The 138,597-nt window shown below is 52.3% G+C and overlaps 5 protein-coding genes and 1 non-coding gene across 22 annotated transcripts; 2 read left to right on the forward strand and 4 right to left on the reverse strand.

The window, feature by feature from the left end:
- Positions 1 to 3,009: 3,009 nt before the first annotated feature.
- DRAXIN (dorsal inhibitory axon guidance protein) lies at positions 3,010 to 27,829 on the reverse strand. Of its 2 annotated transcripts, none has more exons than XM_029228876.1 (7): positions 27,760 to 27,829; positions 14,265 to 14,725; positions 11,680 to 11,870; positions 10,242 to 10,353; positions 9,731 to 9,820; positions 7,887 to 7,976; positions 3,010 to 4,033 (listed from the first exon to the last, which is right to left on the reverse strand). In XM_029228876.1, the coding sequence occupies exons 2-7, from the start codon at positions 14,719 to 14,721 to the stop codon at positions 3,921 to 3,923; spliced, it is 1,053 nt and encodes a 350-aa protein (XP_029084709.1). In that variant the 5' UTR covers positions 14,722 to 14,725; positions 27,760 to 27,829; the 3' UTR covers positions 3,010 to 3,920. The 2 variants fall into 2 exon arrangements, with proteins under 2 accessions (XP_029084709.1, XP_029084710.1); XM_029228877.1 differs by lacking the exon at positions 27,760 to 27,829 and adding an exon at positions 11,425 to 11,427 and having other exon boundaries at positions 3,921 to 4,033; positions 14,265 to 14,715.
- Positions 27,800 to 40,163, forward strand: MAD2L2 (mitotic arrest deficient 2 like 2). 7 transcript variants are annotated; one of them, XM_029228891.1, is made up of 9 exons: positions 34,649 to 34,842; positions 35,206 to 35,257; positions 35,352 to 35,470; positions 36,924 to 36,995; positions 37,588 to 37,688; positions 38,497 to 38,591; positions 38,915 to 38,988; positions 39,489 to 39,581; positions 39,822 to 40,163. In XM_029228891.1, the coding sequence occupies exons 2-9, from the start codon at positions 35,218 to 35,220 to the stop codon at positions 39,861 to 39,863; spliced, it is 636 nt and encodes a 211-aa protein (XP_029084724.1). In that variant the 5' UTR covers positions 34,649 to 34,842; positions 35,206 to 35,217; the 3' UTR covers positions 39,864 to 40,163. The 7 variants fall into 7 exon arrangements, with proteins under 7 accessions (XP_029084723.1, XP_029084722.1, XP_029084724.1 ...); XM_029228892.1 differs by having other exon boundaries at positions 34,680 to 34,782; XM_029228890.1 differs by lacking the exons at positions 34,649 to 34,842; positions 39,822 to 40,163 and adding an exon at positions 27,800 to 27,862 and having other exon boundaries at positions 39,489 to 39,691.
- Positions 30,886 to 30,987, reverse strand: LOC114900090. Its single transcript, XR_003794715.1, has one exon. It is a non-coding gene; the product is annotated as a U6 spliceosomal RNA (small nuclear RNA).
- A 92-nt stretch (positions 40,164 to 40,255) lies between the features above and the next one.
- On the reverse strand, positions 40,256 to 55,596 carry FBXO6 (F-box protein 6). Of its 7 annotated transcripts, XM_029228881.1 has the most exons (9): positions 55,211 to 55,318; positions 54,562 to 54,648; positions 53,669 to 53,802; positions 47,830 to 48,077; positions 44,754 to 45,049; positions 42,501 to 42,627; positions 41,934 to 42,029; positions 40,913 to 41,048; positions 40,432 to 40,672 (listed from the first exon to the last, which is right to left on the reverse strand). In XM_029228881.1, exons 5-9 carry the CDS (start codon positions 45,016 to 45,018, stop codon positions 40,499 to 40,501), a joined length of 798 nt encoding a protein of 265 aa, XP_029084714.1. In that variant the 5' UTR covers positions 45,019 to 45,049; positions 47,830 to 48,077; positions 53,669 to 53,802; positions 54,562 to 54,648; positions 55,211 to 55,318; the 3' UTR covers positions 40,432 to 40,498. The 7 variants fall into 7 exon arrangements, with proteins under 7 accessions (XP_029084718.1, XP_029084714.1, XP_029084716.1 ...); XM_029228883.1 differs by lacking the exons at positions 54,562 to 54,648; positions 55,211 to 55,318 and adding an exon at positions 55,485 to 55,502; XM_029228879.1 differs by lacking the exon at positions 54,562 to 54,648 and having other exon boundaries at positions 55,211 to 55,337.
- A 1,281-nt stretch (positions 55,597 to 56,877) lies between these two features.
- On the reverse strand, positions 56,878 to 62,784 carry FBXO44 (F-box protein 44). 4 transcript variants are annotated; one of them, XM_029231156.1, is made up of 6 exons: positions 62,551 to 62,571; positions 61,128 to 61,399; positions 59,577 to 59,703; positions 59,331 to 59,426; positions 59,087 to 59,222; positions 56,878 to 58,014 (listed from the first exon to the last, which is right to left on the reverse strand). In XM_029231156.1, exons 2-6 carry the CDS (start codon positions 61,390 to 61,392, stop codon positions 57,871 to 57,873), a joined length of 768 nt encoding a protein of 255 aa, XP_029086989.1. In that variant the 5' UTR covers positions 61,393 to 61,399; positions 62,551 to 62,571; the 3' UTR covers positions 56,878 to 57,870. The 4 variants fall into 4 exon arrangements, with proteins under 4 accessions (XP_029086989.1, XP_029086991.1, XP_029086990.1 ...); XM_029231158.1 differs by lacking the exon at positions 62,551 to 62,571 and adding an exon at positions 62,737 to 62,784 and having other exon boundaries at positions 56,881 to 58,014; positions 59,087 to 59,242; XM_029231157.1 differs by lacking the exon at positions 62,551 to 62,571 and adding an exon at positions 62,354 to 62,419 and having other exon boundaries at positions 56,881 to 58,014; positions 59,087 to 59,242.
- FBXO2 (F-box protein 2) lies at positions 62,588 to 68,438 on the forward strand. Its single transcript, XM_029231155.1, has 6 exons — positions 62,588 to 63,033; positions 66,038 to 66,412; positions 66,872 to 67,001; positions 67,073 to 67,168; positions 67,618 to 67,756; positions 67,987 to 68,438. Exons 1-6 carry the CDS (start codon positions 63,012 to 63,014, stop codon positions 68,119 to 68,121), a joined length of 897 nt encoding a protein of 298 aa, XP_029086988.1. The 5' UTR covers positions 62,588 to 63,011; the 3' UTR covers positions 68,122 to 68,438.
- Positions 68,439 to 138,597: the final 70,159 nt, after the last annotated feature.

A 138,597-nucleotide genomic window follows, 5' to 3' on the forward strand; every position in this document is an offset into this window, starting at 1 on the left:
CCCAGTTAAAGTCATTAGTCCTTGCCCCAGCAACAGCAATAACAACAAAAAAGGATGGAGGGACCAGAAAGTCTCTTGCTTCCAGAAGAGGCTGCTTATCCTCCATCAGACCACCCGTCCTGACGTAGGATTCAGAAAATACGCTCCCTGCAATGGAAGCCCCTGGCTCTTCAGACTGGCAAATCCTGTCACCCCTCCACAGCACACACCCTGTTGTCTCCCGTAGGAGTGAAGGTCATCTTGAAGGTCATGGTGCACCTTTCAAGCCCATGAAACCCCCCAATGAGTAGCCTAAATGGTTTGATCTTCCGGCCCCTTCCCGCTGTCTCTTCCAGCATGTATTTTTTCCCTGCTCTTCTGCTGTTTTATAAACATGTTCCTTGCAGGTTGCATACATGTTTGCTGTCTATCCAGCTGCAAAGCGGATCCCCTTCCAGGGAGCTGATGCCCACCATCTTGACATCAGATTTTATTGGATGTGTTGAATATGGCTTGAAGTAAGCATCCACTTGCAGCTTCTCAGTGGTGGAAGGGATCGTGGCTTTGGGAGGTGACTCGTGGCCCCGTGACTCCACAAGGGGCAGGTAAAGCTGTCACGTTCCCACGTGGCGTGGCTTTCATGTCCTCTGACCCTTCACTCATTCCCAGCAGGCTCAGGAGCCCCTCTTGGCATCGCCAGACAAATCCCAGAAAGGCAGCCTCATGGGAACGGTGGGTATCTCTGGGGAGTGGCTGGAAGACTCCCACAGGAGGAATGCAGGGGTCACAGGTGCAGCTATTGGTTTTCACTTGGCCTCCTGCTCGGCTCTTCCCGGCCCCGGGGGGTGGGGGGTGGGGTGGGTATTTTTAGAAAGTCCCCATCTTGTTGTTATTGCAAAGCCACTGACACCTGCAGCTCTGCCTCAGTGGCCAGAATCTGTACATGCTGCCTCGGGCTGAGTCCAGAGCAGTTTTCCAAACCTCTTTGACCCAGAACCCCATCTCCTCTCTCCTAATGGAGCATCTCACGGCCCCCCTGTTCCAGGGGACACGCCTTGGGAAAGGAGCCTGAATGGCGATCTCTGAGTATGTGACGGATTGTTATCTCAAAAAACAGAACACCTACTAAAATCATCCTAAAAATAAATTAGCTAACACTGAGGGCTTCTTACGTGCCGGGCACTGCTCTAAGCATGTTACCAGGATTTTGTGTTTGCATCTCACAGCACCCCTATGAAGGAAGATTCATTATCCCTATTTTACGGATAAAGAAATCAAGGCACAGAGATCTTAACTAAGTTTCCTAAGGTCACCGAGGTGGTGAGCGGTGTGGTAGGCCGTTTGTCGGCAGCTGTACCTGCGCAGTCAGCAGGGCGAGGGAAGGGTCTCGGGCCCAGTTGTACCTCAGAGTCACCTGGACGCTTTGCAAGCGCACGAAGCCCAGAGACAGCCCAGACCAATTAAACCAGCATCTTCGCAGGTGGGCTCGGGCATCGGTACCTTTGCGAGCTGCCCAGACTGTCCCAACGGGCAGCCAAGGGTGAGGCCGGCAGATTGGAGCAGCGACCTGCAAACTGTGGCCCGGGGCCGCATCCAACCCACGGCCTGTTTTCGTGTGGTCTGCAAGTTAAGAGAGGTTTTTACATTTTAAAATGCATTTTAGAAAATCAAAAGAAGAATAATGGGTCTGTGACAAGTAACAATTACATGAAATTCTGTGTCCATAAACCATTTCACTGGAACACAGCCTAAAATATATATCTGGCCCTTTACAGTAACAGTTTGTTGAACCCTGGATTAGAGGAAATTGGCTTATGTCCGTCCCAGCAAAAGAAATTTAAGATAGACCAAGGAAGAACTTCCTGGTAGAGAGGTTTGTTAAACACACAGGGGGCTCTGGGATCCCTGACTCTGGAGTTATGAGGATTCCACCCACCCTGCCTTTGCAAATGCAAAATGCAAGTAGCTAGGGCAAAGAGATAGGCCTTGACTTTCTAGCTATGGAGCTCCCTTGGTAGTTCTGTGGGGCCTTTCAGCTTTGTCCTGATCGGTGTTTTCCATCGTTGATGGCCCAGGGCTAGCCTAACCGCTGCCCTCCAGACAAAAGCAATTCTGGGTTCCCCGCCTGCAGCCACCCCTGCTAGGGTTCTATCACTATCTCGAATCTGCCACTCCATGTGAGGCCCACAGTGTGGGCCTTGTCTGGTCTCGAACAGACAAAACTGCCAGTGGATTCAGTTTACAAACAGCCGGCTTTGATCTCTTGCAGTCCCCCTTCTCCCCAAGATTCCCATGCCCGTCGAACTTGAATAGGGCAAAAAGAGCCAGTGTATTTGGTTTCTCCTAGATCTGTCTGCTTTCCTTGGTGCCGGACCCTTGACCCCCGACTGATTTTCCCAGTGGAGTAAACAGCCCTGGCATCTCGTGGGCGTGGTCCCCCGGCTGGGGTCCAGGCCAGCAAGGACTCTGGATGGAGAAGGCTTGCAACCTTCTTTGCCCTGGACCTGAGGGTTGGCCAGGAGTGAGATGCCAGGTGGGGGGGATTTAAGTGGCTCTCCTGAGGTGGCCGCTAGAGTCACATCTGCTCAGAGAGGTGTTTGGGGTAGGCATCGTGAGTCTGGCCTGTGGGGAGCTGTTAGGAGAGGTGCCCCAACTCCTCAGTAGGCTCTGCTGCCGAAGTGTAGGCTGGGGGTCCTGGGATGGTCTCTGGGGGGCCTGGGAACCACTAAGACGTATGCAAAGTGGGTGCACACGGGCAACGTGCGTACTTTTTGAGTCCATGCTTGCATTAGATTCTCAAAGGACATGAACTACCAAAGCCAAAGAACCCCCCTGGGGTGGCAGCTTTCAGGCAACTCCAAAGTGCATGTCCCAGGACGGGGTGAGCGGGGCCATAGAAATAAGAAACAGCTTTACTGTGTACCCCAAACACTTCATGTCTCAGAATACCAGCTCCCAGAGGGCAGGGGTCAATCTGCCCAAATCATGCCTTCTAGGCAAGCAGGTGCTTAACGCACATTTTCTCTTGTTTTTTAAATTATATACCTTTGTCCAGGGAAAGAAGAGTCGGTTATTCCAGCCTTCACCACAGTGAAAGGAACTACTAGAGAACACGTCTCTCTCACCGAAAGCCGTGGAGAACCTGAAATGCGTCCTTAGTTGTGGAGGAGCAAAGACGTGGGCCTTGGAGCTGGTCGGACCCAGGTTCAGATGCCAGCTTCACCCTGAGTCTCCAGGACCTGGTGCTTTCAGTGGGGTCTTGGGTCCAGCAGCATTGGCATGCCCTAAAGCTTGTTAGAAATGCAGAATCGACTGAATTGGAATCTGCATTTTAAGCAGATCCCTGGGGATTCTTACACAGGTGAAGGTTTGAGGAGAATTGATGTGGGACCCTGGACAAGTCATAAAACCTTGCCTCAGTTTCCTCCCCTGTAAAATGGTGATTATGCCTACTTTAAAGGGCCATGTGACAAATGAGATAATGTATGCCCTTCATTTAGCACAGTGCCTGGTACATAGGAGGTGCTTCGTACTCGTCTCCCGCCCTTGGGTTCCCCTATCTCTCAGGGAGTTTCCATTCTTTTCCAGCTCGAAAACCTCTTCCTTTTTAAACTTGAAACAATTGCAGTGCTGCGGTCGGACGCTAGAGGGTGCTCTCGACATTGCCATCGCGGAGAACGCGGACACCGGGATGCGCTGGCGGTGTGGGTCTCCCGTTGGCCAGGTGGTGGCTGCAGGTGTGCTGCTGCTCGGCTCCTGGGCGGGGGCAGTTTGCCCAGGGCTCCCCTCCTGGGGCTGAGTGTCCTGGGTCTGAGCCTGCAGCCTCAGTCATCTGCCTCCCCATTTGATCTGCCACCGCGAGTTATAAACAAACTGCCCGGCTTCTCCAAACCTCCCGCGCTCAGTCCCCTGGCCGGTAGGGAGGCGCCTCACGCGGCCCGCTAGACGTTGATGAAAGATCCCTGGTCGCCGTTGGCCGTTTCGGGCTCCACGCAGCGCCCCTTTCTCCGGGTGACCCTGCGGTTCCGGTGGAATTTGACGTAGCAGCGCAGCCCTGGGTGAAGAGAGGCAAGGGGGTCAGGGATGTGACCAGCCAGACCCCTCCGCGCCCTCTGGAACCCCCTGCATCCTCTCACCACCACCCCCTTCTTCTTTCCGTCCTACAACCAACCCATCCCCCGCAGAGCAGCCTGAATGGGCTTAAAAAAGCGAATCACAGATGGAGAAGGCAAGAGTGAACAGATGGAGCACAGGGGATATTTAGGGCCACGAAACTGTTCTGTGTGATACTATAATGGTGGGTACATGTCTGTACATTTGTCAAAACCCAGAGAATGTGCAACACAAAGAGTGAACCCCTAATGTAAATTATGGACTTTAGTGAATAATGTATCACTATTGGTTCATCAGTTGTAAAAAGTGCACCACACTAAAGTAGGATAATAGGGGAAACTGTGTGTTTGGGGGGGCATATGAGAACTCTGCATTTTTTGCACAGTCCTTCTGTAAACCTAAAACTGCTCTTAAAAAATAGTCCATTAAAAACCTTTTGTTAAAGGGATGCAGATTCTGCCCTCCCCTATAAAACCTCCCATGACTCCCCATTGTACTCAAAAGGAGATCCAAACTTCCTACCCTGGCTTATAAGACCCTCTGGGACCTGGACCTGCCTCCTGTCTGCTCTCTTCACCTCCCACTCCCCTCCTCACTCTCTAACTCCAGCCACACCCAGTTTTCTTGCTTTTCCTCGTACACCCATTCATTTTTGGCTCCAGGGCCTTTGCACTTGCTGTTCTCACAGCCAGAAATGCCTTCCTGAAGTTGGCATAGCTGGCTCCTTCACAGCCTTCAGGTCTCAAAGGGACCCTCCCTGACCACCCCAATTAAAGTAGTCGTGGCCCTCCTGGCCCACCAGTGGCAGGGGTTCCTGGCTGTGGCTCTATCATAACCATATGTCAGGCATCCCCTGACATACATGGGTAGACATGTTTTTCATTTAAGGCCACAGAAGGCCACATCCTCCTGATTGGGGGTGGGAGGGTTAGGGGAAGAGATTGCTCAGTGTGGCCTGAGCAATCCCTACATTTCAGGTTAGGAGTGACCACAGGGAGAGAGGAGGCCATCACCTGCTTAAGATCTGCTTACATCACTGTCAAGAGAATAAAGGAATTGCTGTGAAGTTTGTGCTTTGGGGTCTAGAATTGACACCTGGATCGCAGCTTTCAGACCTGTGGCCACACAAAATACACTTAGGAGGGGGGCAGGGGATTATAAGCAGGAGTGGTTGGTAGCCACAGAAGCCCTTCTGGAACCCTCCAGAATCCAGGCTGGCCTAGACTGCTGGACTTCAGCCCTGGAACCTGAATTCAACATTTTGGGATTTCTCAGAAGTCGTCAGGACTCTTGGTCCTCAGAGGGTTCCTGACAACCTCTTCCTGGACCATCTTTAATGAGCTGTCATTTCTACTCAATTTTTTTTTTTTCTGGAGCCTGAGTCTCCACGGAGGAAGCAAGAATTTTGGTGGGACTGACCAGGGTGGGAGAGACCACGGGAAACGAGCAGATGGGCTTTTGGCTGCACACATATCTTTTGGATGCCTGAAAAGCTACCCCTCCTACCTGAGGCCCTGGGGAGGAAGGAAGGACGCCTTCCTGGGCAGAGGGGCTGGGCACCAGCTGGGTGTGTGAACTCAGTCGGGCTACATCCCCCTCACGTGGCCAGGATGGATCTGGAGGGCCTGGCGCTATTCCGGGCTTCCTGGACCTCCGGGCCATTCTGCACCTCAGTCTCCTCCTCTGCGAAATGGGCCGCCAGCCCTGCACACGGGTAACAGAAGGCAGCTCCCCGGCATCTCCACCCCTGCCTGCCTCCATCCCCTCACCTCCCAGCTGGTCCTCTGTGTCTCCACTCCCGCCCCCAACAGTACTGCGGCCAGAGCGAGCTGTTACAACTCGTAAGTCAGACCAGGTCACTCCCCTGCTTAAAACCTGCCGACACCTTCCCATTATAACTCAAAGTCCTGCATGATCCTCCCCGCCAGCTTCTCCTACTTCCCCTTCTGCCACCTTCCCCGTTGGCTACTGTGTGCCAGGCGCCCTCAAACATGCCAGCCTCATTCCTGCCCGAGGCCCTCGGCTTTGCTCTGCCGCTTGCCTGGGACTCTCTCTCCCTCCCCCCACCCCCTCATCTTCAGGCGGCTGGTTCTGCAGTCCGCTCCTGCCCACCCTTTCTAAAACACCTCCCAGCCTGCTCATCAGGCCAGTCTGGATTCTTTTCTTTTTTTTTTTTTTTTTTTTTTGCGGTACGCGGGCCTCTCACTGCTGTGGCCTCTCCCGTTGCGGAGCACAGGCTCCGGACGCGCAGGCTCAGTGGCCATGGCTCACGGGCCCAGCCGCTCCGCGGCATGTGGGACCTTCCCAGACCGGGGCACGAACCCGCGTCCCCTGCATCGGCAGGCGGACTCTCAACCACTGCGCCACCAGGGAAGCCCCTGGATTATTTTCTTGACAGCCCCTCTTCCTTCCTAAAGACATCTTGTCTGCTTATTTTCTTACTGTTCATCTCACTAGAATGCAATCCATGGGCGCAGAGCTTGCTGGTTCTCTTTGCCGCTGAATCCCCAATGTCCTTATCAGAACCCAACACATAGTAGGCACTCAATAAATATCTCTTGACAGACTGGATGAATGAATAATTGGACCTAAGCAGCTTTATTGCTCTCACAGCAGATAATTTTTGAGGCTAATGTGAGAAAAAATTGGGCATGTATCTCAGAATGGTCAACAGAGGGACTGAGACCAAATCCCTTCACTCAGGAAATGTGAGCCCTGGATGTGGGATGACACTCAGTAATTATTGTGCATTTTTGGTATTTTGTTTTTAAAAGAGTACTTATCTCTTAGATGTGTATACTGAAATATTCACAGATGCAATAGCTACACTTCCAGGAGTGGCTTCAAAATCCTATTGCAGGGACTTCCCTGGCGGTCCAGTGGTTAAGACTCTGCGCTCCCACTGCAGGGGGCGCAGGTTTGATCCCTGGTCGGGGTAAGATCCCACATGCTGCGCGGCGTGGCCAAAAAAAAAAAGATTAAAAAAATCCTATTGCAACGGGGGAAGCAGATGGGAGGGGAGACAGCACAGATTGGCCATGTGTGAGCATTACTGAAGCTGGGTGACGGGAAATGGGGGTTCATTATACTATCCTGACGACTTTAATATGTGTTTGAAATTTTTCAGAATACAAAATTTAAAATGTTCTCCCACTTTTCTAGCTATGTAGGTTTGGGCAAGTGGCTTAACCTTTCTGTGCCTCAGTTTGCTCTTGGGTAAAATGGGGAGAACAATAGCTCCCTTCCTGGGATCGTTGGGAGGATTAAGGAGATAATGGGTAAAGGGCTTAGCACAGAGCCAGGTACACCTGGGCCCACCTGGGCAGGAGGGCACATACCGCTCCACGTGGGAGCTCCGAGGAGTTAAAGAGGGAGCCAGCCGGGCAAGTGCATCCTTCCCTGGGACAGTGCTGGGAAATCCACCCCCCACCCCTTGTTATCACACTTGGAATGTCTCCCCTGGGATAGAATTCTGGTATGAAAGCACCAGGCTTCTCAGGTTTGATATTATTTTAAAAGATACGCTCCTCTCTCCTCCCCTCTCCCGCCTCCAGATCATGGGAGATCATGCCAGCTTGTATTTCAAGAGGTGAGAAAAGCAAATTTGACCAACGATGCCAGGAATCGAGACTAAATGAGTTCACAGATTGTGAAGGCACCGAGCAAAGCTGTTCCTGCTCGTGTCTTCAGCTCCCCAGGGATTCTCCCACCCCCTTCTCTGCCCACCCCAGCTTGGAGGAGAAAGGGAGGTTGCAAGGTCTCGGCACCGAGGGAGCCCCCGATGTCGGGCTCACCTTCCACACACATGCAGTCGTCAAAGCATTTGTTGTTCAGGCCTCGGTTGTGGGGCGTGCAGAGGTGCTCCCGGAGGTCGCAGCAGGTCCCTGCCCACAAAGCAAAAGCACACTCGGTCAGCCACGCCGAGCAGACCCTCCCTGTGCCCTGCACACGCTCCCACTGGACAGGAGATACATCATCTCCATGGTGGGGCCATCCCGGGCAGGATGGACCATCTGGTGCGCAAGGCTCCCAGCTGGAACCACTGACGAATGTCACAGCCGAGGCCCCTGGGGGCGGGCGGCAGAGACCCCAGACGCCCCAGATGGGCAATTGATTGATCATGGGAGGAGCGAGGGCGCTGTGGGATTCCCCCCCGGGGTGGAACGGCTGGGGGCTGTCAGGTGTGAAGTTAGCATGGAGCTGGGAGGGGCCTCAGTGATCATGGAGCCAACGTCCTCTTTGGACAGATGGGGAAACAGAAGCCCCCGAGAGGCAGGCCCTAGGCACGGCCTCGCCCACCATGGAGCCAACTCTCAGAGCCACTGTTCAGTTGGCCCAAACTTGAGCCTTTTCTTTCTGCTCAGGGTGAAAACAATGGTTTGGAAAGAAAACAGCCTTTCAGGGAGCTGGCGGTCTGGCTTATCCGATGCCAAATGGCTTGTTGGGTTGCTGTTTTGTAGAATATTCTGGTCACTGAATTAACGAGCATCGTGGAGGTGTGCAACTCAGATGTCCCTCCGGAAGGCACTTGCCATCCATCGGCCAGGAGAGCAGTTAGCTGCCAGCCTCCAGCTGTTAACACCTGCAGGAGCCTCCTGAGCCAATGTCACACTGTTCTGGAGCAGAACAGCCCAGGCAGTCACTGGCTCAGCGGGGGTGCCGGGGCCCGGCTACCTGCCCAGCAGGGGCCTCTTCTAACAGGGAATCTTTGCTCTGGAGCTCCCCGCTGGGCTGGCGGGCGACTGCATCACAGTCTCCTGTCCATTCCTCCTTCGTTCCACTTTTATCGTTCACAGGCCTTACCCTACCCCCCACCCCCAGAAACCTCCTGCCCTTCTAACTCCCCCTCCCTGTCGTCTTCTCAGAAGTTCCGACTGACCCAATCAAGGGCCAGCAGTTTAGACCATCAATCAAAACCCCAGGCCTTAGGGCTTCCCTGGTAGCGCAGTGGTTGAGAGTCCGCCTGCCGATGCAGGGGACACGGGTTCGTGCCCCGGTCTGGGAGGATCCCACATGCCGCGGAACGGCTGGGCCCGTGAGCCATGGCCGCTGGGCCTGTGAGTCCGGAGCCTGTGCTCCACAACGGGAGAGGCCACAACAGTGAGAGGCCCGCGTACCACAAAACAAACAAACAAACAAAACCCCAGGCCTCTGTTTTCAGACTGTCTTAATGGGCTCAGCTGCTGGACAGGTCAGGATGTCATCAAAGTATCCCAAGAAGCCCAGCAGTGTCATGATGGGACAAGGACAGAATTAAGCCCAAAAAGACGTTAGGAGAGAGAAGTCGAGAGAAGGGTCATCATGGTTTAAGGCAGCGTGGGGCAGCGGTTCAGAACCAGGCAGACTCAGGTTTGAGCCACTTCCTAGCTGTGTGACCTCGGCTGAAACACTTAGCCTCTCTGAGCCTCAATTTCCTTGCCTGAAAATGGGGAATGACAGGGTCCCCTTCTCTGGGTTGCTGTGAGGATTAAATAGAACAAAGTATGACAGCAACTCTCAGTAAAGTGGTAGCTGTGGTTGTTATTATTTACCATCCCTAAAGGGTCCTGCTCATGTGTCTGGGAACACCCGCCCCCATCCCCATGCAGGTTTCCCCAGCGCCCGGCCTAGTGCCTTGAACACGATGCTGGTTCGGTACCTGGCAGGCAGTCCTGGTGATGGTCGCAGGGCTCCCCTTCAGCCGGTGATGTTTCGTTCCCATCACTGGAGAGTTTGCCCCGGCGTTTCTCTGGGGAAACAGGATCTGTGGTCAGAGGCTGAGGCTCAGCAGGGCAGAGAGATTAAGCACAGAATACCAGGGTGAGAGCGCTCACGCCGCCACTCCCACAGTGTGGCTGGGATAAGACACAATACCTCTCTCTGCCTCAGTTTTCTCTTCTCTAAAGTGGGATCAACAGCAGAACAGACCTAACTTTTCTTTTTTTTCTTTTAAGGTTAAGTGAGTAGCTACGTGGAAGGCGTTTGCCGTGCGATGAGCACTTGAGAGCAGCAAGTCCATTTCAGTTGTCCGTTCCATTATAGACTCCAGGCCCCCTATCCCACCTTGGACATATGTAGGTCAGGCTGGGGTCACTGAGGCTCCCTACCCCAATGGATGGTGGGAGAGGGGAGGGAGCCCAGCAAGGGGGTGGCGGGGTGGGTAGACATACCTTTCTTCTTCGTAGACGGCCAGACCTCAGGCTTTAAGTCTTCATAATCGGTCCAGTCAAACAAGGCCATGTCCAGTGTGGGCATCACCTCCCCGTCGGGCCTGGGATAAGCCTGCAGAAGGGGGTGGAGCGGAGGGAGCTTGAAGATCCCAACAGGTGAAAGAAGAAACGTGGGGCCCCAGGACCAGAGAGCAAAGGAGGGGCTCCTCAGAGGCCAGCTCATCCTGTGCTGGACAGCCTGCAATCCCAGCCCGGGGACATCGAGGGGCCGCCCGGAGCAGCCACCCCCAGTGTGGGACGGCGCCTACAGGCAGCTGACGTAGTCGGGCAAGGGATCCACCAGGCCCTCTGGGGGAGGCGCGGGGAGGCAGCAGTGTCCGCTCAGGAGGAAGCCCAGCTGCTTGTTCCCCTGCCCCTTCTCTCCCCTGCAGACGTCATCAGCTCTCTGTGGCACTGTTGAGGCCACGGCCATGGCTCAGTTCCACTCACAGCCCTGGCCACAGTAGGATGTGAACCCACCTTCAAGGGCTGGGTTCTCAACACATGGGCTTCAGGGGCCCTGAGACAGCATGGGTAACCATGGATTCGTCGGAAATGGCCCATAGTCTTATCAGAATCTCAGGGGGGGTGTAAGACCCAAAAAGAGAATAAGAAAGATCTACTGCTAAAAAAAGTTTTATTTCTGCTACACATATATTTATTTTTGATCATTTTTAATGATTTTATTTTGAAACAAATTTCAAAGCCCCAGAAGAGGTGCAATGATGCACCTCACGTTAATTGCAACAATAAGTACCCTCCATCTAGACTCACCAATGGTTGGTGTATTTGCCACGTTTGCTGGCCTGCTCCCTCTCTGTATATCTTTTTGTTTCTGTTCTTGTTTTTTTAGTCTGTGCCACGCGGCATGTGGGATCTTAGTTCCCCGACCAGGGATCGAACCCACGCCCCCTGCAGTGGAAGCGTGGAGTCTCAACCACTGGACCTCCAGGGAAGTCCCTTCCATATATCCTTTTTAAAGGTCTGAAGCAGATGGGTCAAAGTGTTAACTAAAGCTTGCTAATTCTGGATCATGGGGACATGGTTTTAAAGATTATTATTCTCCGTGCTTTTCGGCATGTATAAAATCTTCCCCAAAGGCCCTGCTCTTCTAGATGCAGAAACCAGTGTGCTGAGCCAGCACTTGCTTCCTTGGCATTCCCTAGAGTGAGCCCCCAGGACCACTGCCTGGACAGCGGCAGCCCTCCCTGGCCAGTGGGCCCACTGGCCTGAGCTGGGCTGGATGGGCATCAGGAGACCTGGCTTCCATCCAGCCCCGCCGGCCTGGACCAGCTCCTTCCTGCCACTGTGCCTCAGTATCCCTAAATGTACTAAGAGGGGTTTGCATGACATCATCTCAAGGACCCTTCCATCTCCGAGGCCGCCCCGGGCCCCTTACCTGGGGCCACAGGGATGTGACGGGCAGGATCAGGGACTCTTCTGTCGCAGGTGCTGCCTTAAAGGTGGTGAGGTAGAGTATGGTGGGGGCCAGGCTGGTGGAGGATTCCTCCATCGCGGCATCTGGGGCCTGGTCTTCTGACAGCTCCACCTTCTTCATCAGGGAGCTGGGACCTCTGACCAAGGCTCGGCCTGAGACAAGGAGCAGGAAGCACAGCAACTGTATCTGCTTGCCACCCACCACCCCGTATCGGCCCACAGCTGGACCCACATTTCCTGCTGCGAACAGGGGGGCAGCAGGAACCATATGACAAGCTATTGGCTCAGCCGACATCGCTGCTGCCCACCCTCCTGCGGGGGTGGAAGCAGGAGTCTGGGGGCAGGACGAGGGGGAAAGTCTTGGATGAATTTGCAGTGTTGCTGGGGAGATGGCCCAGGATTCTTGCTCTAAAGCAATAGTCCAGCAAGTTCAAGTCTGGGTTGGTTGGGTGCAGCCAGCAGTGTAAGTGCAATGAATGGAACATAGTAGGATTAACCATGGAAGGCTTCCTGGAGGAGAGTGAGTTTGAGTAGGGGAGCAACGTGATGAGGCTGAGAGGCATTGCAGGGAGGCAGAGGCCTTTGAGAAGGCTGGGAGGTGAGAGCTCCCTACGTGGTGATAATGACCCTGTTCATTGAGTACATGCTGTGTGCTGGGACCATGTTGTACGCTGGGTCCTGCTTTACAAGCACTATTTCACCTAACCTTTGCAGGAGCTCTGGCAGGGAGGTACTCTTTCAGCCTCATCTACAGGGAAGGAAACTGAAGCACAGAGAAGTTAGGCAACTTGCCTGAGAGCACACAGCTAGTGAGTATCAAAGTCTGAATTCGAACCCAGGTCCATCTGTTGCAAAACCAATACTTTTAACCACTGATGCTGCCTTCCAAGATATGTGGGCAGGATGGGGTAGGATGACTGTGAGGGGGGAGAGTGTGCAGGGTTGGGGGTGGTCGGGAACCAGGGGGCTTCGAGAAAAGCTAGAGGCCCCAGGCTCATCCTTGCCTCTTTTTCTCAGGCAAGATCTGACTTTAAGGTTGGTTGGGTCAGTTGGGGCCTCCCCACCATCCAGAGATGAACCCCAGAGAGTAGGAAGGGGACTCGGGGACCACTGAATCTGCTCTATTCATTTTACAGAAGGAAACTGAGGCCCCATCAGGCTGAGACCTTACAGCTGGTCAGCAGGCCTGGGCCTGGACTCCAGACCTCCACTCACCCACTCTCGTGGGAGCGCCCTGCTGGTCCACAGGAGCTGGGGCTGGAGCTGGGCTGGGCTGAGTCCACGCCCCGTATATGCCTGCTTGCTTGCTGTCAAGGCTGCCACTGCCCCCACCCCACCTGACACGTGATCCCCAGGGGCGGGAGGCTGAGAGTCTAAGCTGGGCCCACTCCCCTGTGTTCTGTCCACCTGGGGGGTCTCAGCGGGCCTGGAAGGGAAGCAAGCCCCAGCTGTTTGCAGGAGAAGGTGGGGCTGAGGCTCCATCACCCACCTCCTGCAGATCCCCCGCCCCCATCCATGCCTGTGGCACTCGGTCTGCCCCTAGAGGCAGTCATGTCACATGTAGAGACTTGGAAGCCGAGGTTGCCTGCCTGCGCTCTGGCCATGGGAGGCTGGGGAGGAGCCTGCTGGGTGGGGCCGCTGGGACACGTTTGTTCTGGGGAGGCTGGGACCAGTGGGTGGTTCGGCTCACAGGGCATTTGGGAACGTGGAGGGAACTAAAGGAAGGTCAGAAAGACGAGGAAGAAACCCCATCAAACAAACAGAGCAGAGGCAGGAGAAATAAGGACGTGACCGCTCTCCTTGGTCAGCCGTGTCCAGGTCGGAGGACACTTGACTCAACACTGAGAGAAAACTGAGAATTAACTAGTAACAACCACTGCCCATTGCCCCTGCCACGTGCCAGGCACCATTCTGGGTGCTTCAGATAGCAAGCCGGCTCTGAATCTACCCTGAGGGCAGAAGGGGCCATGACACTCACTTTGCAGAAACTGAGGCACAGAAAGATGACTTGCCAGTAAGTAGTGGAGCCAGAATCAGACCTGGGGAAGATGTGGCTTCAGAGTCTAAGCTCTCGGCCTCTGCTCTGTGCCTCGGACTTGATTAAGTGATGTGCTTGGAGGGTACCAAACTGTCCCATCTCTATTCAGGACTTACAGTAGGATGGATTTAGGTCAGATACGAGGTAGAACTTCCTGATTTAGGAGGACGATCTACTGATAGGACTGAGCTCCTATGGCCACATGTCCTTCTCTTCCTCCCATGCTCCATGCCCAGGCCTTTCCCAGCGTCCGCTTCTTACCAGGTCCCTCTGACTTCAGTGAGACCCCTCCCTTCCTCTGGGGGTCCACTACCTGCCCCCTTTGGGGCCTCTGGATGTCCTCCCAGGGACCTCACACCATTGACACCGCCGGCCCCCACTTTCCCCCCCTCCCCCGCCTCCCTGTCCTGTCCCTGAAATCCCCTTGGCCATTTAGATCTGATCCCTCTCCCCCACTCTCCCTCCCCCTTTCGTTGCAGGGCCCCACCCCCTCGAAGACCTCCAGCTACCTCTGTGCAGTTTCAACCTCTCCTTACGTCTCTTGTGCTCCCTGCCTCGTTTCTTCACCCTCTCTGACCCTGGAGACCGGCTCTGCTTCTCGGGGTAGGGCAGTGTCAGCCCCAGGAGCAGATCCTTGTCCTGCAGCAGGCCTGCAGGACTCTGCCCAGGCAGCAGCCCCCCTGCCCCTGGCAGCCTGGAGGCCTGCCTGGTGGTGGCAACCACAGCCCCATCCTGGGCCTGGCCAGGTGTGCCTGGGTCACGCTCCTTCTTGCCCAGGCCCTGCCGGCGGTGGTGGCTGGTCTGGGGCGTCCACAGTTCTGGGCCCAGGAGGTCGATGTGATTCTCCGGGAGGTTCCGAGCAGAGCTTCCGGGTCCCAGGGAGACTGCCAGGCTCAGCTCCAGTAGCAGGAGGAGGGCGAGGAACAGCATGGGGGCAACGTGGGTGGCGGGCCCAGCCATGGGCATTTCCCTGCAAGAAAAGCAGGACTCTAAGGGGGCAGCCCTCCTCCTCCTGCACGGCCCGGCTCCCCAGTCCCCTCACCCCCACTATTATAGCCTAGTGTTCCTCAACAGGGATGGAGGGGGACTTGGCCCCCTCACCCCTCCAGGTGACATTTGGCAACATCTGGAGACATTTTTGGTGGTCAAAGCTAGGCAGCACCACTGACTTTACTTGGTGGAGGCCAGGGATGCTGCTAAACACCCTACAATGCTCAGGACTCCCCCATGACAGGGAATCACTGGCCCAGAAAGACCCCAGTGCTGAAGCTGAGAATCCCTGGTTTCAATAGTTTAAGAAGCGCCCAGGTTCCAGATTAGATTCCTCTTTCTGTACAAACCTCTACCTTTGGCTAAGTTCCCCGGAACGAGCTGAGTCCCTCCAAGCTCAGAAACAGGCCGACAGTCCCAGAGCCTTGCCTCAAAGCCTAAATTCAAACAGCTGGAATAATAGCATGTGAGCACGTGCTGTAAGTAAGAATCGTGTTCAGCGCTTGGTGTGAATTTCTATCACTTGGTCCTTTCACCGAGTCTCTGAAGTAATGCCTATTATTTTCTGAAGTGGAAATAAAGGCTCAGAGAGGCTGTCACACGGAGTATGTGGCATTTATGCAACTGCTATGCCTGTGCTCTGAGCTCCCACGTGCTGTCCCAGGACAGCCCAGGCCTTGCCTTTTCTTTTCCTCCAAGTTCCAGGCAGGTTCTGACGTGGCAGGCACTGTCCCTGCTGGGGCTGGGGAGCTTTGGAGGCTGGACTCTGACCCTGCAGGGTGGGGTGAGCTGCCTCTGACCTACGCTGGGGACAGCCCATCTTTCTGCACCAGAAGTGGTGTCTCCTCAGGGGACCTCACTGCTTCCCCCTCTGCGCCAGAGGAAGAGTCGGAACCCCCGGATGCTCCAGAAGCACTTGGAGCTAAGGCTCAGGAGACTCGTGGCTGGGGGACAATGGGAGTGTCCCACCCCCCTGGGGCTCCTCCCCCATAGCCCTCCCCCCTACACCAACCTCACTGCATCCGGCTGAGCCGGGCACCAGGTTAGCCAGGCTGATGGAATTTTCATGGCCTCCCTGGGCCCCCTGCATATTCCATTAGGTTCACAAAGGTGCTTACACAACCGTTTCCTTGTGATTTGTGGCCTTGTAATTGCCCAGGGCTGAGGAAAGGCTGGTGGCCTGGGGATGACTGCTGGCTCTCTCCCTCCAGCCCCCTCAGTTCCTGCAGCCCCTGCACTGGCCATCCCACCCCAGGTTCACCGTTAGCCAACGCTGAGTGAGGGGCCCTTGAAGTGGCTGGGGAGGACAGGCTGACCCACCCTGGGAAGAGTGAGGGGTCTGGGGGAGGGAAGCGGTTCCTCCCCAGCTCGCCTGGTCACCAGCCTCCTGTTATCCTGCTGCTCCTTCATCCCCCAACTGGCGTGTAGTGGTCCCCTGGGAGGTGCGGGCCTCTACTGCCCTGGGCTCTGCCCCACCAGCCTCAGCCCCAGCCTTTCCATAATGAGGGCCCGGGAGGCCGGTGCTCAGGCAAGGCCTGCACTCCTGAGGCAGCCAGGTGGGAGAAGGAGGGGCCCTTTGAGAGGCCTGTCAGTCAAGCATTGTTCTGCCCCCGGGGACCCCTCAAACCCTATTTCCAGGCCTCAGGCAGATGCCAGGCTGCATTTACCAGACTCCACCCTCCTCTCCCTGTGGCTGAAAAAGGCTGAGTCTGTGTTGGATGCTGCCCTGACCCAGCCCCGCCCTTCTGTCCTGTGGGGACATCACATCGATAACCTGGGAGAAACCCACAGAACACCATCAACAGGGGACCTTTGGGACACTGGCCCGGTGAACAGAATCCCTCCACCTTGAGAGTAGAGAGGAGCAAGGTGGGACACCCAGAAACTGCAGGCAGGGGCTTCCCTGGTGGCGCAGTGGTTGAGAGTCGGCCTGCCGGTGCAGGGGACACGGGTTCGTGCCCCGGTCTGGGAGGATCCCACATGCCGCAGAGCGGCTGGGCCCATGAGCCATGGCCGCTGAGCCTGCGTGTCCGGAGCCTGTGCTCTGCAACGGGAGAGGCCACAACAGCGAGAGGCCCGCTTACCGCCAAAAAAAAAAAAAAAAAAAGTGCAGGCAAGGGACCAGATGAGGCTTGGCAGAGGGGTGAGGGGTGGGCAGCCCCACGGCGTGTATGGGCAGCGTGCTGTCCCTGTGGACACACATGAGGCCGATCAGTGACCCCGAGCCAGCCTCTGAGCTCGGTGACCAGCCTCGGCACTAGTCCCAGAGGACAGCTCCTCCCCTGCAGAGCCAGGAGCTGAAGTCCAGCCCCATCCCAACCCTACACCCCCATGCATCACGACCCCACCCATACTTGCCATCTCTCCCAATGAAGTCCTCTTACCAAGCCCTTGCCAGTGGCCATGGGTCTGTTCATCATACCCAGGAACCCCAACTTCAGTGCCATCTTTGTTCCCTCCCACCCTTTGCACCCCACAAATCATGTACGCAGCCAGCCTGGGGCAGGGAGCGGGGATTTTAGCGTGCAGGCTGAAGCACCTGAGAGGCCATCCCTCTCCTGGATGGATATCAGCCCCGTCCAGCCCCTGGACCCAGCCCACACTGCTGCCAAAGTACTCTGATCCTGACCCTCTCCTGCCCAGAACTGTCCATGGCTCCCTATCCATTTCCCATTTAACCACAGACTCCTCACTGTGGCACTCAAGATCTTGTATAATGTGGCCCCCACCTAACTTTGCAGCCCTGACTTCTATTTCCTCCCCGTCACAGCCAATAGAGACGATGCCCTGGGCCTCGAGCACCTCCCATCTTTCCTGTCTCTCTCTTCTCGCTGAGGCTGTTCCCTCTGCCCGGAACAGCCTCTCCTCTTCACCCTCATCTCTGTCTCTGTGGAACTCCTGCCCATCTTCTGGGACTCGTCCCAAATGTCCCTTCTGGCAGCAAACTCCCCCCTCGGGGCTCCCACACAGCTCTGCCTGGCTCATTTCCTGCTGGGGCAATCAGCCTTTTTTAAAGTCCCCGACTAGGAACCTCCCTGGTGGTCCAGAGGTTAAGGCTCCACGCTCCCAATGCAGCGGGCTCGGGTTCGATCCCTGGTCGGGGAACTAGATCTCACGTGCCACAGATAAAAGATCCCGCACGCCGCAACTAAAGATCCCGCACACCACAACTAAAGATCCCGCACACCGCAACTAAGACCCGGCGCAGCCAGATAAGTAAATAAATATTAGAATAAATAAATAAAGTCCCTGAGAAGATTTGGGGAAGATCCCTTTCCCCTCTGTCCCTGTCAGATTTACAAGACCCTGCAAATAACAGGCACTGACAACTACGGATCGGGATGGAATCAAACTGACACCTGAGCAGAAGATCATAAAGAATTCCCAGGGAGGGTGTGCGTGTGCATGTTTGTGTGTGCGGCAGAGAGAGAGAGAAGGAGACAGCTAAGTGAGGGTTGGGAATGCTGACACCTCTTTGCCCTGAAGACCGCATGGAACCCTGTCCCCAAGCCCACAGCATTTGTACTTGAATCTTGGCACATTCCAGCAGCCAAGATGCCAGCCTGGCAAAGAGCCACTTGGGGAACACGGGCTGCTAGAGAAGCCGCACCAAGGATCCACAGCGATGCGGGCTCCAATCCACTCTGCCGGTCTGGAAGCCAGCTGGAGGCTGCCTCCCAGAGCACCAAGCAGCCGGGAGAAAAGGGGCAGCAGGTGCCCCACCCCCATCAGCCTGGGATGGTTCTGCCCGAGGTTTGCGCATAAAGCCTGCTCTTTGGGGCCTGGGTCGCTTTCCCTCAGGATTGGGGACGCTCAACAGCTTTCAGTCGCCCGGGACAAGAGAACCACCCAGAACCCCGAGACAGCCGTCTCACAACAGAGATCTACTAGTGACTCCTTAAAAACTAAACTGAACAAGAGCAATCATCATCATAGGAGCTGCCACTCCCTGAGCAGTTGGAAAGCCCAGGCTCTTACAAGCTTACTTCATCCGTTTCTTATTGAATCCTCTCAATTGCCCTGCACAGGGCAGGTTGTTCTCCATTATTTTTAAAATGAGGAAACCCAGGCTCTGGGAGGGTAACCCACAAACACAAGGTGACAGCACTGGTGAGTGACAAAGCCCCACCTCAAGGCCTGGGCTCTCTCTGCACCCCATCGCCCGTCCACTGAGCTTCACCGGGGGTCGCCTACCTCCCCCACGTAACCCCCTGCCATTGCCGTGAGTGCAGTCAGGGCCCCGGAGCGGGGACCAGGCAGCTGGGAAGATGAAACTGACAAAGGAGGGGAAAGGGGCTTGTCTCGCGCCCCTATCCTGTCCCCATACTGTGCAGAGTTGAACTGCCAGCATGGTCTCCATCCAGAAGCCTGCAGGGAGGCAGTGTTAATGCAAATGAGGGCAGCTGATGGAGCCCGGAGCTCGCTTTGATTCCTGAGCCTCCTCCCCCGTCCCCACAACAGCCTCGCACTTGGGGGCCGGGCGACTAGGGGAGCTCCTGCCCACCTGCCTGGCAGACAACAGTGAGGCCTGAATTCCTCCTTTACTGATCAGCTCACCCGATGCCTGATGGGTTGGACGGGAGAAGGGGGCGGGTAGGGGGGTGGGAGGTGGGAGCAGTGCTGGCTGAAGGGGGTCCGATGGGAATCCTGGGCCAGGAATATCAGTGATGCTCTGATGGAGCCTAGGGATTATGACGCTCAGTCCAGGCTGTGAGCCAGACAACCACCCCCCAGGAGAACTTGGCCGTCAACCCCCCTCCCTGACCCTGCGTCTCCTTCTCGCGTGTGAAAGTGACGCATTTGAGCCACCATATTTGGTAGAGATGTTTCAGGGGTTCTCTAAGCCTTTGATTCTAACCTCACTTTTAAAAAATATTTGTTAAGCTATTTTGAAAACTGTAGGTAAAAACAACAGACACTCTCAAATGCGTCCTCTACACACTTTTAACTCGGGCACAACCCCACAATAACCTGGCCTTCTCCCGGGTCACTGCAGAGTGTTCCAGGGATGCGAGGTGAGCATCTCTGTTGCCATTTGCAGCTACTTATTGACATGTTCCAGGATTTTCTGGACACCAACCACCAAAGCCTGTTAGAGGCTCGGTCTCATATCGACAAATGCAACTGACATCCACAGCCTGCTTTTATACCATTGAAGACAGCTTCTTCTTTCTCTTTGACTTACTGTAAAATGGGCAATATTGTACACTGGGGGCATAACAGTGGTCACACAGCATCTCCATGGAGGAGAAGCTGAAGAGAGTCTGACGGCATGTAGGGCTTGAAACTGTATCTGCACGAAACGGAGAACGTTTTGGTTTGGGGAAGAGATTATTGGTGGTGTTGGTGAGGTGCTACACCGCTCGTAAAATGCTGCCTTTATTGATTTTATATGTTGGGATTGTGGATAAGATTTCATGGGAGATGATTCGTACTGCGCAAAAAATAATGGGGGGGCGCACTAGGGGAAGACCACTGGATCACTGGGTTAGATTAGATGGTCTCGAGGGCTTGGTCTGCCAAGGGAGCCTAGGAATTTATGATCAACAGTGACAAGACTCCTCCATCTGTCTGTCTATCCAACTGACAGCCCCCTGTGGGGAGGGATGACACATCATATCCTCCAGGTTCTGGAGTGATCCCCCAGGGACCAGGGACAGGTATTGTGAAGTAGCATGAATTCAGAGGACATATTTGTGAATGTTCAAAGACAAAACGTGGGAATTCCCTGGCGGTCCAGTGGTTAGGACTCTGCGCCTTCACTGCCGAGGGCACAGGTTCAATCCCTTGTCGGGGAACTAAGATCCCGCAAGCAGCTCGGCCAAAAAAAAAAAAAAGACAAAACACAGCCAGGCGTGATGATAACAAGCCCATTCCTGGGCCATCCCTCCCTCTCACTCGCTTTTGGAGGAGCTCTGCCTTGCTTTGGTCACCTCTCTAACCGTGACTGACCCCCAGCACCCAGATGAAACCCTAACCCACCGAGCCGCTGGGATGGGCATCCTGAGACCAGTACAGGGGTCTCTGGGATGACTGGGACACTTCTATCTTTCAAGGGCTCTTCAGAAAGGGGTGCACAGTGCTGGGGGTCAGGGATCTGAACAGGAAGGGGCCCTGATTCCTGCCACTCCCCTGGCCACAGCTCAGGTCTTGAAAGGACCCTCCACATGGAAACATCCTAACCCTCTTTAGCTCATAAGAAACTGGAAGGTAGCTGCCTTCTGCTAAACCTGGACCAGAAGTGACCTCTACCCCTGAGAGGCCAAGAAACATCTCCAAGGGGATCTTGCTCCCTTAAGAGAACCCAGCCTTCCTCTGGGGCAATCTGGAAGCCAGTATTCTTAGCCACAGGTGATGAGCTCTCCCGGCTCATGGGGGAAGTGGGTCTGGAGTTTTGTGGCCTGCTGGGCATCTCTGGGGACCCTGACACTAAGGGCTGAATTCTGTCCTTCACAGTAGCTGCCTCAGGCCAGACTGGACTCTGTGTAGGTGCCCCCTTATCACAGAACTCTTGCCACATTCCCTGCCATGTTTCCAGTAACACAAACATCCTTCGGTGCTGCTGTCTGCCCAGGCCCCAGCTTATCGCCCAAACATCCTCCACTTTGTGGTCAGAAGAACAAATCGGACACTAGCTTTCCTGCTTAAAACTCTTCAGTGGACATTTCTGCAACTCATACAGCAGACAAGAGATTAACTCCTTAATATATAAAGAACTCTCACTCCACTCTCATCCCTGGGAGCCCTGGGGGCAGTGTTTGTATGCCCAGAACCCCAGGTCAGTAGTGCTTAGGACAGATTTTGTGAGATGCAGGAATTCTCTCTGATTTTGTTTCCATACTGCCGTGAAGATTTTAGGAATGCTCTAACTTGGAATTATCTGCCTGACTCTTCCCTCTGGCACCTCCTCATGACTTGACTGGACACTTCCTGGAATGGCTGGAATCAGACAATGGAGGCGGCCATCCCCAGGTACCCTCTTCTGCTCTTAGAACAGTGGACAGTGGGGCCACCTGGTAGTCAGCTCCACAAACCTGGAACTCCAGTTGGGGTCTTAGAGCACCTAAGACAGCAGGTTCCCGTCTTCTTTAGGGGGAGTGGATTCCCCCAGGGCTGGAAAATGAGTAGTTGTAATTGTTCAATCAGAATAGTTATGTCCCATAATTCAAAAAGAGTCATGTACCCCAATGTTCATTGCAGCTCTATTTACAATAGCCAGGGCATGGAAGCAAGCTAAGTGTCCATCGACAGATGGATGGATAAAGAAGATGTGGCACATATATACAATGGAATATTACTCAGCCATAAAAAGAAACGAAATTGAGTTATTTGTAGTGAGGTGGATGGACCTAGAGACTGTCATACAGAATGAAGTAAGTCAGAAAGAGAAAAACAAATGCCGTATGCTAACGCATATATATGGAATCTAAAAAAAAAAAAAAGGTTCTGAAGAACCTAGGGGCAGGATAGGAATAAAGACACAGATGTAGAGAATGGACTTGAGGACATGGGGATGGGGAAGGGTAAGCTGGGACGAAGTGAGAGAGTGGCACGCACATATATACACTACCAAATGTAAAATAGATAGCTGGTGGGAAGCAGCCGCCTATCACAGGGAGATCAGCTCGGTGCTTTGTGACCACCTAGAGGGGTGGGATAGGGAGGGTGGGAGGGAGACGCAAGAGGGAGGAGATGTGGGGATGTATGTACATGTATAGCTGGTTCACTTTGTTATACAGCAGAAACTAACACACCATTGTAAAGCAATTATATTCCAATAAAGATGTTAAAAAAAACAAAAAACAAAAATAGTTATGTCCTCAATGACAGTGGGGGAGAGGAGGGGGATCCTAAATTCTTGGGCTGGGCTCTTCCCAAGTCAATTTGGGGCTAGATTCTGTCTCCCTAGCCCCTCCCACGATCCTCCCACCATCACACCTCACCGTGAGTCATAATTTCCCTGTCTGTGAAATGGGATTATTAGCCTGTCATGAGATTTCACTATTTAGGAAATGAGGACTTCTGTGTGATTGGGGAAGGGGAGGTTTCCAGGTATGGAAGGAATTCAGGCAGTGTAGATGGGATGGAAGGCAGCAAAGATGAGCTTCCTGGAAGGGGGGAGGGGAGATAAGAGTTGAAACATCTGCCCTGGGGGGTACTCATCGGTGGACTGGCCTTGACAGTCCTGAGCTAGTCCCTACCCATCTCCCCTGCCGCCCTGAGGCTCTGTGCCCCCAAAGTGCCACCTGTCCAATAGGAAGGGGCCTCTCAGCCCCCCCTAGGCCTCAGAACAGCCAGAGCCCCACCTACCCCTCCACGTGCCTTTGTGCCAACCTGGCCTCACACAGAGAACTCTGCCTCTTGACCCGTAGAGCCCCAGGGTGGAGACTGCCAGGGACAGTGAACCAGATAGTCACCACTTGCTGAGCTCCTCTGGGTGCAGGACCTGGATGCCATGCAAGGGAAACTGCTCTAGTCTGAAGACCTTGTCCCTGCTTCTGAAAATTGCCAGTCTGATTGGGGACAATAGCCCTGGCCCTGGGGAGCTCCCACTGTAACAGGGAAGATCTAGGTCTTGCCTTGGAGGACTCTTAGACTGATGAGACACGGCTCCTGTCCTCAGGGAGCTCTCAGTCTGAGCAAGAAAAGCAGCCCCTGCCCCAGGAAGCCTCCAGTGTAACAGGGGGATTTCCCAGTCTGATAGGGGAGACACAGCTCTGGCCTTGGGCGTTCCCAGAACATGGGGAAAACATACACTTCGCTGCAGGGAGCTTCTATTCTGTGGGCAAAGACACAGTCCTTGCCCTCCAGGTGTCCCCACTCTGACCTGGCAGGGAGGCCACAGACCTAATGAAAGATTGAGGCACAGATGTAATTATTATTGATTCAAACACAAAAATGTCAGCCCAAATCCATTACGCTGAGCCATGGGAGAGCCCCCCCTGACCAGAGCGGAAAGAGCTGTGTGACCTTGGGCAAGTCATTTGACCTCTCTGAGCCTCGGTCTCCTCTCCTGTAAAATGCTGGAGGTTGCGAGAATGAGGGGAGGCAAAGGTATACAGAGTGAGTGGTACCCAGTAAGGGTGCAATAAACAGTAGCTGTTGTTATTATGAGGAGGGGAAAGAGCGGGAGTGGGGCTTGGGGGTGGGTTCCTGGAAGTGTTTGTGCATCTGTGCCTGCGTGTGCATGGGGGCAGGCACAGGTGGCCACGTCCTCAGTCCTCGGTGGGGTGATGGATGGCTTCGGTGGGGCAGGTCAACACAGGCCCGGGCCAGCCTGGAGGGGACCATTGTCTTGGCAAATGAGGTTTGGCTTTCCGCAGGGGCAGCACCATCTGCTTTTATTATTTCCAACAGCAGCCTTGGGAACTCCCACCCCCCTGAGGCCTCACACCTCGGGAAAACTGATGTAGGCCTGTTGTTTTGGGGGGAGGGAGCGGAGTCCTGCCTCCTGCTACATTACAGGTACTCGCCACCCCTCCTCCTCTCCTAAGCCATCCTCCTGGCCCCCTATTCCCCAAATTTCATTATCTTGGCTCCCAGACAATTTGGTTGCACCCATCACTTAATCGAGTGACAAAATGCCCACTGTCAGTTCTGGCAGAGCTCAGTGTGGAGTAGAAAGACACCTGGAGTCAGACAAGCCTGGGTGTGAATCCTGGCTCCAGCATTTAATAGCTGTGTGACCCTGGGCAAGTCAATTAACCTCTCCGGGCTTCAATCCCACACCTGAAAAATGAATGTTTGTTTGGGTGTCATTTCTAGGGTATCAACTACTCTAGGCTTAGAGCTTTATATGTATTACCTAGTTTATAATTCAGCCCATTGAAGTGGACAATACTTTTCAGGTAATAACAATAGTAACAATGGTTCAACATTGGGACAAAGATTTGAAGGATTTGCTCAAGGTTACACAGTAGAGTGAGTGGTAGAGCTGGGATTTGAACCTGTGGCCACCTGACTCCAAAGGCAGACTCTTTGACCACGCCTCATGCTAACTTGGTAACTAATACTAGTGCTGACGCTGTGACTTTCAGGGATGACACGTGGTGGGGGCCTTAGCCCGGAGCCTGGCACAGAGGGGGCCCCTAAAAACTTGAGGTCTGCAATTACTTTATCCCAACTGCTCTGGATTCTAGCACCGGTACCCCTACACTCACTCAGGGATGTGTCCCAGATGGTCAATGCCAGGCCATGGTGTTGCGGTGTGTGAGGCTGCCAAAGCTGGGAACTGGTATGAGCGGGGCAGGGCCTCTAGTGGCAGGGTCCTTCCTGGGGAGGCCTGTGTTCCATTGGCTATGGTGGCCCACGTGAGAGGAAGGGCTGGGGTAGGACAATCAGAGGGCCTGGAACAGCAAGAGAGGTGGATGGCACCTGAATGGGCCAGTGGAGAGATGTTAGTATGACACCTCCCCATCCCGGGAACATGCCCAGCTCGTGCTCTTCCCAGGCTGTGGAGTCAGGGAGGCCAGGATGCAAACCCCAGCTCTGCCACGTTTCTGGCTGAGGCAAGTGAAGGTCCAGGTCACGTAGCTGCTAAGCTAGTCTGCTGAACTTGGGCAGTCAGTTCCCTGTCTAGCCGATTTCCTCTGCTCGCATCAGGCACAGAAATCATCCTCATCTTCTGGAGGCGTGCAGAGCCCCCAGTACCACAGCGACTTTCCAGGAGGCTTGCTCCCCGCTCCACAACCTCACCAGTCTGCCCTAGGGCCAACTCTGCCCCTGGCCTGGCCAGCAGGACCCAGTGGAACCCACGGATAACCTGTGGCTTGCAATTGTCAGTTCATTCCTATCTCCTTGGCCAAGGATTCCATATATTAGAACAAATATGGACAGAGCACGTGCTGTGTTGCTGTGTGCCTGCTGTGTCTCAGGCACTGGAAACCCAAGTGGAACAGGACCCAGCCCCGCCCAGGGAAGTGCAGACCACGGGAGAGACAGGGAGGCAAGGGGGGGCCATCTGACCTTGGCCTGCAAGGGGAGACATTTTAGTTAGAGGGGAGAGCCCTAGCAAAAGCTCGGAGGCAGTCAGGGCGTGGAGATGATCGGCCCTCCGTCATGGCTGAAACCCAAGATGCCGACAGGGGGTGTGATGGGAGGCAGGCAGCATAGTTAATTTAGTGGAAACAGGGAGCTATGGAGGGATTTAGGGATGCGAAGCAGGGTGAATTGAACGGTGGGAAGGGAGGCAGAGAAAGTGGCAGAAAGGATTGTGAGCAGGAGTCTGCATGGGGTGTGTGTGTGTGTCTGTGTGTGTGTGTGTGTGTGTGTGTCTGTGGGTGTTTCCAGTCCCATTCTTGCCTCTCTAAAGAGAAAGGCACTAGTTGCTAGCTCTGGCTGTGGCTGAAAAAAAAGCTCAGCTAGGGGAACCTGGAACTTTCCAGCCGGGAGAAGATGTCCCTCTTCCGAAGTTGCCCTCATTATGGCCCTAAGCCCACATCACTGCCCGACTCCTGGGGTGGTGTGTCACCTGTCGCGATGACATAGACGACGGTCAGAGGGTTTGGGTGATTACACAACAGGTGCAGGGTCCAAAAGACAATCCCCCCCCAGAGGAAAGGAAATGGCTCGTGAGCGAGAGCCATTAAAAAAGAAATGGGTGCAAGACAGAGATTCAGAATTGGGAATGAGTCACATGGATGCCTCATGATCAATGACCAGCTGTTGGCAACATCGACACAGCCACATTGATCTCATTTTGAAAGCAGACACTCTTTTCTTTCTGATTTTTAAGCTCCGATTTTAGGACAAGCAGAGAGGAGGAGGGAGAGAAAGAAAGAAGAGTGCCAGTAACAGTGTGTAGGGGGAGGTGACCATGATACGGGAGGGGCCACAGTCAGGTTTCTCTGCAGTGGCTCTAAGCCTGAATTTTTGATCCATTTCCCCCTTTCTGTGGACCCCCTATCCCCACCCCACCCAGGGACTGGGACTGTAGAATCCCCCGTGGCCACCGAGTGTGTGCCTCGCTGGCATCCGATATGTTTTTTTCACTGCTTTCACATATATCCCTGTAGGTAGGTGCTATTATCCCCGTTTTATGAAGGGGGCACTGAGGCTCAGAGAAGTGCATCCCTTTGTCCAAGGTCACTCCCTCAGCCTCTGTCTGCCTGACCCCAGAGGGGTGGTACTGAACCAGTACTGGGACACTTCTTGCATGCCACCAGGCTGGGAGGTGGGCAGCATGGAAGACGGCTCCATGCAAGAGAGACCAGACAGAGGCGAGGGCAGAGGGAGCACGCAGTGTAGTAAGGCAAGACTTGGCGGGAAACCCAAGAAGTCTCACCACTCAAACCTCGGCTCCCGGCTCCCGAAGGAGCCTGAGACCCCTGAGCGCGGTTGGAGAAAAGCCAGCAGTGGAGAGGGAGGGAGCCTGAGCCGGGGCCAGAAGAGCGAGGCCAGCGCTGTCGGGGTTGCTAGCGCGAGGAACTGGGCAGTGCTGGCGGGGGGGCGCAGCCGGAACCTCCCTCTACCTGCAACACACCCCAGCCCCGTAGGCAGCCTCGAAAGAAGCAGAGGGCACTCCTGCCAGCTCTGTCCGGAGCTTAGGGAATCTTCCAATCTTCTTCAAACGATGTCAGATTGGGGTCCCCAGCCTGAGAGACCACCGGGAGACTCAGAGACAGAGAGACAAAGAGAGACCGGGTCCCAGAGGGAGAAGGCTAGTGCCGAGGAGGAGAGTGGGCGAGAGCCGCGTCCGAAAGAGGGCGGCAAGGGCGCACGCTAGGCAGTGTCAGAACGTGGAAAAGTGAGTGTCCGGCGGAAGGCGGGCGGATGAGGGGCCCAGGAGCAGAGCCAGGAGCCGAGGGGAGACGCGGCGAGGAGCGGAGGCGGCGGACCCACTGACCGACGGGTCCGAGGGCCGGGAGGGCAGGGAGGAAAGCAGCATCCTCACCTCCAGCCTCAGTCCCCGGCGCGCCCCGCCCCTGAGCGCTCCAGGTAGCCCACCTTTGTCCCGGCGCGCAGCCAGGTGAGGCGGGAGGGCGGAGCCAGGGGCGGGCCAAGGCCAAGCCTTACCTGTCCAACCGGCGGGGCAGGGGCCGAGGGGCGCGGGGCCGAGCGCCTGCGGGAGCCGAGCGCAGCGGAAGGCCGAGCCGCGAAGCCGGGACCGCGCGGAGAGGTGCGCGGGCGGCAGGAGGATGTGCCGAGGCTGAGCTGGGCTGGAGGGAAGGGGGAGGGGCGGGCGTGAGGGAAGGGGGCGGGAGCACGCGGAGGGGACGGGGGAGGGGCGGCGGCGAGCGGGCTCCACTGCCCCCAGCCGAGGGGCAGCCCCGGGCCGGGCCGGGCCCCGCGCGCTCCCAGCCAGCGCGCCCTCGCCAGCTGCGCTCGGCGTTCCGGGACCCCTCCCCAGAGGCCTAGCCGCCGCCGCCGCGAAGGCGCGGGGCAGACAAAGAAGGTAGACAAAGGCGGGCGCAGCCGGGCGGCCGTGCAGGCACCGGGAGAGGCGGGCCCACTCCTCCCGGTGCGGAAGAGCCGCCTCGGCGCGGCCCGGGGCGCGTGGGACGGGCGGGGCGCGGGCAGCGGTGGCGCATCTGGAGCGGCCCAGCAGGGAGCGGGCGACAAAGGGCCGCGGCAGGGGGTCCCTGGCGGACCCCAACAATGGATCGGAGCTGAGCGCTCAGCTGCGGCAGCGTCTGTGCAGCGCAGAGGCCGGCGGTTCCCCAAAAGGATTATTCCGCCTAGGCTGTCAAATGGGACGGAAGAAATGCCCTGTGCGAGGGAGGAGGAACGGGGCACCGCGGGGCCTCAGTAGCCTCCGAAAGTGCGCAGAGTTGGGGGCGAGGTTCAGGGAGGGGTCGCTCTTCGACGTGGGGGTCCAGGGGGGTCTTCAAAGCGCTACCAGGTGAGACTGGGGAGCACTGACGGCTGCGCTAGTGTCCGCTCCCCACTCACACACCCTGGGAGGGAAGGGAAAAAGACAATACCCCTACCCAACACACACACACACACACACACACGCGCGCGCGCGCGCGGTCCGCCTCTCGCCACGCCCCGTCCAAAGTAGGTCCCCAACCCGGCCCAGGCAGGACAAAGCCAGCGCTAGGGGTGGCTCATCCATCACAGAGCAGGGTGCCGCGTCCTGCCGACCCTGGGAGTCCCGGAATGCTGTGTTATGGGTCCCGCGGCCCCCATAACTCACCGCGGGGTCAGGGGGGCCGCAGGCGCTGCAAAGATCAGAGAGCGGTGGGGCGGGCCCGCGTTCGCGGGAAGCAGCAGTCTTGCCTGGCGCCCAGAGCTGGCCCAGCGGCTTCCATTTCGACTGTTTTCTTCTTTCTCCAGCGTGGCAAATTATGGCTCAGAGTTTTAGGAGCTCCGCTCTGTAGTCGGGTTAGATGCCTGGGCCCTTCTTCTGCTGTCATTCATTCCCCGTAGGCTTGGGCAAGGGGCCTAACCTCTCTGAGCTCACCGTTATCCGTAACTCTCAGGGCTCAAGGATTAAGTGCAGTGGCCTGTGTAAGGAGATAATGTTCCTAAGGTCCTGACCCCACAGGATATGCTCTAGAATAGTTATCTGGTATTGTTATCGTGATATTATCAGCCTGATGGGCAGGCACGAGGATGGATTGGGTTGTGAGCAGAGCAGAGACATGATCTGACTTAGGTTTTAACAAATTCACTCTGATTCCCAAAGTTGAGAATAGACTGCATTTGGCAAGGACAAAAGCAGGGAGAACAGCTAGGAACAGTGGCAGAGAAGAGGTGATGGTGGCTTGGGCCTGGGAGGGGGACAGTGGGTATGATTCTCTCTGTCAAGGATGAAGCTGTGGCCCAGCATTTACTGAACCGGAAGCAAGTTATTGGATCCTCTGGTTCAAATGCTGTTGCAATGGCTATTTGCCAGTGGGGCGATCTTTTGCCATGCTTGGACTCTCTGTTCTCTGGGTCCTCCCAGAGCAATGCTGCAGGAAAAGGTGGATGTTAGGAGAGAGGTCTGGACTCCTATCCCATCTAGGTTATGGTGACTTCGGGTCTGTTTCCCCATGTTTGAATGGCCAAAGTGGAAACAACTCACATATCCATCACGTGAGGAGTGGATAAACAAAATGTGGTATATTCATACAGCAGAATATTATTTGGCCACAAAAAGAATGAAGTACCAGTACATGCCGCAATTTGGTGACCCTTGAAAACATGAATGCTACGTGAAACAAACCAGACATAAAAGGCCACATGATTTACATGAAATGTTCAGAATAAGCAAGTCCATAGAGGCAGAAAGTAGACTAGTGGTTGGTTGCCAGGGGCTGGCAGAAGGCGAGATTGGGGAAGTGGCTGCCAGTGTATGCGGGGGGTTTTCTTTCTGGGATGATGGTAATGTTCTGGAATTAGATAGTGGTGATTGACGCACAACTTTGCAACTATATTAAAAACCACTGAATTGCCTGCTTTAAAAGGATGAACTTTATGGTTTGTGAATTATATCTCAATAAAGCAGTTATTTTTAAAAAGTGGCAGTTGAGTTGGATCAAGTGTTCTTACCCTGTGGTTGAGGATGACTTCAGAGGTCCCGGCAACCCCTAAAATTGTGGAAAACATTTAGTGTCTCTGTGCATTTCTGTGGATAAAAGTTCAAAGTTTAAGAAAAGATGACCTGTCAGGTCCCCCTGACCAACAAGGTGTCAATGACACTGCGGAATCAGCAGAACTTCAGGGACGGAATGGCATGCGGGCTTTGCCCCGGTTGAACTATTGGAAGCCGCCCAGTGTTACTGGCCTAAGGTCAGGGCTCTGACCTGGGTCTGAGGTCAGCAGTGGACCCCAGGATCTGGGGCAGCTGGGCAGGTTGGGCCTCACACCAGAAGACTAGATGAGTGGGGAGAAGAGCTGTCTTCAGCCCCAGCCACTTGTCTTTAGGCATCTCGGGCCATGAGGATGCATGCCCACCTTAAGGGCATCTTGGGGGCTGCCTGCTGCCTTGGGAAATGGAACTGGCAAGAGGGGCACAGCTCCGGATGTTTTGGATGGGGATTTGAAAGGCATGATGGCTGGTTCAGAGTGTTTGCTCTAGGGGCTTAGATAGTGTGTGTCGATCTTTTTTTAGAATTTTTATTGGAGTATAGTTGATTTACAAGGTTGTGATTGTTTCAGGTGTACAGCAAGGTGAATCAGTTATACATACACATATATCCACTCTTTTTTTAGAAAAACGTGGAACGCTTCACAAATTTGCGTGTCGTCCTTGCACAGGGGCCACACTAACCTCTGTATCGTTCCAATTTTTGTATATGTGTTGCCGAAGCTAGCAAGGTGTGTGTCAATCTTAACATCATTGTCATAACAGCCAGTAATTAGGCATTTATGTGCCAGGCATTGTGCACTTTATAGTTTTACAAACATTATCTCACTTACTTCTTACTCAACTCTATGGAATTGGTGCTGCCATGATCCCATTCTACAGGTGAGGAAATTGAGACTCAGAGAGGGAAGGCCTCACAGCTGGTTAAGGGGCAGTGGTGGGGAGAGAAGCAGCAGCCCAGTGGGTGTGAGGGGCACCGTCGTGAGTAATCCGCAGCTCTTGCTTCATTTGTGAAAGCAGCTTTTCTCTGCACACCACCACCTAGAGCCCAAGCACTGAAATCAGAGGTCTTTGCCCCTCATCCAGACTAAATTAGGATTCATGTCAGGCAAGTGGCAGTGAGACACTGCCCACCATCATTTCATGCCTTCATTCTTTCATTTGCTCATTGGACACACATTCATTCAGAACCTGGATTTGGCCAGGCACTGGTGAGGTGCTGGACTAAGAGAATGAATGAGGCTGGGCCTCTGCTCAGGGGGCATCCCAGCTGGCTGGGTTCCTGAATATCGTGGTATCAGTGGGATTGTCACCGGGCTATACGTGCTGACTCTGTGGCTCCTCCCACCTCCCTGTGTTTGGTGTCCTGGGAACCTTAGGCAGGGATGGGATGGATAATATGTCCTGTGATCAGGATGGTGAGAATGGGAGGGACTCTGGAAGCATCTTAGGGGTCTGGACACTTCATTGCTTGTTATTATACCCCATTCACTCACTCTGTGCTGTTCAGTGAACCCCAGGAATCTTCCTTCACCCATGCAGTCTTTGCAAAACTTTCTTGCATCTCACCTTCTCTTAGTTTCAATTTAAATGTCTCTAGGGAGTGATTTGCTCTCTGTTCCCATTGCAGACCCTCAGGAACCTGCTTCAGTTGGCAAATAAGCTCTCTCCCCTCCTAAACATCCATCCTTCCCTCCCAGATGCCCTCCTACACATTGTTGTTATGGTGAAAGATATGCAAATACCTTTGAAAAACAGTCTCCCAGCAAGTGGGTATTCAAAAATGTAATAAATTAACCCCATGATGTAATCTGGGGTTGTAATCTGTAATCTGTAATCCGTGACCATCCGTCATTCTGATGCGATTAAGATATGAAAAACGAGATGCCGAATGGATGGAAGTAACAGATGACTTTTCACAGAGCTCCCCTATGGCCCCATGCTGATTCGGCCCCCTACCCCTGTCCCATGCCCAGCTTCTTGGCCCCCATGGAACCCGAGGCCATCAGAGGTTTAGGGAACATCTGTCCAGCCTGTTCATTTCACAAATGAGATGGAGGCCTTTTGGGGGCTGAGGTCGATCAGTTTGATCCCTCCTCATCTGTCTCCTAGCCCCCCTTCCTCTGTTTATGGCTGGCTCTGAATCCAAAGCCCCGAATGTAGGTGTTTTTATACAGGTTACAGTTGACAGGGTGGGTGCCCCAGTGTCAAACAAAGCTGTTGGGACCTCAGTGTCCTCACTGGAAAAATGAGAGTTTTGGGGTGTATGTCCACCAAGGTTTCTCTGAAGTTCTTTAGCTCTGTGTGGCAGGAGACCTATGGGTGACTTGCACTGTGTCGTCTCAGGGCGGGGTGGGGGGGTGGGGGGCTGGGGCTTAGGGCCCATGAAGGAATGCCTGGCATGAGTCCCCAGGTCGCTCACACTGTGCCTCGGAGGCCACAGGAGTAGCTGGGCTCTGAGTTTCTCCACCCTAGACCCCAATCCTAAGGGACCCTTTACAAAGAATTGCCCCCTTAAGACTGCCACTTTCTGTTACCAGTGAAAATGCTGCTTGAGCGGGCTCCAGGGACGGGCAAAGAGGGACCCTCAAATCTCTCCAGTTTCCAAAGCATCCTCAGTGATTAAATCTCAAGGAGCCAGGGGACACCTGTCTACAAGCAAGTGAGCTGCTCAGCTCTTTCCATATGGAAATGGTCCTCTTCTATATGACATGGGCAGGGTCCCCAGGTCTTGGAAAGGATTGCTGTGCCCCAAATGTGCTGCCAGGTGCATCCATTTCTGAAATAAATCATCCATTCCATTGGGTTAAGCATTGCAATTTTATGAAATGCAGACTTTCCCTGGAAAAGCCCAAACCACTGTGGTTGCAATTCCCACACTTTCTTGGGCATCAGGTCCCCTGGGAGCTTGTTAAAGGGCTAGTGCCCTGCTGTGCACCCCAACTGATCTGGTAGGTCCGGGAAGCCCAGGTTCCTGACGTTTAATGGGCTCCCTGGGGATCCTGATGCAGATTTCCTAGGACTGCTTTTGAGAAATGCTCTGCTGGCATTCTTGGCTTAATGGGCTAGGTTAGTTATTCTCTCCCCTGCCCCCACCCCATCAGAAGTGTGTAAATGCAGGTTTGAAAGCATCTGGGGTGAAGGAGGTACAGGTCTCCAATACTGAGCAGTAAACGGCAAACATTCCTATAACTATATCTGTGTACCAGCAGATGCGCATGACTCCTAACCAGCTTTTGTGTCCCTGGAGGTCAGAGACAAGATCCCCGGACTTCTGGCCCTGATTTGTTGCCATAACTCCTCAGCTACTTCTCTGACCTTAGTTTTTCCATCTGTAAAATAAAGGGGCTGAAAATAAGGTGAAGCCCTGGAGTTCGAGTAGAAGTCAGAACTGGGTTTGTATTCCAACTGTGTGATTTTGGCAAATTAGGGAACATCTCTGAGCCTGTTTTACCATCTATAAAGTGGGACTGTAAAATGAAGGCTTAGCTCCTAGGGTTAATGAGAGAATTAAAGAAATCAGTGCTTGAAACATATTAAGTGTTCAGTGCATGTTAGTAATTATTTTAATATTAATATTATTATTTCCCAGGGTCCTCTCAGCCCTTCCAGAGTCCATGCCTCTGGGGGACTTCCGAGCTGCAAAGTGTAGTGGCAGAAGACAACTATGCCCACCGCCTCCCCCAATAGCTGGGTAACTCGGGCAGGTTACTTCACCCCTCTGAACTTCACTTGGCTCATATGTAAAACGGGGACAATCATGGCAACTGTCGCGTGGAATTGTTTTGAGGATTTAGTGAGCTGATCCACGAACACACTTAGCCCAGTCCCTGGCACATGGCTGGACCTCTATAAATGTCAGCTATTGTTATGATGCACGGCCCGGGAAGTTTTTACCTTCTTGGGAGGTAAAGCCTGGCTGCATTTAGGCTCCGGGTGGGGGTGGGGACGGGGACGTCCCCGGTGCTCGCCGGCCCTCCCCTGTCCCCGCCCCGGAGCCGGCGGATTCGCTTTCGGTTGGGCAGCTGAGGTTCCGGGTATGGTGACTGCAGAGCTAGCGGTAGATGTCGCTGTCCATAGTGCCCAGCTGTGACCTCGAGCTGGCTCTCACCAGCAACACGTACGCTACCTCTTCCCGCGCCTCCTAAAGCGAGAGAAATGCCCTGGGGGGGGGGGGGAAATACGCTGCGATCCGACCTGGAGACCAAAGTTGTCTCTTTTCGCGCCCACCTAAAACTGAAAGGAAGAGGCGTGGTGCAGCATCGGCCCTGGGATCACACCGGCGCCCAGGCTGGGCCCCGCCCCGCCCAAGCCCCGCCCCCCTGGCCGTCTCTCCCTCCTGCACCCGTGGTTGGCTGCGCGGGGGGTGGGCGTGTCTGGAAGCCGGCGCTAGGACCCGCCGGAGCGCCGCGGACGTCATGGAGCGGCGCCTGGGCCTCTGGTTGAGCGCGAGGCGCGAGTGATCGGTCGGTGGATTCCCTCGCGGGGGCCTGGCCCCGAATCCGGAATCGAGGCCGGAGCCGGTACCGGGGAAGAGGAGAAGGGCGGGATTCCCTCAGGGGAAGAATCCAGCCTGGCAGGAGGTGAAGTCTTATTCCAGCCTAGTTTCGCTTTCCGCGTGTCCGGCTTCACGCTACTGGCCCTGCGCATCCAGCTGTTCCCTCTGCGGCGGTGCCCTTTATGCGGGCACAGCTCTGGCCTTATCTACTCCCAGGAGACGGCAGGGCGAGGCGGCCAGTGCGCAGAGGCTGATCGCGGCGCAGCTAATGCCTCCGAGCTCTGACGCCAGCGTGGGGGGTCCTTCCCAGCTGCTCCGGTTCTGTGTGAAGGGAGGGGCGGTCCTGCCCAGATTCCCCCCAGACGGAGGGGAGGGGCAGTGGAGGTGGGCGGGCCCTGCGGCTGTAGGGACCTTAGGAACTAGCTCCCGCTCCTGCCCCACCCCCTAGGTATCAGGAAGGATGACCACGCTCACGCGACAGGACCTCAACTTTGGTCAAGGTAGAGAGGCTGGACCTGCGCACCCTGGCGGGGGGCGAGGGAGGTCCTGGGCTGGCGGACTTCCCCGAGCGCACCGGGTTCTGCCCGCTCGCAGTGGTGGCCGACGTGCTCTGCGAGTTCCTGGAGGTGGCGGTGCACCTGATCCTCTACGTGCGTGAGGTTTACCCCGTGGGCATCTTCCAGAAGCGTAAGAAGTACAACGTGCCTGTCCAGGTGAGCCCCACATCCAGACTGGGTGCACTGGGTCACCCCCGTATCACAGAGTGGGTAGAGAGGACATTTTAAACTTTCTTCCTTCTTCAGGCTCAGCCCTCTCAGTCCCCAGCGGCCGGGCCTTGCCTTCTAGTTCCCGGCAGCTGCCGATAGCCCAACAACCTCCCACCCCTCACCGCAGTGGCGTTTGTTTCTGTCCCCTCTGAACTGGGAGTTCCCCTTGCTAGAAGTTAGGGACCGGGCCCTCCGATTAGAGCCCCCCGGCCCCCATCTTTGTATTTTAAAGGTCTCCTGAAGCTGGTGAATGGTTGGTTTGGGGAGGGGATTCCTATAAACCTCAGGCACCTTCCCTCTCCCCTCATTTACCCTAATTGTACGGGTTGCTTTAGGTTAAAGGCAGACAAAGCAGTAAATATATGCTACTCTATCCCCAGCCTCAAGAAGTGCCTGTCCCTTAGAAAGCACTCAGTAAATATTAGAATAAATGACCGAATACTGGAAGGTGGTGGAAGCTTAAAAAGATATATAGGGGGGAAAAAAAACCCAAAAAACAAACAAACAAAAAGATATACAAGGAAAAGGAAAAAAAGAATCAGCACTTACTGAGCACCCACCGTGTACTAGGTACTTATCTCACTTAATCCTCACTTTTTTAAATGAGATCTTCCACAGATGAAGTAACTAAAGCACAGAGAAGTTAAGCCTGAGGCCACACAACTCCTTAGTTCCAGATTCTTTTTTTTAATATATTTATTTATTTATTTATCTATTTATTTATTTATGGCTGCATTGGGTCTTCGCTGCTGCGCGCGGGCTTTCTCTAGTTGGTGGTGAGCGGGGGCTGCTCTTAGTTGCGGTGCGCGGGCTTCTCATTGCGGTGGCTTCCCTTGTTGCGGAGCACCGGCTCTGAAGGCACGCGGGCTTCAGTAGTTGTGGCTCGCGGGCCCTAGAGCGCAGGCTCAATAGTTGTGGCGCACGGGCTTAGTTGCTCCGCAGCATGTGGGATCTTCCCAGACCAGGGCTCTCCCCTGCATTGGCAGGCGGATTCTTAACCACTGCGCACCAAGGGAAGTCTGTTCCAGATTCTTAGTGTTCGAAAATGGATTAAATTTCTGGATCCCGTCTCTGGAAAAATGCCTGTATGCTCAAACACTCACGATTTAAAGACTTCTCAGACTCTGGAGGAGCTCAGTGACCCCGCGTTAGGAACTCCTAATGCTATATTAAATGCTAATGTTGAGACTGAATTCTTAGGATCTTCTAACTTCTCTCCCTCTGTGGATAATTCAGTTCTTAGCCTCGTGATGGGAAGTCTGTCTCTTGGGTGGGGAGCCCTAGGGAACTGCTGCGCCTCTCTCCGAAGGCAGACAGGCCCTTGGGCTGCTGGAGGGGGTCTCCAATGGCTCCCCCATCAGTGCTGCAGCCTCACCAGCCATCATGGGGTTGTGGGCAGATGTCCTGTCACCCGGAGCTGAACCAGTATATCCAGGACACGTTGCACTGCGTCAAGCCGCTGCTGGAGAAGGTGAGGGCACCAGGCCCCTAGCCCACCCCACCCCCAGTGCTCCTCCATGCTCCAGGATGGGGTGATGCTGGGACCATACCGGGTCCCCATAACTTAACACCCAGAAGCCTGTGCCCCGCACTCTGGAGACCACCCCTGCCCAGGGACAGGCCCCAGGGCATGTGGGCACGTTCAGGGCGTGCTGGGCCCGGGAGCCCTGGTTAGTGGAGTTGGCTGACTGGGGCCTGCCCAGAGGGTTTTGGGTCCTTCTCACCTGTTCTTTTCTCCCCCTCTGCCCCCAAGCTCTGTCTGAGCTTGGCCCCTCAGGGCTTCCTTATTCTACCTTATTCTGCTCCCTGGGACACGCTGGGACCCCTGCAGGGCCCAGGCATCCTCTCCTCTCCGCGGGTACCACTCATGTCTGGGGGCGCCTATTGCAACTTCTCAAACCTCTTTCTGGGCTCTCAGGGACTCTGGGCCTGGAAGCTGAGCAGGGCCTTGAGTGCACCTTTCCCATTCTTCCCTGGGCAGGGAGCAGGGGGCAGGGGCTGGGGGGTGGGGTAATGGGGAGGCGGGTGTCCAGTTCTGGAATCGGGGCTTCCTGTCCTTGCAGAACGATGTGGAGAAAGTGGTGGTAGTCATCTTGGACAAGGAGCACCGCCCAGTGGAGAAATTCGTCTTCGAAATCACGCAGCCTCCGCTGCTGTCCATCAGGTGCGCTGCCTCGTCCCCCATCCACGTGCTCACTGGTGTGAGGTCCCTAGTAACACGGCCACCCTCACCCCTTTAAGGCAGCCCCTGAATGCCTTGCTAAAGGCCTGAGAGGAGACATGGCAAGGTGTGCTGACCTAACGAGGCCTGTTAGTGTCTGAGTCACAGCCGGCCGCCCAGTGGTCTCTGTGGACATCACACAGGTTACACGGAGACCCTCCAGTATCACACCTGGAAAATCACAACGTTGGTGAATGGCTAGTCCCAACCTCATTTTATAGATGGAGAAACCAGGGTCCCGAGAGATGATCTTGACCTGGTCACCCAGAGCCAGGACACAGACCCAGTTTCCTGACTTCCCAGTCAAGCATCCATCCAGTCCCTAGTCAACTAGAAGTTGACCTTGGATGGGCGTGTTGGGCTGGTCAGCTGCCAGCTTCGTGTGGTGAGGTCAGGGCACTAGAATCTGTCCCCACGTGCTATGTGGCCTCGGGCAAACCCTGTCCCTTCCCGGCTTTGTGTCCGGTTCTCAGACTGGGCTGCATATTAGAACCACCTACTGGGGTTCCCTGTGCCCCTTCCCCCCCGCCGCATTCTGACTTAATTAGCCTGGGATGGGACTCGGCTTTGGTTTTAAACTCCCCAGATGATGTCAACTGTGTAGAGACAGGTAGCCAGGGCCTCAGAAGTCAATACACTCGGAAGCACTAGGGGGACTCTGCACCGCCAGGGCTGCTCCCAGAGTTGCTTGCCTGCTGGTGGGAGGGGGACACCCACGTGCTGGGAGACCCTCCTCTTCTCTGCTTCCCAGCTCAGACTCCCTGCTGTCTCACGTGGAGCAGCTGCTCCGAGCCTTCATCCTGAAGATCAGTGTATGTGATGCTGTCCTGGACCACAACCCCCCAGGTGGGCTCACTCCCACCCCCTCTTCCCTGGGCATTTCCATGGCTACCTGTGTTGGTCTGTGTCCTCAGGTCCCTACTTGGCTGCACCAAGCTCCCTCTCTTCCTTCCTGCCTTTTAGAACTCCTCTGAAAGCCCACCTCCTCCAGGAAGCTTCCCTGATGACTCCACCTGGGCTTTAGTCTCCCTGTTGACTGTGACTTGTCTGAACACTGGGTTTACACTCTGCTTTGCGGGGCTGCTGAGCCAGCTAGGGAGGTGGGAAGAGGCTGTGCCACGCGGCAGGCATGGGGTGGCCCGGGCTTGACCAAACTCTGGCCTCTTTAGGCTGTACCTTCACAGTATTAGTGCACACGAGAGAAGCTGCCACTCGCAACATGGAGAAGATCCAGGTCATCAAGGTGAGATGAGACTGGTGTGGGAGGGTGGGCAGGGAGACCGCTGGGAGGCTCTGAAAACCAGAGTTCCATGTGACAGCGAGGGCAGTGCCTATGGCAGGGCATTCATTACACTTCTTACGGCAGCGCCTGGCATCGGTAGGCTCTCACTGTGTGCTGGCTCTGTGGCCACCCGCTTGTCATCGCCCCACCTGGGCACTTGGCGCTGAGAGCAGGGAGAGCCACCAGCTCATTGGGGGTTCTCAAGGGAGGGGATCCTTGATCCAGTTTCAGAACTGGTGTTTGGGGCTTGTTAAATCACTGGGGCTCCCAGCCCAGCTCAGATCTACGGACTCAGCCTCTCTCCGGTGGGGGAACCTAGGAATCTGCACGGCCAGCGATTCCCTGGTGACTCTGATGCTCCCCGAAGTCTGAGGATGCCAGCTCCGGAAGGGGAGAGGGCAGCGAAGTGAGGGCGGGCCATGGACCAGCCCCCTGCCACCCTTCCCTTGTCCCCTCCCTAGGACTTCCCCTGGATCCTGGCAGATGAGCAGGACGTCCACATGCACGACCCCCGACTGATACCCCTGAAAACCATGACATCAGACATCTTAAAGGTAAGCTGCTTGGGCCCGAGTGTGCTTTATTTAGGGTGTGCTGAGGCCTCGTCAGGCAGCTTTTGGATCAAGGCTCGGGGGAGATGACCAGGGCATGCCTGGCTTTAGGCTCCCAACTCCCTCTTTCCCTTAAACCCTGGCTGGGGCCACATAGCCCACCCTTGTCGGAGACCCCGTGGGTTCTCCAGAGTAGCTGCCCTGGCTGTCCACCTGACCATGGTGTTCGTTCCTGTCCATCAGATGCAGCTCTACGTGGAAGAGCGAGCTCATAAAAGCAGCTGAGGGTGTGCCTGCCCACCGTGGATGCCACAGCTGTCGCACTTTGGGGGCCCAGCCTAGGGCAGTGCTGCAGGGTCACTCTGATTCCAAGTGCTCTTATTGCCTCTGTGTATGGACCACCCACCCTCCAGCCCGGGGCTGCTCAGGCTTGGTTGCCTTCATGGAGGAATCCTCCCCAGGAGGGCAGGGACAGGTGCTGGGACCTCAATTTCTCAGCCTCCTGGGATTCCGCTGGCCAGCGCTGCCTCAAATACTGTGCTGTGAGTTGTTTCAATAAAGAGCCCCCAGGGCTGAGCTGGGCTGTCACTCCCTGGAGGGGAGGGAGGCTGCTTCCTTACCAAAGTGCCGAGGACCTTGTACCCCGACCCCTAGACCTGACCCCAGGCTGGTCTTACTGAAAACATTTATTACAACAAAATGTCAGAGCTACGTGACAATTAAGTTCACAGACTGGTGGGTTTGCCCCAGGTGGGAACTGGGGCAGAGGGCCTCGCTGCCTTGCCTGGAGGGGACCTTTGGCAATCAGCTGGCCCAGACGGAGGACGGATGAATGGCTGTCAGAGGACAGGCTGTCAGGAGGGCCTGTGGCGGGGGAGGGGGGAGGGCAGGTGGGCCACCTCCTCTGGCCCCTGCATGGCCTAGCGCGGAGCCACGGAGGGGGCCGGGCTCCTGGTCACCCTGTGGCTGATGACGATGCTGCTGTTGGTGACGCGGGGACCGTACCAGCCTGCCCAGAACTGGGTGTCCTTGCCCCCGTGCTGGAAGAGGATGTGGCGGACACCTGGAGGGTAATCCGAGAAGGTGTGGGAGACCTGGGGGGAGGAGGGGAAAGGAAGTGACCACCAGGACTGAAGAGGGGATGAGACAGGATGACCACTGAGCTGGAGAGGGGACGGCTGGAGTCAGGTCCTGCAGGGGAGAGCCCCCCAGCCAGAAGGCAGGAGCTCCAGACAGAGGACTGGTGCATTCTGGGCCCTGGGGCTGCCCCAGATTTCCTGCCACCCTGGCCTTGGGAGAAGTGGATGGCGAGGGGCAAGCAGGTGAGGCCTCACCTCTGTCCACCCGGCGTCGTTCCACTGATGGACGGTCACGGGCGGGGGTTCGAAGGAGGCCAGGACGATGTAGTCGGCCGAGGCCAGCTGTACTCGGATGTGGTAGGTGCAGCCACAGTCCGCTCTGGCGGCGAACCTGGCGGAGGGCAGGGCTTGGGACTGCGCGCCCTAGTACGGAGGTGGCCCTGGAGGCCACCATCTCTGGAGGCGGGCAGGCAGCAGGCCCACAAATCGGAGCCCCGAGTCTCATTTCCCTGCTCTGCCCATGAGGCCCAGCCGGCTCCAGGGCTCCCTGTGCCCCACTGTGCCCCTGGGGTAAGCAGTCTGTCTGCGCTGGGCCTCAATAATCCCATCTGAGCAAAGAGGCAACCCTCCTGGGTGTTCCAGTGAAGATGTCACCGTAAAAAGCAAAAGGCTCTCTACGGAGATAAAGTCCTGGGCTGTAGGATCTGTGTCGCCGCCGGTACCTTACAATGGAGGTTCGGGAGGGGTGGCCTGTGTGATGGGGGCTGCACAGAGCTCCCCCTCTGGTCAGCCCTACTGCAGCCCTGCACACCTCTCAAGCCCCAACCCCCCACCCTCAGAGTAGTGGCCCTGGGGCCTGGCTGGCATTAGGGTCCTGCTTCTGCCCTGGGCCAGGCCAGACAAAGTTCTGGGCACAGAGTAGGAGCTTGGGATAGAGTCGTGGGATGAACAGTGAAAGGGGTAGGGGAGGCAGACAGGCATGTGAGTATCTGCGAGGTCCAGAGAGGCTGGGTCCTAGTGTCTCTTGCTGCAGGGCCTGTTAGTGACAACTCATCTGTAGGCCTCAGTCTCCCCATCTGTAAACTGGGGCTAACATCTGCTGATGCAGGGTTGGGGCGGGGGGCAATGCTGAATAAGTGCTGGGCCTGTCAGTAGGGAGGGGGGCAGCCCTCGCCCCAGGACTCCACCGGGCTCAGTGGGCACTCCCGAGAGGGGTTCTCAGGAAGAGCAGAGGGAGGGATGCAGAGTGTGGGACTCGGGCGCGGGCCCCACTCACCAGTCCTTGACCACGATGTCCGGCCGGAACTTGTCCAGTAGCTCCTCCCAGTAGCCCTCGGCTTTGAGGTCTATCAGCTGCGACTTGAGACACATCCTGCGGAGCAGAGGCGAGGCGTGCGTCCCCAGGCATGGCCCGGACCCAGGGAGCTGGTGCAGGGGCTGCAGGACAGGACTCTGGCTCCTGCCTCCGTGCAGGCCCGCGGGGAGCGTGCAGGGAGTTTGACCCACTGGTGCCTGGGTGGCGATCATCCCAGTCCTTAGGCCCAGTGTCCCGGGCACCCAAGGAGGGCGCTTCCGTGAACTCAGGCCCCTAGACTGGGGACAACCTGTACCATCCCTGACTTACCCCAATCACCTAACGGGCTCCCAGCCTCCTCAAACTGCTCGCCTCCCCACTTGCCTCAACCCAGTTGCCTCCTGCCCCAGGAAGAGGTAGATGCTGAGCTGGCTTTGGAACCCCTTTTCTGGAGCTTCACACACAGGCCCTCACTTAGGCCTGGGATTTGGCAAAAGGTTGTCCGGACCCTTTTCCCTCCACACAGCTTCTCAATTCAGTTCATCTTACTCATAGGACGTGGCAAAGTACTTCTTGACTTTGGGGTCAGGGAAGTCTGTGCCATGCGCCCCGGGGAGGCTCTCCACCTTCCACTGGTCCCCTCCGTTGGAGTCGATTTTCCAGGATCTCATATCCTCTAGGAAAAACAGAAGCTGCAGTAAGACCCTCTGGGTGAATGTTCAGCCTGGCCCTCTCCACCTGGTCCTGGGAGGGAGCAGGTAAGGCTCAGATCTCAAGGCATGCACCCCACGGCACCTTGGAGCCGCCCTACAAAGCCCCCCTCCCTGCGTTCCCGCCTGTGCCCACCACATCAATTCTGATCTGGGCCCTCTGCCTCCCACTTTGTCCCTGAGCAGGTCAACACTTAACGTGAAGCTGGAAAAAAAGAAAAGAGTATGACCAGAAATTCTAAATGAACCTTTCCTCACTTCCACGTTGCCCAGGGGCTCTGGAAATACCCAAGTTTCAGTTCTTGAACCATTAAACTATGAAGGGCCTATGTGGGGAATTCTTTTTTTTTTTTTTTTTTTTTTGGTGGTACGCGGGCCTCTCACTGTCGTGGCCTCTCCCGTTGCGGAGCACAGGCTCCGGACGCGTGGGCTCAGCGGCCATGGCTCACGGGCCCAGCTGCTCCGCGGCATATGGGATCTTCCCAGACCGGGGCATGAACCCGTGTCCCCTGCATCGGCAGGCGGACTCTCAACCACTGAGCCACCAGGGAAGCCCGGTAATTCTGTTCTTAATGGCTAATGTGAGTTTGTCCCAACTCAGACCACTTACTAGACGACTGGCATTCCCCTGACATCGACGTCCAGGAGGTTAACTACATACTGGGATCTGGGGGGCTTTGCTGGTAGGTCGTGGGAACCTGCTGTGCCCACTCGGACCCCCTCTGCCCAGGGCAGGAGGGAGGACTGGGGGGCTGGGCATCCTCTGGGTTGGTGGTGTGTAGTAACCCCGTATTGGTGGAAGGGTCCCCACCAGGTTGCCTTGGCAGGTCTGTAGGCGTAAGGCTGTCCCTCCCATCTCCCCCTTCAGACTGAGCTGAGAGGACCTCAGGAAACAGTGCTTCTCTACCCAGGCTTTCCAGAACAATCACCAGGAGAGCTTTTCCAAATTATTCCTTTGCTCCCTCTACTAGAAGCCCAAATCTATTCCCCAGGTGCCCCGGGAGCCCCCCAGCAGAGAACCAGAAGAGGAATTCAGAAATCCAGAGCGGGCCAGTGCCCAGGGCAGGCGCAGGGGGAGAGCTGCGCAAGGCTGGGTGGCCAGCTCTGCAGGGCTGTGTGAGCTGCGCTGGTGGCCCGGCCCGGCTGGGCAGCTTCTGAGCAGGATTTGGGGCAGGCCAGGAGACTGAGTGTCTGGGCTGTCTATGGGGCCTCGAAGAGGGGGCTAAGGGCCTTCAGCAGTCAGGACTGGACCCCAGAAGCTGGGCAGTTCTAGATCTTTGAGCAAGACACTCATCTGAGGGGCCTCACACTCCCCATCTATAAAATGGAGCCAAACCCTTCTTATCTGGCTAACTCTCGGGATCTTCATGAGGATAAAGAGAGGAAGGGATTCTAAGTGTACAAACTATGCCTCTTCATCAACTGCTGCGATACCTAAACAGGAAGCATGATGCCTGGTACTACAGGAAGATGCTAAATGAAGAAAAAAAAAAGCCTGGCAAATATATGAGAACATAAGCCAAACAGGAGCCTCAAACCATGTGATCGTAGTTGCCTCTGAAGTTCATTTCCTTCCTCGTATCATGGGCTGACGGGAGGATGATGACATTTCTAAGACCTCAGACTAGTGCCTGGCACACAGGAAGCCCTCCCTCAACATTAGACAGCACAGACTGAACTAAAGGGGAGGGGGTCTGCAGTGTGCTTATTCATTCAACAAACGTTTCCTGAGCACATGCTATGTGGACACAGGGTGCAGAGCGGCAAGATCTGTCAGGCCCCAGGAACTTGAAATTTGTGGCAGAGAAAAAAAGAAAAAAAGATTCCGTTATTATAGGTTATGACCAGTGCTATGAAGGAAGGAAATGGGACGATGTGACAGACGTGGGGAGCACTGTTTGCAGACGGGGGATCAGGGCACACCTCTGAACTGAGACCTGAAGAACGAGGAGAGGGACCAAGGGAGCATGACAGGTGTTGGGGGGAGTGGTGGTGATGAGAGAACATTCCAGGTAGTGTGGGAACAGCAAGTACAAAGGCCCTGAGGTTCAGGAAAGGGACCGAACCAGCCCAGCAGCAGGCCCCGGCCCACCTTCGGCACACGGGTTGCGCAGGAGGTTCCTGCGGAGGCTGCACAGAAAGTAGAAGACCTTCCAGTCAGCCACGGACTGGTCCCAGTCCTCAGTGACGTAGCCCTCATGCAGGCATTTGCGCTTCCAGAGGGTCACAAGGTCGATGAGGTCGCGCCAGAGGCTGCAGACAGGGCGGCAGTTCAGCAGCAGCTGGCGAGCGGGCAGGTGCATGAACACCTCCAGCAGGATGCTCTCGGGCAGCTGGTTGATGCTGACCAGGGCCATGGCCGTGGTGGGGTGAGAAGCATGCACAGGCCTGTGGGGAGCAACAGTGGTCATGAGCTCTGACCAAGGAGGTGGACCCCTTAGATCCCCAGGGACCTGGGCCAGGGAACACTGGAGCCCCTTTCCAGTACATGGTAGACCCTCAAAATAAAGAGTGGCCACGTGTTATGCACATTTGAAAGAGTGCAATAAAAATATTGATAAAGTCTTCAGGGACTCATTTTTTAAGAGACCCCACCCCCCATTAAAAAATTAATTGCTTAATTTCAGTTGGTGGGCCTGGAGAACTGTAAGATTTTGCCAAGGCCATGCTGTTGTCTGTAAGCTCTGCAAAGGTTTTCAGTGATGTTATTTTAATACTATGAATTCACCGTTAGAACATAAAATCTTGGGACTCCCCGGTGGCACAGTGGTTAAGAATCCGCCTGACAATGCAGGGGACATGGGTTTGATCCCTGGTCCTGGAAGATCCCACATGCCATGGGGCAACTAAGCCCGTGCGCCACAACTACTGAAGCCTGCACGCCTAGAGCCCAATCTCCACAACAAGAGGAGCCACTGCAATGAGAAGCCCACACACCACAAGGAAAAGTAGCCCCCGCTCGCTGCAACTAGAGAAAGTCCACACACAGCAACAAAGACCCAATGCAGCCAAAAATAAAAATATAGTAATTTTAAAAAGTGTGAGGGAAAGAATATACATATTAAAAAAAAAGAACGTAAAATCTTTATTACATCCACAGACTAGCTCACAATTTAAGTGATGGGCTGAGAAACAAACTTTCTCTCCCCAAATTGCCCACTTTAGCTGTGATAAAACATCCCAATGAGGAGGCTCCCCACACAGTTCTGCGTTGGGCATCAGGCCACTCTGAAATGCCCAGAAACGGAAAAGCACGTTGAAGGTGAAGAAGCAAGATTGCTTGGGTTTGAATCCTGGCCTGGAGTGACTCACTGGGAAGGTAGTTCCCCCCAAAAAAGGTGGTAACTGTCCCGACCTCAGAAGGGCTGGGAGGACTGAGTTAGTACAAGTAAAGCATTTAGCACAGGGCTGGTTGAGAAGTGCTCCACAGCATCATTAACCACACTCCTAGCCTCAGAGCAAAACAACTCTCCAGTAGTTGCAGAGGTACCCGCCCCCAAGAACACATTCCTCCCTCCTACATCTGAATTGCAGAGGGTTTTGGGAAAATTACAGTGCCACCACCTTGGCCTGAATCTTGCCTGGGGGGGATCCTGGTTATCCAGCTGTCTAAGGGGATTCCCTCAGGTGGGTGGGAGTGGGCCTGTAGCCACTGTCACTCAAGATGGCTGGAGCAGATAGGCCTTATCTGCTTATGGGTGGGGAAGGGAATATTCTCCTGGGACATGTAGGGACACTGGGGAGACTTCATTTTTCATTGCAACTTGGCCAAAGAAGCAGTTGTTAACTTAAAACAATAAAACAGCCAGATATTTTACCAGCAAAACAGATTTATTTGGGAGCAGCAAAGAATTGAAATTTGGGACGTGCAACTAGTGAACCACTTGTAAGTCCTGTTAAGCAAAGCAGAGGGAATTCTTTTATAGAAGAGATGGGGAAGTTGGGAGGGACTGTTATAAACAAAAAGTCTGCTGGAGGAAACTGGGAGTTCCAAATATAGTGACTTTTCAATGGCTGAGTTGTGACAGTCTACCATTAGCTAAGCTGTTGCCAGGAAAAGAGAAAATCTTTCTTCCTCCTGCTGGCACTAGTAGTGTTACTTCCTGCCAGAGATCTGTATTGATTCTTCCTGTATTGACTGTCAAGTACTCCCCGCTTCTGGCCTCCCGACTCCATTTTAGTGAGGTTTCGCTTCATTAATTTTCACATTTCCCCCTTTTGATCAAGATCTTTCTCCAAAAGCATCACTGATCAAGAGTCAGGGTTTTTTGTCTGTTTTTTAAATCAGCATTCAGTGGCCTTTTGTCCCGTGATGCCAGGAATGATCTTTTCTGGGTGTCCTGTCCCACGTCAGAGGGAAAGTGCACAGATTGGAAACCTATTGTGGTCACATTTGAGTAACAAGGAGGGGTAGGAGGGAGATCTCTCAGGAACTTCCCATCCAAAAGTCTGTATCTTAGAATAGTGAATACAGCAAGGGCACACTCAAAACTGAAGGAATTAAACAAGAATTTTGTAAAGAAGATGTGGTACATATATACAATGGAATATTACTCAGCTATAAAAAGGAACGAAACTGGGTCATTTGTAGAGATGTGGATGGACCTAGAGACTCATACACAGTGAAGTAAGTCAGAAAGAGACAAACAAATATCGTATATTAACACATATATGTGGAATCTAGAAAAACAGTACAGATGAACCAGCTTGCAAGGCAGAGATAGTGACACAGATGTAGAGAACAAACGTATGGACACCAAGGGGGGAAAGCAGGGGGTGGTGGTGGTGGTGGTGGGATGAATTGGGAGATTGGGATTGACATATATAAACTAATATGTATAAAATAGATAAGAACCTCCTGTATAAAAAAAAATTAAATTAAAAAAAAGAATTTTGGCATGACACAGTGTAGGAATAAACATGAAGTAATTAAACAGTATTGTTATCTCAAAGGAAACTGTTTGGAATCAGATGTTTTATCAATGATACAGACTGTAGGTTGAAAATTCAAGAAACTGAATTTGGATAAGAATCCAGAGTCAGTTTTATAGTCTAGATGAAAGAAAGACACTTCTGTGAATTCTAAACCTTCTAACAGGCCTTGTCTAGACATCTTGGGCAAGCTGTCTCATCAGATGTCATCTGCTTCAAATCCAGGAAATCTTTACCTTCAGGTCACCAGATGGTGTGCAGGTCCAGTTAGGGTCTGGTGCTTTCTTAGATGTGTCACATGAATCCAAGAGTCTGTTCTCTGAAGTTTGGAGGCACAAGGGTAGGTTAGCAGTACCTGATGGGGCCTTTCCAGTGAGGTTGAAGAGAGTCCTTCTCGAGGTGTCTTTTCCAGTACATGAAATCTCCAGGTTGAAAGGTGTGATGCTTAAGGTCTTCGTCTCCCAAGAGCACACTATGAAGAAGACTGCTCTACCAAGCATTGTTATTTTTAATAGAAGCAATCAGGCCTTTACAATATTGAAATATATCTCCTTTCATCAGCTGTGGGTCAAAAGTGGGTGGGGCAAGGAACATTGGGTGTCCTGTGACTACCTCAAAGGGTGAGAGTTTGAGTTCTGAAAGGGGTGGGTCTGAGATTTAGAAGGACCGATGGCAATGCTTTTTTGGGGGAGGGTCTCTATGAATTTTGCCCACTAGGTCTTAATATTGCCATTAGAACGTTCCACTAACTCTGAGGATTGAGGATAGAAAGCACAGTGAAAATGTTGTAAAACCAGTTAAAGAGCACAAACTTGTCAAAGCACCTGACCAGTAAAATGGGTTCCTTGATCACTGTGAAGTTCAAGAGGGGTTCCCCAGGTAGGGATAATCTTTTCTATCAAAATTGTAGCCACAGAAGAAGCAGTGGCCTGTCTGCAAGGGAGGGCTTCAATCCAATGAGAAAACATACAGACCATGTAATAAAATATATTTATATCCATGAGATGGGGACAGCTATGTGAAATCCATCTACCAAACTTTTATTTTAATTGGAATATAGTTGATTTACAATGTTGCATTAGTATCAGGTGTACAGCAAAGTGAATCAATTATACATACGTGTATATCCACTCTTTTTTAGATTCTTTCCCATATAGGTCATTATAGAGTATTGAGTGGAGTTCCCTGTGCTATACAATAGGTCCTTATTAGTTATCTATTTTATACAGAGTAGTATATATATGTCAATCCCAATCTACTGATTTATCCCTCCCCCGCTTTCCCCTCTACACCTACCAAACTTTGAATGGCCCATTACGCAATTCAAAGTGTCTGGGAACAGTGCAAACAGGTTTCCCTGGATTGTATTTTGGACAGGTGGGACAAGAAGGGAGGTACTTTTTGTGGCCTTATTAATATTTCCCCACCAACATTCATTCAGGAATGCTATCATTTTGTCACTGGACCAAGAGTTCAATGCATGTACAGTGCTGAGGTGTGGGAATCAGAATTTCTGGGAGGACCAGTTTGTTATTTGGCCCAAACCAGAGTTTTCTCTTTCTACTGAACCAGCAGTTCCTAGATCCCCAATACTGTTTTTCCTTTTCTGGGGCATTGGGCATTTCTAGATGGTTATCTTGGGGAGCATCCTTTTGGATCATACTGGAAGTTTGGTCATTGGTTCCTTCGAGAGCAGCATTTGGGGCAGAAATATCAGCAAGGTGGTTTCTTTCAGCCTATAGGGACTCAAGCTCGGAATGCCCAGGGATCTTAATAATAGTCAAGGCAGCTGTCAAGAGTATAGCGCCTAATTGATTTTGCATATAAGAGCCATTTTTAATCTTTTCCCCATTAGAGGTAGGGAAACCTTGTTTCCATGTTATTCCAAAGTCATGGGTTGCTCCAAAGGAATACTGACTATCAGTATAAATGTTTGCAGTTTTGCCCTTGGCTAAACTACAAACCTCACTGAGGGCATATAATTCAGCCTGTTGCATAATTAAGCCGTAGGTAAAGGCGCTGCTTCAACAATATCAAAAGGAGTTGCAATGGCATACCCAGCACAATCTTTACCACTTTCTCCCTTTAAATAAGAACCATCAGTAAACCATGAAAAATCTGCATTGGTTAGAGGAGTCTCCTCTAAATTATTACACGGAGTCAAAGGGTGACCAGTAAGGGTCAGGCAGTGGTGAGGGGTTTCGTCAGTGAAGGAGAGGAGAAGAGTAGCAGGGTTGAGGTTGGTGCAGTGTGAAAGAGCTATGTGAGGAGCAGTTAGCAAAAGGATTTCATAAGAGGTGAGGCAACTGAATGAAAAATGCTGAGTGGACGAGAATTTAGGAGGGCTTCCACTGCATGGAAGCATGCAGTACGAAGATGGGGTATGAAGATGGTTAAAGGGGATCCCATGATTGTCTCTTTGGTGGCCTTAACCAGAAGGACAGTAGAAGGAATGGCTTTGAAGCAAGGGGGATATACCTGTGCCACAGGGTCCAGCTGTTGGCTACAATACCCTACAGTACCCTACAATACCCTGTTGGCTACAATACCCTCAAAACATTTAGATAACTGGGATCCCATTTTTCCGGGGTTTTTCTCTAGAGCAAAAGAATCATTCTCAAACAGCCCACAGGCCAAATACCAAAACAGTTCCTACAAGCCCCCTGTTTTTGGGCTCCGAGGACATTCCCTGCCTTCTCACATACAAAGAGGGAAAAGGGAAGCTGGTAATTAGGATGCCCAAGGGCAGGTAGTCTCATTAAGCTTTTCCTTATGTCTTCAAAAGCTGTGTCATCTTGATCTCCCCAATTAATGGGGTCAGATTTGCTGGTTTTTAATAAAGCACGTAGGGGCTGAGCCAGAAGAGAGAAAATTGGGCTCCGATTTCAACAGTAGCCAGATAGCCCAAGAAAACCTTAGGAGCTTAGTTTTTGATTCTGGGCAGTTCAGGATGTCACGGAGTCTATCTAGATTCAGTAGTCCCTGTTCTGAGATCACGTGCTCTAAATACTGAACCTGAGTTTGAGCAAAGTGCCATTTTTCTTTGGAGACTTTATGTCCCTTTAAGGCCAGAAATTTTAGCTGGTGGATGCTGTCTTCCTGTGAGGAGGTTTGAGAAGGACAGCATAGGCGCAAATCGTCCATATAATGTAACAAAGTAGAACCTGCAGAAAACTTTACATCATCCAAATCAGCTTTCAAGATTTGTGAAGTAAGAAGGACTTTCTGTGAAACCCTGGGTCACTGCTATACGAGTATATTGTTGTCCGTTCCAGGTGAAGGCAAAAAGATATTGGCTAGCCTTATCAACTAGAATGAGCTGAAAAATACACTGCATGGATCAGTCACAGTGAAAAACTTGCTTCAAGTGGGAATGGATGTCAGTAGCATGCAGTGGTTAGGAACAACTGGGTGTTGAGAGATAACAATGTTTATTGCTCAGAGGTCCTGGATAAACCTCCATCCTCAGCCCTTGGGTTTTCTCACAGGTATAACAGGTGTATTACAGGGACTAGTGCAAGGGATAATGAGGCCCTGAGCCTTGAAATCTTCTATCACGGGTTTTCTATCTGAAGGGCTTCTTTACTTACAGGGTACTGATTAATTCTGAAGAGAGTTTAGAGGGATCTATTTGGATCTTAATGGGAGGTACACTGTGAATTTTGCCAATATCAGTTGGAGATTTTTGCCTATAAGGAGGGTGGTGGCTGATTCAATAGGGACAAATGATCAGTGTTTCAAGAATCGGCCCCAGCAGTGCCGGAAACAGAACAAATAAAAGATGTCGAAGGGTCTTTTAATCTACCAGGTTGGCTATTTAGATGGCTACTGTCAAATTCTAGAATTATTTCCCCCTTTTGGGAGAAAGAAATTCGGCATAATACTCTTCCAAGAAGTCTTGGCCTAATAAGTGAATGGAGGGAGACGAGCTAAGGCGAGAAAGTGTGTCTCTCTCAAAGGGCCTAAACAAAAGGGAAAAGGTTCAGAGACAGGAGCCTGTTGAGGATTATCAGAGATCGCCACTATGGGAACTGTATCAGGGCTCTGCAGTGGGGCTGGGCACCGAGAGTGTGGCTCCGCTGTCAGTAAGGACAGAGATTCCTTCCCAATCTGGAGAGTTGTTTCTTCGAGCTGATCAACAGGGAGGGTTGGGAAGAGCCCCTGTAGTTCCTCAGGGCCCCCTCATTGGGCATTAGGAGGACACTGGAAAGGCTGAGAGGGCTGAAAACTCCCAGAACGCTTAAATTTGTAACAGTCTTTTTTCCGATGCCCTGGCTTTTTGCAATAGCAGAAATTAGGTTTTTGGTTTTGTTTAGGGACCTTCATTTGCTGGAGTTGAAGATTAAGAATTTAGTGGTTTGGGCTTCCCTGGTGGCGCAGTGGTTGAGAGTCCGCCTGCCGATGCAGGGGACACGGGTTCGTGCCCCAGTCCGGGAAGATCCCACATGCCACGGAGCGGCTGGGCCCGTGAGCCATGGCCGCTGAGCCTGCGCGTCCGGAGCCTGTGCTCCGTAATGGGAGAGGCCACAGCAGTGAGAGGCCCTTGTACCGCAAAAAAACAAACAAACAAACAAAAAAAAGAATTTAGTGGTTTTTCTTTTTGGTGACTCATCTAGGGTGCAAGTGAGCTGATCTGCCAAATGAATCTAGAGTGGACACAGTTTCCCATTCCATCCTGGTTCTTTTAAATAAAAGAAAAAGATCCTGGTTCAGCCCATTAATAAACATGGAGGTGACAGTTACCCTAGTGGACGCAACATATGAAGGAAGACCAGAGTCTTCTTTAAAAATAACCTGAAGTCGATTAGAATAGCCATGAACAGGTTCATCAGATTTTTGTATGCAAGGCTGACCTTTGTTCTGAACAACAGGCTTAGGAGAGGCTACTATAATTGCTCAGTGGAGGTTTTCACTGAGTGTTCTAGCCTCTTGCCAAAAGTTAGGGGATTGCCCTTCTAAATCCCCTCCAGAATGTTCCCATGGGCTAGTTTCATCCAGTGTTTGCTTGACTCTCACCAACAAGCACGTGGACTAACTGATATAAATCTGAGAAACCAGACTGGTAGGTTTGAACAAGTATTAAAATCTTCAGCAAACCTAAGGGGGTCCTCAGTTACTTTAGGAAACTCTTGAACTATGGCTCACAATTTGGCTTAGTCCAGGGAACGTAAGTAATTTGGGGTTTATTTCAATCCTCAGAAGATTAACTTTAAGGAGGAGGTTCTGATAGGCTCAGAGGAGGGAGCAGGGAGAGTCAGCGGAGCTGTAGGGAAAAAGGGAAGTTCAGCGAGAGAACTAGACTGGGGAGGTGCAGAAGGAAAGGAAGATGGCGCCTGGGATGGGCTTGAGCACAAGACGACTGCCAGTATCCAGAGACAACGAAGACGGGGTAGGGGAAAAAGAGACCTCAGAAGCCATTTTGTCTTATTTTAATATTTTATTTGCCTCAGTTACTTTAAAAATTGTATATTGCAAAGAGGCAATTTTAGACTCCTGATACGTTTTGGAAGCCTTAAAACACCAATCAAAATTGGTGTCCAATTCAGTTTTGACAACTGCAGATCTGTGGCTGTCTAACACAATTTTAAGAAAGGAAGTTTGGGGAGTTCAGAAGTTCCCCATGCTGGTCACTGATGTTCTAAATTACGTCTGTTTCAATTGGTCCATTTAGTTAAAAATGTATATAAGGAGAGACAGCAGTTTTTAAACATAAAATTGCTCAGGGTCCCTGAAAAGGTGGGGGGGGGCACCCTCAAAACATTTAGATAACTGGGATCCCATTTTTCAGGGGTTTTTCTCTAGAGCAGAAGAATCATTCTTAAACAGCCCACAGGCCAAATACCAGCACAGTTTCAATAGGAACAGCCTGGTTCCAAAAGTAGTCGGACTGAAAGCTAGCACAGTTCCAGTTGGAACAGCGTGATTTCAAGAGTGAGGCTAAAGTGCCAACCAAGTACTCACAGACAAACAAGGCCTTAACAAAAAAGGACGAAGCCTTCAAACAGATCCCAAATAAAACCTGGAGAGCTTCAAAACGCAAAAAGAGCGGAGCTCAGATCCAGGAGAAAAACTTACCCTCAAACTGCAAAGTTGGTGAGAAAGCAGTGAGTTCTGTGGGATCTGTGGGTACCAGCACCTGTTTGCTCACCAGCCTCGGAGTTGTTGGGGGTCTTCTCTGGATCTCAGTGAAACCTCCGTGTAATGTTAACCTAAAACAATAAAATAGCCGCTTATTTTACTTGCAAAACAGGTTTATTTGGGAGCAGCAAATAACTGCAAGGCAGGATATGCAACTAAGGCGAACCACTTACAAGTCCCGTTAAGGAAAGGAGAAGAGACTCTTTTACAGAGGAGAAGGGAAAATTGGGTGGGGCCGTTATAAACAAAAAGCCCATTGGAAGACACGGGGAGTTGGAAGTATAGTGGCTTTTCATTGGTTGAGTTGTGACACTCTCTCATTGGCTGAGCTGTTGCCAGGCAAAGAGAAAATCATTTTTTCCTCCTGCTGGCAGTAGTAGTCTCACTTCCTGCCAGGTATGCTAAGTATGCCTCTTGATGTTGGGATTGTACTGACTGTCAAGTGTTCCTCTTCCTCACTTCCTGACTCCATTTTAGTGAGGTTTCCCTTTTTGAATTTTCACACAGCTCACAGTCTTCTCAAAGCTTTCATCCCATTAAAAAAATGAGGGTGGGCACACACTCTGGCACCTGCCCAGGGAGAAGTATTTTTCCATTACCGAGAAAAAAACCCCCAAAAAACAGATAAATAAGGTACTTGCAGCTTGTGCAAAATGCTATGATGGAAAAAAATATTCCACGCGGCCAGGTCTTCCCATTTTTCAGGAATTTTAAACATTTTTAAAATACATGAAATCTGTCAAATTTTAAATGTTGGCAACTTCTAAAAGAATTGTCTAGGCCAAATAAAAGTCCCTGGGCTCCAAGTTAGAGGCGTCTTAGGTACAAACACCTGCTCGACCTATCGTCCAAAGTCTGGTCTTTCGCTCTGGTCGCATGTCATCACTGGTCGCTCTGGTCGCATCCATCCCCAAAGCCTGAATGCAGAAGGGTGGAGGGGGTGAAGGTCATCCTGGGGCATTCTGGGGTGGAAACGTCCACATCAGCCCTAAGAAGCCACCTCGCATCGATTGGGCTTCCCACGTACTAGGCCCAGGGCCACACGCTGGCCTTTTCTCCATAGACCCTCCCTACAACCACTCGAGACACTGTTACTAAGCCCATTTCCGAAAACGGAAACTACGGCTTGGGGAAGTTAGGCCCCCGTCCCAGGTCCTGCGGGCGTGATGGTGCCGAGTTCCCAGACTGTCCCCTGGCCGGGGCGCTGCACGCGAGGTTAAGCCGGAGTGGCCGCGGACGCCGAGGATACTCCGGGACGGCCAAGCCGGGAAGCGAAGAGTTCCGCGCCGAGCTATCAGACCCTAGAGACTGGCCCCGCCCCGCGCCCCGCCCCGCCCGGAAGCGGCTCCCCCCAGCACCCTTCCCGCGGCTGCCGGCTTCCCGGCCGGCCGGAGACAGCGTCCTCGGGCTCGGTTAACGTCCCGACGACCCCCCAGCGCCGAACATCGAAGCCCTCTCCCGCATCTGTCGCCCCCCTACCCGTCCCCTGCCTGGGCCGAGATCTGGGCGCGGGTCGGAGCGCTCGGCGCGACTTGAGCTCGGGGTCTGCCTGGAGCCTACGGCCTCGGCGGCGCCGTCAGCTCCCGCCCCGCCCGGCGCCTGCGTCACGCGCCACGCTCAGGCCGCCTCCCTCGCGGCCCCAGCCTGCTGCTCCTGCGACTTCGCCCCGCCCCACGCCGGGACCACTTTCCCAGGCGCGAGCAAAGAAATCTGGTGTCCGCGGGGTCGGGGCGGCGTCAGGGGAGCTCCAGACCTCGTTTCCTGAAGCTCAGTCTTTCCTTCCAGGCGGTGGACGGCTCAGCAGTGGGGACCCAATTTCTCTCTGCTCCCACTTCCCTCCGGTAGGCCGGAGCCTCCTTCTGACCTAGCCCTTCCCCTCTGGGGGCCACTCCTTAGACCTCTATTCCGGTTCCCTGCAGGGAGGGAAGTGGGCCCCCGCCTGGAGGGTGACTGCTGAAACTCTGGCCTTGAGCCTGGTTCGTACCGTCCCTAGGACTTACTCAGAGGTAAAAACCGCTCTGCGTTTTTGCTGGGATTAAGTTCATTAATTCCTTTCTTCATTCCACAAATAATTATCAAGCACCTACTTCAGCCAACCACAAGGGATCATGCAGGGTGTGCACTGCCCAAGGGTGCCTGATCCAGGCCAGGCTGTTAACTCAGGGCTGCATATTCTCCGAGGAAGAGTGTTTTGCTAACTTGCCATACAGTTAGTGGGTGGTGGTCCTGAGACAGGCTGGGACCTGGGACCCTTTGCTGCAGTGCTCGCACCTGGACAATCTCCTTGAGCTGACAAGCTACAAAGAAACTATAAGGGACTAAAAATAACTGTGTGCATGTGCAGTTGGGGCAAATTATGGACAACAAGATAGAAAAAGACCAAAAACCCAACTGCCACTTCTGAAGAGCCCAAAAACAGAGCATTGGGAGCAAAAGCAGGGTACTGCACATGCCCGCTGCACACTCCATCACCAAAGGGGTGGGCAGACCACCTAAGCCACCCCTCCCCTCACCCTATACAAGGAACCAGCTCCCCCACTCCCCCAGAGTGAGCGAGGGATCCAGCAAGGGAAACTGTTGCTTGATTTCACTCCCTCTTGCTGCAGCGGGGGTCCCAGGAAAGCCTTATCTGAAACTCTTGTCTGGCCTCTTATCAATTTCTATTGATTAAGGAGGCCAAGAACCCTGGTCCGTAACAGTCCTTGCCCTGGTTGAGGCCCTAATCTAGCGCACTGTTGAGTCAGATAATGCAATTTAACAGTAGTTATTGAGCACCTACTGTGTGCCAGGCACCATTATAAATTCTTTGGCTTTGTCTATTATCAGTAAAGCTCTGGGCAGTGACAAAAACAACAGTAAGTAGTGCCTGGGATGGCAAGAGTTGCCCAAGATATCTGCACACTCCACCGCCAGCCTGCGGCCAGTCCTCCAGAGGAAGGTGGCAGTACTGGAGGGCTGCTGCGTGCGAGATGTCTGCAGCTTGTCCAGGGGTCTGTCCCAGGACCCTCATTCTTCGAAGTCTGGCTCCTGAAATGTCAACCCCTCTCTGTACCTTGGACAGAGCCATATAAGTTGCAGCTTCTACAGGCAAGGGGCAAGACCTCCCATGAAGTTTGCCTTTTCCCTCAGAAAGCACAGGGCACACGTTGGGCTGGGAACACCTTTTATTTGGCCACATGCATCAGGGGTAGGAGAACTGCTCTCTTTCCAGCAGGAAGGAGAGGCAGGAACGTGGTCCGACAGGGTGGGGAGGTCCTGGGAATGGCAGTTCCAAGGGTAGGGTGGGCGCTTGGAATGCTCTCCAAGCCACAGAGTGCCTGGCCTAGGCATGGAGGTGGACAGGTGGTCCTTAAACCCCCCCCCCCATCCCACTCATCCAGGCCTCACACATCCCAGCTCTCAGGGCCCGACCCTGCCCCCCACCTGCCCTGAGTTGCCGTGTGCAGGATTCCAGGGGGGTCTTTTGGAGAGCCCTGCCCTCACTTAATACACATGTGGCTTCTGGGGCTTCACTGACAGTGAAGAGAGTCCAGACTTGGCCAGGACCCCACCCCACCCTGGGCCTGCCTATCTCAGACCAGGCCTGAGCCTCTGGACCGAAGCCACCTCGCTAAGCAGGCGGACAGAGTGAGAAAGCCTGGGAGTGGCAGAGAATGGGCAGAGGATGGGCCAGCAGAGCCATCCTTCCACTCCCAGACCTGTCTGAGCTACATCATCGCTCAGCATCTGTATTATGCAGGGCAGCCACAGGCTTGCCAGATGTCCTGACTGTCCCAGGTCTGACGGCCCTCAAAGAAGACAGTGAGAAATGACCCAGCAAGGGAAGGTAGACACATAGATCTAGGTTACCAGCAGAGCTTGGAGACCCTCCCTCAGAGGCATCTGGGGGAACACCATGCACCTCCCCAACCTCAGGGGCCCCCTCATTCAGGGTGAGACCCCCGGGCAGAGAGCTAGCTACCCATAACATATGAAGGCTGTACAAACGAAGAGGCTCCATGAAGAGGCAACTGGGGGGGGGGGGCAAGGATGAACTAGGAAGTCTGGGAGAGCCTGGCCTCTACCTCCCCTTCCCAAGCCCAGCCCATCTCTGACAGCAGTTTATCAGTTGGGGTTAGGTGGCTGGGGGCTCGGGGGCGTCATGGCAGTGGGGGCCCGATGGTGATGCTGCTGTTGGTGACCCTCGGGCCGTACCAGCCGGCCCAGTAGTGAGTGTCCACGCCGCCGTGCTGAAACCAGATGTAGCGGACGCCGGGTGGATAGTTGGAGAACGTGTGGGAGACCTGGGGGGCGGGGGCAGGTGGAGGGAAGGAGAGAGGTCAGGGGAGTTGACCCTGAGCGGGGTACTGCCTGAGGGGGTGAGGGGACCAGGACGGGCTGAGGTCTCAGTGCTCAACCCAGAGTCAGCAGAATGGAATTCTAGTCCTCACTCTGATTTGGGGCAGACCACCTCCCCTGTCTGTGTCTCCTCAGTTTCCTCATCTGTAAAATGGAGCAAAATCCTGCTGGGTCCACTCCACGGGATTATCTAAGTGCAGATCAAATGAACTGAAGGAAATTTTGCAAGCTGCCAAACAATGTCCAATACACTCATCACTGAGCACATGTGGCTATTTAAGTTAAAATTAATTAAAGTTGGATAAAATTAAAAATTCAGTTCCTAGCCGTACTATGAACTGGCTCTTATTAAGTTTTCAATTGTCACATGTGGCTCTTGGCTACCAAACTGGACAGGGCAGACAGACCATTTCTTTCTTTCTCTCTTTTTTTTTTTTTTTTTTTTGGCTGTGCTACACCGCTTGCAGGATCTTAGTTCTCTGACCAGGGACTGAACCTGGGGCCATGGCAGTGAAAGCACCGAGTCCAGACCAGGGAAGTCCCAGACAGACCATTTCTATCACTGCAGAAAGGTCTACTGGAGAGCACTCGTCTGGATCAGGAGTTGGCAAACTATGGTCTAGGGACCCACTGCCAGTTTTTGTAAATAAAGTTTTATTGGAACACAGTCATGCCCATTTGCTAAAGCTGCTTTCACAACACAACGGCAGAGTTGATGAGCTGAGTAGTTTTGATACAGTAAAACCTGCAAAGCTTAAACTATTTGTATCTGGCCTTTTAAGAAAAAGTTCACTGAACCCTAACCTAGATAATAGTAATAACTGATATTAGTAATTAATAATAGTCAATCTTTTTGAACATGGCTTTACCAGCATCATCTCACTGATAATCTTTGAGAGCTCAGAGCAGCCAAAGCCCAGGTAAGAAGCAGCAGAACTGGGATCTCAACTTGGGCCTGTCTGACTGCAGTCTCAGCCTTGGACAATGTGCCCCCTGTCCCCTTCCCGGCTCACACACCTCCCTCCACTTGGCATCGCTCTTCTGCTGGATGGTTGCTGGGTCTGGCTGGAAGGTCCCCAGAGGCGCATGCGCTGACGACAGGAGCTGAACACACAGCTGGTACTTGGACCCGCAGTCTGGCCTGGCTGTGAACCTGCAGGCGGAGGAAGGGCCCTTCAGGGCCTTGGAGATGGGGGGGCAGGGTGCGGGTGGGGCACCTGAGTGGCAGGGCCCCCCCCAAACCCTCGCCCCAAGCACTCACCAGTCCTTCACCTCGATGTCTGGCCGTGTTGTGTCCATCAGCTCCTCCCAATACCCTTCAGCCTTGAGGTCCACCACCTGGGACTTGAGGCAGGTGCTGGGGGTGGGTGGAGGGGTGGGAGGGGCTGGGGCTCGCCACTAGGGCACTGGGGGGCTAGGACTGCCCCTCCCAGAGCAGGAGAGACCCCAAGGTGCAGTGACTTGGGCTTCCCCCCCACCCCCCGCCCCGAGACCCCTCGGATCTTACTAATAAGAAGTCACGAAGTATTTCTTGACCTGGTCATTGGGGAATTCCTGCCTCTGGTCTCCAGAGAGCTCCTCCACCTTCCACTCATCGCCTCCATTCACGTCCAGGCTCCAGAACTCAAACCCCTCTGGTGGGAAAGCAGAGTTCGTATCAAAGGGAAGCCCCTCAGTGGCCGCCTCCCAAGTGCCCCTCGCTCCTGGCACCTCTCCCTGGATTTCAGCAGCTGCCCTCAAGCCTCGTGCTGAGGAACCCTGCACATCAACAGTGCCTGCCTTGTACTAGGTGCTGCCTGTGTGCCAGGCACCATGGTAACTGATTTCTACTGGGAATCCTGATGATGGGAACAACCAGACTACTTCTGGGATGGAATGCTCTGGTGCCGGTCAGACAGATCTGGGTCTAGTCCCGGCTCTACCAACACTGGGCTCTGTGACCTTAGGCAAGCTGCTTTCTCTCTCTGAGCCTTGGTTTTGTCCTCTGTAAACCGGGGTCAAGAACAGGGGCTGGCAAACTTTTTCCATAAAGGGTCAGAATACTTTAGGTTTTGTGGGCTACATGTTGACTCTATCACATAGTGTCTTGTTTTGTTTGTTTGTTTAAGATTTTTTTTTTTTTTTTGCGGTACGCGGGCCTCTCACTGTTGTGGCCTCTCCCGTTGCGGAGCACAGGCTCCGGACACGCAGGCTCAGTGGCCATGGCTCACGGGCCCAGCTGCTCCGCAGCATGTGGGATCCTCCTGGACCGGGGCACGAACCCGTGTCCCCTGCATCGGCAGGCGGACTCTCAACCACTGCGCCACCAGGGAAGCCCTTTTTGTTTGTTTTTTAAATAACCCTTTAAAACCATAAAAACTATTCGTAGCTCCTAGGCCAGATTTGGCTTATGGACCATAGTTTGTCAACATGCTGGTGAAGAACATGGCCGTTGGGGAGTCAAGTGAGGCAGGCATCTGAAAGCTCTGGACAGCTTGGGGTTGTTTTACTATCATTTTGCTCCAGAATTTGGCCACATAATAGAGATTGAGGTTCTCATGCCATCAAAGTGTCTACTTAGTCATTTACAGCACAGCAAGGGAAAAGAGGGGGCTCTGGATGACCGCAGAAGTCTTGTTTTACCTTTTGTTGGAATGTGCTGGGAAGAAGACCGGATCTCTCATTCTCTCATAAGCAAAGCCCCCTTTGTCTTCTGGGCAGTCCTAGTAGGCCTAGTCCTGGAGTCTGGGAGCCAGGCCAAGAAAATATGGCTCTGACTTCCTGGTCTTGTGTCTTGGGCACAATTCATTCCAACTGGCCAACATTCCCTCTCCTAGGAAAGGTCACTGGGGAAATAACCTTCAGAGTGGAATAAGAGTGGAACAATGCCACTCTTGGCCTCAGTTTTCCCATCTGAAAAATGGGTGCCTAATAGTACCTACCTCTTAGGATTATTGTGAGAAAGGAATTAAACCCCCCAAAGTGCCTGGCTGGCTCATAGTAAGTGCCTAATGAATGTTAGCTGGTATCACGACAGTGTGTGTGTTTGGGGGCACATCATACTCAGTCTGCACCCCACCTTCGGCGCACGGGTTATGCAGGAGGTTCTTGTGGAGGCTGCGGAGGAAGTAGAAGACCTTCCAGTCGGCCACGGGCTGGTCCCAGTCTTTGGTAATGAAGCCCTCACGCAGGCATTTGCGCTTCCAGAGGGTCACGAGGTCGATGAGGTCTCGCCAGAGGCTGCAGACCAGGCGGCAACGCAGCAGCAGCTGGCGGGCGGGCACGTGCGTGAACAACTCCAACAGGATGTTCTCGGGCAGCTCGTTGATGTTCCCCACCGCCATGGCTCTCCTGTGGTTGTTGAAAGCTACACTACAGACCTGATCCTCTCCCCAGGACCCAATATTCGCAGCACACCGTGGTGGTGGAGGTTGCCTCCCAGCACTGCCATTGACTATCTCAGGAAAGTCACTGGGCCTCTCTGAGCCTCAGTTTCCTCCTCTGTAAAATGGGGCCAGGAACAATACTTACCTCCTAGAGGGGGTACAAGGAGCTTGGGACACAGCAGAAGCTCAGTAAAAGGTGAGCTCTGATTTTTTTTACTGGCACCTCACAATAGCCTCTAAGGGAGGCTAAGGAGGCAGAAGAGGTATCAGGATCTGCCCAAGGTCACACAGACAGGAGCAGAGGGGAAAGGAGCCTGAGCCTCCTCTGAATCTAGAGCCAGCTTTTTTCAATAGGTCGGACGGTCTTTAGCATGGAAATCACAATTCGCAGCCCCGCAGCCTGTCTGGTACCTTCCGCATTCTCTCTCCCATCCTCAAAACGGAGGAGCGGAGATATGGGGCGGGCGGGGGCAGGGATAATTATCATTGTCTCCGACCGAGGTCCAAAGGGCCCTAGCCACTTTTTCGAGACCACGGAGTAAATGCTCTGCCTGGCTGGGACTGGAGAAGGGGTGGGCGATGGGGAGCGGGCTTTCCTATACACCCACCCCCATCCCCGTGGCTGGGCTCCAGCCCCGGGTGTCCCCGCGCGCCTTCGACTTCCCATCCCTCCTCGTGGCTTTCAAATGTTTCCCAAAGTCTAGGCTTGGACCCCTGCGCATCGATGGCGACCCCAGCTCTGGTTCCTGCTCGCGCCGCCTCTCGAGGCCGCGCCGCGCAACCCCGCCGCCTGGGCCTTGTCCGCGCGGGCCTCCCTCGGCGCACTGCTGCTGGGCCCGGAACCGCCGAGCCCGCCCGCCCGGCCCCCGAACTCCGCGTCCCCGCCCCGGCGCTCCCCGCGCCCACTCCCGCGGGTCACCTGCCCTCTGCCACCGCTGTGCGACCCCGCTCCGTAGCAGGGGCTGAGCCAGCCTCCGCCTGCGGTCGCCGGTGGATGCAGCCCCGCCCCAGCCCGCCGAGCCCCGCCCCGGCCCCGCCTCCACGGCCCGCTCCGGTCCCCGGCCCGCGGGGAGCACCCGGCTTGGGGTGCGCCCCCCACGGATGTAGGAAAATTACCTGGGGCGGGGCGGTGTCGTGCCGGGAGGAGCCTCTGCCCACACCCTCCGCATGACCCAGACTCTCCCAGCCTCCTCGCCGCCTCCTCCCAGCAGCCACCCCAGGAGGGTGCTGGGAGACGCCCCGAATCGGACTCCCACCCGCCCCCATTAAAAAAAAAAAAAAAAAAAAGTAACGACTCCCGACCTTTCTTGGCCTCCTGGGTCCGCCAAGGAACCGGGAGCCTCAGGCCTCGGGCCGATCGCTCCGGACTGTGGGGCGTCCCGGCGCGGGGCCAAAGGCGGGGCGGGGGCGGAGGCGGGGGCCTTTAAGAGGCGCGTCCGGCCGGGACCCGACCCAGACGTGAGCAGCGCCTGGACTCGCCGCCGCCGCCGCCGCCGCCGCCGCCGCCGCCGCGGGACTCGGACAGCCCGCCCGCAGCGCTCCGGGTCCTCCTCCTCTCGCGACAGCGCTCTGCAGCGATGGACGGAGACGGTGACCCAGGTAGCCGCCGCCGCCGGATCCACTCGCTCAGCCCTGGAGGGGTGACCGGGGCAGGCGGGCGAGTGCTACGGAGAGGGGGCATCAGAGAGCGAGGGGGCCCCGATACACAGAGCGACACACTTTCACCCAAGCAAAGCCCTTGAGACAGTCTCAAAGGAGCACAGTCCTCTGTCTGGTGTCTTGATCTGCCGGAGGCCTTGAGAGATGACAGGAAGAGACGGAGGACTCCCGGGTCCCATTTACCCGGGAAATAGCGTATGAGTAATCCCACGTTCCCACCTCCTGAGGGTCTATTGGACCCGGGTCTGGGACCTATCTGGGATGGAAGAGGCCACAAGCCTTTTTATTCCATCAGCTTCTTCCATTCCAACTCTGGGCCGTGAAATGCCTGAATCCCCATGAATTTCTTGGGGTTACTGGCCTCTCCTCACCCCATCCCAGCCTTCCTCCTGGGATCCCTTGTCTGGAGGGGCTGTCCTTCATTTGGGTGGCTGGATGTCCAGTGGGAACCAGGCTGGTGGTGAGGGAGAGTTGGGACATCAGCTCTAGCCGATGCTCAGGGCCCTTTGAGACTGCCCAGTCATCTTGTCTGGCACCAAAGATCCCCCGCTCCCCATCTCTAGAACTCTCCGCTGGGCCTGTAGGGGTTGCCTGCTGAGTCGGGGTGGGAACAAGACCTGCCCCCACCCCTTCCTCACCAGGCCCATCTGAGAGTGGCCAGTTGCTTGGGGAGACAATGGGAAACAGACTGATGCTCACTCAGGCAGCTGAGCTCCCCACCCCGTCCCTCCAGCCCTGAAAATCCTACCTCCTTCCGCTCTTGCCCCCAATCCGTGGCCCCCTTGCCCCGCCCTTTATAGGGCCCCAGAATGGGTTCCTGCTTCTTCCCAGGGCCCAGCTATTCCCTAGACCCAGGGGCCCAATCCAGGTGAGTGAATAAGCCTCGGAGGCAGCTTCCAGGGGCCAGATAACTTTCCGAAGGCAACAATGTGGGGAGTTGTGTGTGCTCAAGAGGGGGTGGGGGGGCCTGTAATCAGATCTGGGGCCTTGAGTGCCAGGCCTGGGGCCAGGAGAGGGGACTGGGCGAGGTGCACCTTTCGGGGGAGCATCAGGTGTCCACCAGGGCCAGGGCAGGGCAGGGCAGGGGGAGGGGTGGAGAGGTGAGGGCACTGGGCCCAGCTCCCCAGAGAGCTGTGGGCAGCAAGATGGGCAGGTGACATGGCTTCAGGGCAGGCATTTTCCTCTCCGCCATCCCACAGTTCTGCGGTGTGACTTGGGAGAAGTCAGTAAGACTCTCTGGGCCTCAGTTTCCTCCTTGCCAAAAGGGCAGTGTGAAGCCCCGCATCATAAAGATGTGGCAAAAAAAACCCAAAAAACAAAAAACTAGCAATGAAGGGAACTGTGCTGAACAATAAGACTCACTAAATAAGATTTACTGAGGACTCACTGTGCGCTCTGGGCTCCAAAGACGTAAACCCTGATTGGGCTCCCGGGGGCCTGAGAGTGTGGGTGGTGGGGAAATGCTGCGTATGAGGAGGTGAAGGGCTGGCCGCCCAGGGTCTGGCAACACCCAGCCTTGGGTCTAGGCCCTGCTCATTCCGCCCCTGGTGCCTGGCCTGTTTCCACCACCACCTTGGCTTTCCAGGGCCCAGCACTTAGGACTCCCCCACCCCCACTGTCCTAGGTCTGAGAGCAGTGGCCTCCCCCATCACCCAGAGTGGCTCTGTCACCTCCACACTGTCTTTCCCTCCTCCACTCGGTATCCACTTATTCAAGGCTTCAGTGGCCCAGCTGAGGCCAGCCAGGATCCAGGAGACAGTCCAGCCCACAGCTCCTGATATCAGTCCCTCTTCTCATAATTTGGAATGCCCTTGCCCCCTCCTCAGAAGAGTTGAACATCAGATGACTGTCTGATTGGCCTGGGATTACCCCCATTTTACAGAGGAGGAAGCTGAGGGCCAGGAATAGGAAAAGGAGTGAAGAAACCTTCTTTCCCAAGCACTTACTACATCTCCCTATTTGATATACATGTTCTCTTTTAACGAGCTTCCCTCCCCCATCCCCAAGCCCCTGTTCTCCCTTCCCTTCAGGCCTCAGATCCCCGTATCCCCTGCCTGAATACCAGCAGTGTGACCTTTGGCAGGTCACTCCCCATCTTTGAACCTGAGCATTTTCATCTGTGAAATCAAAATCTTAACCCTCAACTCAACGAATCATTTTCTCAGGGCTGTGATGGTTAAAGGTGGCTCTGGAGCCAGACTGCCTGGGTTCAAATCCAGGCTCCGACCACTCATTTGCTGCGTGATCCTGGGTGGTTTTACCTCTCTGTCCCTGTTTCCTCATCAGGGAAATAGGGATGGTGATAGGGACAACCTAGAAGAGATGCTGTGAGGATTTAAAGAGTAAAAATTAAAACGCTCAGAATGGTGCCTAACACTTGCTAAGTGACAGGGAGCCAGGCAGGGCGCCAGATGCCAAGCATGGGGGATGAAGCAGTGAGTTTCCCAGACCCGGTTCCTGTCCTCATTCCCTCAGTCTAGTCCCCGGGAAAGGTGTTTATAAACCGTCAAACCCTTGGACAAAAGCTAGGAAGGACGGAACTCCCAGCGGTGAGGTGAGAGGATGCTGTAGTAGGGGAAGCTGGGGAGGGCTCCCCTGAGGAGGTGACCGGAGCAGGGATCTTAGAGGGCCGTTGAGAGGGCTAAGGGGCTTCATTGTGTCAGGAGTATCATCAGTTCCTGCTGTCGGCTCAGGTACGGGGTTTACTGGCACTGCAGGGGAAACTGAGGCCTCTGAGGCCACTCTTCAGACTTGGAGCTGATCTGTGGCCCCGGGCTCCTGGGCCTCCTCCACAGGGTCCCAGGCTCTGGTCACGGAAACTCCGGCGCCCGCTGAGGACTGTCCGAGCGCGGGTGGGGGCGGACGCCTTTCACATCGCGGCCGTGGCGCGCGGCGGGGGCAGTCTGGGGGGAGTCTCAGCCGCGCCCCGCCCGCCCGCCCGCAGAGAGCGTGGGCCAGCCGGAGGAGGCGAGCCCGGAGGAGCAGCAGCAGGAGGCCGGCGCGGAGGAGGCGAGCGGCGGGGAGGAGCGGCCCGAGGACGAGGGGGAGGAGGAGGAGGCCGCGTACCTGGACGAGCTGCCCGAGCCGCTGCTGCTTCGCGTGCTGGCCGAGCTGCCCGCCGCCGAGCTGGTGCAGGCCTGCCGCCTGGTGTGCCTGCGCTGGAAGGAGCTGGTCGACGGCTCTCCCCTGTGGCTGCTCAAGTGCCAGCAAGAGGGTCTGGTACCCGAGGGCGGCCCCGAGGAAGAGCGCGACCACTGGCAGCAGTTCTACTTCCTGAGCAAGAGGCGGCGCAACCTGCTGCGCAACCCGTGCGGGGAAGGTGAGGGGTCGCGGCCTGCCAGCCCGGCCTGGGGAGCTCAGCTTCCCCTTCTGTACCATGGGCAGTAACAAGGCCAGCCTGCTTTGAGGGGTGGATGAGATAAGGCGCTTGGCGCAGTGCCCAGCACAGAGTAGCCCCAGTACAGACTGTAGTATTATCCTCCTGTCCTGCTCCGGGGCGGGGGAAGTCGGGGAGGCGGGCGGGAGTTGTCTCTCTCCCAGATCCTTCCACCCCCCAGGGAGCTGGGGCAAGACAGGCCCCGCGGAGGACCCTCCTGGGAGGGAGAGAGAAGCTGGGGACAAACAGGAAGTGCTCACCATTCACGCCCACCATCGTCTGCCCACCGCGACACCATTCAAGGACCACGTTCATCCTCCCCCCCACGATAGGGGCAAGAGCCACCCTGCCACACCCTCGCAGGGGCTGGGTGACCAGCGTGGGGCTGTGGTGTTCCTACAGAGGACTTGGAGGGCTGGTGCGACGTGGAGCACGGTGGGGACGGCTGGAGGGTGGAGGAGCTGCCCGGAGACTGCGGGGTGGAATTCATCCACGACGAGAGTGTCAAGAAGTACTTCGCCTCCTCCTTCGAGTAAGGAGAAGGGGGATGGATGAGAAGGGGGGGAGGGGACCTCCACTCAGTCCTAACCCCCAGTCTCCCAGGTGGTGTCGCAAAGCGCAGGTCATTGACCTGCAGGCTGAGGGCTACTGGGAGGAGCTGCTGGACACCACTCAGCCAGCCATCGTGGTGAAGGACTGGTGAGCGGCCGTGGGGGAAGGGGAGCAGGGTTGAGGGGCGAACTGGAACCGGCTACTCTGCTTGAGAGACCGCTGCCTCCCTACTCTAGAGCTTGCAGTCACGTGACCATGGGTTTTCAGGAGAAGGTGAAAATCCATCTCCCCTCCTGAGTTTTAAATGTTGGCAATTTTTTTTGTTTTTGCTTTTTAATATCCACCTGCTGTCCCAACAAAAAGTGTCCCTGTGGTTTGGCTTTGGTCCCAACACTGGGTCTGGCCCATCTGGGGTTTAGTCCTTGGGTTTGGGCAAGTCACTTTCTCTCTCCGGCCTCGGTTTCCTTATCTGTAAAATGGGAACATTGGTATTACCGGTCAGCAGGGTTAACTCCTGTAGAGGGTTGGGCCCGAGTACCCGCTCAGCAGGGCTGAAGACTTCCCCGGGCGCTTCCTCCCTCCCTCCCTCGGGGCAGGTACTCGGGCCGCAGAGACGCCGGCTGCCTGTACGAGCTCACGGTGAAGCTGCTGTCAGAGCACGAGGACGTGCTGGCCGAGTTCAACAGCGGGCAGGTGGCAGTGCCACAAGACAGCGACGACGGTGGCTGGATTGAGGTGAGCTTGGAGGCCCGGGGGCGGTGGGGCCGGGCTCGTGAAAAGCCCGCCCACGGCCCGTGTGGGCGGGTCAGGGTTGGACTGGCCGAGAGGCTTGGAGGAGGGACGCTGCGCTGAGAAATCCAGGGGCCTAGACGAGGGTCAGAGTGCCGGGGTGGGGTGACTCGGGGAGGCCTCGGGACTCCGAGCCTGACCTTCCCTCCCCCTTCCCCCTGACTCCCCACCCACAGATCTCCCACACCTTCACCGACTATGGGCCGGGCGTCCGCTTCGTCCGCTTCGAGCACGGTGGACAGGACTGCGTCTACTGGAAGGGCTGGTTCGGGGCCCGGGTGACCAACAGCAGCGTGTGGGTGGAGCCCTGAGTGACCCCTCCTCCAGCCTCCCCCAGCTGCCTTGGAGGGCCAGAGGCGCGGGGGTAGATAGGGCTTAGTCGGTAGCATCCTGACCTTCCGCACCCGACGCACTCCTCTCCCGTCCCATGCTCGAAGACCAGCCCCCTCAGAGGGAAAGATGGGTTTTGTTGGTATATATTTGCATCTAGAAAATAAGATGGGTGAGGGCGTGGGCCTGCACTGGGCCCACCGCTGCTGAATCCCCTGCACCTAACACTGTGCCTGCCACGAAAATGGGCGCTCAATAAATATTATTTGTCGGAGGAAGGAATGAATGAACACAGGGATGAATGAACTCCCCTCCCTTTGTTCAGTCTCTGTCTCTTGAGGGCCCCTGGCCCAGCCTGGAAAAATACTTGGTGGGGTTCCAGCTGCTCTGGTTTCCAGGGGCCCTTGGGCGGGTGCAGAGCCAGCCGGACCTGGTCCCGCCAGACAAAGGCTGGGATTGTGAGGCCAGGGAGTGGGGAGCTGGGCCTGGCGCCCGACTGACACCCAAGCTGCCCAAAAGCCAGAACCGAGTGTGTGTGTGGGGCCCCCCTCCTGGCCTCTCTTGATCCCTCTCCCTGTTTTTTTTTGGTTTTTTTTTTCCTGAAGGCAGGATGGTGGGTGGTGGCAGCATCTCATCTAGGGTACCAATTCTCCTGGGCCCAGGGATGGATGCCAGTGGCTTGAGGTGGGGGATGGGGGGGGTGACAGGCTGGGGGGCACAGGAAGGATCAGTTTGGTGTCCCTCTTCAGTTCATGCCCACTTCACGCTGTCCTCCTTGGCTTGGTATTGGATCGGACAAGAGTCATTAGCATCTGGTCTCATTGGTCATTTTCCAAGCCCTGCCCAGAGGCTGGCCCCTGGTACTGGTTTGAGGGGAGGGGTGGAGGGAAGGGTGTGGTGCCAGGCTCTTTACCAGGAACTCCCTTTCTGGCCTCCCCAGCAGCTCTCAAACCCAGCCCCCTCCCCAGGACTCTCAGCTGCTGGTCTTGGGGGTGGGTGAGGGTCTGAAACACCTTCTCTCCTCTCCTAAAGGATGACCAATAAAATCTCCATGCCCCTCCAGCTTTCCTTTGATTCTGAGCCCTGATGCCACCTGCTGGTCAGGTGGGCTTGCAGAGTTTAAGCTGGAGCCTGCCTGCATTTGTTCATCGGTTCATTCATTCACTCATGATTCCTGATGCCCCAGCCAGGGGCCAGGCCCAGCACAGGGTCCTAAAGTTGCAGGGGTAAGTCAGACACTCCTTGTCCCAGGAAGAGTCACCAGCTTGGCCACATCGAGGATGGGGCATCTGGGGAAGGGATATATCCAGTGTCATTGGGGGCCTCCAGTCTAATGGTGGAGGCATAGTCCCTACTCTGGGAGCTTCCTCAGTCAGACAAGGAAAGACAAATCCCTGAGAACTCCCGGTCTGATGGTGGAGGCACAGCCCCTTGTTCCATGAGCACCATTGGTCCTTTCTAGGGGTTTTCACAGTCCAGTGGGAGAGGCATCCTCCACACCCACCTGAGTGGCCGATCAGACAGGAGAAGCGATGCTTTGCCCTGGGAGCCCAGTTTGATGAGGAGCCATGAAGGAAGTGGGTCACCCCCATGAGCTCCCAGGTTTATGTGCAGGAGTGACAGGCAAAGCAACGCTTTCGGGTGAGGAGGGCCTAGGATGAGCGTGTTGGGAAACAGGTGGGGATGAGTCAGGAGAGGACCAGAGCCCACGCCTGGGCTGAAGGAGGAGGCTGGATGGAGAGGTGCGGTGGATGTGAGAGGCCAGGAGCCTGGGTCCAGGTGTCCAGAGGACTGGATGTCAGGGCGGGAATATGGGGGGCATGAAAGGTGCTGTAGGTGGGGGGAGCTCTCCCCAGGAGGCATTCAGGAAAGAGGGCCATAAGGAATCTGCGGCTCTGGGCTGGAGATAGAGGAGTTGCAGTGTCTGTGGCCAGCAGTCAAAGCCAAGGGCACTGGTGAGAGCTGGGAACAAGTGTGGAGTGAGTCAGGAGAAGGCCCAGGGAAACCTCAGCTTCTGGGGCCACGATGGGGGAGACACAGCAGCCAGGGAGGTGGGGGGCAAGTGTGTAGGGGGATGCAAGCCCAGCAAGGCCGCCTCCAGCCAGCTGCCGGCTCTCAGAGGAAAGAGCCAGGAGGCCAGGGGCCAGACTCTCCCCCGAGGGCATGGGGCCCACAGAGGAGACCTGAGGGGCTTGGATAAGGGGGTGATGCCGACCGTCCCTGCGTGTCTGTCACTGGAGGGACCGCTGGATACACTGGTGGTGTTTAGCTTGGGAAGACGCGACAGCTTCTTGTGGGTCATCCGAGGGCTGACGCTGGGGCAAGGGGGGCCCACAAGGCTCACTGTGCATGGGGTACATCCTGTCACACCACCCCTGTAACCCAGTTGGATATGGGGAAGGGGTCAAGGGTATCGCTACCCCCTTCTACACATGAGGAGACTGAGGACGAGAGACTTTCCTGGCATGTGACACCCAGAGTAACTGGAGAAGCACAAGCTCTGATCCAGGTGCATCTGGCTCCAGAGAGCATGCTCCAAACCCTTCAGTTTTACTGTCCCCTACTCTAGAGGGCAGAGCCAGGCAGGCGTGGAAACTTGACAGTTACAGGAGGCAGCTATCACCTTCCCTCGAGGAAAAACCTACACGCTGTCCAGCAGGGGGCGCCTCAGGGGCCTGAGGAGTGTGGAAGCCAGAGATGGCAGAGAGGTCGGCCACACGGCTCAAAGGCACCAGAACGTGATTAAGGAGAGAGAGGCCTGCGTGGCCCCTAAGATCCTTTCTAATCAACCGATGTTTCTGAGCACCTATTCTCTGCCAGGCAGGGATAAAACAGACGAGGCCTCTGTCCTCCTGGAATATACAGTCTAGATGGAGAAACATAAACACATGCAGTTAAATAAATAGGATAATTACCAACATGATATAGCACTTAATAGACATGCCTGGCGCCACTCCAAGACCTTTGTATATATATTTATCCATCATGATAACCTTCTGAAGTGGGAACCATTATTATTTCCATTTTTACAGATGAGAGAACTGAAGCACAGAGAGATAAAGCAAGTTATCTGAGGCCACACAGCTAGGTAGTGGTGGAACTGGAATTCTACCCAGCCACTTAGGCACTTGACCTCTATAGTACAGTAAACAAAGTAGAGAGTGAGGGTGGGAGTGCTACTTTGGTCAAGGTGATCAGGGAGGATCTCTCTGAGGACGTGACATTTGAATGATGATGAGAAACCAGATATCTGGCGGAAGAACACTGAAGGAGCAGTAAGTGCAAAGGCCGTGAGGTGGGAATGAACTTACTTACGGATCAGAAAGGCAGCCAGCGTGGCTGGAGCTCAGTGAGCAAGTGGGGAAGTGGTTTGACATGAGGTTGGAGACGTAGGCAGGCAATCCTGAGAGTTTCCTGAGCACCAACTGTGTGCTCCGTCTTATAAGATATAAACACTACAAGAAGCAGATGCGATATCAGTGTCCTTTAAGGAAAAACCTTTATCTAGCAGGAGCTGGGTTGGGGAGTTAGATATCAGAAGCTTACGGTTTACTTGATGAAAACAAATTTCCCATGAGTGGCAGGATGAACAGGATGGTAATGATGATGGTAGTGAGGACGACAGGCATTTGCTGAGGCCTTACTGGTGCCGATCCTTGTGCTACGCACACAGGCTTATTTAATCTGCTCAACGGCCCTCTCTGGTAGATAGAGACATTCCCATCTTATAAATGAAAGAGCTCAGACTTGGATGTTGGGTAAGTTGCCCAGGGTCATAGGATGAGTAAGTAGTTGAGCTGTCCCTAGCCACTTCTCTGTGGTACAGGGTCAAAGATGGGCACGTGCCAGAGGACAGAGCTAGGGCAGGAGGAATGGAAAGAGTTGGAAATGACAAGGACTGTGGGGCTCCAGGGCTTCTCTGCATCTCATTGCCCCAGACAGAAGGAGGAGCTATTTTGGTTAAGGGATCAGGGAAGGTAAAATGATTTTTCTTTTATTGATTGATTGATTGCCGTGCGGCTTGCAGGTAGTTCCCCCACCAGGGATTGAACCTGAGCCACAGAAGTGAAAGGCCGGAATCCTAACCACTGGACCGCCAGGGAATTCCCGAATTTTCTTTTAGACTTCTTGGTGGAAATCTATTTAACCATTCTGAAATGGATAAAAGTCTCTCTTTCCCTTTCTGATCTGTTTACTTTGTAAATCCGGGTTTTTGTATACATGGTATAGCTTATCTGGGGACTTAGAAGGAGGAGGGAGGGAAGGACCAGTTCCTCTAAGCACCACTAGGTGTCAGCATTGTCAAGGGAGTCCCCTGGCGGGGCTGGTTAGGCCCAGTTCTCTGCAGAGGAAGGGGCCTCAGAAGTCAGGATTTGAATCCAAATCCTGATTGCTTTCCATTGACTGGGGCTAGGTCTGGGTCCACAGAAGCTGAGCCCCCTGCCCTGCTTTGGGGCTGCTCTTATGCCAGAGGCTCCTGAGAAACATTTAGGAGGCTAAGTCCTCCGAGGCCTGAGTCCTCTAAGACTGGAAAGGGCTGGTGGTCTCCAGGGATCCAGCCTCAAACGGGTCTGGGGGCCTCACCTCCCCCCCCCCGAGTCTGTCCCCACCTCAGCAGAACTCTGGGCCTTCCTCGTGGCCCCTTGCCTGCAGTGAACACAGAACACCCAGGCAGATCCAATCCTGATCTGGTAATGACTTTGCTATTTTTTTCCCCATAAATTAAACCTAATCTTGTGTTGACTCTGCTGAACAAGGAGAATAATGAAGATTAAGATGAGATGGGGGCTTCCCTGGTGGCGCAGTGGTTGAGAGTCCACCTGCTGATGCAGGGGATATGGGTTCGTGCCCCGGTCCGGGAAGATCCCACATGCCGCGGAGCGGCTGGGCCCGTGAGCCATGGCCGCTGAGCCTGCGCGTCCGGAGCCTGTGCTCCGCAACGGGAGAGGTCACAGCAGTGAGAGGCCCGCGTACCGCAAAAAAAAAAAAAAAAAAAAGATGAGATGGTATTCATTCTCCTCCAACAAAAGCCAATTAATTGTCAGCAGGATTACCGCCCTAAGCCAGGAGCCGCCACCAGCTCTGCAGATGGGGTGGGCAGTGCCGGGGGCATCTCCTAGTGCTTCAGCCAGGGGTCTGTTGGTGATGCAGCGGGAAAGATTTCTGTTAGATGTAAGGAAGAACTGCCTGGATTAGGGAGGGGGCTGGAGGCAAAGAAGTGGAGATGAAGAGCATGGACCCACCCACCCAGGTGATGTTTGTAAGACACAGAGGGAGGCTCCATGGGAATTCCTGACCCCCTACACACACCAGGCGTTTGCTCCCTGAGGTCCCAGTGCTCTCTCATCACTCCCCCATCTCCATCCCAGGCCGCCTGGCACCCTCCCCTACTTTTCCTCCCACAGGGGATCTCTCTGTGACCTGTCTCAGCCGTGTGGGCTCCATTCTGGGGTCGCCTTTGATAAATGAACCTGCATGCAGGGGTCTCCAGCCTCCTTCCCACCCCGCTTTCCTTCCTCCCTTCCTCTCCCAGGAATCAGGGAGGCTGCTTGTCCGCGGTTAAGAGCATGGATTTGGAGGCAGAAACGTTTGGATTTCACCTGACTTTGCCCCTGATCCTTATGTGCAAAGTGGGACTTGTAACCACACCTGTCAACCTGCTTTGCTGCTCCAAGGAGCTAGGTTCCAGGCCCAGCTCCCAGTGCTGCCGAGGTTCCCTGCACAGGGTGGGAGGCCGATGGGATGCGGCTGACTGCTGCGGCTGGGGCTGCTGCTATTGCAAAGCAGGAGGGAACAGCTCCCTCTCCATCTCCTACACTGGCTACGTTATTGGCTCCCCCAGCAAAGCTCCATTTTGTCATCCCAATTTATAGACGAGGAAGCCAAGGCTCTGAGAGGTGGATCTCATGGTCAAAGTCACAAAGCTGTAAGCTGCAGAGCTAGCTGAGATGAAGCCTGGGTCCAAGGGCCCCCAACGCTCAGGCCCCTCCCCCCACCATGAGCCTTCAATGCGTTTGAAAGGCGTTCGATACACACTTGCTGAATGACTGAAACACCCATCAAGTGCTGTTTCAGGTGCAGTGAGTCCCTGTTTCAGACTCTCCCACATCTCGGTAACTCCCAGAAGCAAATGGATTGCGTGTGCTTTGCAAAATTCTTCTCGGTAATTCTTGGCAACTCACCCATCTTACTACTACTATTAAGAAAAATCCACCCTTCCATCCAGATCTCAGAGCTTGCTTCATTTACTTGGATTGATAAGGATTTGTTATTTTTCTGAGTGTGGCAAAAGTATCCCCAAAGCCCTCATTTGATAGTCCATGATCTTTCACACCTACTGAGTGCTCACTATGTGTGTTCAAAGCGCCGTTGGTGCATGGCTTTATTTAATCCTCCTAGCATGCCTGTGTACTATTTTCATTCCTATTTTGAGAGACTGTGACAGAATTGAGGCTCAGAGCAACGCAGTCTCGCCCAAGGTCACACAGCTGGAATCCAGCTGACATCTGTCTCACTCCAGAGCTGGAATTCTCTCCACACCCAGGGGCTTTCCCACATGACTTTCACGGGGGATTTCAGTCCTGTAAGTGGTGGGATTGTTGGAGGGTTTGGGGCCTCTGGGTTTAGTGAACCAACAGGGTCCTTCCCTTGGGAGCTCACAGACTAAAGGAGGAGACACCTGGATTCCAAGTTCTGGCCATCCCTGCCTGTGTGACCTTGGCCAATCACATAACCAGTCAGTGCTTCAGTTTCTTCACATGTAAAATGGGGCCAGTCATAGGGTTTCTACCACAGGGTTGTTATGAGGATCAAATGAATTAATATTTGGAAAGCACTTGGATCAGGGCCTGCACATAGCAAGTGCTATGACAAGTTTGTTAAATAAATAAAAGGCACAAGTCTGTCGACTACCATCTAATAATAAAAGGGCTGTGAGGGGAAAGCCCACTGTATTTTGGGAACCCAGAGGAGGGGAGGCTAACTTGGACCTTAATCAGGGGAAGCTTCCTGGAAGAAGCAGTGAGTGGACTCTTGATCTGAGGAGTAGTAGGAAGGTAAATTACTTTCTTAGCCAGCGCTTAGCTTCCTGTCCCATCAGTTGGAGCTGTGGTACTAACTGGTCTTTTCCCCGGGCTTATTGTTGTAATTGATCAATGTGCTAAGCACCATAATGTCATCTAAATTCAAAGAGAAACCTCTGTCCTCAGGGACCCATGATTGAGGGGGAGTTGGGCAGAGAGGGAGAAGGGATCCTAGATGGGGTGGGCAGGTGCAGGGAAGTCTCTGGTCGTGTAGGGTGTGGCGAGGCTGAAAACCTGCACAAAGACAAAGATTTTGTTCCTGAAAAAAATAAAAAGGAAAAAAAGAAAGGAGGGGAGAAGCAGGCAGGGAAATGATTTTCTCTGCTGGCGTTTCTTGGAGAATTAAATCTTGTTTTTCGTCACCACAGAGTGGAATAATCCAATATATTAAAGCAGAAGCCCCCCTCCTATTTATTGCTGTGACTTTGACCTAACAGTCTCAGGGCTGCATTTGGAATCAGATAGTCCTGAAGAAGGAGAAAGGGAGGGAGGCATCAGCCCCATGGATCAATTACTCTCCTCTCCAACACCGGAAAAATGAATTATTCCCCGAAAAGCAGGCTTCTCATCCGGTGAATTCTGCACTGCAGAGCTGCTGGATACACGGAATTGAATTTGGTATTTGAGAGACATTTAAAACCAGGTGGAGTGTGTGTGGTGGGGAGTGTCCGACAGCTGTGGGAGGCCTCTGTTGCCTAGCTGGGGAAGCCCCCTGCTTACAGACCTCTGCGGGTTGGGGGCAAGAGGCAGCCATCCTGCCTGCCTGAGGGCCACCTGCAGTCTGCAGGGTTGAGAAATTTTGTTCCCAGTCTGAGGCTCAGAGAGGTGAGGTTGCTTGTCTGGGATCACACAGTGAGCTGGTAACCATGGCAACCTGTCCTGCTGAAAATGGCTTCAGAGACTCCCTCAGTCCCCTTCCTCCAGGAACCTCAGGGGGATCAAGTTCCAGTTGGGAGCTTTTCACTCTGGAGTACTGGTTTGGCCCATCCATAGCTGTGTGACCTGGGGCAAGTAGCTTAACCTCTCTGGGCCTAGTTTCCTGATCCAAAAAATGAGGCGTGCTAAAATCCTTGCGCTTGTTGCTACTCTCTCAGCTATAAATCACAGAAATGCAACTCAAAGTGGTTTAATTAAAAAGCAGACTTGGGGGCTCACCTAACAGAAAAGCCCAGGATAGGTTTCTTTCAGGTAAAGCTGGATCCAGAAGCTCCAACAGTATATTCAGAACTCGGCTTTTCTCTCTGTCTCTCAGCTCTATGTGGCTTCATCCCAGGCAGGCTCACCCCAAAAGGGGCTGGGCACCTGCCAGGCCTATGTATTTCCAGCATTAAGTCCAGTGGGTTCACATGTCCACCTCTGAGCTAGTTACCATGGCATCCTGATGGGAAAGGCCTGGAGTGGAGTCACCCATTGAGAACCACAGGGCTGAGAGGAGAGGGCAGACGCTGTGGGGCTCGAAGAAGGGGGCCTGGGTGCTGGGATGAAAGTCTAACTTGGAGTCCCACCCCGAACAGCCTCGGGCAGGGACAAGTGGGTGTCTGGCTCAGTGTCTGGTGCAGGGCAAGCTCTCAGCTGACCACGGCCCTGCTGACAGCAATAGCTTCCAATTTTCATTGAGGAGGACCCAGTGTCCTTTGGGGCAGGATAGGAGGGGCTCTGCAGGGACTCCCTCTGGCTTCCTCATGGTCTTCAGCTCTGTCTGCTCTTCCAGCCCACCCCCAGGCCAGATCCCAGCCTTTAGTCCTCAGCCTGGCCAGGGGTCCCCAGGGAGCAGTGGGGGGATCATTCCTTACCCCACACAGCTCGGGAGCCGCAGAGGCTGCACTTTCACTAATGATGTGGGGAAGGGAGGAAAAAACTAGCCTGAGATGGAGCTATTTTAGCTGAAAAACCCTCCCCCTGGATTTGAGCAGGTTTTTCAGGGCTAATGAGCTGGGGCCAGGGGAGCTGCCAGGATGAGGCCATGTCTGGTCCAGGCTGCGGTGCTGCAGGGGCTGGAGGCCTGACCAGGGAGAGGGAAGCGGGGCCCTGGGGAGGGGACCGATGGGGGCTCTCACCCCACAGTAGCTCTGCCCACTCCCCGGGTAACCCTACCCACCTCATGCCCCACCACAGTCTGATCCACCAACGGCCGAGACAATTTTGCCAAGCTTGGTTATCTCTAGCCTGTGTTGTAAGAACACTGGGTATCTGTTTTATTTCCCCCCCAGTGTAAAGTCATGTTATAATATGGCAGCTGCCTTTTTATATTACAACCCCACCCCCAAGCTCATCCAGAGAGATCTACTCTGTCAACCAAACATCTGCCCTGGGGATCAAGAAAGGAGGAGGTAGAGGATGGAGAGGAGGAGAGTCCTGTTTCACACCCACCTCAGTGTTGGCTCCTTCTGTCTTAGGGATTTGCACTCAGGTCACCCCCCCCACACACACACTTCACAATTTTCCAGTTACAGATGAGGAAACTGAGGCCATGTTGGGGGAGGGGACGGATGTGCTTCTCTTGAGGGTCAGCCTCTTGGGCCCTGCCACCTCGGTTCTGGGATCAGCTGTGTGCGCAGGTGTGGGGACGGACGTCAGCATCCCTGCCCTGTTGCCTTTGGGTGGAGAGGAAGGGCTGAGAGGAGAGGGCCTAGGCCGGGAAGGGAGTGTGGAAACAGTGGGAAGGCTCTGGAGCCAGGAAGTAAATGAGGTAGGAAGTGGGCACAGCTGACGGAGACCTGGGTTCTAGGGGTCCTCAAGTGCCTGATTGGACTGCCTGGCCCCTGTCCACCAGGGACATGGGATCTCAGGAGCCAGAAGGAGAGGTGATGATAAACACAGAGCAATGGACTTGGAGTTGGGTTCTGAGAGACAGCAGAGCACCAAGGTCTGCAGCTCAGGCCTGGGTACAGAGTGACCAGCTCCATCCCTTCTTGGTTGTATGATGCTGAGCGAGGCTCCAGACCTCACTGAACTTGTTGCCTCATCTGTCAAATAGGAAGAAACTTTGGGCCAGCTTGTTGGGCAGTCATGAGAATGAAATCGGATGCCATATGTAAAGCACTCAGTGCAACTCTGGGCAGTTAGTACTCAAAAGAAATATTAGATTTTATTAGTATTTTCCCCTAATACATAAAAGGTACTCCAGGCCTCTGGAAGAGGGGTCAGGGTGAGAGGCTCACAGGGGTTTGGGGAAGGGGCAGCAGGCATGTGGGAGTTGGGAGCACCTGCAGGGCTTATGGACCTAAGGAAGGGTGGGGTACCTGAGGCAGAGCAGAGGCTGGGTCCAGGGCAATTCAGAAGTGCTCTGCCTCCAGGGTACCTTTCCAGAACCCCTTCAGTCCTCTCTGGCCACCCCCATCTCACAGCTACCAGCCTGGAGCAGTGGGCATGGTTGGAAAAAGTACAGGCAGAACCTGAGTTTAAACCTGTTTCTACCACTGGCAAGCTGGGTGGCCTTGGGCAAGTTATTTACCTCTCTGAATCTTGATAAAAATTTTTTTCCTTAAATTGACATAATAATGCCCACTCCATAGAGTTAAGTTTATTCTGTGTCAGGCACTGGACACACCACAGGTACTCAGTACCCCACGCATTGATGTGGTTTTGAGGTGCACAGGGAAGGATTCAAATTCCCTACTGGATCCAGCATATAGTAGATAGGTGTCTCCCTGTATATGGGGCCTTGCTGGTCACAGCTGCCCCTGAAGGCTTGGAGGACAGAGGGCAGAGGCTTCGGTTAGAAATGGTAGAAAGGACAGCAAGAGGGTAAGAGTTGGTGCATTGCCTGGGAAGATGGTGCTGCAGCCTTACCTAAGGCCAGATATGCCCAGTCTTGAAAGCACCGACTGCGGGTGTGCAGGGCTTAGGGGTGTGTGCGTGTGGGTATACACACCCATCTCCCTTCTTTGAGTCTGGCCCTGAATCCCTATAGCTTCAGTCTCAGACCCCCACATTTTTGCACCGAGAGGGCATCTGGCCCCCCTGTCTTCTGCCAGCTCCCCTCCCCTTCTGAGTAAGGTGGCCTGGGGCGTGAGAACAAGGAGAATGGGGCTTCCCATATCCAGAGTTCAAGTTCACATGCTGCTGCTTTCTCCCAGGGTAGCCTTGGGCAAGTTACTTCACCTCTCTGAACCTCAGCTTCCTTCCCTGTGAAATGAGAGAATAGTCCTTGGCACATGGGCCTGCTGCCAGAGCTAAGGAGGTGAGTGGTTGAGAAAGTGCTTTGTGAACTTTAACTGTTCTGCAAACAAATTCCTGCCAGGGCCAAAAAGTTTTCTCTCTTATAAAACCTTCCCTTGGAGATCCAGCCACGCCCCAAACACATAGCCTTGGGGACACTGTTTGAAGCAGATTCTAGGCTGCGGCCTCATGATCCCCTCCTCCCCGCCCAATCTCTAATTCTTTGGGAGAACATTCACCTGCTCTGCTGGCCTGGTGTTGACTGGGGAATTAGATCTGACCTGACACACTGGGTAGGTTTCTCTGGGCCTGTGTTAGCTGGACTGTAAAGTAGGGGTGATAATCTCTGTTTTATCCTTCCCTCAGCCCTAATTCCACCTGATCAGAAGTTGTTCTAGGGCGAGGGAACAGGCAGTGCATGCAAATACACAGTAATCGGCCACTTGCAGCTTCTCCAAAGCCAGCTTCCCCCGATACTGGAACAGGCACACATTGTGGCCAGAGAAGGCAGCCTGTCTACACCCTGTCTGGAGCCCAAAAGGAGAGCAGGGGTCAACCTGGGACAACAAAAACCTCAGCTACAACGTGATGGAGCCCAGCAGCTGGACTTTTTCTTGGCTGAAGCTGAGGATTTGCTATGTCAATGGGGGCTGGAGTTCAGGGACCAGACATGTTGTTCCTTTGAGAGCCTCTGCTCCCCAGCCTGGATTTTAGCCACTTTGGGATATGGGGAGGTAGAACCTTAGGAGAAGATTTGGACCTTTGCCACTCAGGTCACTTGCGGTAGCGACCTTGGGTGGGGGGAGATTCTCAGAGCAAGCCGACCAGGCTGGAGGAAGGAGATAACTCACCTGGAACTGAAAGGAAGTGTTAGGTGTGGTTCAGCACCGTGGACAGCGCCTCACTACCATCTAGGCCTGGAGACCCAGGGAACTGACTTGGGAGAGCTCTAAGTTGACGGGTGACAGTCTAAGTAAGGGAAGGAGAGAGGGGAGGCACAAGGATTATTGGGCACTTATATCAGCCAGCACCAGTGCTGGACACTTTAATACCTAATTCCAGCTTGGTCTCATCTTTATTCTCATTTTACAGCTGAGAAAACTGAGACTCAGCAAAGTTAAGTAAGATGCTGCAGGTCACACAGTGAGTCAGTAGTAGAACACAGACCTCAATCCAAGTCTGTATGGTTCCAGAATCTCTTACTGTTTCTTTGATCAGATGGGAGAGGCCACAAGCTTCTGTACACTTGTGGCAATGATGACCCCAAAGCCACTGGATTTGTAGCTGGGAGTCTGGGTCTGTGTATGTATGTGTAGCTTTGTGAGTGCCTGTGGGAGTACATGAGGGTGAATTATTCAGTGGGGTGTGACTGTTTGCAGGAGGCTGCATGAGTCCCCATGGGAGCTAGAAGACGAGAGTTGTGTCATATTTCAGAGACACTCCCTCCTCCTGGGAAGGAGACCTAGAATTCACTGCTGGCTTTTTTTTTTTAAAGCACTTAAAGAACAGACCAGAACTGAGAGCTAAATTAAACCTGTTGAGAGTGCCTGTTTAATTGAAAGCGCCATCTGTAATTTAAATGTCAGAATCACGATGGTTGTTATGGCCGCCTTGAAGTCTGGGGCTCATTTCACAGTTTCAAAACAGACCAAGAAAAGCAGCAAATGGACCATGGCCTGTGGCATCTTGGAGCGATTAATAACTTCACTAGTCCCGCTGAGATCTGGCTCCCACAGGGGTCCCTACAGAGGGAAAACTGGCTGGGAGCTGGGGGCTGGGGGCTGGGAGCTGGGAGCTGGGGGCTGGGAGCTGGGAGCTGGGAGCTGGGGGCTGGGGGCTGGGGGCTGGGGGCTGGGGGCTGGGAGCTGGGGGCTGGGGGCTGGGGGCTGGGGGCTGGGGGCTGGGAGCTGGGGGCTTGGGCTCTAGGACTCAACCTCCTGCCTCGCCTCCTCTGCACCTCTGCTCCAGCCTCCACTCAAATGCAGGACATTTCCAAAGTGCAAGACTCTTCTTGTCCCTCTTCAGGGTCTCTCTGGCACTTTGGGATGAAATCCCAACCTCTTAGCCTGGCATTCATGGCCTCTGGAAGGCAAGGCCCTGCCCACTTCTCCAGCTTTAGCTCCTGCCAGTGCTTGCTGCAGACATTCTGAATGCCTCCAGGCCTTTGCATAAGCTGAGCCCTCTGCCTGCAAAACTGTGGCTTCTCTTGTCTACCTGGTGAGCACCACTTAGCATGCATGACTCAGCCCTAGTGTCACCACCCCCAGGAAGCCTTCCCCGACTACACCATGCTTCCCCAAAGCAACAAGCAAGTCAAGGTTAAGGGCTTCTTTCCTGGTCTCCCATGGCCCCTTTGCTCACCTCTGTAACTAACTTACCACGGGGACTTCTCTGGCAGTCCAGTGGTTAGGACTCCATGCTGCCACTGCAGGGGCACGGGTTAGATCCCTGGTCGGGGAACTAAGATCCTGCATTCCACGCGGCATGGCCAAAAAAAAAAAAGACTTACCACGGTGCTGTCTTTTCCCCATTCTCCTTGTACCATGAGCTCCTCAAGGACAGAGGCGGTGCCTTGTTCATCTTGAGACCTGGTGCCCTGCCTTGAGCAATCACAACAGCCAACATTATTCAGCTCCTACCATGTATCAAGCACTGTTATCAGTCCCATTTTAGAGATGGCAAAACTAAGGCATGGAGAGTCATTTGTTATAAGCCAGACAGCTACCAGTGGCAGAGCTGGGACTTGGATGGAGGCAGTCTGCTTCCAGAGGCCAAAATTTTAGCCACTATGCCATAGTGCCTCACGCCAGGCCCTCAGCTTGGAACATGTTTGATCACGGGGTACATAAATTGCTCATCAGGTGTGTTCCAGTCTACCTGGGGAGGACAAGCCATAATAAAATGATTAAGCATGAAGTGCAAAGGGAGTTAAGCCAGCCCTTGTGATAAGCTCAAGCCCTGGTGCTTCCTCCTTGCAGGAGGGGCCTGTAGGAAGGGGTCCTTGGGCCTAAGGCTCTTATGGCTTCAAGGTGGGTGTCCTTGTCCCCTCTTCCACCCCCTCCAAAAGCAACTCTGTGCCAGCCCACGCTCTGCCTATGACCCCCAGTGACCCCCTATGACCCCCAGTTGCATTTAACAAAGCAGTAAGTGCAGTGTGACAACCAGAGTTGATGTCCCAGCCTTCTGTTCACAGCCAGAGAAACTTGGCAGGACATTTCACGTCTCTCACCTCACTGTCTTCATCTGTGAAATGGGGCCATAACAGTACCTAACTCAGATTGTTGAGGATTAAATGAGAGCCTGGAGGTACAATGCTTCTCAGAGGCAGGTAGCAGAGGTCCAATGTATGATAGCCCTCCCTCCCTCCCTCCCTCCCTCTCTCTCTCTCTCAGTCCATGTCCAGGGGTAAGAGACAATGCCTGATCCGTGTTCCTGGGCCCCCAACTTCCAGCTTTGGGGGATTTTAAGCTGCTTAGTGGAAAGAGAGTCTCCAAGATCACATTTCTGTTCTGTGACTGATGCTACCTCCATCATGCTCTCAGCATGACCCCAGTCTCCCGATCCCCTCCGGCCCCCACCCCACCTTCACATTCTGTCTGCCCTCTGCCCTGCTCTACGCCCTGACCTCTTCTCTGGGGTTGTCTTGTGACCATTTATTCCCTCAGCCAAGAGAAAAACAGAGAAACTCACTCCTGATTAGATGCGTTTCCGTCTCCCCAGGTCTTCACTTCTTGCATGTTCTTGACTTGTCAGAGGAAATCGTATATCGACATTGGTATTGATTTGCATAATTCAGATATAATTAGGAGAAAGACTTGCCAGGGTGGCAGGTAGCGGGGCTGGTGCTGCTGTATCCTGCTGACCCTGGGGAGAGTTTGGAACTGGGCCTTTAATCCTCACCAACTTCATGGCTCCACGGACACTGTACCCAGAACTTTACTTCCCCATGAAGTTTCAAGGCAACGGGAAAGCCCTCTGCCATCAAAGTAGCTCCTTGCCTGGCGTAGCATCTGGAATCCTGACTGACCATGAAGGCTATCCCGTGGGGGCCTGCTTAGATGCAGAAAGACATGCCGCTGGCCAGGAGGGAAGTGGACACAGGGGCCAGTTTGCCTATGATGCCCGCCAGGAGGGGGGAAGAGGACTTCAGGGCAGTGTCATTTTGACAGCTGGAAGAAAGAAAGAAAAACTAAGCAGCGCTTCAGGCCAGAGACTAGAAATTAGTGTGACTCAGTGAATTATACGGCTGCCGTGATGAAATGTGGTGGTGCGTCCTTGAAAAGATTAGGAACATAACGAGGCAGAGAAATAGAAGAAAAATGCACACCCATGCCTGTTCTATTCTGTAACCATTTCTTCACGCCTTCATTTATTCATCTATTCGTTCAACATATATTTGTTGAGGGGCTATTATGTACCAGGCAAATAGTAAAGAATTAGGTGTCAATGCTGGGAAAACAGATGTGATCTCTTACCACTGTACCTGGTGGATTGGGTTCCCACCCACTCCAGCCTAGAAGGGTGGATACTGGTATAGGATTTAGGGCCTGGGGGGGGCAGGCTCTGGGAAGGACTAGTGCCCAGAAGACCATATGATGCTTCCTTTGAATTGTGCCTCTATTTCCTGTGAGCTGGTTCTGTCCCAGGAAGGCAAGTGACAGCACGGGGGTGGGTTGGGGGTACTTCCAATCCAGTGAGAACCTGGGAAGTGACAGCATGGGGGTGGGGTGGTATTCCCAATCAGGTGAGCTTCATGGGAAGCAGGAAGATGGGCAGGGAGTTTCTCTCCATTCCCAACACCTGCCCCCAGTCCTGCCCCAGAGTGACCCCTCCTCCTCCCACGAAGCACCTGCAGAGCGGTTATCACCAGAAGCCACATCCAACTTCCCCAGGGAGCAATCTCCAGGCCACTGATTTACTCGTTGGCTGTCACCACGGGCACTGAATAATAAGGCCTCTTCCCACGGAAAGGATATTAGAGGCTGCAATGGGAAGGGCTAGGGCAGTATGATATTTATTTCTGGGGCATTTGCTGCAAGGAATCAGAGGGTTGTCTCTAACCTCCTACTCATACGGCACCACAGGCCTATCCGCGGGCCCTCGAGTCCCGGGGGGTCTTGCGCGGTGATCCGACCCAGAGCCCCATCCAGGATTCAGGCTGCCTGTTGTGCACATGCGTGGACGGAGAGAGGGAGGAGTCTACCATCCTCCACTTGGAGAGGACTCTGTGATTCATTCATTCACTCATTTGGCAAACATTTATTGAACATCTGTGTTTCCTGCTGTGCCCTGGACTGGGGGCTGGGCATACAGGGTGAACCAGACAAGCTTGGTGCCTGTTCTGGGGACCCTAAGTAGTGCTATATTTTCCATCCCTCTGCTACCACGCAGTAAGCAAGACTCTGTACTGAGGCTGGCTGGGGTTGGGAATTGATTCTCTGTTCTCTTTCCTGCCCCCTCCCCTTCAAACCCACCCCACCTCATCTCTGCTCAGATGGTTAAACAAGATATTCAGTCCCTAAATGCTCCAGTAACGTTTCTCAGCTTTGTGCCAGGACTCTTCTGCTTTCCTTGGGTGGGAGAAGGACACCCTTACCTTTTCTTTTTGCGGTACACGGGCCTCTCACTGTTGTGGCCTCTCCCGTTGAGGAGCACAGGCTCCAGACGCGCAGGCTCAGCGGCCATGGCTCACGGGCCCAGCCGCTCCACGGCATGTGGGATCCTCCCGGACCGGGGCATGAACCCGTGTCCCCTGCATCGGCAGGCGGACTCTCAACCACTGCGCCACCAGGGAAGCCCAGGACACCCTTACTTTATTAGCACTAACCTCTGTCAGGCCCTTCCCGATGGTGATGTTACCTACCTGATCTCATTTAATCTTCACTGTGCAGATGGGGAAACTTGCACAGGGTCACACCTAAAGCAATGGTGTGCTGGGCAGACTCACTCCAGCCTGCATCTCTTCTCAACTCAGCCTTCAGTGACGTCAGGTTGCTAGTTTGAAACTGCCCAGGGTGGGGGTATTTATAGCATGGAAGTTGGCAGATGCTGCAAATCAGGGCTTTTCCCCCTTGGAGAGCTGGTTGGTAAGCACACCACTGCACCTAAGCGCTTTGCCCAACACTGCAGCAGCAGCAGCAAAGGATGGGGGTCATATTGGAGCAGACAAGGATGTTCCTCCTGCTGTAAGTGGCTGCTTCGTCCTGGGAGAACTGAGGGAGAGCAAAATGAGTTCCCATTGAGGAGAAAGGAGTTGTCAGCCTCTGGCCGCTTTGCAACATCACAGGTCATTTTGGGAATCAGATGCGGTTCCCGCTACCTTCCCCTCCAACCCCCCCAGCTACTGATGGAGTTAAGACCTTGCGGCTAATTGAGGTCTGACTCAAGGTTAACTGGTACTTTTATTGGTGTGAGTGATAGCTTTTTGCAGGACTCTGAGGACAAAGCAGGAATCTGGTGGGGGGAGTGCACTGAGGCCCCTCCTCAGAGATAAACACAGACACATCCTCTAGAAGACCCTTTTTAATGGCTGGGTTTTTCCCCGCCTTTTATCCTTTTGATTGAATCTTAAATGGCCTCTCCTCAAGGAGACCCCGACCATCCTACCTACAGTATGTTTCTCTGCCTCCACAATCTTCTCTTTTAGTTTATTTTCTGTTTACTTCTTTCTTTGTTTCTTTCACTAGAATGCAAGCTCTGTGAAGATGGGAAACTGAGGTAAGTGGTTTTGGATGCTTTTTATTTCTTTTTTTTTTTTTTTTGCGGTACGCGGGCCTCTCACTGTTGTGGTCTCTCCCGTTGCAGAGCACAGGTTCCGGACGCACAGGCTCAGCGGCCATGGCTCACGGGCCCAGCCGCTCTGCGGCATGTGGGATCTTCCCATACCAGGACACGAACCCGTGTCCCCTGCATCGGCAGGCGGACTCTCAACCACTGCGCCACCAGGGAAGCCCGGTATTGGATGGTTTTATTCTGCATTTCCTCACTGTGGCCTCCTGATTCCTGATCTGGGGCGGACATCACTCCCAGCTGTTTTCATAACTTAGCTTGGATCCGCTGGGCTTGGTGGCAGAGCCTTGATTTTGCACCCCGGTTTTGGGGCTGACTAGCTGTGGGCTCATGGGGAAGGAACGGAAAGGACAGCCTGGAACAGAAGCTCTGGGAGCAAAGGAAGCCCACCGCCCTCTGGCCCCCAGCCCAGCACTCTGTGGCTTGATTCTCCCAGGTACAATTTTCCTAGACACTCTAAGGCCTTCCCTGACTTAATCTTTTTCTTTTTTACTTTTGATATGATAAAAATAATGCGTTCCACTGGAGAAAATTTGGAAAATGCAGAATATTAAGACAAAGGAAAAGTCATCTTTTAGGTAAGGGAATTGTGTCAGCTTTATTCCCTTCCTTTGCTGAATTAGCCCGGCCCACTTGAGCCCAAGACCCCACCTCCTCCAGCAATTATAAGTAATCTTAAAACTGCCTCTCTCTCTTTTTTTTTAACATCTTTATTGGCGTATAATTGCTTTACAATGGTGTGTTAGTTTCTGCTTTATAACAAAGTGAATCAGTTATACATATACATATGTTCCATATCTCTTCCCTCTTGCGTCTCCCTCCCTCCTACCCTCCCTATCCCACCCCTCTAGGTGGTCACAAAGCACCGAGCTGATCTCCCTGTGCTCTGCGGCTGCTTCCCACTAGCTATCTACCTTACATTTGGTAGTGTATATATGTCCATGCCTCTCTCTCACTTTGTCCCAGCTTACCCTTCCCCCTCCCCGTATTCTCTTGAACCAAGTTATTACTTCCAAGAATAATAGTCTCTGTTACTACAAGAAACTAATTAACAGCATGCAATGAGGGGGAAAAATTCAATTCATTAGTGGCTTAATAAGCACTAGCAACGAGTCTGGGCTTGGCTTGGGAGCTGGGGTTGGGGGGATGGCGACCCCAAGAGAGCTGGGGGCGGGCGCTTGAGAGGTGGGGATGAGCACGTGGAGGCTGGGGAGTGGGTGGGGTACTGAGGGAGCCTGGGGGGCTGCGTGGTCCATGGCGAGCGAGCCCTGTTTCTCATTTCGCAAGATTTTTGCTCCGCCTCCTTGGCTGAGGCGCTGGGTCGCAAGGTAGGGGCAGCGTGTTGGAAAGTTCTTCGTCTCTTCCCAGTGTGGTGTTTTGGTGGCTGCACGGAAGGTCAGGAAGTAGTTCCCTTTTCTGCCCTGTGGGCTGGGGGTGGGAAAGGGAGCTAGGAACTCGGGGCCCCTCTCCTTGCTCACAGCCCCGCCCCGCCTCCTTGAGTCCTCCCATCCCTCCACCAGAAGCTTGGAGTCACCCGGACATTGCCCCTTCCTCAAGCCCCACCTCCGGTCTGTCCTGAAGTCTTGCGGCTGCTAGTTTCTAAGTTGTTCTCCCAGTCCAGGCCCCCTATTCCTCTCCCCTCCCCATTGTCCACGTCCTCTTCCTGGGATTCTTTTTTCTTTTTTTTCTGGCCGCCCACATGGCATGTGGGATCTTAATTCCCCCACTAGGGATCGAACCGGCGCCCCCTGCGGTGGAAGCGAGGAGTCTTAACCACTGGACCGCCAGGGAAACCCCTTCCTGGGATTCTTGAAATAACCTTCCCAGCGTCCAGCTCCCCATCCCTCCATCCCACTCTCCCCCCAGCAGCTTTACTGTCCTGCTCACCACTGGGGAATCAGATGGGTTCAAGGTCCTGCTTTGAACTTCAAGGTCCGGCTGGTCCGGCTCCAGCCCCCTGGCCCTCCTCACGCCCCCACCACTCTTGCAGGCCCTCTGTGCCCCAAGCACCACGCCTGCTTTGAGTTACCTGAATGGAGCAAGTGTGAATGTGCCACAAGCTCCGGCACTCAAGGCTCAGGGTCTTTCTACCACACAGGCCCCTTCCCCGAGCATCGCGTCCCCACAGTCAAGCGTGTGTGTAAAATCTGCTGACGTCGATGATGTTAACTGCAGTCCGTTAAGCCTGCTGTCTCTGTCCACTCAGGCTCCTCTGCCTTCCCGCTGCCCTAGGATCAGGGGGCTCTGGGGTGGCCATGGGCAGTTTTAGAATCCATCTAGGTCAAGGCTGAGCGGGGGATTCGTTTAGTGTGCGTCCCATGGGGGAAATATGTATGTGGTCCACAGTCTCTGAGTCTAGTTAAGAAGCACTCCTACCACCCACCCGTGACTCGCCCAAGGTCGTGACATGAAGACAGAGGGGCAGGGGTTGACATGCAAGGTGAGCATGTCCTGGGGGTCCTGGCCTGGAAGGTCTGACACATGTGCAGTGGGAAGCAGGTCATTGGATGTGGATGTTTTATTTTTACTTTGTTTTAAAAATTAACCATTTTATTTATTTTAAATTTTATTTTATTTATTTTTGGCCGTGGTGTGGCTTGTGGGGATCGAACCAGGGTCCCTGGCAGTGAAAGTGCCAAGTCCCAACCACTGGACCGCTAGGGAATTCCCTGGATATGGGCATTTTAAACAGAAGATTTAAAGGTTCTCATCGATGCCTCGTTAAGACAGGAGTTGTCTGCACTCAGGAACATACTTGAGAACATATCATGTACAAGTATAAATGCACTCTGTGTGTGTGTATTTTTTTTTCCCAATGGCAATCATGTGAAATGGAATTGATTCTAATTCCTGTGTTTGTAGGTGTATTAGTTTCTTATTGCTGCTGTAACAGACTACCACAAACTTAGTGGCTTCTACAATACAAATGTGTTATCTTACAGCTCTGAAGATCAGAAGTCCCAAATGGATCTCAAATCAAGGGCTGAGATCAAGGTATGGGCAGGGCTGCATTCCTTTCTGGAGGCCTTCAGGGAAACATCTGTTTCCTTGCTTTTCCAGCTTCTAGGGGCTGCCTGTATTCCTTGGCTTGTGGCCCCTTCCTCCACCTGTGCTGGGCCGAATCCTTCTCATGCTGCCATCTCTCTGGTTCTCTCTCTGTCTCCCTCTTCCTTCTTTTTCTTTTCTTTTTTTTTTTTTTTTTTTGTGGTACGCGGGCCTCTCACTGTTGTGGCCTCTCCCGTTGCGGAGCACAGCCTCCGGACGCGCAGGCTCAGCTGCCATGGCTCACGGGCCCAGCTGCTACCGCAGCATGTGGGATCTTCCCGTACCGGGACACAAACCCGTGTCCCCTGCATCGGCAGGTGGACTCTCAACCACTGCGCCACCAGGGAAGCCCTCCCTCTTCCTTTTTTTTTTTTTTTTTTTTTTCCTCTTCCACTTTTAAGGACCCTTGTGATTACATTGGGCCCACCTGGATCATCCAGGACAGTCTCTTTATTTTAGGTCAGCTGATCAGCAACTTTAATTCCATCTGCGACCTTAGTTCCCATTTTCCACGTAACTGAACGTGTTCACTGATTATGGAGATTAGGGCATACACATCTTTGGGGGACCATTATTCTGCAGACCACAGTAGGGTATAAACCTGCAGCAGCTCTACAGACAATGAGTGTGTCTGTGTGTGAAGCCATGTGTTTCATGCATCCCATATAACAAAATATATTTATTATACATATATATAGATTAATATACCTATGTGTTTTATGTGTGGGTGTATTTCATTCAACCATGCTAAAGGAATTATCTATCTTCTCTCTAGAAAATATTACAAAATCTTGACATACGAAGAGGGAATACAACAGTTTGCAGTCAAAAATGTAAGAAGAAACTATTATAGAGGCGCTAGGCAGTTAATAAAGATGCATAATTTTTTCCTGGATTTTGGAATGTTTGTGGTATTTGTCAGCTTTAAAAGCTGTGTAAGTTGTGCTTTTTCATTCTAAATAAACATTATTTCATGATAAACTTTATTTAGAGCTTTATTTCATTGTAAATAAACATTAACTTTCACACCTAAATTTGCATTCTTTTGAATTCACTCTTTTGAATGATGAATGCAATTTTGCATTCTTTTTTTTTTTTTAAAAAAGCCCCCACTTCCCGCCCAAGTTGTATAAACTTCAGGTCCCACAAAACTAGGATCCCCTGCTGCTCCCACCCGAGGACATTTGCACATTCTCCGCCCTGCACCGAGAGCTCTTTACGCCTCCCCCACCCTCCTCTCTTGGCTCATCCTTCAGACCTCAGCTCAAGCTGAGGTCATTTCATGGGTGCCCACGTGGTGGGTGGCAGAGGCATGTGTCAGCAAATTCTAAGGTGGGAAGTTGGTGAAGAGCCAGGCTGCATTAGACTGGGGGGGTAATAGGGAGCCACTGCTGGTTCTGGAGCACTACCGGCTGTCATGGTCTGCCCTTGTGGGAGGCTCTCTGGAGAAGAGTTCCCTGGCCTGGCCCCATCAGCTCGGCGGGCAACTGGGTTACAGTCTGCAGCCCCACCTGTAGCCCGCCTGGTTGCACTGACCCATCTTCCCACAGTACCTCGATTATGCCTATTAAAACCGGCCTCTGTGGGCCAGCCGTTTCCAGAGGGAGGCCGGTAAGGCATTTATTGAATTTATGATTTTAATTTATGACAATTCTAATCCCATTATGGGTTCTCTTTTGTCTGCAGCCTGCACGGTGGTGGAGTTTAATTACGGCCAAGCAAGATTTCCGCGGCTTGGGGTGGACCTTTCCTGCCAGTCCCGGAGGTCCACCCCCCCGTTGCTTGAGGGCATTTAGTGGCCTGGTGGGGGAGAGGTTCCCCGGTCTGCAGGAGTGACGGGCTGTGCAACAGTCCCTGCGGTTGGCAGCTGCACCGTGCAGGACGTGTGGTGTTGCCTAGTGAGAGACAATTAGGACGGCAGCCTGTGGGTGTGTGTGGGGGTGTGTAGACAGTGCCCAGCCGCACAGCTGTCTGGGCATTGCTGGGGGGCTCCGGAGTCAGGCAGAGGAAGAGGCAGCAGAATCTCAAGGATCTGCCAGGGCTTGTGTGTCAAAGGCTCCAAGAAAATGATTATCCTGGGGGGGTCCAAGACTCCACTGCCAACCCCAGAGAAGGGGACGTCTCCCTCCCAAGTGGTGAGGGTCCCGGGAGGGAGGGCCAAGCAGGGGAACGATCACAGTGATAACGGGCAGAGGCCCTTCTCAGCTTCTGTGGAGGGCCGTGCAGAGTGGAGAGGGGAGCGTGGTAAAACAGGGGCTGGTCCCAGTTCTGCCGGCAGCAGCTGTGACCTCGAGTCACATTTAGCCTCTCTCTATGATGCTCCTTCTCCAGCTGGGAACTCAGGGGCAGAATCAGGCCCCGCCTCAGCCTGGGAAAAGAATATAACCGGGTGGGCTGTAAATGGCGGAGGCCGAATGGAGGGCGCAAATACAGGGTCAGTGGGAGCTCCAGGCTCGAGACCCCTGAGGCCCAGGTGAAGGCGAGGGGGGCCTGGACCTGGTCCTAGAGCTCAGGAACTACCAGGAGAGTCAAGGGTGACGAGGGGGAAAACAGCTTTGGCTGGGTGGCAAGGGAGACCTGGCACATGAGAGCAGCCTCGTATATTGCAAAGAGGGACCCAGAGTCTTGCCTCAGTTCCTTCATCTGTAAAATAAGCATGTGAACAACACCAGACCTGTTTCCTGCCTCGGGAAGGAATGGGAGTTGTGACCGCGTTGGTGGGACGGGGCTGGATGTCTGGGCGAGCGTGGAGCAGAATTTCATGGCTCTCTGTATCCCAGTCTCTCATCTGTAAGTGATGAGTTAGGACCAGATGACCTGCAAGAATCCTCTTAGCTCAGGCCCTGCAGAGTTGATGATTAAACAAGGAAGGCTTCCTGGAGGAGTCGGTCTGAAGCAAGGGGAAGGGTGGAAATTTTTTCAGATCTTCAGGTCTCAGATCCTGATTCTTTACGAATCGGATGAGGGAGGAGGAGGCAGCGTGGTTGTAGGGGTTGAAACCCAGACACCTTCAGGGATGGAGCAAGTGACTTAAATGAGCCAGGCATACACGGTGTGACAATAGGGGATGGTGGGGACTGTGGCAAAGTGGAATGTGCACGTCCCACCTCAAGGGGCAGCCGTTTCTCTGCTCCAGGGATCATTGCCATGCGAGGATGCTGATCTTGGGTTGTCAGATGATCTCAGTCTCTGCAAGTGCCCCCATCTGTAAAATGGCACAACGATATTATCTGTCTCACGGAGCTGGAATGAGGACGAAATGAGCTAGTATATGCAAAGTGCTTAGAACAGCGCCTGGCACGTAGTAAGTGACGTCGACAATTACTATGATTATTGTTGTCATTTTCTGTCTGCACAAGAGAACTGCTGTCTCACTCCTCTGACCCCCAACACACTCTGGGTGGGAAGGTCGGGGGAGTCTATTCATTGTGGTCTGGTTATTCGGGGTCTTTGGGGCAATAAGCTTCCCTGGCCAAGATGGACTTGGCCTGAATGGTTACTGTAGACAAGAAATGTTTGTGATGTGGGGAGAAAGCAGATGCTGTTAATGCTGCTGTGAGCGGAGCTCGTTACGTTATCCGGAGTCACTTCACACATGTTTTAATTTTACTTTGGGAGGTTGTGCTGAGCCTGAGATGTACACGTTTGCAGGAAGGATCTGTCAGGCTTCGCTGGGCCAAGAGGGCTGTGACAGAAAATCGTGGGGAGGGGGGAGTCACGCGGGGAGGTGCAGAAACAGTGCCAGCTGGAGAAGGGGCTGAATTGTGAATCTAAAAGAGGTTCCCCAAAAATAAAAAAAAATAAAAGAGATTCCCAATTGTGTTCAAGGACAAGGAGGGAGACATTAGGAGCGGGAGTGAAAGGTAACTGTCTAGCCAGTCCTCAACTCTGCACGCATTCTTAATTCTGCCTGGGCTGGCAGAAAGGGCGGTGTGAACACATGTGTGTGCATACGCGTGTGTGCACATTGGCACTGTGTGTCTCTCTACCAGCTGCTCCACCTCCTTCAACACCCTCTCTGTGGTTCACCCCAGCTGGCCTGGATTACACTTCATCCCTTTTCTCAATTTCCAGTCCTGGATCTTTGAATAACCAGCTGCCTGTCCTTGGGTGAGTCATTTACCTTGCTGTGCCTCAGTTTACCAATCTGGAGAGAGCGCTCATCATTCTGGCCCTACCTGCTCCAGAGAGGTATCATGAGGCGGCAGGCTGATGGCAGGGTCCTCAAACGGCTGCCTTTGGGTTTGGACACGCCTCCTCTCCTCTGCAGCGTCCTTTTCCAGTTTCCAGGCTCTTTACAGCATCATCACATCTGATTCCCGCCGAGACCCTGTGAGGCAGAGCGGGCGGATGCAACCCCAGGTTACAAATGGGGAAACTGAGGTTCAGAGAGTGTTTTAAAGTAGAGTTGTATCATTATTTAGGTGTGGTGAGACCAGGAGACCATGAGGCAATTGCCATTGAAAACATAGTTTGTTACTCACAGATCCAAGAGACGATCAGGGGGATGAGAATGCTGGGCAGCCTGGTCCAGTCACACACCCCTCACGTGTGTGTGTGTGTGTGTGTGTGTGTGTGTGTGTGCCTGTGCGTGTGTGCGCGTGTGAGTGTGTGTGAATGTGTTGCACAGAGCACTGTGACCAAGCTCCATCAGGACCACATGGAAGGGGGACAGATGGGCAGAAACAGGCACTGTCTGTCTCCAGTTCAATGCTCTTCATTTCCATTCAACAGTTCTCTGTGAAGGTCTTGCTCTTTCATGGCCTCCAGCCCTGAGCCAGAAGGACTTTCCCGCTGTTCCCACAGATGGCCTAGAAGAGCAGGCATCCTGGTCTGGGAGCCAGGACACCAGGGTCTGAGTCAGATCACCATCCCTGAGTCGCTCTGACTCAGGACAAGCACCATAAGCCTCAGTTTTCCCATCTGTGCGATGGGTGGGCTGGGCTAGGGGCCCTTAAGATGCCCCCAAGTTTGACCCTCTGTGAATGAAGTGCTCTGACCAGTGGGTCCCAAGCCCACTCTCCAGAGTGAGCTGAGTGGGAACAAGAGGCTTTTCAAATCCAGATTCCTGGGCCCTCTCCTTGACCTGCCAGATCATACTGTCTTGAGAGTGGGGCCTGAGAAGCTGTATTTAAAAAAATATTTATTTATTTATTTGGCTGCGCAGGGACTTAGCTGTGACATGCAGGATCTTTGTTGCGGCATGCGGGCTCTTAGCTGTGGCATGCGGGCTCTAGTTCCCTGACCAGGGATTGAACCCGGGCCCCCTGCGTTGGGAACGTGGAGTCTTAACCACCAGACCACCAGGGAAGTCCCGTGAGAAGCTGCATTTTTGAGATGCGATTCTGATGTTGTTGATTCATAAGCTGACATTTGGGCACCACTGCCTAAGAAATCTGGTTCCTCAAAAGGGACAATGAACTGATTCCCGTTTGTGGCATCGTTTGCCTCCTGTGTTAGCCTGAGGGCCAGCGGGGCACGTCTCACATGAAATCGGAAGAGACAGTGGCTGCCGAGCCAAGGCCACGTCAGCTTCCTGGTGGTGACTGTTCTGTGTCCACAGGTGGTAGGTGGCCCATTCGGGGACTCGGCCCTGCCACGTGATGGAGCATCTTGGAGCTTGGAGCTCTCCCTGGAGCTTCATCTGGACGTCTTACTCCATGCCAGTGCCTGGGATGAGGATGCAGGGAAGAGATGAGGGTGCCGGCTTGGGGTGGGCACCAGAAGGCTGTGGAACAGGCTGCTGGAGACCAGTGGGCAGTGGGAGGAGCCTGTGACCTTGGGCAGGTCAGGTCATCTGCTCTGGGGCCTTGGTCTCCCCACCTGTAGAATGGGCGTAGGAGTGGATGAGCTGGCTTGCCAGATCTTTAGAGCTGGGACATTCTGCGTCTAGTCTAACCCCTAGAGAGGGCTCAGCTGGGGAGAGGGGCCATCGAGGGCAGCTGCTGTCGGAGCAGGGAGGAGGGCTCAGCCTGCAGGAGCCTGTGGGCACCCATCTGGCAGAGTGGGGGCAGGGGAGCTAGAACTCAGGAGGGGAGGGAGGGGGTGAAGAGGCAGAAATGCTTCTGATGGGCAGCCTGGGAGAAGCTGCAGGACGACTCCGGGGTTCCCTTGTCCCTGCCAAGGAGGGGAAGGAGCTAAAAGCACAGACCCCAGAGTTTCTTTTTCTGGATTCAAATCCCAGCTCAGCCTCCTCCCAGCTGTGTGACCTTGGGGAAGTCACTCTACCTCTCTGTGCCCTTGTTTCCTCACCTATACAATGAGGGACGGTAATAGCACCTCCCTTGGGGGTCCTTATGAAGACTGAGGGCTAAATGAGCATTTAGCTATTGTTGGCATTACTGTTATTAATATTAGAGGGCAGTGTCCCCTAGTGGTTACGAGCAGGCCTTTGGAGGCTAAGCCACTGACTGGTTGGCTGTGTGACTTTGTTGCCTGACCTCCCCATACCTCAGTTTCCCCACCTCTAAAAGGAGGAGAATGGTGTCTATTTCATTACAGTGGGTTAACCCAGGTGAAAGCTTTAGCATTGCGTCCAGTACATAGAAACGCTCTAAAAAGAGCAACTCTTATTGTAGGTACCATTAATCCAGTTGGACTGAGTTGATTACGTCAATGATGTTTCTGACTTGTTTTCTCCAAGCTCCAGGGGTGGAGGTGGGGCCTGGACCTCTAGGCAGCCCAAGGCCCAGACGCTGCCCTCCAGGGGTTCATTTGAACTCAGTGTGTTTTGGTTTGATCAGCATCGTTCCTGACGTTTGTGCCCTGGTGTGAGGCAAGAGCTGAACTTTGAGTCCAAGGCCTGGGTTCAAGTCCCAGCCTCGGCCCTGGCCAGGATTTGCCCTCGGCTAATCTGAGCCTCAGTTTCCAAATCTGTCAAGTGTGATGATGATGCCTATTTTACCAGGATGCTGGGAGGTTTTAGAGAGAGCAGAGCGGGGAACCAACCCAGCAGAGCCAGCTGTGCAAACGGAAAGGGTTGATGGCCGTGGTGGCTCCACCCAGCATGCCGCCAAAGGGACTTGACTTTGCTTCGCAGCCCCGCCACTCACGAGCTGGGTGACCCTGCGGCAGGTCCCTCCACTTCTCTGAGCCTCACCTCCTCACCTGTACAAAAATTGGGGCTATTTTGTGAAGCTTGCAGGTTATAATGAAGTTAAAAATGAGATTTCATTTGCCAAGCATCCAGCACACAGGATGCAGGACAGGGTGGCCAGGAGGGATGAGCCACAGGCTGGACCTCAGTCTGGGGGGAAGGACAGGACAGCTTTCTCCTCTTCCTCCCCTCCTGCCTCCAAGCCTCCCTCCCCAAGCCTCTAATCTTTTATTTTATTTATTTATTTTTTTTGCGGTACGTGGGCCTCTCACTGCTGTGGCCTCTCCCGTTGCGGAGCACAGGCTCCGGACGCACAGGCTCAGCGGCCATGGCTCACGGGCCCAGCCGCTCCGCAGCACATGGGATCCTCCCGCACCGGGGCACGAACCTGTGTCCCCTGCATCGGCAGGCGGACTCTCAACCACTGCGCCACCAGGGAAGCCCCCCTTGTAGTTTTTAAGATTAGACTTTAGTGCTCGTGTCTTGAGGACATGGACGTGACATGCTGGTGTCTTTGCAGATTTCTCCTCTGCCAGCCTCAGCCCCGGAAGTGACAGCAAGCACCAGATCCTCTCACTGCAGTAGACGCAGAGGCCGGCTGCTGCTCCTTACCCAGCTGTGTGGACCTGCAGTTACACGGGAGGGATTTTCTTCCTTTTGATTTGTACTTCTTGCCTCCTTATCCCCTGTGCTAGATGTGGTCTCTCCCCTTTTCGTGTGATGTTCAAGATTCTAATTAAGTGGAAAAGGCTTTTACTCCTTGCAATTCTCCGGTTATGACTAATGATACTGGCTCATAAGTGAAAGCTGATTTTCTGTTGAAATTCTCTGTGTGTTTTTGTTTAAAAAAAAAAGGTAGGAAACCAGGGCTCTTGGGTCATTTGCAAGTTATTAATTTCAAGAGGAGCTCTTAACTAGCTTATTAACGGTGAGGGTATTACAGCTGAGTTAAATGGCTGCGATATTAATTAACTTGCAGGCTTTTGTGTATGGAGAAATGGCTTATTTCCATGTTGGTGGGTGGTCTAGGTGGAACTCCCCTTCTGAGAGGCATGAGAGGAAGTGAGTCCTGGTGAGATGCTCCTTGGGTAAATATTGGGTCCCAAGAATTGTTGCTGGGAATGTTTTCCTGGGTTCTGGGGCAAGGTGTCTGGACATGCCATGGCGCTGGGGCCAAGTGTCTCAAAGACAGATGCAAGTGGGGGAATGGACATGTCTTCCCAACACACAGGACTGTGTCCCCTTGGCCTTCACCTCCACTGAGGACAGGCCAAGTAGAGGTGGATTGACGTGGCGGCAGGAGACATTTCAATTAGTCCTCAGTGTTTCTAAAATCTCAGTCATTTCATCTGTTTTGGCTATATCGACCTACCGCCTGTTCTATTATTTACTTACTATATTTATTTCCATTGACTTACTTAAAAAAAACTTAAATTTAGTTTAAAGGGAAACTTTATATCACCACCATAAATGGGAAACCAGCATCACTAGTCACAAATGCAAAGCAACATAAAAATGAATGCATGACTATTAAAATAAAAAATGTCCATTTGGTACCACCTGAAGCGAGTCCCACATGGGCAGTGGTGCATTGACCACCTGGCGGGAAACCTGGACTTCTTGACCCATGGCACGTGTGCCCCCAGGTTGGGGGTTGGGAGACACGTGAAGGGGAAAGGTGACGAACCAGCAGAAGCAGTGCTCTCTGGGGTCCTTCCACACGATGCAGCTAAAGCTAGGAGGCTGTATGGGAAAAGGCAGTTCTAAGGAATTTCTATATATTTTGAACTTCAGGGAACAGCATGTAAACGACATGCAAATCCCATGCCAGCAGCATTTTTTCTGGGGGCCTATTACTCAGGTGTGTTAGGTTGGCAGTGTGGCTCACCTGCTTGGGGCTCCTGCTCTCATCTGGTCCCTGCATTCCCAGGAGCCATGGCAGGAGCGAGGGGATTGTCCAGAGAGCACTGGCCTGGGAGTCAGGATGGAAGCAGCCAGGCCCTGCTGCTACATTGCTCTGTGACCTTGGACAGACCACTGGGCCTTTCTGGACCTCTGTTTCTTCGTCTATACATGAGGGTGTTCAAAAAGATGCATCTGGGGATGGTGCTCTGATGGTTTATTTTATGTGTCAGTTTGGCTGGGCCATGGTGTCCAGATACATGGCCAAACATTGTTATGGATGTTTCTGTGAGGGTGTTTTTGGATGAGATTAACATTTAAATCAGTGGGCTCTGAGCAAAGCAGATTGCCCTCCAACATGTGGGTGGGCCTCATCCAATTAGCTGAAGGCATGAATAGAACAAAAGACTGACCTCCCCTGAACAAACAGGAGCCCTGCAGTAGAGGCCTTCGGATTTGAACTGCAGCATCAGCTCTTCTCTGGGTCTCCAGTGGTAAGTCAACCTCCAGGGTTATTTGACTCAGCAGCTCAAGAAGTATCACCAGTTGTCCAATTAGTTTCCCATCTCTCCACTCTTTTCCATTCCGGGTGTTAGTTTTGACAGGAGAACGGCTCCCCTCATGGTGGCAAAATGGCTGCACCGTTCCAGCCACACTTCCTAGCACAGAAGGAGAGAGATGTCCGTCCAGAATCCCAGCCAAAGTCCTCAGCGGAGGTGGGCTGACTGGCCCACTTCAGAGCCAATGCCTGTGCCAGAGGAATGACATGAATGGATCAGCTCAGACCTGGTTTATCTAAACCAACTACTGTGGCAAGGGGCATGGGACTACCATGTGACAAGGGGGATTGGGGCTAGACTGGGGTTAGCCTCATGCAAACAGGGTTTTTTGGGGGGGCATGTAGGGATGCTGAGCTCAGAGTTTCAGCACTGTGTGGTCCAGGTGCCACTCCCTTCCCTTTTTCCCCTGCACTTCCTTCTCTTCTCTCCCCTCCTCTCCTATTCTCAACCCCCTTACATCTCCTTCCCTCTCCTCTCCCCTACCCTTTCCTCCCCTGTGGTCACAGGCTGCATCCTCGCCCTGGAAACTGCCCCGTCCCCCTTCTGGGAATCCCTGACTATCCAAAATATCCCTATTGTTTGTATCTGCCCAGCATCAGTTCCTCCTCTTATGGTAACAGAAGCCTCCTCCTTCAGGGGAACAACCCTCCTGTCCATTCTGTTTGGTTGTGGGGAGCTCTTCATCACTGGACCCCTTCCAGCTTACACAAGTGGCCATGAGATCCAGGCAGGGCCAATCAGAGTTCTTCTCTGGGATTTTATAGCCTCTCTTTCCTCTGAAGTCACTAGTTGGGATGATGTAAGCTGGAGCTGTCTGTAGCCTCACTCTCTCCCTACCAAGTGGAGGAAGCTGTGTGCAGAAGAGAATGAGAGAGAGAGAGAGAGAATGCTAAGAGGTCGAAGGACACTGTTTAGTGTCTGGACCCAGCTGTGTCCAAAGCTAGCTCTGTCATGCCAGGACTTTTCAGTTACTGGAGCTGCTAAATACCCTTTCCCTACGAACTAGCTTGGGTTGAGGTTTTGTGGCTTGTGACTGAAAGCACCTGACTGGCACACCAGTCTGCCTTGCTCTCCACCCACCTGGACTGGTCGCAGCCACAACTGTCAACGTTGTACACATTCGGTACGGTTATATTCAGCTTAGTGCTTGGTTAAGCACTGTTATTTACTTTTTCTTAAATTGCCTTATCTTTTCCACCTGATTTCAACCCCTGTGCTGGGACCATCCACTTGGTTGCATTCCACAGGTACTTTTGGGGTCCCTCCTATGTACCTGGCCCCAACCTGCTTGGGCATGGAAGGGTCCAGACTAAACCTTTGAAGGGTTGGCTTGAAGGATGTCTCTTCCACAGTCAGCCCCAGGTTCAACGCTGCCCTGCCCTTGGGCTGGGGGGCAGGCTGGGAGAAAACTGGCTGACCATCTGAGAGGCATCACACTGGGTGGGGTGGGTCGGGTTGTGCTGTGATAAGAGCCTCAGCATCTCAGTGGGTTACCAGCACAAGGGTGTGTTTCTCACTCACTAATCGTCCATCGTGAGTGCATGGGGGCATGCTCCTGTCTTCTCCCCGCCAGGACCCAGTTGGTGGAGCTGCCACCATCCTTTTTTTTTTTTTTTCTTTGCCAGCATGTGGGATCTTAGTTCCCTGACCAGGGATCGAACTTGCAGCCCCCTGCAGTGGAAGCACAGAGTCTTAACCACTGGGCTGCTGGGGAAGTCCCCGACCACCATCTTAAGTGTTGTCAGCAATCTCGACCAGAGAGAGCCCTGGAGGGTCTGGGATGCACTTCATTTCAGCCTGCAACTCACTGACCAGAACTGGCCGCATGGCCCACCTCACCCCATGGGGGCTGGAAGAGTAGGGCTGGGACTACGTGGGGAGCAGCAGTGATGACACCCTAGAACCCAGAACCTAAGAATGTACAGCGGAGGCCTGCTTATCCCCCAACCCACCTCCCACCCACACGCTGAGGCCCAAACCAGGAGTCACCCTGATCACTCTTTCCCTCCTTCCCAACCAGCCGGCTGGGGTGCAAGCAGAGGGACCTTCCCATTGTCACGTGGGCGCCATCCCAGGATGACCGCAGTGTCCCCTCCTGCCCTGCCTGCCTCCTGTTCCCACCCAGCTGCTTACTCTCCAGAGCAGCCAAAAGGATCTTGTCTTTTTTTTTCTTTAGATATAATTCATACAACATAAAGATTATTATTTTAAAGTGTATAATTTAGTGGATTTTAGATTTTAGTATAGTCACGCTGTGGTACAACCATCACCACTATCTAATTCCAGAACATTCCATCCCCCAGAAAGTAACCCTGTAACCCATTAGCAGTCAGTCCCAATTCTCCCCTCCCCCCGGCCCTTGACAACCATGAATCTGCTTTCTGTCTCTATGGATTGCCTATTCTGGGTATATTTCATATAAATGGGATCACACAGTATATGGCCCCTTATGGCTGGTATCTTTCACTTTGTGTGTTCTCAAGGTTCATCCAATACATAGTGTGTATCAGTACTTCATTGCTGTTTATGGCTAATATTCCGTCGTGTGGCAGACCACGTGGTGTTAATCAAAGGACCTTAGAGACATGGGTAAGATCCTACCGCATCCCTGTCCACAGTTCTCTAAGGGGTGCTTCAGCAATTAGAGTACACCCCACATTTCTTCACTGGCACCAAGGCTCTGCCTGGTCAGGCCCCTCCTATGTCTCTGGCCACATCTGACTTTCCCACCACCAGCCGCCATGCTCCAGCCACATTGGCCTCCTTGAGCTGGCCAAGGTCAACCAGCATCAGGGCCTTCGTAATGGCTGATAACTTCTGCCTAGAAAGTTCTCACCCCAAATGCTGTTTTGTTTGTTTTTACTTTTTATTATGGCAAGTTTTCAAACAAATACAATAGGAAAGACAATATAGTAATGAACCTTTCCTCTATTCATCATCTAGATCCAACAATTATTAATTCACAACCAATCAGTCTTGGTTTATTTATAGCTCTACCCACTTCCCCCACTATATTATTGAAAAGCAAAACCCAGACGTGTCATTTCATCTGTAGCTATTTTAGCACTATCTCTAAAAGAGAAAGAGGCTCTTTCCAAAAACATAACCACAATACTATTATCACATCTAAGAAATAAACTATATTCCCTCAATATCATTCAACATCGAGTCAGTGTTCACATATCCCCCATTGGCCCATACTTATTTTTTTAAAAAGCAATGTTTCAATTTATTTTTGTTGAGTTTTCACTTGGAACACCGTTGGTTCCTGCCTGCCTCCAGATTCAGGTGGCTTCTTAATTCAGCTAAGCATTCTTTTATTTTACCCTTAAAAAAATTAATTAATTAATTTTATTTATTTATTTTTGGCCGTGTTGGGTCTTCGTTGCTGTGCGCGGGCTTTCTCTAGTTGCGGCGAGCGGGGGCTACTCTTTGTTGCAGTGCGCATGCTTCTCATTGCGGTGGCTTCTCTTGCTGCAGAGCACGGGCTCTAGGCGTGCGGGCTTCAGTAGTTGTGGCACACGGGCTCAGTAGTTGTGGCTCGCAGGCTCTAGAGCACAGGCTCAGTAGTTGTGGTGCACGGGCTTAGTTGCTCTGCGGCATGTGGGATCTTCCCAGACCAGGGCTTGAACCCGTGTCCCCCGCATTGGCAGGCGGATTCTCAACCACTGCGCCACCAGGGAAGCCCTTATTTTACCCTTGATTATGACTTCAGCCCCATTTGTTCTGTTTTCCTTGAGAACACATGTTATACTTAGGATGAAGTCTTCATGATTTCTGCAATTGCTCCCTTTCTCATTATTCTCTTCCTGACTGTTTTCTTCCGTATGCTAGAAGGATCTTCTCCAGAGCTTGATTCTTCATTGCCAATTTTGTTTCCCATACTGGCCAGTCTGCTGTCATACATCTTTTAAAAGTTTGTAAATAGTTTGTACAATAGTTTAATAGGATAATCTGAATGTTGCCATTTGTTGATACGTCTCTTAAGTCTTAATTAATCTGTAGGTTAACCCGTCGTCTCTCTCTCTCTGTCCTTGCAATTGATGTGGTGAAGAAACCAAGTTGTGTCTATTTTAGAGTTTCCTGCTGTCTGGAGTTTGCTGGTTGCATCTTTCATGGTGTCACTGAACATGTTCCCTTGTCCCTTGTCTCTACAAGATCTAGGTCTAGAGGCTTGAACAGCATTAGGCGAGATAATTTAGCAAGAATACATCAAAGGTAATGCTGTGTATTTTCACGGGGGGGCCCACAACTGCACATTTTCTCTCTTGTGAGTTTCGCCACCACCAATGATCATGGCACAGATGTGTTCACTCATTAGGCTGGTATTCTGGTATTTGAATTCAGGGGTCCTCAACCGGGGGTGGTTTTGCGCCTGAGGGACATTTATCAATGGCTGGAAACATTTCTGCTCGTCACAAATGGGGAGATGCTACTGGCTTCTGGTGGGTAGAGGCCAGGGATGCTACTCAACATTCTGTGATGCCCAGGACAGCCTTCCCAGCAGTTAACCAACCCAAACGTCAGTATTCCCAAGATTGAGAAGCCCTCTCCTAATCTAGCATCTTCTTTGTGGAGAGTGAATTTTTGCTCCCAATTCTTCATTTTTCTTCAATAAACGTATGTGTCCCACAGGCTGTGGCCTCATGGTGAGTGGAGAGGACTTCCTGCCCATCGACTTTGGGCTTGTTGGGGCCGATGGAGTGCTCACAGACCTGATGTGAGCAAAGATTTGAACTGTTCCCTTCCGGTGCTTATGCATTTTCAAAATGTAAGCATGCAGTTTCTTAGATAAATAGCAGCATGTTGTACACATCTTTTTCCACTCCGACTTCCCACTCAATAATATATCCTTAATGATAAGTCACTGAGTAGCGGTGTATAGCGAGCCTTCTCATTCCTTCTTACAGCTGAGTCCCCACCGTCCCGTGGCTGTGACATCGCCATTCAATCCCCGCTCCCCCCCGCCGCCCACTGATGTTATCTGGGTCATTTCCAGTCTTGCTTTTACAAACAGAGCTTCAGTGAATAACTTGTGCAAACTCCTTTTCATATTTTTGCCAGTGTATCTTTGTTACTGCAGATTTTTTCTCGACCATCTTCTTACCATCCAGGATTCAGTTTAAATAAATGTCACCTCCTCAGAGTGGTCCTCCTTGATCACACTGGCCAAAGTGACCACCCCCATCCCCAAGTCACTCTTTTTTTTTTAAAAATTAATTAATTTATTTTTATGTTTTATTTTTTGACTGTGTTGGGTCTTCGTTTCTGTGCGAGGGCTTTCTCTAGTTGCAGCAAGCGGGGGCCACTCTTCATCGTGGTGCGCGGGCCTCTCACCATCGTGGCCTCTCTTGTTGCGGAGCACAGGCTCCAGCTGTGCAGGCTCAGTAGTTGTGGCTCACAGGCCTAGTTGCTCCGCGGCATGTGGGATCTTCCCAGACCAGGGCTCGAACCCACGTCCCCTGCATTAGGAGGCAGATTCTCAACCACTGCGCCACCAGGGAAGCCCCCCAAGTCACTCTTACATCTACCCATTACCCCCAGTTATTTTCTTCTGCCTGTGCTGGTGATGTGTGTGTGTAGTTTCTCTCCTCAATCCGGTGTAAGCTCTTAAGGGCAGGGGCTTTGTTTTACTACCCCTGTAGATTCACAGCTCAGCACCTGGCTGAGGGACTAAGGGTGTTCCCAGGGCACAGGACTTGCTGTCTTAAGACCTTGGGCACACTGGGACAATATGGGTACCCTGTTTGTCACGTAGTGGGTGCTCATTAAATATTTACTGAATACGTTTGTGCAAACTGGGGTAAGTATGTCTTGTTTCATCTACACAGCACCCAATTAAGTGTATTTTAATTAGATAACTTTTACAAAGCAAAGTATTTCATATCAAAATCTGGATTCCTGTTTTCTGGAAAAAATCAGATGACCTCACAACATGGGGCCTGTATTCCTGCAGGGCAGCTGTCAACTGGAACTTAATTGGGGCCAAGTGTATAGATGGGGCGTGTGCTTGTCAGATCCCTACAGCACCCGCTGCTTGCATTCGCTCACCTCTGACCTGCTCAGCCCTGGCAAGCCTTTGTGGTTTTGGGGGCCTCATGGCCTCGTGGTTGGCTGCACAAACTTTTGAACCAGATGGATTTGGATTCAGGTGGGGGCCAGGATACCTACTAGTTCTGCCACCTTGGTGGGTTCCCCCAGCTTTCCGGCCTCAGTTTCCTCCACTTCACCTCCTTTTCTTGTCCTTGGGGTTAAGGCATTGACACTCCCGTTACAAAGTGAAGGTCTTACCAGGTTGGAAGATGTATTAACCCATCATTCCTCCCCTCCTGCCCGCCCCCCTCAAACCAGAGAGCTGGGCCCTGGAGGGTCTAGTGTCCCTCGTTCTCCCCCTTGCCTTGTGGGGTCACTGGGCTCAGTGCCAGCTCAGCCAAGGCTCGGGGTGCTGTGTAAGACCCAGTGTGCTCCTGGCTAGTACTGGGGGGCAGGAGCCAGGGTGAGGGTTACCATGGTGATCACCCCCCAAAGATGAGCAGCCAGGAGCTGAGTCTGGAGACCAGAGGGGGTAAAGGAAAGGGACAGGTTTGAGGCAAAGGCTCATCGAGGGGTGGAGGATGGAAAGCAGGCTGAGGCAGGGGATGGGTCTTTCTGTTCCAGGAGCTCTGATCCCTCTTAAAATGCAAATCCCCTGGGAGGACCGGTTTCTCCTTTCTTCTGCTGCCGTGGAAAGTGGAAGATTTGAGGCCCTGGCAGCCTGAAATCGGGGCTTAGAGTTGCTCTGGCAGCCTGCCTCCTCATCCCGGAGATGCTGCAGCTAGAGGCAAGCGTCAGGGGTCTGGTTCCTCCCCCCACTCTGCTCATCAGGAGCTGGCTCTGCCCACCCTGGGCTCTGATGTTGCCGAATCATGTATCTCATCCCTCTCTCTAGGCTCCTCTCAGAATCCCCTCCTCCCTGCCCAGCTGAGCTGTCCCCTCTTCCAGGAAGTCTTCCGGAACACTCGCTCCCCAGTCCTAGTGAGGCAGACCCACTGGGCCACCTGGCAGCCTGTATTTCCTCCATCAGAGCTTTGGGTCGTTCTCTGTGACTGCCGTACTTGTCTACTTCTCCAGTACGTTGTGAATTCCAAGGGCGCAGGGGCTGTGATTTGCTGGTGTACCGCAGCGTGCCTTCCACCTAGTAAACGTGAATAAATGTGCGTAAGTGGATAGAGGAAGACACGGTTCACTATCGCAGAGTCTAGATGGGGCTGCGGGGGAGGCGAGAAGGGCGTGTGGATGATTGAGGGAGAGCTCAGAGAGGAAGAGAGCTCTCTCCAGCTTGGATGGGGACTTGCTTGCAGAAGCCCATCCCCTTGGCAGCCGGGTGTGTGTGTAGCTGAGGCCACTGTCCCACATGTCATGGGTCGTTCAGGACCTGATCACGGTACCGCTCATGAGGCGACAAGTCTGCCAGGGCATCCCTTCCTCTCCTCTTCCCCTGGGCACGTCCCAGTCTGTTCGGCTTTTTCTCCAAACCTCCTTAGCTTGGGTAGAGGCCACTGCTGAGCTGGCAGAGGAGGCACTGGACCCAGGCACCTTTACCCAGCAAAGCTCCCTTCAGGTGGGGGCTGGGCAGTGGGAGGGGTTTCCCTATTCTGGGGCCTCTCCCTGAGGTCTAACCCAGGTCACTTACACTGCACGTACTAGCACTTCCCTGCGGAGCTTGCCCTTGTGCAGTCCTGTCCTGCCCAGATGGGCAGCTGTCAGCTGGCCGACTGTACAGGGGAAATACTGTAGCCTTTTCCCCTTTCTTTTCCCCCTTTCTCTCCATTCAATCGAAAAAGGGAGGTCATGAATGTGGCAGGTTCACTAACTAGAAAATATACTCCAAACCACACAAATGAAATTCAAGCGACTAGCCAAACAACATTTTTTATTGCTTTGCTCTTCATGGGTGAGAGGGAGGTCTTTGTATCTGTCTTCGTGTGGTTCTGAGCATTTCTGCACTGCGAGGCTGGCAGCCCTGTGGGGCTTGGCCTTAACTAAGTACAGTTCTAAAATGTCGATCCCGGGGATGGGTCAGCATTGCAGGGTTCATCGATGGCTGGCTGGGCCCCCAGAGAGCAGGATGGGGAAACTGAGGCCCAGAGAGGTTTGGTCCCTTTCTCAATCAAGGTCATGCTAGCTCTTTGGAACTACAAGCTTTTAGGGAACCTGCAAAAATATCTGAGACCTTAAAATATTTATTGGCTATAAAATTGGGGGAAAAAAACCCTGTGAAATCGAAATTAATAAATGTCTACCAAATGTAACATTAGGTCAACGGCATTAATTACTGCATTTGGTATTCATAAAAGTGTCATTACACATGAAAACAATTTGTCAGCTACATTTTCTCAATCAGTAAGAGATCCTGGGTAGACAAGAGGATGGATGGGAAGGCATAGCCACCGCCAATTAAATCAGTGCCCGGCAGCCAAAGAAGTCCAAGAGCAACATTATAAAAATCTTTTAAAAAATCGTGGCGAAACTGTTATATTTAATATGATCTGTTGGTGCCCTTTGCTCTGATGGAAGAGAGGGCATTAGGAATCCTCTTGTCTCGGGCTTGTCCCAGGTCGGGGACCTGCCCTTGGCATTTGTGAGATCTCAGCCAGAGCCCTTCTGGCAACTTCACTGCCAGTAACCCCTCACTGCGAGAAGGAGGGAGGGCTTTCAGAGGACACGGGAAGGACCCGGAGGAGGCCCTCCTGTCCCTCTGATTCCATCGCCAAGTTCTCTCTGCAGGGCTGTCTGCCACCTCCCTGTGAAGAAGAGCTCCTAGGAGTCTGGGAACACAGTTGCAAACCCACAGCAGGGACAATGTTGGGATTCAAGCCACAGGCTTTTTGGGGAGAAGTGGGTCTTGGGAAAAGCTGGAGGGTTGGGTGTGGCTTGGCGCCAGCTGGGCAGCGGTGTCTCAGAACTGGCCGATGGAAGAACGCTTATGACTGGACTGGTGGCCCATGTCTGGTCCAGCACCAGATCTTAGCCTGGCTCTGCCACAAAGAGCTATGTGACCTTGAGTGAGACATTTTTGCTCTCTGGGCCTCAGTCCTTCACTTGACAACTGAGGGTATTAGACCATCCCTTTGAAATCTGAGAGCAAAAAGAGGTCTGCTAATGAAATCTCCCCATTTTACAGCTGGAAAGAATGAGTCCTAGAGGAGGGAAGGGAAGACAGTATGGTACTGGCACGAAAACAGAAATATAGATCAATGATTCAGGATAGAAAGCCCAGAGACAAACCCACGCATATATTGTCACCTAATTTACGGCAAAGGAGGCAAGAATATACAATGGAGAAAAGACAGCCTCTTCAATAAGTGGTGCTGGGAAAACTGGACAGCTACATGTAAAAGAATGAAATTAGAACACTCCCTAACACCATACACAAAAATAAACTCAAAATGGATTAAAGACCTAAATGTAAGACCGGACATTATAAAACTCTTAGAGAAAAACATAGGAGAAACACACTTTGACATAAACCACAGCAAGATCTTTTTTGACCCACCGCCTAGAGTAATGAAAATAAAAACTAAAATGAACAAATGGGACCTAATTAAACTTAAAAACTTTTGTACAGAAAAGGAAACCATGAACAAGACGAAAAGACAACCCTCAGAATGGGAGAAAATATTTGCAAATGAAACAACGGACAAAGGATTAATCTCCAAAATATACAAACAGCTCATGGAGCTCAATATCAAAAAAACAAACAACCCAATTAAAAACTGGGCGGAAGACCTGAATAGGCATTTCACCAAAGAAGACATACAGATGGCCAAGAGGCACATGAAAAGATGCTCAACATCGCTAATTATTAGAGAAATGCAAATCAAAACTACAATGAGGTATCAACTCACACTGGTCAGAAAGGCCATTATCAAAAAATCTAGGAACAATAAATGCTGGGGAGGGTGTGGTGAAAAGGGAATGTTGGTGGGAATGTAAATTGATACAACCACTATGGAGAACAGTATGGAGGTTCCTTAAAAAACTAAAAATAGAACTACCATATGACCCAGCAATCCCACTACTGGGCATATACCCAGAGAAAACCGTAATTCAAAGAGAGTCATGTACCAAAATGTTCATTGCAGCTCTATTTACAATGGCCAGGACAAGGAAACAACCTAAATGTCCATCGACAGATGAATGGTTAAAGAAGATGTGGCAATGGAATATTACTCAGCCATAAAAAAACCAAAATTGAGTTATTTGTAGTGAGGTGGATGGACCTAGAGTCTGTCATACAGAGTGAAGTAAGTCAGAAAGAGAAAAAGAAATACCGTATGTTAGCGCGTACGTATGGAATCTAAAAAAAATGGTACTGATGAACCTAGTGGCAGGGCAGGAATAAAGACACAGACATAGAGAATGGACTTGAGGACACAGGGCATGGGCAGGGGGAACCTGAGGCAAAGTGAGAGTAGCATCGACATATATATGCTACCAAATGTAAAATAGCTAGTGGGAAGCTGCTAAAAAGCACAGGGAGATCAGCTCGGTGCTTTGCGAAGACCTCGAGGGGTGGGATAGGGACGGTGGGAGGGAGGCTCAAGAAGGAGGGCATATGGGGATATATGCACGCATATGGCTGATTCACTTTGTTGTACACCAGAAACTAACACAGCATTGTGAAGCAATTATACTCCAATAAAGAGGTATTTAAAAAAAAATACAAGAAGAAAAAAAAAAGAAGAGTTCTGTTAATGAAATCTCCCCATTTTACAGCTGGAAAGAATGAGTCTCAGAGGATGGAAGGGATCCATCCAAGGTCACACAGGGAGCTAGGATGGAAGTGAGGCCAGTGCCCCCTCTGATTCCCACCATGCCATCCCACTTGGGTCTCCACTGCCCCACCACAGGGCCTTCCTGCAGGGACCCAGCCCCTGTAGGGAAAGTACCCAGAGCCCTAGGTTGCTGGTAGCAGGTGACCTCATATCATTCCCCCAAGGGACTCTTTCTCCATCCCTTCCCCCACTCCTGAGAGCACGCTGGACTTGGAGTCAGAAACCTGGGCTTCCTAACTTCCTCCCCACGTAACAGATGTGTGACCTTGGGCGAGGCATTCAATCTCACTGATTCTCAGTTTTCAAATCTATAAAATGAAGCAGAGATGGGCTCTGCCCACCTGGTAGGGTGGCAACAGCTGCCAACAGCCGTTTGCTCTGGAGGAAGCAACCCCCGCCCACCCAGGAAATATGTCATTAGATCTATAAGTTGTCACATAAACTTCCTCTGGAGACAGGAGGAAGAATCTGTTCCTTTCAGAGGCTGGGGAGGGAGGGGCCAGCCTGGTGCCAGGAGCTACAAATACCATCCCCCAGGACCCCTCCCTCTCCCAAGGGCCTAGGGGGACCCAGTGGGACCCAGGCTCGAGGTGGCAATGCTGCTGCTGGTAACTGGCTGAGCTCTGGCTCCCTCCTGTCCCCTCCCACCCTCGGTCTCCTCCCCCCTGATCAGAAAGCCCGAAGGGTCCAGAGTCCCTGAAAGTTGCCAGGAGCCTCTTGATTGGGGTCTTTGCTGGAGTGAGGTCCTGGGTCCCCGGCGGAGGGGATGCGGAGGGGTGGGGTTTCCGGGCCTATGCCCAGGACCTTCCTGGTCCTATGCCCAGGACCGGGCACCTGGGCCGAGCAGCAATGAGTTTCCAGCCTTTGGTCAGCTGACTCTGGAGAATGTTATGAATAACACGGAACACAGGCTCCCCTGAGCCAAACAATCTGGGAGGAAACGGAACTGGGGTTTATTCACGGGAGAACACCGTGGCCCTCTTTTCTCCATCTTCATCTCATTCCAAACAGGATGACGGATTCCAATAGGGAAGACGGATCCCCTCCCTTCTCGAGCACTTATGATGTGCCAGGCCCTGTACTGCCCATTTTAAATGTGTCATCTTATCTAATCCTCACCACAGCCCTTTGGGAATAAGTACTATTTATTATCCCCACTTTACAGGTGGAGAAGCTGAGGCTCAGGTGCCTGGCCTAAGGCCAGCCCTATCCCCTAACCACTAGGTAACACTGCCCTTGTTGACACTTTGTCTGACAATATTCTGGGAACTGAGGCTCTAACTGGGAACCTTGGTACAGCCACCCTCCTTCTCTGGGCCTCCTGGCTCCAGGAACTGGGTCTGACCAGCAGGGGGCACTCCAGTAGCCTTCCCCTTGGCTCCCAAGGCCCACGTGCCTGGCCCTTGAAACCCACCTCCAGGTGCTCCCCGTTCAGGTCTCCCTAGCAGGGAGCCAGGGACAAGGAGAGATCAGGAGCCAGAAACCTGTGGGTTGAGTCAAAGTAGGGAGGCTCCAGGAGAGGCCCATGCAGTTAATGAGAAATCTGCCCCTGCAGACCTGGGCAGTGACACCACCGTGATGGTCTCTCTGCCCGAGGCCCCTGGCCCTGCCCTGTTGACCCCATTCAGTGTCATTGATTGGCAGGGGCCCTGTAAGAGCCAAGGGGCAGGAGAATCGATGTCCCAGGGCCAGTGGGGCTGTCCCTGTGGAGCAGGGTGAAGAGAATGTCTTGGGTTGGGGCCCCAACTGTGGTCCTGATGACATTTCAGACCTTTGTCTGCAGAGGGAAGGGGATGCCTTCCTAGGAGACCAGGCGATGGGGGTCCTGTTTTGTGGCTTCCTACCAGTCCCCCTCTGCAAGGACCACCAGGTGTGTTTCCCAGGGCAGAGGCTCTGCTGCCCAACTGGCTTACCTGACCAGCGCCTTCTCTCTAGGTCTTCCTACCGCTTGCTCGGACCATGCTGTGGCTCCCAACTACCTCCTGTGTTACTCTATATCACCACCCCTCACTCTTCACCCCCTTCCCAGATTCCCATCTCTGACTCTGAACACTTTCCTGAGTTTCAAACCCAAAAATCCTCTCCCCATTGGGCATCCTCACCTGGACAATCCCATGCCCCTTGGGCTCAACAAAACCAAACAGGACTCGCCATCTTCCTTCTGCAACCTCCCCGCCACCTGGTTTCCCTGCCCTAAGTTTCACCTCCCCAGTGAATGGTAGAGACGCACACTTTATGAACACACAGGTGAACAGGAGTATCAGGTGGTGTTCCGTGTGATGTAGGGGAGCTAGCGGGGTAATGAGGTAGAAGTGACTGGGAGTGGGGTGGGCTGTGTCTGGTAGTCAGGGGAGGCCTCTCTGAGAAAACGAATAACCTGAGAGCTGAATGACAAGACAGAGCTGACTTTGCAAGGATCTGGAGGAAGAGTTTTCTGGGCAAAGGGGAATAGCAAGTGCAAAGGCCCTGAGGCAGAAGCAATGAGGCTGGTGTGTCTGGGAAGCAACAGGAGAGCCAGTGCAGGGTGAGGGGGGTGGGTCACATGGAATGCTGTGTGGGCTGAAGTCAGAGAAATCAGTGGGCAAATAGATGGAATGTTTTTCTAGGTGCAGTAGGAGCCACTGGAGGCTTTTAGGTAAGGGTGGGGGGTCACATTATCTGATTCATGCTTTAAAAGGATCCCTCTGGGGGCTTCCCTGGTGGCGCAGTGGTTGAGAGTCCACCTGCCGATGCAGGGGACGCAGGTTCGTGCCCCGGTCCGGGAGGATACCACATGCTACGGAACGGCTGGACCCGTGAGCCATGGCCGCTGAGCCTGCACGTCCGGAGACTGTGCTCCGCAACGGGAGAGGCCACAACAGTGAGAGACCCGCATACCGCAATAAATAAATAAATAAGTAAATAATAAAATAAAATAAAAGGATCCCTCTGTCTGTTGGATGGGTGCAGGAGCTGGAATCATTTAGGCAGTTGACTTGGAAAAGGCAGGTAAGGACAAGATGTATGAGGAAGCGGTCAGAACTGGGATGTGATTTGGAGACAGAGCCGACAGGACTTCTAATTTGATGCAGGGTGAGGACAGAGAGTGGAAGGCAGGATGATGCCTGGACTTTTGTTCTGAGCACCTGAGATGGGGAACAAGGAGGGAGGAGCAGGTGGAGAGGGAAATTGAGATTTCTGCTTTGAATTCCCGTCCTCGTGACAATTTCAAGAAGGCAGCTGGATGTATGAGTCTGGAGCTCAAGAGAGATGTCAAGGCTGGAGAGATCAGTGTTAGCAGATAAACGTGAGTCCAGCCTCCTGGCTTTGTGCTCACCCTTTGCTGCCAATATCTCTGCTTCCTATTGGAACGTGAACTCCCTGAGGGCAGAACTGCGTTTTATTATTGTTACAGCTCCAGAGCTTTGGGGCGGATGTGACTCAATATGTTGTTGAGGAGCGAATGAAAGCATAAGTATCTATTTCACGTATTCATTATAAAATATTTCCTTAGCACTTACTCTGAGCCTGGCTCTTCTCTTGGTGCTGGAAATACAGTCGTGAATGAGATGGTGTTCCTGCCCTCTGGGAACTTAGACTTCGGTGGGTGAGATGGGCCAAAACCAAACCAATGAATATGTAGTATAATGAGGAACAGTGACAAGAATGAGGAAGAAAGATTAAGGAAGATAAGGAGATAAAGGGCACTAGGAAGTATTCTTTATGAGGGTAGTTGGAGAGGTCTCTTTAAGGAAAGGTCATTTGAATAGAAACCGAGAGTGAATGAAGGGTAAGCTGTATAAATATCTTGGGGGAAGAGCATGTAGGCAGAAGGAACAGCATATGCAAAGGCCCTGAGGTTGGAACAGAGATGTCCCTATGCTGGAGGCTAATGGCACCTCAGGGCAGACACATTTGAGGGCTAATGAGAGTAAGTCAGAGTCTTCTTTTTTTAAAGTTTAAAAAAATTTTTTAAACTAAAAAAATTTTTTTAGCCCTCCCTGCCTTTCCCCTTTGGTAACCGTAAGTTTGTTTGCTATGTCTGTGAGTCTGTTTTTTGTTTTTTTTTGTTTTTAGATTCCACATATAAGTGATATTTTTCTTTCTCTGTGTGACTTACTTCACTTAGTATGATAATCTCTAGGTCCATCCATGTTGCCGCAAATGGCATTGTTTCATTCTTTTTTATGGCTGAGTAATAGTCTATATATACATCTATCTATCTATCTATCTATCTATCTATCTATCTATCATATCTTCTTTATCCATTCATCTGTCGATGGGTGTTTAGGTTGCTTGCATCTCTTGGCTACTGTAAAGAGTGCTGCTATGAACATCGGGGTGCATGTATCTTTTCACATTAGAGTTTTCGTCTTTTCCAGATATATGCCCAGGAGTGGGATTGCAGGATCATATGGTAGTTCTATTTTTAGTTTTTAAAAAATTAATTAATTAATTAACTTTATTTATATATTTGGCCGCGTTGGGTCTTTGTCGCTGCGCGCAGGCTTTCTCTAGTTGCAGGCTTTCTCTAGTTGCAGTGAGTGGGGGCTACTCTTTGTTGTGGCACACGGGCTTCTCGTTGTGGTGGCTTCTCTTGTTGCGGAGCACGGGCTCTAGGCGCAGAGGCTTCAGTAGTTGTGGCACGTGGCCTCAGTAGTTGTGGCTCGTGGACTCTAGAGCACAGGCTCAGTAGTTGTAGCACATGGGCTTAGTTGCTCCGCAGCATGTGGGATCTTCCCAGATCAGGGCTCGAACCCATGTCCCTGGCATTGGCAGGTGGACTCCCAACCACTGCGCCACCAGGGAAGTTCCTATTTTTAGTTTTTTTAAGGAGTCTCCATACTGTTCTCCATAGTGGTTGTATCATTTACATTCCCACCAACAGTGCAAGAGGGTTCCCTTTTCTCCACACCCTCTCCAGCATTTAGTATTTGTAGATTTTTTCTAGATGGCCATTCTGACTGGTGTGAGGTGACACCTCGTTACAGTTTTGATTTGCATTTCGGTCAGAGTCTTCTTCTTTCCCATACTCGTGTGACATAAATTCCCTTGACTAGTGACTAAAGATAGAGGCTTGACAATTTGCTAGCTGAAATATTTTTTTCCTTTCCCATGATCTCTAGGCTCCTTCTAGGGAAGGAGCCAGTGAGTACAGAGGTCAAGAGCCTCTTTTAGGGGAAAAAGAAAAAGAAAGTCCCAGTGGCTCTCCGGCAGGACACTCAGCCCCCAAGTGTTTGCTCTAGAATCCCTTCCTCTCACTGGGGGAACGGGTGCGAGTTAAATTCAGTGACACAAAGTACCTTCATGACAACGCTGTGTAATAACTTAATGCCTTCATAGAGCTATTATCTATAATCACAGAAGACTCCAAATGCCACTGCCTAAGAGTGCTGGAACGCAGCCTCCGCCCCAGAAAGTTTCATCCCGATCATGGTATTTTAGCCTCATAACATTCCCACTTAGAGGTAGGGGGGCAGGACAGCACCCCCACTGTAACAATGTCACCTTCAGGGGTGGAGATGGACCTACGATCAGAGGCTCCAAACTCCCCATTCTGGCTCTTCCTCCTTCCCCAGGTGTTCTGGGGAAACGGAGGTCGCTGTCAGCTCCTCCCCATCTCAGCCGAGAAGCCTAGGCAGAGGTTTGGCTCTCTCCTCTCAGCCCCGCCCTCAGCTTTTCCCCACAGCTGGGTTTGGTTGCAGGACTCTGATCAGACCTCTGGCCAGAAGGAACCGTGAGAGGAATGAACGTGTGTAGCATCTGGGCCCATGGCCTCCCAACCTCCCAGAGGAAAACATCCTTTTGTCTCTCGGCAACCGACTCTTTGAAGATGCTGTCCAACTCATGTCCTTATTTCCCACTGGCCACGCCTCTCCAGGGGCCTCTGGCCCTTGGGTCTGGGTCTGTACCTGGTCTCCTCTCCACCCTGCCCTTCCCGTCCCTGAAGCAGAAATCCTGGGGGAAGCTTCACACAAGTCTCTGGAGTCCTTGGGCTAGGAGAGAGAAATTCACAACGAGGGACAAGACCACTTCATTTCAGACTCACTGGACTAACAACAACAGCAATAATAATAAAGCACTCGTCACATGTTGAATACTTTTCATACATGGTCACATGATTGACGGTTATTTTCCCCATTTCCCGGCGGTGGAAACGGAGGCTTGGAGAGGCTGAGGGACTTGCCCAAAGCCACACATTCAGGGAGAGGCAGAGGAGGGATTTGAACCCTGGTCTGGCTGACTGCATTGCTCTCTCTGCCCGTGCCCAAGCTCCCACCTCTGTCACTCATCAGGGGGCCTTGGCTGCCGCCTCTTCTTGGCCACCTCTGGGTGTGGCTGCTCCTGACAGGGGCCTCTGGCGCTAGTTTTCCCTCCGTGGGCAGGCCGGCCTCTCCCTCGAGCCGGGCAGGCTGTTGACAGGAAGGAAGTTTGGGCTGCAGGGCAGGGCTGTGAGCTAGGCACTCCTCCCTGATGGCCCCTGCTGCTCCCAGGGGCCTCCCTCCCAGCTGTTTTCTAGAAACCCCTGGAACTGCAGGGAGGTGGCTCCTGGGCAGGACAGGCCTCACTGTCCTGCACGACCCCTGGCCCGGAGGCCCAGAGCTAGCAAGGTCTGATCTGTGTGTGCAGGGACCGGGGGCGGGGGACAGGTGGTAAGGAAAGGTTGTGGAATTTCAGATGCTCCGGGGGCCTTCTGTTTGCCCCTTCCCTGTGCCTGCCTCCACCTGCCCCTTCCCTCTCATCTCTTTAGAGGCTTCTGTTGCTTAGCCTCGACCCAGGAGGCCAGGAGGCCAGGGAGCATCACTTCTGCTGCTGTGCTTCTTCCACGGTTTGCAGTTCTCAGAACTTTCTCACACACCTCTCTGTCAAAAGCCCTGGGACGTGGGAGGGGACATTCACAGCTCATCTGGGAGGGGTCTGAGGGGCCCAACACCGCAGAGTGTGTCGGGGGAGAGCCGGGGCCTGGTCTTCCAGTGGTGGAAAGGGAGAAACAGATTTTACCACTGGCCTCAGCCTTGACCAGCCTGTCCTACCTGTGCTGAAATATTTCCTCCTGGGGAGGAGATGGAAACAACAGTAATCAACATTTGTCAAACAGTTGCTAACCTGGTAGTTCTGAGGGCTTTGCCTGTACTGCTAATTAATTTAATTTTGCCACAGTCCTGTGTGGTTGGCACTGCTATAATCTCCATTTTACAGATGGGGAAACTGAGGCATAGAAAAGTTACTGTCACATAGCTAGTGAATGGTACAGCCAGGATTCAAATGCAGGCTGCCTCCAGAGAACTGCAATGGTATTTGACGGTGATTTACAGAAAAAGATATTAAGTCTAAAAATTACATCAATGTACGTGTATATTTACACAATTGCCTTTATTGAAAAGAATGCAATAGTATGAAATCAGGACTATCTCAGAGCATCTGCTACATGTTTCTGCCTGTGTTGGGAGGCTGTGAGGGGCAGCCACAGGCAGGCAGGCTCTGGTGTCATGTCAGGAGGTCCTGGATTTAAGCCCTGCCTTCCCCACTCACTAGCTGTGTGCCCTTGGGCAAATTACAGAACTGCTCTGAGCCTGTTTCCTTCTCTGTAAGATGAGGATAATGCTATTCTCCATGTCATGGGGTTGTTGGGAGGATGAAATAAGAAATCACGTATAAATACTTTGCCTAGTGCCTGAGATGTAGTAACAATTGAACAAATGAGCTTTTATTATTTAAAGAAAGCCGCACCATGTTTGTGGTGGTTTGGTGGGGAGTCAGGTGGTGTGGTGGAGAGATCTCTGGGGTTGTGTCTCCGGTGTTCATGTTATCACTTGCTGCATACAAAAGTCACCCCAAAACGTAGTGGCTTAAAACAAAAGCCTTTATTTTGCTCCATATGGGTAGGGCTTGAGGGCAACAGTTCATCTCTGCTCTGTGTGGTATCAGGAGGGGAGGCTGGACCGCGGATGGAGCACCCATGTTCAAGAGGAGCTACTCATATCTTGATGAGTTGGTGCTGGCTGACAAGTTGGGATGGGTCAAGGGCTTCATTTTCTCTCCATGTGGGTCTCTCTGCAGTCTTCTTGGGCTTCCTCACAGCATGGTGGCTGGATTCTAAGTGTGAGCATCCCAAGAGAACCAGGTGGAGGCTGTCTCACCTTTAATGGCCAAGATTTGGAAGTCATATAACATTGCTTCTATTGAAGCAGTCATGAAGGTCCTCCAGACTCAAGGAAGGGGACATAGAACCTAATACTCAATGGGAGGAGTATCAGGGTCTCATTATGAGAAGAGCATATGGGATGGGAGGTATGGTTTCATCCATCTTTGGAAAGTATGTTCTCCCACACTCAACCACTAGTCTTTTCATTAGCCAGGACAGGTGAAGCTTTGCCTTGAATCTCAGTGGAAGCCATACTTCTCACTCTACTGGTAGTCCATGCGGCTTGACCAATGCCCATTGCCTGCCCTCCCACATGCAGGAAATAGGGGATCCTGGTTCCTTCTGCTTTACTACACTGCCATCCTAAACTTGTGCCTTTGAAGTCAGTGTATAAGAGGGAGAGAGAATATAGATGAAAATACAGGGGGTTATGGCCAGACCTAGAAATGACACCCAACACTCAGCCTGCTTCTCCTTTGGCCAGAACCTAGCCAGATGGCCCCACCCCTACTGCAAAGGGAGCTGGGAAATGTAGTTTTCCTGTGTGCTCCGGAAGAGGAAAGGGGATTGATGAGTACTTAGTTGGGCTCTGCCACACCCATCTTCTAAGACCTCACCTAGAGAGCACAGGGATTAAGGTCCTGGTGTTCACTGTTGTGTTCCCAGTACCCACCACATTGCCGGCACATAGTAAGTGGTCAATACAAATTGTCTTAAATGAATGAATGGACAGGGAGATGGCTTCCACTTTGCTCCTGGCTTCTGAGCTTTGGGGTTGGGTGTAAGAAGCTGAGTAAGTCTTAGCGTTGATAAGGTTTGGAGAGTGGTGGTTCTCATGGTTTGATCTAGAGTTCAAGTTTAACCCCACCTTCATTAACCCACCGAAGATCCCCTGTGGAAGAAGCTGTGCGCTGGGTGTGGCTGAAGTGGCTGCCGTGTCAGCGGGTACCCATGCTTTCCAGGACTTGGGGAATGAGTTGCAGGTGTTTGCAGGAGGCAGCTTCTGTGTGTAGAGGTGAGTGCCAAGGGGCATGGGTGGGGCACTGACAGTATCTGTCACATAGGGAAGGGGGAGGATTAAGAGGGTTCCTGAGGTGAAAGATGAGCCATCCTCCAAATGTAAGGGATCGTGGTTAAAACTGATTGAGCAGGAATACCCACCCACCCCTGTCCTAACACAGAAGTCCTGGAACTTCCTCAACTCCTACAACACAGAGTGACTGGCAAAATGAGAAGTGAGATCTTGCTTGATTTCCAAGTGAGAAATTAGCTTCCTGGATCAGGAAGCTGGTCGAGGCTACCACCTGGGGGATGCTGGTGCTGCCAGGGACCCTGAAGGGCAGTAGAAATGGGGTGTCCATCAGCCCCCTGCGCTTGGAAGCTTACCCTTCTTACTCCCCCGAGCGCCCTATCACCCTGTCCCTTCTCCCGGCTCGAAGTGTCCACAAGTCATGGATATTGGAGCCACTAGCAGGGCTAAGAAGTCAGGATGAGCAGTGTTGGGAAAAAGGTTGAGAAGAGGAGGATTTGAGGATGCTAAGTTTCAGGGGTTGGAGAGCATCCTGGTGCAGACGGGTTACAAAGTAGGCAGCGAGAAGATACTCCACAGGGGCTCCATGACTTTGGAAAAAATAGGAGAATCTTGTAAAGCATGCCCACTTTTATTAATGATCATGGTAATAATGAAGATAAAGGCAACGTCTGCCATTTACTGGGCGCTAGCACCACCCACTTGCAAGGAGTAATTTATAAACATTTTTCTTATTTAATCCCCTCCCCCCAATGAGGCTATAGGTAAGGCACACAGAGGGCCTCCCCAGGTGGCTTGTCATGTGTCAACTCTTTGAGGCGATCAGGGCTGGATGGGGATGTGGGAGGGTGGCTGGTGCCACTTCTCATGGAACCCGGGCACTTGTCTCTGAAACTGGACCCTCAGGGTCACTTGATTTGTGTTTGTTTTTCCTGCTGAACTGTAAGTCCCAGGAAAGTGAAATCCGTGTCTATTTTTCTCCAAGCTGTATCTTTACTGCTCACATGGTGAAACTTAATTCATATTTGTTTGATAAATAAGCCAAAGGGTCAGTTTCTCCAGGAACTCTGACAGGTTCACTTGGACCTGGGAATGGTGGGTCTCACGGGAGATCTAGAGTTCAAATTTAACCCACATTAAACTCGGAAGGAGGTGCCCGAGCACCCTAGTCTCCCACGCTAGAGCTTTCTGACAACTCTCTCTCCTTCTGAAAGTCAGTTATATGCTGACGATAAACTGCTGTGTAAAAAACTGCCCCCAAACTTGGCAGCTGTATTAGTCAGCATTCTCCAGGGAAACAGAACCAATAGGAGATAGATATAGAGACTAGGAAGGGTGGGTATTTATTATAGGAATTGGCTTACATGGTTATGGAGGCTGAGACGTTCCACCACCTGCCATCTGTAAGCTGGAGACCCAGGAAAGCTGGTGGTGTAATTCAATCGAGTCCAAAGGCCTGAGAACCAGGGATGCTGATGGAGTAAGTCTGAGTCCCAAAACATGAGAATTAGGGGACCAGTGGTGTGAGTCCTGGTCTAAGTTTGAAGGCCCCAGACCAGGAGCACTGATGTCCACAGCAGGAGAAGATGGATGTCCCAGCTCAAGCAAGGAGAGGAAGTTTGCCCTTCCTCTGCCTTTTTGTTCTATTCAGGCCCTAGATGGATCAAATGATGCCCACCTGCGCTGGTGAAGGATGATCTTTTTTATTCAGTCTACCAATTCAAATGCTCATCTCTTCTGGAGATTCCCTCACGGACATGTGAGGTAGAAATAATGTTTTACCAGCTATCTGGTCAACCCTTAGTCTAGCCAAGTTGACACATAAAATTAACCATTGCAAGCCCACCCCTGGTCAACTTGGCACCCATATACATCCCCTTAAACATACTTAATCTCCGAATAAAGACAATAACAAGGTCATAATTCCACCTAACGTGATAGAACTATGCTTCATACAACCAAAAATGCACTGATCCCTTTCCCAGAAGAGGAGGTAAAGTCCTTGAGTGATGTTTACTCTTCTCCTGATACGCCATAACTTGAACACTATGATGTAAAATGAACAATATGTAAATACTGACATAAAGTCAGTACATTTTATGTTACATGATAAAGGAATAAGAGAGGAAAGAAAACAAAGATATTCGCTTAATATATGTATATACACACACAAAAGTATTCGTAACAAATAGCGAGGAAGTACTCATGACAATTACAGTGCTCGATTTTTTTGTAACTGGTCATGCGGTCATAGTTGGTATTTATAACTGCCTTTCTTTGTTATACATTCTGTATTCCCTTTGCATTTGTCCCTCTGTAAGTAAGACCTCTGGGCCATAGAGTCACGGGAAGAGGAAGCAAATGTTTTCTAGCAGGTCGCTAGGGATAATAGTGGGTTGTACCACTCTCATTTCCATCCCTTGATCCTGGACCATGAATCCTGGCTATTGGAGAAACGGCACCTTATATTGGATGCTGACTCAGAGCATATGCAGCCTTCTGGAGAACCTGGCCTCAGCCGTGTAAGCTATTGCTATCTAGCTGGTGCAATGACTCAGTCTTTAAAAGGCCATTCCACCAGTCTGTTAGGCCAGCTGCTGCAGGAGGGTGGAGATCATGGCAAGCCTAGTGAATTCCATGAGCATGGGCCCACTGCCACACTTCTTTTGCTGTGAAGTGAGTTCCTGGGTAGCAAGCAAGGCTGTGTGGGATACCGTGACAGTGGAGGAGGTGTCCTGAATGAATCAGTGTGTAATCACACATCTGCCATTTCTCCTTCCAAGAAAAGTGAATAACCAGGCACAATGCCCAAAGTTCTGCACACTGGGAGAGCTTCTCTTCACCACTGTCCTTCACGATGTCCCAGAGGTAATGTGGCAGCTGCCCACTTTTGGGTGGTACCTGGGTGTTGTGCAGAATTGTCTGTAAATTAGGCCCGAGTCTTTTCTTCCTCTGTCAACTGATCATAGTGAGCTCCTCGTGAGGCCATAGGTGCAGACTGGGAGAGAGAGAGAAGGCAGCGTAGCAGGAGTGGGGACCATGGGCATCTGGGCTATTTATTCATTACTTACTGGTGCTCGGGCCCGATCTTGTATCTACCATGTCCATTTGCTAATGGAGTGTTCTTGTGCACACCCAACTTTCTGGCTTGGTGAGTCAGATAACCCCCAGAAATAATGTTTGACCAGCTATGTGGACATCCCTTAGTCCATTCAGGTTGACACATAAATCATCACATAACCATCACAGTAGCTGAAACAATAATTTATTATTAATGCTCGCATTTCTGTGGGTTGACAAGACTCCGCTGGGTGGATTCTCCTTGGGATCTCTCATGGGGTTACAGCCAGATGGAGGCTTGAGTTGGAGTCACCTGAAAGCTCGACAGGGCTGGTCGACTAAGATGGTTTCTTTATGTGCATGTTTGGTGCCTCATTTGAGATGCTGGAAGAGCTGGGAGCTGCCAGGCAGTCTCCGCCTCTTCATGCAGCCTCTTTACGTGGCTGGCTTGGGTTTCCTCACAGCATGGAAGGTAGTTAGACTTCTTACACGGTGGCTGGCTTTCCTAGAGCAAGTGTTCCAAGGTGCCTGGGTAAAAATTACAAGGTTTCTTTTGACCCAGCATTGAAGGTCACGCAGCATTACTTCCATCATGTTCTACTGGTCAACAGGAAGTCACCGACCAGCCCAGATCCAAGGGGAGGGGACCACTTATTGAGAGGTGCAATTTACTGGGTGGGGCGTGGAGGTCATCTCTGGAGACCAGTCACTACAGGGCTGAAGACAGACGTGGTGCAGAAAGCAGGTCTCTGAGCTGCGGGTCAGAAGACCTGGGTCCCAGTCCTCGTTCTGCTGGTCATCCTTGGACAGGTGTCTTGACCTTTCTGGGTCTCAGCTTCCCTAGGCGTAGAAGTGGACTAGACATCTCGAAGGTTCCCCTGGCACCGATAGACATGGGCTTGGCTCCCCGGAGCACAAGGTGGGCCTCTTGTGGAGTAGGTGGGCCGGACGCCCACCTCAAATCCCAGAGCCCATGAACCCGTCCTGAGCTCCTAGACTTGAACTGAAAACAGATGGGGCTTGATGTCCTGAGATTTGGAAAAAAATCGCCCTCCCCAGCCATCTCTAGGTGCATTATTCACGAGTCCGTTACTGTTCAATTTAAGCACCAAATGTCATCCAAATGCCATTCCTTTTGCCTTATCAGCAGAGATTCACCTATCTATTTTACATTTCAAATGAGTTGCTCATTACTTTGTCATTTGGGGCTTTCTTTTGTAATCATTTGTCAAATTTTCACAAGTCAAAAATGACGCTGTATTGAACATAGTAATTTCCGGCCCCCTCAAAGGGATCCCTTCCCTAAAAGGGCCTCCCTGAAGCCATTGATCTGAGAGATGGACGGCACCTCGGCCTGGAACCGAAGCCCACATCTGTATTACAAAGCATCATTGCGCCTGCAGGCAGCTTTATGGGTTGTGCAGCAGAGCCAGAAAGGCTCTGAGCCAGGCTGCCTTCAGAGTCGCTGGGGAGTCCTCACCCCAAGATTCTTATTCCTTAGCCTGGGGTGAGTCCCAGAGGACTCAGAACAGCTGCCTTTTGTGTGTCCCTCTGCAACCCAGAAGCTTCATAGGCCTCTTGGATTCTTAAAATAAAAAAAATATATATATATATATATATATATATATATATATATTTGCTTTTCTAATTACAAGATCAATAGCTGTACAATGAAGAAGACTGGGAGACTGGGAAGACACAGAAAAATCCACTTGAGGGAAAATGGCAAATCCTACTCCCTAGAAGGCACAATATTCTTGGTGATTTACTCTCAGTCTCTGGTTTGTGTGTAGATTCCACGTCACGCATTGTTTCACATTGTACTCTTCCAGCCTGCCTTTTCAGTTAAGGGCTTAATGCCCATGAATGTTCCTCCTCCCTAGGAGTTTTAGTGTCTGTCCTGGTCCTGCGTCCCCACTCTGGGACTGGCTCAGTATATTCTTCCTCTGTTGGGCAGATTTGACTTCTCTCTCTTGGACCCCAATTTTCAGCCAGCATCCTCAGATTCCTCACCCTAAAATACATTCCCTGGACCCTCTCTTCCCACTCAAACCATTTTTCTATGTTTCCTTTTTAATTTACTGTGAATTTTCTGAAAAATCTACCTTCTCTCTCCTCTCCTCTTCATCTCCTCTTAGGGTGTTCACTTCAGACCCTCAAACTGAGGTTCTTGCCCCTCCCCATCCCCTGAGATGCTCTAGAGCAGTGCCATCATCCAATAGCAATAGAATGCCAGGGACTTCCCTGGTGGCACAGTGGTTAAGAATCTGCCTGCCAATGCAGGGGACACGGGTTCAAGCCCTGGTCCGGGAAGATCCTACATGCCGCGGAGCAACTAAACCTGTGCACCACAACTACTGAGCCTGTGCTCTAGAGCCCGCGATCCACAGCTCCTAAGCCCGCGTGCCACAACTACTGAAGCCCGTGTGCCTAGAGCCCGTGCTCTGCAACAAGAGAAACCACCACAATGAGAAGCCCGTGCACCACAATGAAGAGTAGCCCCCGCTTGGCACAGCTAGAGAAAGCCCGTGCAACAAAGACCCAATGCAGTCAAAAGTAATAAATAAATAAATAGATTTATTAAAAAAAGAAATAAAACGCCAGCCATATATGGAATTTAGCATTTTTCTAGCAGCCACATTCAAAAAGTAAAAAGAGACAGGTAATATTAGCTTTAATAATATGTTTCATTGAACTCAATATATCTAAACTATTATCATTTCAGCCTGTAATCAATATAAAAGTTACTAATGCGATATTTCACATTCTTTTTAATTTTTTTGGTAGCAACTCTTTGAAGTCTGGTGTGTATTTTATACTTATAGCACATTTCGATTTGGACTAATTGTTTCAAGTACTCAGTAGCCATGTGCGGCCAGGGACTACAGTATTGGACGACACTTACGTAGGGGACAAACCAAGGACCAATGGTAAAACCCAAGCATCTCTTTTCAAGGAGTCAATTTCTATAGTTTGTTGTTGTGTCCAGCATAGCTTTCCATGCTGCTCCTTCTTTCACCTTCACATGTTATATCTTTATTTCTGAAGCTTCTTTTGTGATATCAGTAGTACATGATAATTTCTGAGTATCAGAAAAATCCAGACACAATGACCTAGATCTTTTTTTTTTTTTTTTTCGGTACGTGGGCCTCTCACTGTTGTGGTCTCTCCTGTTGCGGAGCACAGGCTCTGGACGCGCAGACTCAGCGGCCATGACTCACGGGCCCAGCTGCTCCGCGGCATGTGGGATCTTCCCAGACCGAGGCACGAACCCACGTCCCCTGCATAGGCATGCAGACTCCTAACCACTGCGCCACCAGGGAAGCCCAACCTAGATTTTTGAAATAATATCTTTGTGACTTTCTCTCCCCTAAGGCCGTTGTAGACATCCCAACCTGGTCAGGCAGAAATATCACCTTGCATTAGGATTGATTATGGCAGGAGCACAAAGGATGGAATAGTCACTGTTGAGACTTTCTGAGAACCTAAGGGAAAGTTCCAAGGGAATTTGGGTTTGGAGTTCATGCCATAAAAGTAGACAGGGCAGAGGAGAAGGTAGAAGCCAACCCCAGCTCCCCTTTGCTAGGAGTAATGATACGAGGACACTCAGGCTAGTTTCAGAGCAGAGGGAGGACATTTCACAGGGTCTTCAATGGTCTATAGAATCGTTGGGGGCAGGAGGCCCAGACTCCAGTCTGAGCTTTCAGGATTGATTTCTGCAGCCGTGCAGCCTAACTGGGCCACCAAAGGGGAGGCTGTCACCTCTATGGTCAGGATGCCTCTTGTGGAGTAGGGGGGCTGCAGTTCCAAACCCAAACCACTGTCACCATGACCAGCATCACCACTGCCCTGACCCAGCTGCTGAATCAGGATGCAGCCGTCACCATCCACACCCACAGCACTGGGGCCCTGAGCCCTGCCAGGTCACTGGATTCCAGGCCACTGGAACTGCCCAGATATAAAATATAATACCATAGACTGAGTAGCTTAAACAATAGGCATTTATTTCTCACAGTTATGGAGGCTGAGATATCTAAGATCAAGGTGCTGACTGATTTGGTTCTTTTTTTTTTTTTTTTTTGTGGTACACGGGCCTCCCACCGCTGTGGCCTCTCCCGCTGTGGAGCACAGGCTCCGGACGCGCGGGGTCAGCGGCCACAGCTCACGGGTCCAGCCGCTCCGTGGCACGTGGGATCCTCCCGGACCGGGGCACGAACCCGCGTCCCCTGCATCGGCAGGCGGACTCTCAACCACTGCACCACCAGGGAAGCCCTGATTTGGTTCTTGATGAGGGCTCTTTTTCTGGCTGGCAGACGTCTGCCTTCTCACTGTATCCTCACATGGCAGAGAGCTATCTGGTGTCTCTTCTAATAAGGGCACTAATCCCAACATACAGGCCCCACCGTTATGACCTCATTTAAGCCTAATCACCTTCCAAAGGCCCCATCTGCAAATGCCATCACTTTGGTTGGCGGGGAGGGCAGTGGCGGTAGGAGTAGCTTGAGGTTTAGGGCTTCAACACCTGAATTTTGGGACATACAAGTCAGTAGATAAGAGTATTTTTAAAATTGCAAGGTCACTGAAGTTTCTAAGCTGCAAGGGGGTCTGATAAATATAGTGAGGTTTTTTGGGGGCCGTTCCAACCTCTGCAATAGGGAAGGTACATTAGAAAGATGCTGGCACCATCTGGGTGGGCATCACCTGCAGGCAGCATTCAGGACCATGTGGAAGCTGATCCCCCAGCACAGACACCCTCTCCATTCATCACCAAGAGGAACCTCTATTGATACTGTGGTGCAGTTCTTATAGACTTTCAATAAATATCTATTAACAACCAGAACAAAGAATGGAGATCATACTTAACACCTGGCTCCATGATTTGTTTTCCCATTTGCTGTATTGTTAAATCCTTTCTCATGTCAATAAACATTCACACCGTCAGTGTAAACAGCTCCTTGATAGTTTGCAGTCTGGATAAAACCATAATTTATTGAACTAAATGCCTATTGTTGGAATTTTTTAGAACAAACGTAGATTCAGCCAAATGTTCCCCTATTAGAAACAAAATTACGAAGGACATTTCAGAAGCGAAATCTAACGATAAATGACTGAGAGCAAAATTGCTTCAAAAGGGTGTATGTGTTTTAAAGACTGGATACACATTATTAAATTGCCCTCCTGAAAAATTATGTCAAATTACACCCATGAGTCATGGCAGACAGCACTTGTTTCCTCACATCTTCAACCACGCTGTGTGTTATCATTAAACTTTCTTCTGATTTGATAGTGAAAATCTTCCCACCCCACCCCCACCTTTTTGACGTCCTTTTCCTGATTTTACAGGTGATCGTGTCTGCATCCCTTCCATTTCTCACTGACGCCTTCTCAACCTCGGTGCAGGTTCCCTCTTCCCAACTTGCCCTGCAAATGTCTGTGCTCCCAGCTGTCTGTCAAACCACTTCCTTTCCTTCCCCAACATTCCCTTGTAAATTTGAATGAAACCAACCTCTACAATCTCTCTCTGGCTGACGCCCACTCAAAAAGCCCCCAGCATGTGTCTCTCCCCTCCTTGGCCCCAAATAAATATGTGATAGATAAATGAATGACAAATAACACTCCTAGCGAAGACTTGAAACCAGAAATGCCGTCCTCAGAACTTGTTGGAATCTTAACGACCTTTAGGTGAAATTGTTCACACTCAGTACAGTTAAGAGTTCAACAGTGAGAACAAAACAGAGAGTCGTATCTTAAAGAATCAGCTTTAAAGTGCCTCTCTGCAGCTTCCCAGGAGCACAAGACAGACTGGGAACAGAGCTAGGTGGTAATTCTCAGGAACCGAATCCCCCAAAAGATGGAGGGCAAGTTGACTACAGATCTCATTATAAAGATCTTCTGCGATACAATACTTTCTGGGGTGGGCTTTGGTTCACTCTAAAACAGGTTCTGTTTCCACCCCCGACGTCCAGTGTCTGACCCACTTCTATCTGCTTCTATAAATCTTTGGAAAATAAAACCAAACAGCAACCAAAAAGCCCTCTCTCGTCTCTGTGGGCGATCCCCTATAGTCTCGAGCTTTAGACGGGATGTTAACTTGATGTTCTGCTGGGATCTCAGACTCGAGGTGCTGTCATACTATTGCCCAATCTTCTCACTATTTTTTTTTTCTTCTCTCTTCTCACTATTTTAATCACTGGCATTTATTGAGCACTGTCTTAAGTTGAGTTACCCCAGAGGCAAGCGCAGGGACAGAGCTGTGAGTGCAGTCGTTTATTTGGGAGGTGATCCTAGGAAACACTGGCTGGGAGAAGTGAGGTTGGAGGAGGTGGGGGAAGGAAGGCGATGCCGGCTTTGTTATCGAGTAGGTGACCGCTGTGCACTGGGCTCACTCACCGGGAGACCTCTGGGAGCCTTCGCAGAGCAGACCTCAAAGCTGCCTCAGGTGAGGGGCAAAGAAACCGGATATTTATCCACCAATTCCAGTCTGTCATCCCTGTGGGAGAGCTGTGAGACCTCCTGCAGCAAGTGAAGCCTTCGGGAAAGGACCTGCAGGGACCATCGGCTTTTGCAGGAGGGATGAGTGCCAGGGGGCCTCACAGCATCACCATGAGAGCATCTTACGTGCCGGGCATCATGATATTAGATATTTATTTATTTAACATCTTTATTGGAATATAATTGCTTTACAATGGTGTGTTAGTTTCTGCTTTATAACAAAGTGAATCAGTTATACATATACATATGTCCCCATATCTCTTTTCTCTTGCGTCTCCCTCCCTCCCACCCTCCCTCTCCACCCCTCTAGGTGGTCACAAAGCACGGGGCTGATCTCCCTGTGCTATGCGGCTGCTTCCCGCTAGCTATCTACCTTACGTTTGGTAGTGTATATATGTCCATGCCACTCTCTCACTTTGTCCCAGCTTAGCCTTCCCCCTCCCCGTATCCTCAAGTCCATTCTCTAGTAGGTCTGTGTCTTTATTCCCGTCTTGCCCCTAGGTTCTTCAGAACTTTTTTTCTTTTATTCCATATATATGTGTTAGCATACGGTATTTGTTTTTCTCTTTCTGACTTACTTCACTCTGTATGACAGACTCTAGGTCCATCCACCTCACTACAAATAACTCAATTTCGTTCCTTTTTATGGCTGAGTAATATTCCATTGTATGTATGTGCCACATCTTCTTTATCCATTCATCTGTTGATGGACACTTAGGTTGCTTCCATATACCCTGAGAAAACCATAATTCAAAAAGAGTCATGTACCAAAATGTTCATTGCAGCTCTATTTGCAATAACCAGGACATAGATGCTATTTGATTTACACACGCCATCTCATTTAGTCCCCTCCAGCAGGCCAGGAAGTAGAGACTCTATGTAGCCCCGTTTAGAGATGGAGAAACTGAAGCTTGCAGAAACTGATGCCGAAATCCCAGCTTCCCTGTACACCAGTGCCGAATCGCATCTCAGAGACAGAGTTTTGGGTGAAGTAGAAAAGGAGAGCTTTATTACTTTGCCAGGCAAAGGCGGACACAGCGGGCTCCTGCCTCAAAAAACTATGTGTCCCAACCCTGGAGGATTTTTTTTTTTTTTTTTTGCGGTCCGCGGTCCGCTCACTGCTGTGGCCTCTCCCGTTGCAGAGCACAGGCTCCGGACGCACAGGCTCAGCGGCCATGGCTCAGGGGCGCAGCCGCTCCGTGACATGTGGGATCCTCCCGGACCGGGGCACGAACCCGCGTCCCTTGCATCGGCAGGCGGACTCTCAACCACTGCGCCACCCGGGAAGCCCAGCCCTGGAGGATTTGGTAAGGAGTTTTATGATGACACTTCCCAAGGGTGGGGTTGCTGACAAGATTAGGGTGTGTGTAGGGGCTCAGGTGGTTGGGTCTCCTCATCTTGATGAGCTTCTCTGGTCCCTCTAATCTCGCCTCAGGTGGTTTCTTGGCTACTCCTACCCTGATTAGCAACAGCTTGAATCTGCCCTTTGGAACTCAGGGCAGGTCATGGAGGCTGGAGTCTTGCCTACAAGAAATGGGGGACAAAGAAAAGAGGCCTCCAAGCCCAGAAGCCCCACAGGGCCCCACTCAGTTTCATTGTCAAAGGATGGGCCACACACACCCAGGAGGTGAGGGGGCTGGGCTTCGGACTGCAGAGCCTGTGTGGTCCACGCAGTACCGCCAGCCTCACATCACACGGCCGTGTTCCCTCTGTTCCCTCGTGTTCCCTGTGTTCCCTCGTGCCAGCTGCTCCTTCCAGGGTGGCACCTGGTGAGGAAATGGGAGACGGATATAATTCAGGGGCTCATTTGCCTCCCAAGCTGTGTGTTTCCTTCAATCACAGGGTTCTTGCAATTTTCTGAGCTGTCGGTTCCCCACTTGGCAGGATTTTAGACTCTGAGGTGGGAGCTCTGCTTGCGAAGCCCCTCGGAAGGAAAATGAACAGGAGCCCTGCCTGGTGATCGCATTAGCCTGATTTTGATTAAAGAAAGTATGCATGCATGTGTGATATGCTATAATGTCATTTTTTCCCATGGAAAACAACTATTTTCTTGTGCTTTGAATGATCTGTTCTAAAGAAGGTCCCTTCTCTGTCTACAGCGTTCAAAACCCTTGGTTAAGCACATGGGAAGAAACGTATTTTAATTCTGATTTCTTTCTCATCTTTACTCTGTTATTCCCTTTAATAGAATAATAATTGTAGTAGTAGTAATAGCAGCTCTCATTGACAGAGGGCTTACTGCATACGCAAAATGATGTATTGGGTTGGCCAAAAAGTGCCTCTGGTTTTTAAGTAAAAATAAAAGACACATTTTTCATTTTCACCAAGAACTTTATAAAGTATTCACCCTTTTGTTTCATTACCGTCTGCCATTTTTCAGGCAACTTCATAATTCCATCTTCCCAAAACTTTTTATCTTTTTGAGCAAAGAACTGTTCCAGGTGCCTTTTACAGTCTTCCAGGGAATTGAAATTTTTTCCATTAAGAAAATTTTGTAAAGACCGAAATAAATGGAAATCCAAAGGTGCAATGTCTGGTGAATACGGCAGATAAATCAGAACTTCCCAGTCAAGCTGTAACAGTTTTTGCCTGGTCATCAAAGAAACACGCGGCCTTGCGTTATCCTGATGGAAGACAATGTGTCTTCTGTTGACTAATTCTGGACACTTTTTATCGAGTGCTGCTTTCAGTTGGTCTAATTGGGAGCAGTGCTTGTTGGAATTAATCGTTTCATTTTCCAGAAGGAGCTCATAACAGAGGACTCCCTTCTAATCTCATCATGTATACAACATCACCTTCTTTGGATGAAGACTGGCATTTTGCTTGTCCCACCATCTCTTCCGTTCCACATTACTGCACAGTATCCACTTGTCATCGCCCGTCACAATTTGTTTTACTTTTTAAAGTTAATTAATTTATTTTTGGCTGCGTTGGGTCTTCGTTGCACGGGCTTTTCTCTAGTTGTGGTGAGCGGAGACTACTCTTTGTTGCTGTGTGCGGGCTTCTCATTACGGTGGCTTCTCTTGTTGTGGAGCATGGGCTCTAGGCGCGCGGGTTTCAGTAGCTGTGGCACGTGGGCTCAGTAGTTGTGGCATGCGGGTTCAGTAGTTGTGGCATGTGGGCTTAGTTGGTCCATGGCATGTGGGATCTTCCCAGACCAGGGCTCGAACCTGTGTCCCTTGCACTGGCAGATGGATTCTTAACCACTGTGCCACCAACGAAGTCCCACAATTTGTTTTATAAATGGAACGTTTTCATTATGTTTAAGTAGAGAACCACAGGCAGAAATACGGTCAACACGGTTCTTTTTGCTTAATTTATGTGGAACCCAAATATCAAAGCAATTAACATAACCAACCTGGTGCAAATGATTTTCAAAGCTTAATTTGGATATTCTGAGTATGTCGGCTATCTCCCGCGTGGTATAACGTTGCTTGTTCTTAATTAATGTCTCGATTTGATCACTATCAACTTCAACTGGTCTACCCAACCGTGGAGCATCGTCCAGCGAGAAATCTCCAGCACAAAACGTCACAAACCACTTTTGACACGTTTGATCAGTCACAGCACCTTCTCCATACACTGCACAAATATTTTTGTGCATTTCAGTTGCATTTTTACCTTTCTTGAAATAGTAAAGCATAATATGCCAAAAATGTTGCTTTTTTCTTCCATCTTCAATATTAATATGGCTACCCAAAAATTCACCAATTTTGTTAAGTCTTTTTTAAAAATGCACGCTGATATGACAGCTGTCACATACAATCTAACAAAATTGTTTCGAATGAAGTTAAAGACAACTAAGTGCTACTAGAGCCATCTTAAGGAAAAAACCAAAAAAACCTTTTGGCCAACCCAATATATATGTGCTAAACTATATATAGATATAGATATAGATATAGATACATAGATAGATAGATAGATATAGATATAGATAGATAGATATATAGTATAAATATATATTCAGGTATACTATTATATGACTACTATATAGATATATTATTTAATCTCCACAGTAACCTTGTAGGGTAAATGTATCTCTGTTTTGCAGAGGCTGAAGCTGAGACTCAGAGAGGTTAAGTAACTTGCTCGAGTTCACTCAGCCATGAAGAGGTGGAGCTGAGCTTGACTCCGTCTGGTGCCAGAGCCCCAGCCTCTACCCTCTGCCCAGTGTGCCTCCCTCTCCCCCCGACTCCAGCATCCACCTCTTCCTGAGTGCGCCACCTCTGTTTTTCAGGTTCCAGTTATTCTGTCCCATTTTCCAGACGGGACCTAAGTGAAAGCTTCTGCTTCGGCTCATCTGGCACCTCGGCAGTGAGGCTGGGAACTTGGGGAGCAGCCGTGGAACCCAATCCCCTGCTCTGTGTCCCTGGAACCACTGCCTGCAGCCTCTGCCCAGGGCCTCTCATCACAAGTAAATATGTCAGAGCACGATTTGTGGAGGGTGTCAAGACTGTGGGCAAGTTTTTTTCACCTTCTGTTTCGATTTCCATTATCCTTGCTGTAGTGTAGGTTCGAGGAAAAGTAAGTAACAAAGGCATTTATCTTCTCTTCCTCTGTTCTCTCTCTGGGCTGTATCTCTTCCACCCTTTCTCCGCCTATGGTTTGTCTTGGACATGAATGACCTTTCACTGGCCCCACCAGTGGCACGGAGCATCTCCCCACCCCCTCAACGTGGCTGCGTTTGGGGACTGTGGCTCCCTCTCCCCTAGTTGACAGGTGCTCCAAGAAAATCTAAATGAAAATGGTTCAGAAAAGATGTTCTAAACCGCTAACCAGCCGTGAAATAAAAGGAAGGGAGACCCAGATCCCATGTCCGCTTACTGAGCTCCCGCCATGGGCAGACTCATGCAGGCACATTCCTGACATCATCCAGGGACTGAGCTGAGCACAGCTTCTCTCCCTCCAAGCTCTGCTGGGTCATTCACTCATTCAACAAACATCCACTGAGCACCTGCTACACTGCAGGCACGGTTTTAGGCACTGGCGATACAGCAAGCAAGTCTTCCTGCCTTCGTGAAGCTTAGATTCCAGTGCAGAAAAAAGAAAATAGAACGAGATAAATAAGTGGGAAATAATTATGGTTTGTGAAGTAGTGACAAAGTAAAGCAAGAGGTGGGGCTTTTTGGGGCGATGCAAGTTTAAACAGAGTGGTCAGGAAAAGCCCCTCTGAGGAGGTGACCTCTGAGCCAGGACCTGAAGCAGGGGTAGGTGTGAGCCATGTGGGTCTGCGGGGGGAGAGCATTCCAGGTAGGAGCGATGGATGAGGCAGTGTGTTTGAGGGACATCAGGAATCCGGTATAGCTGGGGCAGGAGGAGTGAGGGCAGGAGCGAGGTCAGGTGAGAGTGACTGGGCACCAGGGCATGCAGGAACTTGGGGCCACCATAAGGACTTTAACCTTGACCTGAGTGAGATGGGAGCCATTGGAAGGTTTTAAGCAGAGCGGGGGCGTGACCTGACTTAGATTTAACAGGATCCCTCTGGCTTGCTGTTTCTGGAGAGGCGTGTGCAGGGGCTGGAAGGACGGAGGCTGGAGAGCAGTGGGGAGACCCAGCCACACTCCAGGCTTGGGTCGGCCTGGGAGGGGGTGATGTGGGCGTCAGATTCTGAATACATTTCGAGGCTGGTGCTGATGGGACTTGCTGATGGGTTGGTTGAGGGATGAGAGAGAAAGATCAGGGATGACACTATGGTTTTTAGCCTGAGCATCTGGAAGGATGGAGTTGGTGTGGACTGAGACGGGGCAGGTGCGGGAGCTGCAGGTTTGGGGAGGAGAAGGGCCCACTCAGGTAAAGAAGGAAAAGCTTCTGGCGGGCCTGAAACCCCATCCTGCTACTTTCCTAACTGTGTTTAACTCTCCCAGCACAGCTCCTCACCAGATCAAAAGGGCACTAGTCTCTTCCACCTGGGTTGTCATGAGAACAATAATAACAACTAACATCTATCACGGGCCTACTGTGTGCCAGACACACTTTACGCACCTTAACTCACTTACTCTTCAAAACAACCTCATGGGGAAGCATAAATTTCATCCCTACTTTACCAATGAAATGGAGGAAATTTCTTTACCAATGAAATGGAGGCACAGAGAGGTTAAGTAGCTTGCCCAAGGTCACACAGGAAGTGAGTGTCAGCGGCTCGGCTCAAACCCAGGCAGTCTGGCTCCAGAAACTGCCCTCTTTCCTGCCTTCTCTCCCTGCCTCTGGCATCAACTAAGACAAGGGACGAAGAGCACATGGCACCCAGTGGAAGCCTTTCTTCTCTGTTCTTGTCCCTTCTGATGCCCTCAGCCTTCTTTCCACACGTTCCTGCATCTCAGATGGAACTAGGATGGGTGGGGAGTGTGGGGGCAGGAAGAGAAGGAATGGGAGGGGGGACTGGAGGTGTGTCGGCAGGAGCGTGTGTGTGTGTGTGTGTGTGTGTGTGTGTGTGTGTGGTTGCCTGTCACTGCCAATGGATGGCTGTGTCACGCAGGGCTCCCCTGCAGGCGTGTTTGTGCAACAGCATGCTGCATTTGTCCTGTTTGAGAAGGGAGTCAGACTGTTGATGACTCAGCCACAAAGGGTCTCAGATTTACTGTGAGGCAGCAGGTGTGTGGGTGAGTGTGCCTGGATCTGTGTATATGTGGGAGGGTGTATTTCTGTGTGCCTGTCTGTTGGTGTGTGCATTTGCGTGTGTGTATGTGTTTGGGCACACACTGGAGGGGGCAGAGGGGGCCTGCAGCAGATTTGAATATAGGATTCTCCTCTCTATTGCACCAGAGGTTACTGTTTTCCAGAGAAAAAGCACCGTCTGACCATTCCATTACGTTGCCTTTCCCCGCTCTGCTTTAGAGCCAGAACACAGGAAATGATGCCGCCGCTGCTGCTTCGGATGGTCCTGCTGTCGATGGTGGCGGCCGCCATTTATGCAGCGATTCCTCAGTGCCAGGCGCTGTGCTGAGCACTGTGTATGTATCACCTCATTCGTGTCTCCCAGCAGGTCCTGACGTTATGGCCATTTTTACAGACAGGAGGTTATGGACAATGAAGTTACTTGCCCCAGGTCGCCCCCAGGTGAGTGAGATGCCAGGGTCTGGCTGACCGCAGGTCCCGCTGGCTTACAGTGGGATCTCAGCGGGCTCTGTGGTCTCCACTGGAGAAGCACCTACATGCACCTCTCAGAGGGTCAGACCGGGAGGTGAGCAGACGCGTCAGGGACTGGGCTTCTCCTTTCCTTCTGGCTCTGGGGCAGAGGGTGTGCAGGCCACCAGGCTTAGAGCAAATGGCACCGAAAGTGGGGCCTCTGGAGCGGCAGCGCTAGCATCCCTCGTTAGAAATGCGAATTCTCACATGGAGTGGGATCCAGCCCTCTGAGGCCTAGCGAGCCCTCTGATGCTGAAAGATCCAGCAACTGAGATGGATATTTCTGCCCAGGGTCACATGGTTGATAGCTGGAGGAGCCCCAGCTGCGCCCAGGTCTGCTGAGGCTGTGTTCCGAACCTCCCTTAGGCCGTCTCCAACGTCATTAGCAGTCAACGTCTCCCACGCGCTGCCCCCCGCCTGCCGCCGAACACCACTTTCTCCTGCACCTGCAGTCCTAGGAGTCCCTGGGTAGGGGTGAGATCTCCCATTCTTATGCAGGTCCAAACGTGACTGGTGAATATGAGCCTTAGGACTCTTGACCTTGAAAGCCACAGGATGGGAGAAGATATCTATAATACATATATCTGACTGAGAACTTAATCCAGAATATATGAAAACACCTACAAATCAGTATGAAGAGAGACAGGCTATCACAAATGGCTAATGAAAACACAACAAGGTGCTCCACTTGATGAGTTTTCAAGGAAATGCAATTAAAATCATACGAAGATCCTACAATACCCCAACCACAATGACTAACATGAAAACAAGACAATACCAAGTGCTGACAAGGATGTGGAGCAACAGGAACTCTCATACACTGCTGGCAGGAGTGCAGATTGGTAGAACTACTTAGGAAAATTGGCAAACTCTCCTGAAACCGAAATTATGTGACTCAGCAATTCTACTCTGAGGTGCCAGGCCACCCCTATCATGTGCAGGACAGTGGGGAAACATTTTTTTGCAGGACTCTTGTTTATATAAACAATTAGGACATATATGTATACACATAGCTGATTCACTTCATTGTACAGTAGAAACTAACACAAGGTTGTAAAGCAACTATACCCCAATTAAAAAAAGAGAATATATATATATATATATAAAATGAAACTCATGGGCTCACATGAGGCATGGTGATTTATTGATGGAGATTTAGAATAATGGAGAGAAAAGAGTTACTTATGTATTTGTTTATTGCATGGTCAGTTTCTTTGTTGTCTGGTGAAGTCTCTTTGTAGTGTCCAGGCACCATCTCTTCCGTTTAGATCCAGAAACCTTCTCTTCAAGTTCTTTACCATCAAACGTGCCATTCCTGGCTAATTTCATTTCTCCACCAGGAGGAAAATGTAGCAGTGCTGTAGTGATTCACAGCGCTATGGCTCTCTGGAAGCTGTTATTACTGAAACAGTATACATCTTCCCATCCCTGCAGTCCTCTGATGCCATTTACACGGCGCTACTTACAGCATCACTCATGATGCTGCATCTGTCGTGCTGCCTCTAAATCCTGACTTCCGATGACTCTCTCGGAGGTTGTTACTGAGCTTCGGTGATGATGCCAGTCTTGCCCCGTGTGTGAGTGAGAATGCATTTGGGGGAAATGTTAAGCCTACTGTTTGGACTTTGACAGCGTACGTATGGAACAGCACACTTTTCAAACCTGTCTTCTCTTGAATTTGGGGGCCATAATCATTGCATTCCTGGAATGCAATCTTTTTCATTGTTGACGGGACCCCTGCCTTCCACACCACCACCAGCAGGGAGAAAGACAGGGACCCGGGGGCCAAGAAAGAGGAGGGGTCCCCAGTGTCACCACCTTGATAGACAAGGAGAGGACACCAGCAAGAGGGGGCCATTGGCCTCATGGAGCAATGGTCTCAGAAGCCCTTGGAGAAGATGAGCACAGCCACCCCCAGAGGACTGCCTGACACACGGAGTCCTTTGGAGGGGGATGGAAGACCAAACTGGGTGCCAGGGGCTGGAGGGACACAGGGTCAAGGACACTTGCTGCCAGCCCTGCCACGCTTGGTGCTGCAGACCAGAAGAAGCACGGCAGCCAGGGGACAGATGGGCAAAAGCTAATGCACAGCTCAAGCCCACGGGTGGGCAGTGGACCAATGGTAGCCTAGGGCTCTGAGCTCGTTCTGTGCCAGGGTGAGTGAGTCATCCTGAATCAGCGCGTCAACATCCTTCTAGTGGCCCAATCCTGCACAGTCTCACAAAGAAAAAATCACGCTGACCAGCAGGCGTGGACTGCAGGCTGGGCCGCCCTCCTAGAACCAGGGCCTCGCCGTGGAGCCCCAGGACAATCCATAGGTGTGAGCTCCAGAGCCTCTTGGGGCATCCACTTGACACCATGTGCAGGGCAGGAGGCCAGAGAGAACATCAAAGGAGAAACAGAGACCCAGACCCATACGGATCTTGGTCTGAGTTCTCAGGGGGTGCCCTGTCCAGAAAGTACTGCCTCCCCTGGCCATCCCAGCCACCATGGGGGAGCTAAGGAATTTCAAGGGGAGTTCTCCAAAGTGTGGGGCTTTCCAAGGCACAGGACCCTTCCTGGGTCTGAGGGTAGTGCTTGCTGCCAGGTCTCCCTCTGGGGGGGTTGTGATGAGAAAGGTGCATGAGGGGGACCTCTGGTGTGCTGCTGGTCTTCTGCTTCTCTGGGTCTGTCACTAAGAAAATTCATTGAGCTGAACACTTAGGACAGGCATGTTTCCATACGTATTTTAAACTCAAAGAAAAAGTTTATCAAAGGAAAAAAAAAAAAAAGACTCTCAGACAGCCCTCAGCCCATCCTGAGCTCACCCTGGGTAGGCTCTGATTCCTGAGACCCCTCCCCATCTCAGAGCCCCCAGATACAGTGTTAGAGGTAGCCGGGCACCAGGGTTGGGGTGCCGAACTCATTCTGGGTGGCGGGAAGCTGGGGCCCAGGGTGAACTGCATGGAGGTTAGGAGGTCCAAGGAGGGAAAAATCCAGATGTGACTGGGCCTGCGAAGTTGATTCTCTCCTATAAGAAAGTGTTTAGGTACAATCTGTTTACGTATTAAATGCCTTGTTTGAGGAGGACTTTTTTTTTTTAAACAACCCACTTTTGAGGGGGAGTGGAAGAAGAGAACTTCCTTTCTAAGGGGAGGATGGTGGGAAGGACGAAGAAAGAAAAATAAGGGGCC

The sequence above is a fragment of the Monodon monoceros genome, unplaced genomic scaffold, assembly GCF_005190385.1.
Source record: "Monodon monoceros isolate NGI ecotype Baffin Bay Population unplaced genomic scaffold, NGI_Narwhal_1 Super_Scaffold_18, whole genome shotgun sequence".
NCBI classification, from domain to species: domain Eukaryota; kingdom Metazoa; phylum Chordata; class Mammalia; order Artiodactyla; family Monodontidae; genus Monodon; species Monodon monoceros.

Coding starts and splice junctions, on each gene's coding strand:
- DRAXIN (XM_029228876.1), bottom strand. CDS start 14,721: ATGCCCATGGCTGGGCCCGCCACCCACGTTGCCCCCATGCTGTTCCTC. Junction 10,354..11,679: donor TCACATCCCTGTGGCCCCAG/GTAAGGGGCCCG, acceptor CCCCTTCTGCAG/GCTTATCCCAGGCCCGACGG. Junction 9,821..10,241: donor GCCGTCTACGAAGAAGAAAG/GTATGTCTACCC, acceptor CTGTTTCCCCAG/AGAAACGCCGGGGCAAACTC.
- MAD2L2 (XM_029228890.1), top strand. CDS start 35,218: ATGACCACGCTCACGCGACAGGACCTCAACTTTGGTCAAG. Junction 35,471..36,923: donor AGTACAACGTGCCTGTCCAG/GTGAGCCCCACA, acceptor GGTTGTGGGCAG/ATGTCCTGTCACCCGGAGCT. Junction 38,592..38,914: donor CCTGGACCACAACCCCCCAG/GTGGGCTCACTC, acceptor TGGCCTCTTTAG/GCTGTACCTTCACAGTATTA.
- FBXO6 (XM_029228885.1), bottom strand. CDS start 45,018: ATGGCCCTGGTCAGCATCAACCAGCTGCCCGAGAGCATCCTGCTGGAG. Junction 42,628..44,753: donor GCGCAACCCGTGTGCCGAAG/GTGGGCCGGGGC, acceptor TGTTTTTCCTAG/AGGATATGAGATCCTGGAAA. Junction 40,673..40,912: donor ACGACGCCGGGTGGACAGAG/GTGAGGCCTCAC, acceptor TCCTCCCCCCAG/GTCTCCCACACCTTCTCGGA.
- FBXO44 (XM_029231158.1), bottom strand. CDS start 61,392: ATGGCGGTGGGGAACATCAACGAGCTGCCCGAGAACATCCTGTTGGAG. Junction 59,427..59,576: donor TACTTCGTGACTTCTTATTA/GTAAGATCCGAG, acceptor ACCCACCCCCAG/CACCTGCCTCAAGTCCCAGG. Junction 59,243..59,330: donor GACATCGAGGTGAAGGACTG/GTGAGTGCTTGG, acceptor AAGGCCCTGAAG/GGCCCTTCCTCCGCCTGCAG.
- FBXO2 (XM_029231155.1), top strand. CDS start 63,012: ATGGACGGAGACGGTGACCCAG. Junction 63,034..66,037: donor GGACGGAGACGGTGACCCAG/GTAGCCGCCGCC, acceptor GCCCGCCCGCAG/AGAGCGTGGGCCAGCCGGAG. Junction 66,413..66,871: donor GCGCAACCCGTGCGGGGAAG/GTGAGGGGTCGC, acceptor GTGTTCCTACAG/AGGACTTGGAGGGCTGGTGC.